Raw genomic sequence first — 144,179 nt, 5'->3', positions numbered from 1 at the left:
ATGATGGGAACACACCTAACCTAACTAATCGTGACAATAATTATGTCAGACCATTTAACCAAAGTAGAGTCAAAAACAGACGAAATACATGGCGAAATTCTAAAAATACTGTAAACTACATTGATAGACGTAACCATAGTTCAAGAGATGGCACTTCGTATCAAAATCAAAATAATGACACAATTCCTGTACAGAATAATAATGCGGGACATAATCATGATTGTGCGGTACAATGTACTTTATTGGAACCATATACGAGTATGAATTTAAACTGACTGCAGCTGATGTGGTAGGGGTTAAACCCATATCAGCTATAGATTCTTATGAATATTCATCTTCAAATTTATGTATTGATTCTTATGAACATTTCTCTTCAAATTTATGTGGTAATGTTAATAATGAAAACAACCCTTTACCTGATGTATTTGTAAATAATGATTCGGAAATAGCAGTCAATAGATGTCAGTATCAATTTATGCCTATAGTAAATCGTTGTTGGTTTAAAGATGATAATGTCAATGATGGTTTTGGTGTTGAAGAAAACTTTGTATTTTTAAAATCATATAGCACTGCTAGAATACCTGTCAAAATAAATGGATTAAGTACAGAAGCTTTATTGGATACAGGCGCAAATGAATCTTTACTATCATATTCGTCATGGAAAGCAATTACCAGTGATTATTCAAATTCTAAGTTACAAAAGGCAGAGAATCTCATTATAGTGGATTTTACCGGTAAACATAAAAAGAGAGTAGCTGGAATTACTCGTGTTACAATAGCTATCCAAAATTTTGAAATATCTATTCCTATTTTAGTGATAAAAGAATTGAATGAAAAACTCATCATTGGTTTAGATTTGTTGTCAAATTACGTGTCATGCTTGATTTCAGAAATCAAACTTTAACTATACCCGGCATACCTCAAGAAATAGTTCAGAAACTTCTTCCCAAATCTGATGATATTGCTTGTCAATATAATAATGTTCCTAATGTATTGAATAATGTTTCTGTAAGTTCAGAAAGTGATCAATTAAATGATTCATTAACACAAGTCACGCAAAATTTGATGGATTCAAAAGATGATGTATTGTTTTCTGAGTGTGTTAAATCACTTGAAAGTAGCTTCGATTTTATGGATGATACAGTAAAAACTCATTTTAAGGATATCTTATACAAACATAAAAATGTCTTTTCACAACGTCCTGGATGTTGTAAGGATTTTGTTTATTCTTTTAAGGTTAAGACAGACAAACCTATTGTGACTAAGCCATATATAATTCCTTACCGATACAGGGAAAATGTACGTCAACAAATTGCAGATATGTTAAGAGATGGAATCATTAGGCCTTCACGAAGCATTCACCTTAATCCGTTACATGTAGTTCCTAAGAAAAATGGTTCTCTACGTGTAGTTTTGGATTTGAGACGTACGAATTGTCATATTGTCTTGGAACAAGTGAGGTATCCTCCAGTGGAAGAAATATTAGCCTCTTTACAGGGGAATGCAGTATTCGGAAATTTAGATTTAGTACTGGCTTATAATCAGGTCGAATTACATGAAGATTCGAAACCGTACACAGCATTCAGTTTTGAAGGTCATTTGTATGAGTACAACCGTGTAGTCTTTGGGCTTATCAATGGTAGTGCGGCGTTAGCTTCCTGCTTAAATAAAGTCTTAAGTCAAGACTTGCGCAGCAACTTGATTACCTACGCTGACGACATTTTGATAATGGGAAAAAATCCGCATGAATACTTAAAATACTTAGATATTGTTTTAGATAGATTGGAAAGTTCGGGTCTTACTATCAACATACAGAAATCCAAATTCCTACAAAATTCTATAGAATTCCTTGGCTACCAAATTGATGCATCTGGTTTACAGTTCAGTCAATCTAAAGTACAAGCAATAGAGGATTTGCCTGCACCGTTGAATGTGAAACAGACACGGCAAATATTAGGACTCTTCAACTGGTTTCGCAAAGCCATCCCACGATTTGCTGAGATAGCCCAACCTTTATTTATGATTATAAAGAAGGGAGTACCATGGCAATGGGGTCCGATTCAAGAACATAGTTTTAATAAGTTGAAGGAGAGCGTAAAGCGAAACATCCATTTGAATCATCCTCGATATGATGTTCCTTTCTATGTCCAGTGTGACGGTTCTCAACTTGGAATCTCGGCGGTACTCTGGCAACCTAATCCAACCATCAAGGAACCGGCCGTTATCCATTGCGCTAGCCGTACTTTGAAGAAAGCTGAGAAAGGATACACCACTACAGAAATCGAATTATTGGCCGTACGTTTTGCAGTACAAAAATTTGCTCCATATCTCAGTGGATGCCATTTCATAGTACTTACCGACCATAATTCATTACGATACCTTAACAGTATACAGGGATATAATAACAGACTACTTCGTTGGTCGTTGGAGCTTCAGTCTTATGACTTTGAAGTACAACACATTAAAGGAGTAGATAATGGACCCGTAGATACTTTATCACGTCTGTTTCCTGGAGAAGAACAACGTATCTTGTCCATCAACGAATTTAAAGTCTTACAAGATGAAATAGCCACCATTTCAATGGAAGATCTAAGAGAACATCAACTGAATCATCATGAATACAACCAAATCATGAAACATTTGTCTTCATGTAGTGCGGAGTGTAATTGCCCCAAACAATGGAATTCCAGATTTAAATTATCCAACGGAATCCTACTTATTAAAGATTTTAAATTCAAGTCTAGAAACAAAATTTGCATTCCACCTACGTTGACAACCCGCATATTAAAAGCTTATCATGACGATTTCGGTCATTTTGGTTATGTGAAAGTATGTACCTTGATTAATAAATCCTTTTATTGGAGAGGAATGAGAGTCCAAATCAAAAATCATATCAAGGACTGTATTGAATGTATGCGAATAAAACATAACTACCAGGCTGTACAAAAACCTATGCTATCAATAACTCCAGAGAGACCACATTCATTCTTATCTATCGATCTATATGGACCGTTACCACGAGCGGCTACAGGAGAAACTTATTTACTTACTACTATGGATATTTTTTCGCGCTATGTAGTAGCTTACCCTCTGCGTAGAGCAACTTCCGCTGCCATCATAAATAAAATCTTGAACGTATACATTCCACATTGTGGTCCTGTCGAACACATATTATGTGATAATGGTTCAAAAGTGATGTGTTCATTAGAGCAATGAACAAGGCTAACATTAAAATTCATTTCGTAACTCCGTACCATCCTAGTAGCTCTATTGTAGAAAATGTGCATCGTAATTTTGGTATGTTGTTTCGACACTTTTGTAAAGATAAACATGCCGAATGGATTAAGCATGTTAATCAAATCACGTACCTTTTGAATCATTCGATATCAGACACATTGGGCGTGTCTCCTGCTAATGTACATAACGGTTCTGATTTGATTTTCCCTGTGGAACAACATTTTAATGTCAAGTTAGAAGATTCGGCAATCGTAGATTCTTCAAGTTTAGTGAATATGGTAAAAATTCGAAGACACAACAAATTTTTGAAGCGTAATTCTCAATTAGAGTCTTTACAAGAAGGAAAATATCGAATCAAGAGCAATGACTTAGTTTTTGTTAAACAACACCCACAAAGTAATGCGTTGTTAAACAAGATTTATAAATTTTGTGACATTTTCTCAGGTCCTTATTTATGTTTCAAGGAAATAAACCCTAAAGTTTTTGAATTGTTGAACGCTAAAACGGGTACTTCAATTGGACTTCGTAATATAGATGAGTTGAAGGTTTGGAGACCTACCCAGTATACAAGAGAAAAATGGATACGTCTAGTAAAAAAGTTAGTTGCACCTGACATTCTTGCTCAAATAAATAAGAATGAAGGAGACTAAAAAAAAAGGGGACTTGTGTTTGTGTAAAAATAAATTTATTTTCTTCTTTTCTTTTTTGCTCGTCCGAGCATAGATTACATTTAATTTTTGATTTTTACTTAATTTAATTTTCTTTAATTCTCATTAACAAATGATAATTTCCAAATGATTTTAATTCTGTCTTGTTAATGTGAAGAATTATAATTCGATTCATAATTGATTAAACACAAAGGTTATTTATATTATATTGATTTGTGTTGAAACTTTGTTGTCAAAGATAAATGATAATGGAATGAATGTTTTAGTATAAATGTATTTATATAAAGTAATTGAACAAAGTGATATATGAGGGGCGATCAAAATGTAAAGAACAGCACTATTCTTATGTCATTATTATAAACGGACCAGTGGTTCTTAAATATAGAAGTCAAGCTCCCATGTAACTTTTAAGTGGCGGATTGCTTCGCAAGCTGGAAACATGCCAGCTTTTACAAATAGTGATTCAGTGCCAAGCACTAGCAATGATAACTGTTTCCCTGATGCTTCTAGAAGTCCTCATTGTGGAAAACATTATATAAGTGATAGAGGTCTAACTATACATATTGGTAAGAAACATCGGGTTGCGTGTGATGATGATGTTTGTTCTAATATCACCTTTAATGCCTGCCTTCAGAGTAAAACTGCAAATGTTACCGACGCTAACAGCAGTAATAACACAAACGCTTTGACGATTTCTAAACTGTCACTAAGGTCCTCGACACATATTTTAAGACGTGTTCCAAGAGGTGCTTGATCAATAGTGGCTGATTCACTCGTAGAGGTGTTAAATCATATAACAACTTCAAATGATACAAAAGACTAGATCAACCTATGCCTATTTCCATTTGTTGCTCCCATACAATCAGATAAAGTTAAGAATCTGACTTCTTGGGTGAAGCAGCGAGTTCACCTCTGGTGTAATATTGGCCATGATGCTTTAACTTGGTCTTCAACAAAGATGAACACATCTCGATTAAACCACAAATTTTCTAGTTTGAAGATTGTGGAGAATAAACTTGCCGATGGGGACATACGTGGAACAGTACGTCTTTTAAATTCTGTTGATACAGTTGCGGCTCCGGTTACCTCTCTATCGGAGACCTTGTTGGAGAAACATTCTGCCCACCCTGGCAATTTTATTCCGCCAGATCGTTTTAGTGCTCATCACACTTTTCAAGGAGTTTCATCTATGGAGGTTCAAAAAGCAATAAACTCCTTTCTGTCAAGCAGCGCGGGAGGTTTAGACGGGCTTCGTCCTTCAATTTTTAAAGACCTTCTTTCTTGTCAAGTACTGGAATTGAAGGGAAAACTCCTAAAATCCTTTTGTGATCTACTTAATTTAATCAATTCTGAAAAAGTGCCAATGGAAGTTCGCCCGCTGTTATTCGGTGGCAAACTTACAGCTCTAAGAAAAGGATGGTGGTATTCGGCCCATAGCAGTTGGGAATCGTCAAAAATAATTTGCTTTAGAATACGTGAGCGAGTTAAAAACTTTTTATCCCCTCATCAACTTGGTGTTCGTGTTCCTAATGGGGCCGAGGCAGCTGTTTACGCAACCCAAATTTATTTCACTTCTACTCACAGTCCTACTAAGGCGATTGTAAAGTTAAATTTTCGTAACGTATTTAATGAGCTTTGCCGAGATACTATGCTTGCTGCAGTGATAAATGATTTTCCTTCAATTTATCCGTATGTTTATCAATGCTATGCTCAACGAAGTGACCTGTTTTTCGACGGAAACACTATTTCTTCTCAGAGAGGTGTACAACAAGGTGATCCTCTGGGTTCAGCACTTATCGCTATAACTATACACTCTTTAGTTAAATCACTGAATACCGAATTAGGGGAAAGTCGTCTGGTATCGGACAGCGGGTGGTATTGGACAAAAGCAGTTTTCGTTATTTCCTGCTTAAGGTAGCACCTGTCAAGCATACAGTGAGTTGATCGGAATGAATTAGCCAAACCCACGCCACAGTGGATTTGTCCGATGAACGGTGTATCTAGTGCTTCAAGGTTTTAGTATTTTTGCGAGTGATCAGGTGCATGGAGATAGATTTGTGTGGCTGCAACTTGTCACAAAGTAAATATACTGATATATTGTTGCTATCACAGCATTTATTAGGGTGCATTTATATTATAATTTAGGCGTATAGTTGCATTCATGTTGTTACAAGCCGGTAGATAGCCATTCATAAGTTGGAAGTCTTTCGGCTGGTATCGGACAAAATGGAATCGCGTGATATCGGACAAAACACTGGTAAGTAATCTTGACGTTTTTTTATAGTTTCTGTTTTTCAAGAAACCATGGGGAAAATACGTGGCAATTTGGATGAAGAAAATATGAAGTTGGCCATGGACAAAGTTATTTCCCAAGAAACACATGCTACCAGTGCTAGATATGATGTTCCTTAGAGCACATTAGGAGATCGTGTCGAAAAACTGTCGGAAGGGAAGGAGACAACAACTAAGCCTCGATGCTCGGATAACAAAGGCACATTTAGTAGAACGTGACCAAGAAGAAGTACTATACAATCATGTAAAGGCTTTGCATAGTTAACTTCTTGGCTTGCAACTTAACTTTTCTAAATGCGAGGTGGGTTGTCTCGGAACAGATGAAACCACATTCGACGAAAGATTTAGAGGATTTAATAAGGCTGCACCAGGCATACGTCCTCTAACAATTCAGAATGCTTGTCTTCTAGGTGCTGCTCTCACGTCGGAAGCACTCACGAACGTACTATTGAATAAAATATCTAATTTAGAATTATTCTTGTCTCGACTTTCCTATATTTCAGCTCATTCAGACTTTTTTCTTTTACGGGCATCTTTATCAATCCCTCGTTTAACCTATATTTTACGATGCTTTCCATCTTGGCATGAGAGTTTTTAGCTGGAAAAATATGATACTGACCTTGAATCAATTCTGAACTGCTCTTTAAATGTTGATTCTTGGATGCAAGCATGTTTACCTCTTGGCTTGGGCGGTCTTGGTATTCGACGAGCTGTGGATATGTCGATTCCTACATTCTTAGCGTCATACCATGGATCTCTGCGTTTAATCGAAGCTCTCCTTCCACAGGGTTATATTTTGCACTCAGATGGTTCAGTTCAGGAAGGCTCTAGTAAGTGGGCAAGCTTAGCAGATACAAACCCCCGAGAAATTAGAAAAAAAGTGTTATCAGTAATTTTGGTATAAACCAATTGCATCTCAATTACATAATCATCTGTTTCAATCTGTTGTGGTTCTGTAAGATAAAGCCAGGCACTTGCTGCCTCATCTCTCGAAGCGGGTGCATGGTTGATGGCGATACCTTCCTCGCCTTTAGTTCTTCATTTGTCAAATGAAAGCTTTCGAATTGCTGTTGCCTTATGTTAGGTTTAGCTGTTTGTGAGGTTCATCGCTGTTCAGCTTGTGGAGATGAGGTTAACCAACGTGGCCTTTCATGTATGAAGTGCGCTGGTAGATTCGCCCGACACTCCTCCGTTAATGATGTAATACTACGAGCTCTTAACACAGCTGAAATTCCTTCAATACGGGAACCTTCTGGTTGCTGTCGTTCTGATGGAAAGCGACCGGATTGATGACACTGGTTCTATGGATGACAGGTAAATGTTTATTGTGAGACTTTACATGCGCTGTTACGTACGCTTATTCAAGTCTCCCCTGTCACTAATGAACGTTGGAGCTGTTGCTAATCGCAGATAAACTGAAAAGCAAAGAAAATACAACCTTCTCGAAACTTTTGTTTTCACTCCAATCGCTATTGAAACCCAGTGGTGCTTGGGGTGCAGGAAGTCTTGAATTTATTAAGGAGGTTGAAAAACGCATTTTTGTGTTTCCGGCGAAGTTCACTCCACATCTTAATACAGCGCATATCTGTTTCTATCCAACGTGGTAACGTCTCGTTGGTCCTTGGGACTTTACCTCCTGGAAAGGAACTGGATGAGGTGTTTATACTCTAATAAGAATAGTTTTATATTAGTTCCTGGACAATTGTTTTTCTTTGACCTTATAATTATATATTTAAACTAAATTTTGTTATTCCATCCCTTCAAGTGATAATAGTAATACTACATACTATTTGTTATAATTTGTGATGTGGAACTGTAATTAGTTTTAATCCATATATGTGTATTTATAATTGCGATTATATTACTGTTAGCTATCCAACTACGTAAATTAAACATAGAACTTTCTATGTTGAAAAGTTTCCCACCTATTGTTAATTTGTATGTTGACGTTAAACAAAATGCATGCAACTCACAAATAGTATTTTATAATTGCTCACAGATGGTACTCACACAGATTGTCATAAAATCTTGAACACATTTTATATTTTTACCTCTTTTTTGTACTAAAAAATTCAAGAAAACTATATATAAATAATGTTGTAAAAAAATCATCAAATATTGTCTAAATAAGTAACAATCTTTATGTTAAAACCATCTACTAATCAAAGAAGCGTTCTTATAATGTATTAATTATTCTTTAAGTTATTTTCCTTAGTGATTACTGTTATATACTGATTACTGTTTCCTTAGTCTTTATATGGCAGGCTTTGTAAGTATAAGTATGGAAGAATCAAGATTATAATTAGTAGCGTAAATGCTTCGTGTTTGTTGGCCAACAAACTGCAGAGAACTTGGCTCTGGTTTAAAATAATATTTTGCTATATACTTATCTTATACTAATGTGAATATATACAATCACTCATTTTGAACCTAGTTCGAATTTCTGGGAACTTTTAAAACTTAATGTGTATTTGAAATATTTACTATCCTCTTAGCGATTTTCCAGAAAAATTGAACATTTAAGTAAAGAAAAATAAACTGCTGTTAATGAATGATAAAAGAGGCGTTCATTTATTTGGTGCTCTTCGATGGCCTCAATGCAGTGGCGTTGGCTTGTGCAGTTCGCAAGAGCACATGAACCACCAAATATAAGATAATTAATAAGATATTATATAAGATATTTACTTAAGATATTTAATAATATATAGAATATTTTTATATCGTCGTTTCGTTTCTACACTCCGCTTGCTTTACTCCTTGCGTACATGCAGTCCACCATCACACGATATTCGCAACAAAGTTGCGAGCGTGATAGACTGCTCTGTGTGTAGTACATAAGGGAAGCACAAGCAGCTGATGGGAGGAACTGCGGTCTCCTGACGTCTATTGTTGACTAATTTCGAGTAATGTGCCGCTTTAAACAGAATCAAAGAATGAACTTCTGTTCTAACTCGTTCTTTCAATCAGTTACCTACATTTCTTTTATCTCAATTTCTTGTAATGAAAATAAACTAATAGAACAAACAAAATTACAGGTTTTCGACATCGTACCATTGGGAGGTTTAGAACCCTTCCCCAAAGATTCTTCAGTTCACGATGAACAAACTTAATTTTAATTTATTAACATAGAACAAAATTAGATTTTAATTTATTTTCAGGACTTCTTTTCAACTAGGCATAATCTCTGATTTACTCTATAGAAGCATTATTCTCTCCATGCATTTCAATGTGACAAAAGTGAAAACGCGTTGTGTGGTAAACACATTTAACCTACGGTATGCTTAATTATATTATAAACTATGTGGTAAACTAATTTATGCTAAACTAATGAGAGCACCAGGGGCGCACTCACACAGACAATCTACCGGGTTCGGATCCCCTCCTCAAAACTTCTGAATTCGACATAGGTTTGTACATTTTCATAATAAAACTAATTGTTAGAGAGAAGTAAGTGATGTAGCCTAAAGATTTGATGTTAGACTTAATCTGTACTCTTTCTTTAAAAAATCTAATTCTATATTTTTTTCTTAGAATATAGATGGCAAAACTTAACCATTACACGTTTCCCTGGTGTAGAATTACATCGGATCAATCGTACATAGATGTAATGTCTTATAACATTGGACCCACCTCCTTAACTTTGGACTCATCCAACAAAATTTTCTGGGTGCGCACCTGATAAGTATGCCAAATATTCCATTACGTTCGCATGATCATTTATATCAAGGCTCATAATAATCTTGTAAAGAAAAAGTCACATTCGCTCACTTTCGATTGATTGCATCAGATTTTTGGGGTGTTTCAATATGCTGTACGTCTTCTTTAGGAATCCGAAGATTTTAGTAGCTCTGGTGTTTACTGTGGCTTAGTTAACTTCATGAGGTGTCGTGTCCTTCTCATTTGTATAATGACTAGTGTATGTCTTTAGTGAACAAGCCCCGGGTTCAATTCCAGGTGGGAGAGCATCAAACACATTGTAGTAGTCTCCTTTTTAAACAGTAAATCTTGTCTTATGTAGCCTAACCTCTAACAGACAAAATAAACAGTCATAAAGTATCTTGAGACAACAATGCAAAAGTACATGGACAAAGTATTCGTAACTAAAGTTGTTTCTGCAACTATAATACTAACTTGATTCATTGCATGTTTCATATATATTGTTAAGAGTTCACCAAACAACGTATCTGGCAATTCAAATATACGAGATCCAGACATTTCCAGTCTAATGCAGATTCCATAGTAGACCCTACATTGTCTTGAAATTGAAGGGAGTCTGTAGATAGAGTATGACATACAACAAAATCAATGAAAATTGTAGTAAATAATCTGACGTTGACTTCAGAAACTGAAAGTTGTTTTATCATATTAAAGAATACATAGAAAAGCATTTAAAGAGATGTCGTAGCTCAAAATAGTCTCAGTGTATTAGCTATAGTATCAATTGAGAAAAAAAATTGTAAAAAAAAAAATAAACTTCAGAAGAGTTATTGAGAAGGTGATTGGCCAGAAGAACATCAGAAGTGATTTCATATACGAATGAGATGGAGCATTTGTTTATAAATTAGTAACTTTAAACGAACTTAAAAGGTTCGTTACTGAATTCTCTATGTCTCTCTCTCTCTCCCCCTCTCTCTCTCTCTCTCTGTGTGTGTGTGTGTGTGTGTGTGTGCGTGTGTGTTATTTGCGAAGTTTACAATTTTGAGCCTCTCATTCGTTAGAGCATCAGAAACTATCTGAGAAAGTGTTGGATGTTTTCGCGTCACTCTTACCGTTCCCGAGATATTGGCTAAAAAAGTTCCGATTTCGGGAGATTTAAGGAGCCATATCTCGGGAACCGTAAGTCATAGAGAGATCATATTAGTGTTGAGAAATGCCTGAGAGAATGGGGAACAATCTGGTACCAAATTGTAACCTGTGGCCACTGACCAACTGGCGATCGTTCCTCAGATATTGGCACAAAAAGTTCGAATTTCGGGAGATTTAAGGAGGGAACAGTAAGTCATAAACAGATTATATTTTCCGAATTTTTCAATTTTGAGCGGAAAACAACATACCTTAGAACGTTCTAACAGGAGGCTTCCTCCTTTATATAAACTGAACACTTTCTCATCACTCCTGATTACACGGCTCCGGAAGTCTTGTAGCTTGTTGATGTTCATCCTTGCGAACACTAAGTTTGCATGTATATGTCGATCTGTTAGTTTGACCTGCAATACTTAACAAATAATATGAGTACAGTTACATGTCTCTGCACTGGATTCCAGACCTAAAGTTATTTTCAGGTTTATTGCAGCAGAGAACGAATTTGCTGCGTTAGTTTCAATAATCGAAACATTTTCGTCTTCCGTTGTCACCTGCGGTCTACTCAGTTTCGCTTTAGTTTGTAATCTCTATTCCCCTTCTGCTTCGAATCGTATCCAGGCTCGTGGCTCGAGCAACTTGCCTTTTAGGCATTCCAGCTTCCCATATGCAATTATTCTTTCTCTAGTTATAAGAGACAAATAGCCTACTTTTTAAAAATAAAATCAATTTGCCGTAAACAACAAACAGTTCTTTTTAAGTTCGTTCTGGCAATGCTTTTGGAGCATTCTCAACTGGTTATTATACTCGTATGTAAACATACATATGGTTGCATTCATTGATTTTTAACATTTTTTCTTTTTTTTTTTTTTTTTAGAATACTCAAAGAATTCTAGAATTAGAATTTTCTATGGGCTGTGAAGTACCGAAAAATTATGACACGAGACGCCATTGCCACAATGCTAATTGTCATCGAAGTCTTAGTACGACTTACGAAATAAATCTGACTTTCTGGAAAATCTAGGACGCTGGTAGCTTCCAATCTGCCTACTGAATTCATATTATGAAATCTTTAAAATCTTAATTTGACTTATTCTATTTCACCAAAATTTCTCTAGGATTTTTTTATTTTAGGAAATTGCATTACTCTACCAGCGTTCAAACGACACTGCTACCCTATCAATCCCTCCGGTACCTTTGGCAGCGTCTTCTTGCATTGTCTCTGAAAAATAATGTGATTAAAATAAAATTTAATTCTGTATGGAGTCAGGTTCAAAGCACTTTTTACCTTCTGAGAATTTGACTTCCTCTCTACCTAGGGAACTTATCTTAGGAAAATTATTTCTATACTTAATTATTAAGTGCACCGATATTTTTAATTTTAACGTATATTGACAATAAATTTAACGTTTAATAACCCGTTGAATAACGGAATTTTACGTTTCGGTTTTCGAAACGAAATGTCAACTTTTAGTCTGGCTCTATTGTTTTTTTTTTTTTTTTTTTTTTTTTTTTTTTTTTTTTTAACCCATATGCCATAAAGGCATGATATTGTACATTTCACTTCGTTCATTATGCTTCTCTAGCAGTATGTCACAAATGTATTGCTCTGTACGTCTGTGACTTCATTATACTTTGTCTGAAAAAGTTGATCATTTTTATTCATTCTTTAGATATTTGGTTCTGCATAACGGAAATGTTTTTCTTTCGTCAGTATGGAGCTGCGTATTACTCAAGTAAATAAAAATTCTGACATTAACTTAATCTATATACTAAAAATATCCATAACCTATATGATAATAATCATATACTTACAATTTCTTTCCGTAACTTTTGACTATGTGGCTAATAGCCATTGGTTGGACTTGGTTATCTCGTATCATTAATATGGTAGGCTATATAATGGTACCATTAATATGGACTTGGTTGTCTTTCTAATTTCAAATGTCTGGTAATGTGTCATGGACCCAGAATTAGTATAATCTTCGATGCTTTAGCCTGTCACTTCCTTATATGAAGATTGTTGCTTACGTCTGTAATTTAAACTATTAGCTTTTAATAATATAGACGTGGTAACGTAATGAATTCCACCAATCAGGGTTTTTAATTGCTAACTACGGCGTAAGTTATTAATACCATGACTTAGTTGACTAAAATGATACAACTAGTACTATTAATATTCGTAGTATATTTGGTTCAGGCCATGAACAAAATACTATTTGTCCAATATCCATATTCTACTTGGAAAATTTAAATCTCTCTATCAGGAGTCTAAAGATTAAGTATAATTTCTTAATTACCTAAAATTTTGTACTTGAAATCGTTACAAAGGCGTAAGCCTCACGCATTCTAGTCCACGCTACATATCCATATACCACCTTTGCGATGCTGCAAAATCTCACGGCATCTCTATCATGCTGCGAATTCTTAAAGAATGCTATTTTGGAGACTAGATAGTTTAAACTTTAGCAAGAGATGCATCCTTCAAGAATGTATTTTGTACCAACTACCAGCTGGTAGTGTACCCTCTTATTTAAACTGTTAGATAAATAGAACACTAATCGAGTTCCTGTATAATTCTTGAATTTAATGTCTTTAAGTAAAATGTTGAGTGAAATAGTGTATCTGTGAAGTGAGCGTGATAGCACATAAATCTCTTACTCACTAACATTCTATTGATAAATTGGTGCCTTACCTTCATGGGCATGCTTCCTACATCTTTTTGGATAAATTTGAAATCTATTGGCATTAGCACTGCCAGTAAGATTTAGTATAAGCATTGGCTTGTCTAATATGGCTTCTAGCTGGCCAATATTCTAAAACTACCTTGAAATTCACCCTGATGTTTCGAGATCTTCAGTCTCTAGATGACAGAGAAATTTATATTCTTCCTGGTAGTAAACATGGAAGTTTGCAGTTCTCGATGTCCAATACCGAAATCTTGATGTTGGCGGTAAATTGTCAGTTGGAATGAGAGAATTACATGTATTAGCATTATGTAGTAAGAAGTGTTAAACACTGTGTATAAAGTGACACATAGACAATTTCAAGATTTGAAAGCAATATCCATACATAACATAACATGACAATCTCTTATTCTTCCATGTTGAAAAAAAATCAAGACAACTTAAAATAAATCGTTGGCGAATACTCATTGAAATTTTAGTTTACGATTTATATATTACGAGAAGAATACCCCTTCTTTGCACAGGGAGAATACGTTTCATTCTGGACATAAATGGCCCAATTTGGATTTAAACGGCATCAGAACTGTCACTGTTCATCTGAGTGACCTCAAACACTATGGATTCGACACCAATATTGGTCATTTTCTATTATTTTTAAATATCCCCCTTCCCATCCCCTTACCTGCAACATCAAAGTGAAATAACAAAAATATACCCCAGGTCCGAACCTCATCTGTATGGAAAATTTGATCGAGATCGGTCGAGTGGTTCAAGATGTATGAATCACAAAATAGTCACTTTCATATACAGTATAAATATATATATAATTTCAAGTCGGTCCCACCATAATAATGAGGTTGGTATATAGTACGTAGCTTATAACAAACAAAATATGTTAAAATTAAAACCAATTTCTTGCTCACAAGTTCAAACTAAGAGCTTGTATTTTATAGTTTATACTTTAAATCAGTTATTCTTCTTGATCTCTTCTGTACAACTTCCTATACTATAAGCTCCATTGAGTCGATATCCTAAACATGTTTTGAAGTACGTATGTGAAGTTATATAATTGTATTTGTAATAGTCATAATGTAAAATGTTATATCTAAATGAGTTGCTACCGGTATCGAAAAAAAATGTAGTTTATGCGCACACATGTATACCTTAAACGAATCTCCGCAAAGAAAATTACTTCGTCCATCCTCAATAAAAAGTAAATGTCTAAATATTAAAACTAGAACTTTTAAACTAGACCAATTATAAAGATTAACATCGAATGGACTTATACATAAATCCTGAAACGATATATTCTGAGACGAATATTCGGACCCAAGAGGAACGGGAATGGGGAATGGCGGAAACTTCATATCGATGAACTACATAATTTATACGGTTTACCAAACATTGTTAGGGTCATCAAATTTAGAAGACTCAGGTGGACAGGTCATGTAGTCACGATGGAAGAAAACAGGAACGCTTTCAAATTCTTAATTGGAAGACCAATCGAAAAACGACCATTAAGAAGACCTAGGCGCAGATGAGAGGACAATATTAAGATGGATCTGATGGAAATAGGAATACAAAGCAGAAGCTGGATCCAGTTGGCTAAGGATAGAAGTCTCTGGAGAGCTTTTTGTGAACGCGACATTGAATATCCAGGTTCCTAGGCCATAGACTTAGTTAGGGCCTATACACATAAAATCAATTACGCAATTGTGCTTATGAATAAACATATACATAAATATTAAATATAAAATCAAAATTTGAATTATTGCCTTAATAAAACTACTTTCATTAAAGACAAACCCAAAAGTAATGAAATTGTGAACTTGAATATGCATATGATACGTACGTATACTGTACGTTAAGGAGCTATCAACTATACACAAACTTATTATTATTATTATTATTATTATTATTATTAATGGATATCATCGCCTTTAGGCTCATTTCTCTGAAAGTAATCCTGGTTTAAACCTGCTTTCTCTCAAACTGCTTGGATCAACTTATGCTTATAGAACTTTCTATCATAATATTTACTGGTCCCCTTCAACCACTCTGTAAAGCATTTACAAAGACCTAAGCTTCCAGTTAGAGAGTAGAAATGGAAACAGAAACGGAGAAGAAAAAAACACTCTCCCTCAAATTCATATAACCACAAAAGCCTCCCACATTGATACAAATAGGAAGCGTGTAGCTCACTGAATCGACTCATTCTATTTTATTTCTTTTATCCTTTTGGACACTACAGTTGAGAAGAGGTTCTTCTCTTCTCTGGTTAGTAAAATAAAAAAAAAATCAGAAAACCTAGAGAACTTCAGATCCCAAAAATATTCTCTGGATGGAATGCGCCTCACGTCTTAGGGACGCCTAGTTCGGACGCCTGCTGGAGTGAAATTTGGAACTCCCTTGGTGGTAAGAGATGCTTTCCAGAGTTTTGGGACGGGTAAGAGTTAGTGTGTGTGAGGAAGGATGATGTTGTGCAAGAAAGCAGCAGCTGGGTTCTGTAGGTTCCCTTTACCCCTTTCCACTATTCCACACACACTTCTGGCGTAGCAAAATGCAGAAAGAGAAGGGGGTTGGTTTCGGAAGAAAATTTCGAGAGATCCTGGGACAGCTGGAAAAGAGGAGAAAAGAACTCGGTACTATTGGATCCTTCTTTTCTCCGACCGCTGACCCATCTAATGTTCAACGTTCATCTTTCCACTTCTGGTGCCAATTCTCTTATTTCTCTTCCTTTACACGCAGTAATATATATATATATATATATATATATATATATATATATATATATATATATATATATATAATCTTCTCCTTTCGGCTATACACATTTTGCACTCAAGACAGAGCAATTTCTTTCTATTTCAATTCTTTGGCTTCGTATATTCTTATATCAAATAATTTCCCGTTTCCTCTTCAGTAACTTAACAAAGTTTAAGCAATTACACTTATTCACTTACTTCAACTCCCTCGTGGCTGCCTGGTCAGCGTAAGCGCCTTTGGCGTGGGAGAACTTGGTTTGATTCCAAGTGGAAATTCGTGTGATTCCAACGATTAGCTGTAGATTCAAGTCCTGTATATCCTTCTGGCTGAAAGGACGATAAACTCCACGTCAACCTACCAATCTCTCTAATTAGCTTTTCTTAAATGATTTGACCATTCTATACACAGTAATACGAGGAACTAGAACTGTTAACAATCATGCTAGCAAAGCAAAATATTTTGAGAAGTATGATAGCTTGAGCATCCCAAATATTAAACGTGTTCAAATCCAGTTATAGGAATTGAAATTAAAGAAAAAAATAACCAATGGAAAAGCTCTATTGTAAGGGTCCTGAATAAATAAAATGTTATAGTCAGTTCAACAATGTATCGTTAAGGAACCTGGTTTATCAACGTTTCTAAATTTATTTATTCTGTCTGACAACGTGTCCATCCACGAGTCAAAAAATGTCAAGGACTGATTAGTGGATAACCTTCAATTTCGTCCAGGATTTAAGCGTCAAAAATTAGGAATCCAATTTTTTTAGTCGGTGTGATATTCAAAGAGGTACGAGTCAATCACTCAAAGTTTTAGCGTTGATCACTATGGAGCAAAAACTGTAGATATACAATGTTAAGCGTCCCCATGCATCGTTTAAGTGTCTCACGAGTATACCGTATTAGATGTTCATCTTTGGATGTCTACTGAAACCTAAAGCGAAAAAAAAATCCACTATAAGATCTGGTTCCTATATTGATCTACACACAGAGCGACAATGTTAAGACATAATGAAAAATTGTGTTTTCGGAGTCTATTTTCCATTCTAAAAATATATACGGTTTTCTCTATTAACCCTCCATTCAAACCGGAAATGAAAGAAATATACTACTTCCGGTTAGAATATTGATTGGTTTAGAGTAAAAATGATACCATATAATGGAAAGCAGTTTTTTGCAATCGATTAACTCGTTCGCTGTCACTTGACGCCATATGGCGTCATTCATACCTATTGCTGTGTGGCATTTGACGCCATTTAGCGTCAAGAGGTAGTTCTCATTGTAGACATTCTCTGTAAAGTGGCGCGCAGGTATAGAGCTTTTATACTCTGGTGGCACACAGTGTTGGTCTGGTCATTTTCTGTAGCGTGCATTTTTGAACAACTACTCTGGAACAACAATTAGGATATTAGTGTTACATATGCTCACTTTCTAATGTTAGTTTTCCAGCGTAATATATGGAATTCTAATAGGTTAGCGCATTAGTTTAGATTAGCCAGGTTGGATTTGGTTGGATCAGATTAAATTTACACAGGCAGATTAGGTGAATTTACTATATCCTAAATATAGGAAGTGAACATATGCTTCCCAGCATGAAAGGAAAAGGGAACATGGACACGAGGTGTACACTGCTATCTCGACATCCGCAGAGATAAAATAATAGAGCGCTGACTCTCCTCTATTATTAGGTTAGGAGCAGAGTGAAGGCATAATGATTAGAAAGTCACAACTAATCACGTCACGATATCTATGTTAAATAAATAAATAAATGAAATACATAAAATATATAACAACTAAATATGAAAGTACTAGTAAACAATACATGCTCATGACATAATTTGGCGTCAAGTAGCATATCATACTCCAAAGACTGTGTCATGTGCAACTGACGCCAAATGGCGTCATTTTCTCGCCATTTTCTCATTTGGCACACCAGCCTCCAAAATCTGATATACACATCATATGAGGGGTAATGAAAAAAAGAATGAATGTTTCAAAAGTGGAGGTGGCACAATGGGTTGGGGTCCTGAAATCAAGGTGGCAGCGAAAGAGTTGAGAGTTCCAAGAAAAATAGTCTATAATATATGTCCTAGTCTCTCCACAAATAACGGATGTGATAGTGGTACTTTCGGTTTCAATATTCATTGAAAAAAATATGTCACATAAACCACTCTTTCTCGCAGGTACATGCAGGACCACAACCTACTTTTGTGATTATTAGTATGATATTGTATGGTACCTGAAGTTGATATTGTATGGTTGAAGAAATAACTAATACAGATTTATATCAAATTTCGCATGACTGCTAATTCCCGCATGTATCTCTGCAGCATGAGAGCTAAAGGCTTAGTGGTCTTTGTAGTGTTTTGTGATAATAGAGTTCTATAGAATACATTTTAGGATGTCTTTTCACGGTTTCTTACTTGCTATATTATAGATACAATTCAAGTCACTCCGTTTCAAAGAGAATTATAAGAAACGCTGTAACGATTTACTGTTGGCATTCATACTATCTACATTCACTGATTCACTATTGCCCTATTGCATCAATATTTTTTGAATAACTGATGTGGCAGACGTTAAGTTCATGTTCTCATAAATTCAATTTTTGAGACTTATCTTTTAATTAGGTGAGTGGTTCCTTACAGGTTTATTAATGATAATGGAACATAAACTGGTTTGGGTCCCAGTACCAGAACCTAAGTAACATTTTAAGCTGTCATTTCTCGCAAACGTGAATGCATTTCGGTATGTCCAAACTCAAAAATAAATTTTGATATATCTGTTTCGTGAACGAAATGTATACCAAAACAATATCGAATTGTGCTTTGAAACGGTTTCATCATCTTTATTTGAAAAGATCGTTTTAGCTCAAAATCATTACACGCCTCAAACTATGTTGAGCAATTATGAGATCATAACTAGAGGAATAAAATGTTCTTTCATTACAATATCGATACCAGTAACGGATCCAATAAAAGTTTTACTTGAGAAATAAGTTTCGGTTTCGGTAGCAGAACGGAGTTTCTCATCGAAACTGTATCTTATCAATAACTAATTCTAGCTCCACAACCTGAATCGTTCTTCTGAGGAGAGTAGATTCCGATTCTTGAACTGGAAACTAGGATTACCTTGTCCCTCTTATCGATTTCATTACGTTTGTTAATTCTGCTTTCTATTACGAGAATTTGTTACGCTATAAGTTGTCAAATGTGGCTTCTTGAGAACCTAAAGATATTTCTGGATTAGAATGTATTTGACATCTACTTTCTTCTCAAGAGTTATTATGTGCTACAACATCCTAATGTACTCAAACTTTGTCTTCTTCAGCAGCTTACCATGCAAACCACATTCCAGACATTCTTGAAAAGAAAAATAACATGAGTGTCCTCATACGACTTAATATGAAAGAGACATAACATACAAAACATTCATTGATACGCAGTATTAAGGTATAAATATAAGATTAACATGCAACTACATAAATGTAATCTAATTGAGTTATGCTATAGCTTCAGTTAAAAGAAGTTATATAGATTCCAATACTCAAAAGTAATACAATGTCCAAGATAAGAAAGCACAATATTTTTAAATAAAAAGTAATATACACATAATCGTATAAAATCGTTTTCAACTTGATTTTTTTTTCAAAAAAATAATAATTATTACTATTACTCCAAACCTCTCTTCAGTCTGTAAACGACGGATAGCAGCTAGGTGGTTAACTATGTAGCGTGATGGAGTGAGAACATTTGCTTCCGTTGCGTTATATTTCTTCCCAAATCCACCTCGTGGATTTAGTGGTTAATGAGTGTGATTTTGAAACACGATGTAATCAGGATCGATTCCTGATAGAACATTGAATGTAATATAGTGGCACAGTGGCACGTTAAACTTTGTGAATCTCATACAAATCTTTGTTGTTAGCAAAGGATTTAAGTTTAAACCAACCACTCAGCCAAACTATCACTCTACACAGAAGTTTAACACTTCTTTATATGAAATACCTTTCCAAATATGATGAACAACGGGGAATTCTGTCTGAATACTAACCTGACTAAAAATCGCGCTTATGGAAGAGTAATATTGTTAATAGAATTATCTAATGTATATTATTTCATTTTCAGAATGAGAAAACATGATATGTACACTCATGTACAAAATGATTGTCGCATATCTATAACTGTCTTCTTGTAAGAATATAATTTGGTAATGATTTTGGAGATTACTTTTAATACTAATACTATGTATATAAACAGGAAATGTATATTTGTGGTAAATTTCATAGGAAAAGAATTATAAATACGAAAATTAGAATGAGTAAAGCAAAATATTGCTAAATGGACAAGAAAGTTTAATTTTCATTTTATTGCTCTTATTTACTGCTCTTTTGACATGAAATTTATCACACACATGTCTTTGCCAATTATACACATACTAACATTATAAGAAATACCGAGCGAATTCGTTATCAAATTATATTCGTACAACAACATGTTTATAGACATGCAGTAATAATTTTGGACATGAGTGTACAGGCGAGCAAATAAGCAAATTATAACCTTATGAATTAGATTTAAAATACTTTCAGTTCATTGTATATATATATATATATATATATATATATATATATATATATATATATATATATATATATATATATATATATATATATATATATACAGCATATGTATTTCAGTGGGCCAACTGTCGTACCAAAAACTCAGAAAATAGATTTAAAAAATAGCGTAACATATTTTGCCACCTTCTTATAAATTTAATTCGTAAGTCTGTAAATTGCTTTCCTGTACAAATGTACATGTTGTATAAAGCCGTCCTAGTATAAATTTAGCTCTTTTTTAGTTTCGTTATTAAATTTATTTTGTATATTTAATGCATGTTGAACTTCTATGACTACTAACATTGTAAAGTGGAAAATAGTGCATGCTGTTTGCTTGTAAATTCATTTTAATCTCAAAATATAATACGTAATGGTGTATACCGTTCAAATAAATTCTTGTTCACGTTGAATAATAATATTTAGTATTTGTTAAAAGAATGAAGTTTTTTTTAAAAAAAATATGTTGGTATATTGGCATACTATGGAGGGAAAAAAAAGACAATCCCTTGGCATCAATTGGATTTACAACAAAACAAATATAGTTCATTCATACACACGTGTGCTTTTATACACATAGATGTGTGTGCATATATTTAAGAAGACAAACACACTTGGTATGACCGAAACACAAAATACATAAATATCTCATCACTTGACATTACCAAAAACATTGACCATTATCTATATTCTGGAGTGGTGCTTTTGCAGATCATGATTAATAGCTTCCCATACATTGAACCAGGCGAACTGTCGTACTGAAGGCCAGTCACTCATAAATTATCCGTAGCTTCGACCTCTGCAGCGTTCTAAAGCACAATTAATGTCAACGAACCCCGTTTCATCTTCTAAATGGGAGCTTTCCGTTTCACTCGATGCTGACTCCATAATACGATCTATTTACCTCTTCCCTCCAAAATATTACCCAACCTTCCAGACATCTGCGTTTGTCATATCACAGTTCCTTAGGAAAATAACTCCGCTTTCACTAAAAAAAATGTTAATATCTTATTCTTAGAGAATGAGCAGCAGTGTAGCTCAATGATAATATTACAAAATACTAATATCACTGAGATGGAAACAACATGACCTAACCTAAGTCCACACGATGTTATCTCTTCTGAAAATGCGAAAACGACAGAGAACTTGATTTGTCTTACAAAAGATGCTAAGGACATAAAATACGTTTCACCTTTAACACTATCTACAACCGATTTTACTCTATGACGATCAACGTTCTAACCGGTAGTGGTTGAGTTTTGATATTTCCGTCTTGAATATAAGTTCGAAGACGGTACTTACTCTTAGATAGCTAAATAGATTCAAGAAAATCTTCTGGGTGCCTCTGATCATTCTTGAGCTTTGTAGAACAATATTAAAATCGGAAGTTGTAGTGAGTTTCTATCACGTATATGGTTTTATTGGACAGTTAAGGTTTGAGGTAAAATGTATTCTTGAGACTGTTAATTGATTACAAGAAACCGCTTCTCGCATTGCATTACCATTTTTGCTTTATAGTTATCAACATTCAAACTGGAAATGATTGATTTTTGTCACTTCCACGCGATTGGTCATAGTTATCAACAAATTCGAATCTTAACCTTTAGCTCTCAACAGTTTGGCCAAAATTGATGGCGTTCCATTCAGTAATTCTTTAGAGTTTTTGTCTACTAAACGAACGGACCCACAGACTGAGTGATATAAAGGCGTTTAGGTTGGTGAACCGAGTTATTGGAATCAGATTATCAGTAATTACTCTAATCTTTCTGTTTGTGTGAAATTGAGTGAAATAATGGAGTACATACACTAATCGTAACGGTTGGGTGCAAAATTACCGAAAGGCGTTTAATATGCATCTCCAGTAGTTCTAGGTGAGTGCAAAATGAACTAAAACCAGTTAAAGTTTCTTCTGTTCTCCTTCTAGGTGAAGGCAAAATTAGGTAAAGCCTTTTAAATTTCCTCTTCTGTCGTTCTAGATGGGGGTTCTAGATTCACGCACTCTCTCTGATGATTTCAGAAATATTCTAGATTCAATTATTCAAAGAAATGGGTACTTTGCTGCTGCAGAAAATCTCCTTTTGTCCATGCTATGTTATGAGTGCAAAAATGTTAGAGAACTTGGTTTACGACGTGTTTTTGTTGGGAGTATATTGGCGGAAAGGTTAAAAGTTAGTGCATATGCTGAAAAAGAAACTGAAGAGAGTTGCAAGGCAGAATGTTTTGTATAATTGTGTAGATTGACGGAGTATTATTATGTATTAGTTGTCAGTAGGTAATTTAAGAAAGGTATAAGAAGTTTTCGTGAAGATTATGGTTGATGGATTTAAAAGGAGCAATTAAACTTAAAAGGAGCAACATATGGACTGATTCTCTGAAGAACTAATAACAGACTGTTCAATGTTTTGCTGAATCAGCACTCTGTAAGTGTAATATGTTTTTATGTAATGGTTTTTGTGTTTAGCAATAAATGTGTGAAAGACTCTTTCCTGACTCCTCCCATTACCTCATGACACACCTCCCGTGACGTCTGGGACTCGCTTCTAGGCTCACCTGTAATAGTCGCCGAGCCTTGTGCCCGAGTTTAAATAGGACCGAAGACTTCCGTTTTGGGAGGTTGCGGTCGAAGTTGCTATCCGAGTTGGAGTTGCTGTCGAAGGTGGATTGCGAGCTGGCTGATGGCTGTTGCATCTGGCCAGTGCACGAGAGCTTGATTCACCAGAGGGAATTTCATCAATGACCCGAGACTAGCGGACCACCAGAGCCATTGAGAGGGCAAGGAGCCGAGCCTGTGGACATCAGTCTTGATCATCGAGTAGTATCAGCTTTTGAGCCCAGACGTCGAAATGAAGATATTCCTTTCAATTTCGTAACTTCCTTCCCACACCCAGTCTCTCGTTTTTAAGAAATCCTTATGCTAATTCATTTCTGGATAAATATGCCTTTTCTCCAAAGGATAGCCGTCTGATCTTAGTACCTGCCTAGAGCTAGAATCTCCATTTCTTTCTTCTGACGACTAATGTGTAAGAGGTCCTTTTACCGATTTTTTCTCCCCCTTACTCACCCTTTTCACAGCAGAAAGTTTCGGAAAATGTTTGATAAGGCACCTTACCTGCCAAATGGCAACAGGGCACAATATTCAGTGTAGAAGTGTTTTTGTTTTTAACGTTTTATTCACGTTCTAATACAATTTGACATTCATCCTTCATCTTTAAGACAGGCACCTGCGGAAACCTAGGAAAGTGGTTGAAACCCGAGTGAGATGCTTTTACTGAAAAGGAGATGACTTTCTCTATACTTGTTAACAGTATATAAGTGTTATCCTGTTCCCAAGCTTAACCCTTGTCCGGGCAAGAATTTTTTTAACGTAGCCAGGCAACTGTGCCTTACCAACTCATACCAACTCGATATGTTCATGACTTTAACTTCGACTAAATATAGAAGAATTCAGAATTTTATGTCATCGAAATATTTATGGGTATTGAGAAATTCGAAAAAAAAAATGAAGCTACTGGGCCTGGGAGGCCCCGCTTGCCCGGATATAGGTTAAGGAGATGAATATGTGAAAAGAAATAAAATGTGTAGTTTCAGCCCAACGAAAGTGTCATACAATCAAATTGATGCAGTGATAACGTGAGAAAACCTCCAGAAAACTCATGAACACGATTATGTCTATCACAATCACATGGACTGGACCCAGTGGCGTATTTAAGGGGGGCTTCCGGGCTAAACCGTCCCCCCGAAATCTTACTTAATATAGTAAAGTAAATAAAATATCTTGCAGAATTTTCACATTTCCAGGCAAAGCCGCCCCCCCCCCCCACCGAAACAAAACCGTAAATACACCACTGACTTTACCTGAGGTACAAAACTCTCCCACCATATGCTACCTAGTTTCTATTTTATGAGAATAACGCTGGAACCTTCTAAGATTGTATAGGTAATGTCAGAATCGTCCTACTTAAGTACCTTCGTTTATCTGTAACATTACACGAAAACTCTTTCATGAAGGCTAACTTCTTAATTCTGTTGTTGCAATAGATAGCTAGAATAATTATCTCGGAAGAGTTCATTAACGGAAACAATCCGCTAGTTTTTAAGTTATCCATTTCTGTGAATATACGATGAGTTAGATATGATCTTATATCTGTCTATAATTATGTTAAGGCTGATTTGTGTAAAAATTGACATAATGCACATTCAGAACAAATATATATGTACTAAATCCGAATGATCCTCTATGTTACTTTAATACACTATTGAAGAAAACAAATAAAAAAAGATTAAAAGAGAAAGAGAAAAGATAATTATATAATAAATGATGGTACCCACCGTGCTTTAGTCCAGAAATAATAAAGCTCTAGAAGGAGTAGCAATTTTGTAGAAAAAGAAAGAAAACTCGCATTACAATTATATAATATCCGTAAGACATTGAAAAGTATGATCAATGACTCACGCACGTCATTTGTACGTAAGGTAGAATATAAAATCAAGGAAGACCCAAAATCATTTGAGAATTCCATTAATAACAAGATAAGAAACGATAGAACCGTACATCAAATGTTCTAGCAAGGTAGTTCTTGATAAAGTTGCACATTTATACATGCATATTGTTCTAGTTTGTCTTCTTAGGAAATACCTGAAAAAACATGTAATGAAATAACATATTACTTAGAATTTAGCACATTAATAAAGCCAATAAAAAGTTGAAATTAAGTCCATCATAATATTGTCCTCCCATCTGCGCCCATGTCTTCCTAATGGTAGTTTTCCTATCGGACTTCGAATTAAAATTTTGAAAGCGTTCCTATTTTCTTCCATTTTGGTTACATGATCTGCACACCTGAGCCTCCTGGATTTGATGGCCCTAACAATGTTTGGTTAACAGTATACATTATGTAGTTCCTTGTTATGAAATTTCCGTTATTCCCCATTTCCGAGCCCCTTGAGTCCAAAAGTTCATCTCAGGATCTTGTTCTCAAATACTTTCCGTCTACGTTCCTCTCTCAGAGTAAGTGATCGTATTTCACAACCATACAGAATAGCAGGGTAGATTATAGTTTTATATATTTTAAGCTTCAAGATTTTAAACATCAGAGTTCACGACGACAAAAGGTTTTGAAGTAAATAATAACACAAATTCCCTGCTTTCAGTAGACATTCAACCTTAATAGATATTATTATGTATACTATCTATTAAGGTATACATAATAATTAAGCATATATATTAAAGAAGAACATGCTAATGAATCGTACAGCACTCTGGGTGTTCTTGCTTAGGAATTCGAAAGATTTAACATGTTATAGAACTCTAGTCACATTATTCAATACGTTTGTTGAAAGCAAGTTGCAGTATGTTTCTCTAGTATGCTAGGAACACATAGTACCTTTCTCCTTCCGCACCCTCCCCTGCTTCCCTTTGTCTCTGTTTGGCTGGTCTGTCCTCTGGGAAGCTGGATATTCTACGTTTACTCCAAGAAAATTGGATTCTAAAAATCAGGCCACTTGTCCCGGTCTATATTAAAGATAAGTATAATATAATAAAAATGATTTAAATAAGAGACGAATGTGTTGTTGAATCATAGTGCAAAAGATATTATAGATACATGATATATACGTGAAGACACTAGCGTACACAGTACTTCGAGGGGACTTTCAAGCATTTAACCTTTTGTTCTTTCAGGACAGATGCAATTTTTGTACACCAAAATCTATGTGTAGTAAGTGTTTATTTTTCTATAAAGTCTTGCTTAAGACGAGTTTAAACCCAGAAAACCTCTCTCGTAAAATGAAATGAAATATTTAGTTTAATGTCCCATGATGGTGCACCAAGGCTAAGGGAGACGTCAATAATGAAAAATACATGAAATGGTGGAATGAAGAAAATGGGAGGAGACGGGAAAACCACGAGAAAATCCACGCACACGGAATTTGAACACCACAAAGCTCACTTGGCCCGAGTTGGGATCGAACCAGGGACTCCATGCGCCAGAGGTGAACGTTCTACCACTGAGTCACCGCGGTCCGGAAACCCTCTTTCGTATGCCACTGCCTGCACATATCTAAAATATTGCACTAACAAATAATAGTAATCAATGCTATCAGGCAGAATAGGGTTATACCTTTTTCCCGGAAAATAAAAGCGAAAGACAGAAGCTTTTTACGAATACCTCATGCAAATATAAGTAAACGTTTTGTACAAATATTTTCACATGTTCTTGCATTATTAGTTTGCAATCGAGTCACGATTAAGGAAAAAAACAAAGAATAAATCAGGTGCGTTGTGCAACATCGCACGAAAAGGATGAAGAAAATGGGAACAGCAGCTACAATATGGACGGAACTTAAAGGAAAGCGAAAACGAAATCGAAGCCACAAATTGTGACAAAGAAAACGCCAATACTTGTATTCTTTTTAAGAATTCAACACACTTCTATATGCTCTGTGTCTTTCTCGCATCATCTGGGTACAAACAAAGAAGCCCTACAGCAATCGTACAGCGTTTGCAAGGAAAAGGAACTCGGAAATATCTAACGGAAAATAGTACCAAAAATAAGAAAAAAAAAGTGTATACTCGCAGTACATGGAAACCAAGCAGAAGGACGTGATACGACTTAAAACATTTTTTTTCTGTTTTCTCTTTCCTTTTCGTCTTGTTCTCTCTTTTCAGCTGCTCCCCCTTCTTGTGTTGCCCGCTGGTTTCTACCACAAAAACCTCAAAGGCCGTGTGTTCATTGATTTGTCGCCACAATTTAGAACGTTTCGGTCGTCTCAAGACCCCGAAGGCGAAACATTTTGTGACATCATTTGGCCAGAAGGTGTTAAGGAAAAGGGGGAACTCTAATGGAAAATACGAGAAAGAAACGGAGTCAGAATGGGCGAGAGAGAAAAAAAGGGAAAAGTCGAAGAAGAAAATAAAAGTGATGGAAAAAAAGAGAGAAGAAATATTGGTAAAATAAACTCTTTAAAACGCAGTATATATATCTACCATGTCGTATACACATATAGAGAAGAAAGATTATGGTGTTTTATTGTGAAAGTGGAAATTTTAAAAACGAGTATCATTATCATCAACATTATCATACTATTTTCAATATTGACGTCACTAATTGCTGCTAATGTTGGTATCTCTATATCAAAAACCTTGAACAGCAGAATTGAATATTTCTTTCGTATCTTTCATATTTACCCTTATTCTCTAAAGTATTGAAACTGTGCGCAACTGCTTGATTTGCTTAAGCATGATTATATTGAGATTTGGCAACGTCGCATTTAAAAACTGTGCTGAAAACCACGATTTTATACTTTTCGATCAGCTGTCAATCAACTACAGACTATCATAGATCTTTGGGAGAAAACTGTGCGCAACGAGGTGCACCCATCTCAATCGTTTGCTAACATTTTCTTGTTCACGTGGTAATTACTTTATCATTATCATTATCATCATTATAGTTATTCCGTCATTATTGGAAGGTCACTTCCCACAACTGAGAAGCTTCCATTCTCTACGGTTCTCCGCTAACCTCTTTGTCTTCACGTACGATTTTTCTGATTTGCTGTCGTCCACTAATTGTAGTGTTCTTTACCCCTCCCTCTCTTTCCTGCCACCATAGCTTCTAGCACGTACACTCATGTCCAAAATGATTGTCGCATATCTATAGCTGTCTTCTTATAAGAATATAACTTGATAATGATTTTCCAGGGTACTTTTAACACTGATACTATGCGTACAATCGGAAAATGTATATTTGTGTTAAATTTTATAGGAAAAGAATTATAAATACGAAAATTAGAACGAGTAAAACAAAATGTTACTAAATGGACAAGAAAGTTTTATTTTTGTTTTATTGTTCTTATTTACAATGACATGAAATTTGCCACATACATGTCTTTGCCGATTATACACATTCTAACATTGTAAAAGAAATACTGGGTGAATTCGTTATCAAATTAGGCCTATATTCCTACAACAACATAATTATAGATATGCGACAATAATTTTGGACATGAGTGTGCCTCATGATACAGCTCCTTCTTAGCCAGTGTCAAAAACAGTTTTTCTTTTTCTTCTTAATAATATCTAAAAGGTTCTTTTCTCCCCCACTTTTTGTAACACCCTCTTTTTCGTTTCTCGCTCGACCCAGCTAATTATCTTCATTCTTCTCCACTAACACATTTCTAAAGATTCTAGTCTAGTATTAATTAGTATTTAACTCATCACTCCTCCATATTACATAGTGAAGCAAAAGTCAAGTTCAGCTCAGTTCCAGACCTGAAGTACGAGGGAGGACTCAAAAGAAACCTTACTTTCGTTCTAAAAAAAAAAAAAAAAAATTACATTTTTTTACAAAATTCTTTCAGTCTCCTTCAAAGTATTCTCCATTAAATGCGAATCATTTCTCTCATCTTCTTTCCCATTGTTTGAAGCACCTCTGGAACTCTGGAACTTTTATATCGTCCAATACGCTCTGCGAAGTTCTTTTTGCAGCTTCCACACCATCAAAATATTTTCCTTTTAGATTTTGTTTCATTCTCAGGAAATGTCATCATGTTGGTCAAAAAGTTTGGATCACTTTCAATTTGAATTTTCAAGTCCTGGCTCTAATTCAGACGAATGATATGATCCTATCTGAGCAGGCGAGAAACAAACTTAGCGGCAAGATGTTTCATTTGCAAAATCTCACGCTGGCACGAGCTACAACTCACTCCTGCCTGTTTTGAAATGTCATCGATCATGAAACGACGATCCTCGTTGATTTTGGGGCAGATTTGTTCGATGTTTTCGTCGTTTCGAAATGATGAAGAGCATCCAGAACTAGCATGATCTTCAACACTTAAATCACCACACTTAAAGCGCCCAAACCACTCAAAAAATTGTGTGCGGTTCATAGCATCCTTCTTCAAAGTCTGTTGAAGCATTTGGTAAGTTTTCGTGTCCGATTTTCCAAGTAGGAATCAAACACACCCCTTGTTCCTTTGAATCTGCCATAACGATTTCGCAGGCGGCAAACGAGAACAGTTGAGAAAAACAATAATACGATCAAACCTTAACCTCCTACGCCGACTCCGCTTGACCAACTGATCTGGGAAGGTCTCTACTAGACCCACCTAGCAGGAGAACCCTCTACTACGCCTAGGAACGGCAGCGCTCTTTCAATCCGGTTTCTTTAGCCCCCCCGCTCGTAATGCCTGAAACTGAGTAGGCTATAGTCTGAGTTGGCTCTCTCCCTCCTTAGGCTATATATTACAGAATAACTAACGTACTGTAAATTTCCTATGTGAGGATTTCTGCATTTCAGATTATAACATGCTTTTCCTTTTCGAATAATCCTGCTATAGGGTCTATATACATGTGATGAACAAAAATACTTTGTTTGTTGCCTAATTAAATGTTAGCACCTCTTTCAACAGCGAGGCTATATGAAATGTGGATTTACAGCTTAAAGTGAGATCCGAATTACACTTACCCCCACCAGAAATCAAAGCCGAGTCTCCCGAGACAAAGGCACCTACACTATAACGATATACACAATTAGATTTTGTGTAATCACGATTAAATCCTGAATTCCTTATCGACGACGATGTGGTCATTATAACTTACAGCATAGTGTAAAAGCTAGGCAGGCTGGTAGTCAGCCCAAAAATGTAGGGAGGAGGGCTGTAGAAGTAGGGTGGGCCCGATTCAACCATATTACAGTTCATTTGCAAGCCTACCGTGAACATTTTAGGGGGCCTGTAAAAATTAAGGGGGGTCAGCCCCCTAGACTCCCCGTGGATACGGGCCTGAAGCTAGATACAGTATGTTCATGCTAAGGTCACCTCTAAGTGTTCTGAATTTAGTGAATAGCTTAAAGGCATACAGAATAAGCCAGATAAGTTTGGGATATGACAGGCTACCGTTAAAATTCAGCGTTACCCGTGGAAATGTTAAGCGTTAACGAACTCAACTGAGATTCAGCCGTGTATTGAAAAAAAAGAAAGAAAGAAAAAAAGAAACAGAATTCAAACATTCCTTTCCATTGAATAGTTATAGTGTAGACTGAGGCCAGTGTACGTAGGTTTCCTCAAGAAAATTACCCTAGACTGACAAAATTTTCCTAGTTTTTTTGAGTATTCCTTATGACAGAAGTTATGTTATAAGATTCATTTACCTATATTAAAAGAAATATTAATCATATTTGTTTTATTCGTTTCCTTTTGCTTTTATTTTTTATTTTTTCCTTCACTTTTTTTTAACAAAAAATGAAATACATCAGCCAACAATGGGTGCAAATTATGCTACTTCGAACACACACATACACAAAGTGTTGTTATTGTATTTGGTTTATTTCTGAAGCACAAAGAAAAATATAGGTATTTTTATTGTCAATCTGTCAGTTCGAGAATTTCCCTGTATTTTCTTGTTGTATCGAAAAATTCCCTTTTTCCCTCTTTCTGCTAAATTTGCCTAGGAAATTCCCTCAAACTACGAACACTGCTGGGGGCGGATGTACTAAAAGAAACAGAAAAAAAATCAGATTATATGATTCTAATGACCGTTTCAAAACCTTTACTTATAAAGCCGATATTTGTATGCACAGCTTTTGGTATTAATGGGCAAACCCAAACTTATACATCATACGAAACGTCTTAACTGGCTTCCGTTCTACTCCATTGTTTCTTTAAGTCATCCACTTAAATTCAAAAAAAAAAAAAAAAAAAAAAAAAAAAATCGAGTGAGCAAAACAAAGAGCCTTTATTCGCATCAACAACAGCACCATCTTCAGATCCGGGTTTAAAAAAAAATATATTTGAAGTTACATTCCTTTTCCCTTGAGGGATAAGAGTGGTTACAGAAGCGTCAAGTTGAAATGAAGTTTACTAGTTTGTTTGTTGAAGTTTCACATTTCTATTCAACTCGGAAGCTATTTGAAATGTCGACCTACGGTTTAAGGTGGGAGCGAAACTAATTATGTAGTACTCCCCCACCAGTACACACTAGCATGCGTAGAAAAGGGCAACATGATGATAGCAACTAGTCTAGCAAGAGATGGCTCAGATAAAACCTAGGCTGGATAAGGTAATGAAGATATACGTATAATTTCTACTTATATCAGTCATTTCCGAAATTTTTTAATGATCTTTTACCTATTCCAGTCATTTATAAGAAGAGTATAGTTTTTTTCTGTACGAGTAATTCGAAAGAAGGTTTAAGTAGGAGCTTTCCAAGGGCCGGGCAACCCGGGCAATTACCCGGGGCGCCACAGTCAGGGGAAAACCAAAACAAGCCTCAAAAGTAAATTTTGTAACATGTTTTCAACTGGCTTTTTCGGTTTATATTCTTGTAAAGTAGCGTCAATTACACCCATCTTTTTCTATTCCATCACGGAAGAAGAGGGTTTCATAGTTCTAGAGGGGCTGTATCGACAAATGGAGACATGACATGTAGAAGAAAGACTGGAGGGGTACTTGGAGCCTATGTGCTTTGTGAATTTTTCCCAGGCAGTAAATGTTATGGGATGATTAATGTCATTGTCAGAGAGTTTGCAGGCTAAAAAGCTCGAAAGATTATATTGTAATTGTATCGACTTCTGTTAAAAGGGCGTATATAACTTTTTTTTCTGATTTTCACTTTTTTATATAAAAAATGAGTATTTTAGAGGTAGATGCAATGATTTGTGTTAAAAGATAGTTTATTCCTTGGAATGTGTTGAAAATATAAGGCATTGAATTATATTATTATATTATTATACTATGGTGTATTATAATATATTAATGTTCCCTGTTGGTCGGTCTATCAGCTGTACTGGAATCTGGACAAGCGCTCAGGAATTTGGGGAATAAAACCTAAAGAAAACTCGCTTGGGTTAAAAATACAAATCCTACCATTAAAATAATATTTTCTAATGCAATGCTACTTCCTTGCATTTCCAATAATAAAATCCACGTAAACTTATAATTGCCTGCTTTAACGTTACACCAGGTGAAGATCAGTCTCAACTTTGTAGCCACAGTTTTAGATCCCGTAAAAGATACCGTGAGAAAATTTCACGTTTTATTATGGTACAATATTAAGGTTTGCAGGATTTTTATTTAGCATATAGGTGGCCAAGGTATATTCCAGCATTAACCTCAGTATATCCTGACAGAGATTAATTTTTTTAAAAGTAATTTTTGGGAGAAAACTGTTTGCTTTCAAATTATTATTATTTCTAATTACTATTATTAATATTTCTGTCTCTCATTAATATACTACCAATGTAAAAGTGTCTAAAATTTTAGATGTATATCAGAAAATCTCTGCTTTCACATATTATGTCATGTTTTCTGTTAAAAGAACGTATGTGTTCAAATTTTAATACTTTTGTAGTTTAAACCATAATTCACAGTTACAGCCTATATAGCTAATAAACAATCAGTAACCATGTACATTTACACATATTTTTCTTGTTTTTTTTTTCATGAACCGAACCGACTTCTGAAAAAAAAACAGTTTTTATGTCATTTCTTGAAAATTGTGTTTACTGCACACATATGCTCTTTTAGCAGAAATCGATTCAATTGTCGTAAGGTGCTGAAAACAAACGTTTTAAAATTGTTTGATTTTCCTAATAGTGGAATTTAACTTTTTATTTAGTTTTTCTTAAGTTTTGTTCCGCTATTAATTATCACATCTGAGGTCAAAGGCTGCCAAATAAAGAAAACAATTTGTGTAAGTTATTCTAGATTTTAAGGTAATGTTTTTATAAAAGAAAAAGCATAAACGTTTTCTCATAAAGTTGTCTAAATTGAATTTGATATGGTTTACTTACTTATCAAATTTATGAAAGATAGAGGATTTCTAATACTTGATGAAACCTGTTATTAAGCTTTAGTTTTGTAAGAGTGTTCAGCTTTTGTACAAATTCAAGAGATACATTTTATGAATGGTATGGGCTTCAACTACTAGGACCTACATAAAAGGAGTTGTTTATATTGCTGTACGTAAAACGCGTTCAACATACGTGAAATGTATTTATTGGTATTTCACGTTATTAGAATAGACTGCTAGATAGTCGGATATATGGTAGAATGACTCTTGATGTTATTGATATAATAAAACAATTTACAATAAATGCTGTTCGATATTTTTTTGTTTATACATATCGGTACATAAATATTAATAACAAAAACACAATGTAATTCATACCATATATATATATATATATATATATATATATATATATATATATTTTTAAGCACTAAATATACTTGTATCATATACATGAGTAACAATTTTTCTTTTTAAAAAACGGGTTTAAAATATTAAAATCACTTTAATTAAATGTAAAATATAGGCTAGGATTAGGAGGGCGCCAAAAAGTCACTTTGCCCGAGTGAAAATTTTACCTTGGTCCGCCCTTGGATTTAAGGAAGATATAATGCTGTTTTACCTATACCAGTCATTTAAATAAAAAAAATACTTAATGAAGATATAAAGCTTTTTTATATGTATCATTTATTCCCAAGAAGATATAATGAAGATATAACGCTATTTTCCTGTATCAGTCGTTTTCAAGAAGGTATAATTCTATTTTATCCGTACTAGTCACCCCCAAGAAGATATAATTCTCTTTTAGCTATACCAGTCATTATCAAGAAATTATAATAAAAGTATAATGTTCACGTGCCGGAGTTCTTGATAATACGTACAGGGTGCTCCAAAAGTAGGTATACAGACCACCATCGATCAAGTATGACATTTTAATTTATTAAAATAATGAATTTATTTGCTTTGGTCTGTTCCGAGTTTAAGTTATAAGTTTAAAGAAATTAAGAACAAATAATGAAGAAACTAAGTCAATACATGTATAGATAATAAATAAATGATATAAAATGCCATGAGCAGATCGGTACGGGTCTGTGTACCTACTTTTGGGCCACCCTGTATTTGGCGAATGGAATTACCTGCCCGTTCACCGACTTCAACCCTATCGAACAGATGTGAGGTGTTATACGGAAAAGTCCTAAGCATGTCTGGATATATGAAGGATCATGCAGCAATTGTGGACAATGCTGAAGCTCCATACTAAACTAACTCATTTGTAACTTTGTGAGCAGCATAGAAACACGTTGCAGAGCATGTGCCACTGTTCGTGATGACACATCCTTTCAAGAACCATTTCTCTGCTGTATCGTCAGTGTGGCCATCCTGAGTCGCAGTGCCTTCAGTTTGTCTCTGTATAAAAGTTTATTTTTCTTCTCCTAATTACGTGTTTCTGTTTGTGCTTTCTGTATTGAACTGTAGCAATACTTTCCATGTATGATTTAAGCTTCCCCTATCTTTGCTGCTTGAAAGTGACACAGCATACAAACGTTTCGCACATCGTTGTATATTTGTGATATCATGAAATCGTTCGAACATCTTGAATTTACTACAAATGTTGTGAATAAGAAACTTGTTCATAAGAAATACCAATCTTGCTCAGAATCAAAATCAAGATGTATTTAACACAATTTAACAAAAAGATAGGACAAGTGGGGGAATCGTAAGGAAATGCACATCGTTAAAAAAAGAAAGAAATATATCACTTCAAAGTAAGGAAAGCAAATTTACCTTACATTCTGAATCTTTTGTGCTAGAATTAGAACATTACGAAAGTTTTTTTTCCTTTACTTTGAAGCGGAAAATGTTTAATTTTATGTATGTAACTTTCTTTTCTAGCCACCACTGATTAGGACAAGTAATTTCTAAAAGTAGATGGTACAGGTTGAGACTGGAAAGCATGAGGCATGGAAGATACATGAAAATCTATCATAAGGCAAGTCATAATAGTTATGTTGATGATTTTATAGCATGCTAATAAATTAGAATTTCAGTAATACACGGTATAGGGAACAAATCGGCAAACTTCAGATTCATGTTTAGGACCTCAATACAAAAAATAAAATTATCTTCGATATTTTTGGGAAACGCCTAATTACGGAGACATGGCCAATTTAGAGTAATTAATGAGACGAGTCGTAGGGTGGCTACAATCAACAAAATACCGACAAATTTCGTAGGCCTGCCTATATGTGTTCATGCAGACCCATATCCATGGGGTCTAGGGGGCCAACCCCCTAAATTTTTGCTGGCCCCCTAACAATTTTCACAGTAGGCTTGCAAATGAACTATAATATGGTAAAGAACTATAATATGGTTGGATCGGGCCCCCCTAACTGCATGAGCGCTCCCCCTAAATTTTTGGGCTGGCTACCGGCCTGTATTCAGGACGTCAATTTTAAAAAAATGTTTATCTGCGTCTTTAGACGTAAATTCCTAATTACAGAGATACGGGCTATTTGTAATAATTACTGGCACTGAGTCACAGTGCTTAATTAAATTGATTCCATCTTCTTAAGTGGGCATTTTTGACCAAAGTCGATAAATTTTTTCTTTGTATTAAGTTCTGAAACACGTAGACGAAGTTTGTATTTTTTTCTCCTGGAATACACTATGTATTTACATTCATCTACGAAATTTACTAATACTTTAATTTGCGGTAGATGTCAGTAATTATTTAAGAACTATGGGAATGGTAATGTAGGCACGTCTGTTATCTCTAGCAATGATAAGCAATTGTGTCTTCTTTTATGTAATTAACTATAACAGCGAACGATCATCTCAGAACATTTTAAGTTCACATTTATTTGTTCTAAACTACACTTAATGATAAACCGCTTCTAGAAGCATTACATTTCCCTATTATTAATAAAGAATTGTTTGATTTTGTATGAAGATTTAGTGTGTAATTTTCTTTTTTCCCTAGTATAGTCTAGAAAAAATAGACAAAAAAGGCTAACCCCCCAAAAATCATAACAAGCTGAAACTTTGCATATACCTTTGGGAAGGTTTATATAATATCGTACCAGTGTTGCCAACGGCAGCGGTTTCCCGCTAAATCTGGTGGTTTTACGATCGTGTCTAGCGGTAAAAATTGGCTGGCAGCGGTGCAGCGGGAAACCTAGCTTTTTAAAAAAATATTTCCAACGTATTTAAAAACATGCTACTTTTTGATAAAATGTCTTACTGTTGTATTTTTCTTATCTATGTATTGAACGAGTGCATTGCAGATGCTTGCAAATTATTTGTGTATTATAGAAGTGGTATGTGGCAATGTTGCTCTCGGGACGTAGTATGTAGCAACGTTCTCTTTTTTCGAAATCAACGGGACAATCCCGTTTAATCGACACGTATGTTCGTCCCTTTCGTTCATTCACTGGATATGATCGTTCCGAATTAAGCATCCGAGACGGCCTAATTTTGTTCGAATAAGGATTCTGTTCCCGCTACCACTTCCCGTCAATTAATAGTTGTTAGTTGATAGTTCTGTGGTCGGTCGTTTCTTTTTCCGGTTTATGCGGACTTGTGCTACTTTTAGTGTTTCTTCACTACAATTGTCATTGTGTGGTGTAACAATGGGACGAACAAGAGCAGGTTATTCTCAAAAATTTAGAAAAGACTGGCTAATTGATCCAAATTTGAAAAACTGGCTGTTGGAAGTTGAGGAAGATCGTACGATAGCTCGGTGCAAATACTGCAAGTGCAATTTGAAAGCAAAATTTTGTGATCTTATAGCACATAGCAAAACTAAAAAACATGTAAGTGCAGCTGAACCTTTTAGTTCAAATAGACAAAAGAAAATAGAATTCCCGGTGACAAACGTTTCTTTTGATACTGCTCGAGTCGAGGCAGGGTTAGCTTTATTTACCGCGTGTCATTGTTCTATTAGAAGCATTGACCATCTTAGTGAATTGTGCAAACGCTATTTCCAAGTGAAAGAGGTACACTTACATCGTAGTAAGTGTAGTGCTATGATCAAGAATATTTTATCTCCATACTTTAAGGAGAGCCTTCGGAAAGACATTGGTGACAGTGACTATAGCATTCTTCTTGATGAATCAACAGATATTGGTGTAGTCAAACAGCTAGGATTATGTATCATTTACTATTCTGATGCACGCTCTACTGTCGTGTCTACTTATTTAGGAATGTACGAGTTACAATCGGCTGATGCTAATTCAATTGTGAAGGTATTAAAAGTAGCTTTGAAAGATTTTGGGCTTGATTTGAAGAAACTACGCGGTTTAGGGACTGATAACGCTAATGTCATGGTGGGAGTTAACAATGGTGTGTACCAAATTTTGAAAAAAGAAATCAATCATCTCGTGTTAGTTCGTTGTGTTTGTCATTCTGTGCAACTAGCTGTGTCCACGGCGGCCTCCGAATCACTCCCTCGAAATTTGGAATTTATGATTTCCGAAACTTATAATTGGTTTGCTCGATCACCTCTCCGGCAACAGGTGTACACAGAACTGTACAGAGCTATAAATGAAGGGTCTAATCCACTTAAAATTGTACAGGTGTCCCATACTAGGTGGTTATCAATAGAGATAGCAGTGAAACGGATTCTTTCGCAATGGCTGGAGTTAAAAACGCATTTTCAAATAGTGCGGAACAGTGAAAAGTGCTACACATCTGAATTGCTTTTCCAAATGTACAGTGATCCGAATAATGAAGTGTATTTTTTTTTATTTTTGAATCCTATCTTAGCAGAAACCCAACACGTAAATCAATCTTTTCAATCTAACTCTGTTGACCCAAGTAAGCTACTCTTGTCTTGCTTATTGAAGGACTGGCAAAAATAATAGTTGTACCAAATTGTCCAGTTAATTTGTTAACTGAGAATATTAAAAACTATGTGAGTTCCAAACCTTATCTGGGTTATGATGTTGAGAAAAGAATAGGAGAACTAAAAACGGCTGGTGAACTTACGATTGAAAATGAAAACACAATTAGGGAAAGATGTGCGAATTTTATTGTTAAGCTGGTATCACAGCTTCAACAGCGTTTACCTGCAAATGTTGAAATATTGAAAAATATTTCAATGTTCGCACCAGAAAACTGTTTGAAGGTGTTAAAGGATCCGATTATTCCTTTGGCGGAACTCATGGGCTTTCCTAAGGAAACCATAACAAAAATTGACTTTCAATGGCAAAAACTCACGTTAGTTGAGTGGAAAAGAACGGAAAATTCTACAGCGTTTTGGAGTGAAGTTCAAAAATATAAAGATGCAGCCGGAGAAAACCCTTTTCATGAACTTTCTAATCTCGCTTTGTGTCTCCTTGTTTTACCATGGTCAAATGCAGAGATAGAGAGAGCTTTTAGCCAGCTTAATCTCGTGAAGACGAAACATCGAAATCGAATGGGAAGAGAGATGGTTGACGCTATTCTTACTACTCGTGCAGGGTTGAGACGACTCGGGAATTGCTGCCATGATTTCGATTTACCTATTTCTATATTACAAAAAATTAATACTATGACAAGAGCAACGTACTCCAATCTACAAGTTGAAGACGAAGAATCGGAGGATGAATTAGCCCCATTAATGAATTAGTGGTAAGTACTTCTGTGCTTTAATTTTTTAGTGCATACATTATGATTAATTAAAATATGCAGCTTTTTCAGGTGTAGCGGGATTTTTAGCTATATTTGTAGATCGCGATATTTTTTGGTGGAATTCTGGCGGTTTTGGTTTTCAATTTAGCGGAATTTTGTGCAAACTCGTTGGCAACACTGTATCGTACTAAAAGTCCGGTGACAGGTTTGGCCGCCATATTGGAAAAATGACCGACAAAGTGTGGTTTTTCAACGTAATGACTGATTCTCACTTTAATAGCTATAACTCACGTTATACTTGCACTATTATTGTTATTTTTTCTTTATTCAAATAACAAAGGACTATTTTTACAGATCACGCCTTACACTTACCAGGTTAATTCACATGCTGAAAGTAACGGAGGGATTTCCTTTTAAAAATGCCCAAAATTTCCTTTCCTCCAAATAGTTTTCTTATATATTAGCCCAGAAAAAACAATAACAAGCAGAAATTTTGCACATTCCTTAGAGAGCTTGTATATAACCACATACTAAAAGTCCTGAAGTATCTGATGACGGATTTGAACATCATATTGGAAAAGGGCCGCCGAATAGTGGTTTTTAAGTGTAATGACTATTTCTGACTTTTATAGCTATAACTCACGTAGTACTTGCATCATTGATGTTATTTTCACTTCATTCTAATAACAAAGGGCTACTCTTACAGACCACGTATTACACTTACCAGTATACTCGACACGCGGTAAGTAACGGAGGAGTTTCTTTTTAAAAATCACCATAATTTCCCTTCTGAATATTAGTTTTTTCTACAATAACCCAGAAAAAACTATAACAAGATGAAATTTTGCACATACCTTTGGGAAGGTGTGTATAACAACGTACTAAAAGTCCTGAAATATTCGGTAACGGGTTTGATCGCCATGTTAGAAAATGGCCGCCAAATAGTGTTTTTAAAAGTAATAAAGTAGTGTGATGTTACTTTGTACACGGAAAAGGATACCGACAGTTGCAGAATCTGTTAGTTTTAAGGGTTTCATCATATTTTACAAGCTATAGGGTAAAGGAACCTAATATGAAGATAGGCACCTAATTTGAGACCACCATCTATCTTGTAAAGCAAGAGCTGCAATGTAGCGGAAGCGAATGAAAACAAAAGGAAATATGGCACCACAGCACAGGAAGTGAGCTCTTTCAGTGGAGAGTTGTTGGCAGCGTGGGTGCGGAAAAGAAATCGTCGTCCGACGAATGTTTCCTTCGTGTACAAATTAGGCACTGAAAATGGAAAAGGTAAGTTAATATTCATTCTATCTTTACTTTGTGTCGTAGCAGTGATTGTTTTTATTGTGCCATGCAAAGAATTAACAGTTTACTTCCACTCATAACTGAGATGGCATTACTCATATGTCTATTCGTCGAAGGCCGTAAGGGGTTCTGTAAATGAGACCTGTCTCATAATATGACCCGTTTATTAATGTTGGTCTCATATTAGGGACTCTTCTGTATATAAGAGTTTATGTTGATTTTCATTCTCATTTTCCCCATTTTAACAGTTTCGTTGCAAATTAACCCTTGGAAGACCAGGCTGGAGGGTCAAATTTGCTCTCAGTTTCTTTGGTTGAATTCAAACTATTTTGTTTTTTCTTCTTATTAGTCTAAACTTAAAGCAGATGTGGCGCAGGCACTTTTGACCTCCCCATGGTCGTCCGTTCTTCCTGTTATTGTGCGGAGTCTCAAAGACCCGTTATGATATTGCAAATAGCCTACAATTTATGGTCTGGGTAGCTAAGCGTGCATGGTCTGCTTTCAGACATTGATCAAACTTAACATTAGTAGATTTTGTATAGTAATTTGTCCACAAATGCCAATGCAATTTATACTTCAAAGTACTTCGTAGGCTTATAGTCTACAATGATATGGCAGTATCGAGACATATATTTGTTTAAAAATGTAACACATGTACTTTTGACCTCCAATTTCTATTAATATTTCCCTGTTGAAACAAACTTCAGAAAATTTAAAACAGAAAGTAAAATAACAACATTACTTAACATAAATCAAGAAAAATATAAGAAGCCGTTTCCTCTAAAGAAACACTTGTTAATATAATGAATTAGGCATTAACATTTTTGACTTTCTCTTAGGAAAAGTTAATTTACTTTAGGAATGGTTACTTGCCGTATGATGGAATGATACTCAGACCCTACTTACACTTTACCCATTGTACTTCAGAATAAATGTGAACAATGTGCTCTGGAAGGTTTTATTACAAGAATGTTTATTTCTTTGTTTCAGATAGTGGTCTCATCAACTAGGAAAAAATGGAACCCAGAAAGCATGATAAGGGCAGTAAATTGTGTTCGAAGAGGTGACATGGGTTACAAGAAAGCTGCGCGTTATTTCGCTGTCCCCAAAGGAACATTAGAACGCTATGTGAAAGATAAAGATAAAAGTCCTGAGACATTGGTGAGTGTTCGCTTAGGTAGGAAACCAGTTTTGCCAGAGGAGCTTGAAGAAATGTTGGTGAAATACTGTGTGGACATGGACGCCAGGTTTTATGGACTAAGAAGAAGTGATATAAAACGGATTACTTTCCAGCTCGCTTTGAGAAATTCTCTGCCTTATCCATTTTCAGAAAAAAAGAAGAGTGCAGGAAAGAAATGGTTAAAAGGTTTTTTTAAAGCGTCACCCCCAACTGTCTATGCGGAGGCCAGAAGCCACTTCATTTGCCCGAATTAAAGGATTCAATCCCAATAGTGTTAGTGCCTTCTTTGATATCTATGAAAGAGAACTGGCAAAAATCCAAAACAAACCACACAGATTGTTTAATGTGGATGAAGCAGGATTTCAGTGGTCCAGCAACGAATGAGTAAAGTTATCAGCCTTCGCGGAAAAAAAATGTCGCCACATTAGTGTCCCAGGAAAGAGGTAAACTGATCACAATAGTGTTTTGTATGAATGCAGTGGGAACCTATGTTCCTCCTCTGATGATTTGGCCACGGAAAAATATGAATGATGACTTAATGGAAAGTGCACCAGCCGGATCCATTGCAGCATGTACCAAATCAGGGTGGATTCAAAGTGAAATATTCTGCCAATGGTTTGATCACTTTTTGGAATACACGCGACCTTCAGCCCAAGATCCTGCTATTCTACTTTTGGACGGCCATTATTCGCAAGTGCGAAATTTGGCAGTGATTGAAAAAGCGAAAGAGTGTCATGTTTCTATTGTTTGTTTACCGCCCCATTTAACACATAAAATGCAACCTTTAGACGTTGGTTTCATGTTTCCGTTCAAAGCATTTTACGCACAAGAAGTTGAAACATGGCTGCGCCAGAACCCAGGAAAACCACTAAAACTTACAAGAATCGCCAAACTGTTTGCAGATGCATACAACAGGTCCGCTACAATGGCAACATCAGTGAATGCCTTTCGAAAGACTGGATTATTCCCTTGTAATAAATATATTTTTCGTGATGAAGATTTCGCAATACATTCTGCCATCTATATGCGGGGTCAGTCAGTTGAAGAGACAAAACGAGGACAGTCAGTAGAATTGCCTAGATATACAAGTGACGTGGACGCTCAATCAAACTGCAGCGGATCAGGCCAGCATGAAATGGAACAGGAACCTGAAAAAGCTCCTGACAATGATGCCGTTGTGATGCCAGAAGAGATTGAAATACTCCCCACATTAGATATTGGCTCACCATCGGGAAACGCCGGGCATCTCGCGAAGTGAATCATCAAGTAGTTATCACAACAACATCATATAAAGAATCCCTTGAGAAGAAACGTCAGAAGGTGGTCAGGAAGAACCTCTTTAGTAAGGATGTTCAAGGAGCTCAAAGTCAGACGCGTAGTAGTGCAGTCAAGAGAAAGCAGCATTCAGGTAGGCCTATTTCGCGTTCTGCTTCACGCAAAAAAGGAAGGTTGCATCGGAGAGATTTGAAGATTCCACAGATGAATCTGACGACTGTTCTTCATTAGCAGATTCGTCAGATAGTGTTGAGTTAGATGAAGATGAAGATGACGCAGAATGTGAATTTTGCGGTGCATTTTACTCGCAAGATCAATGTGGTGAAGAGTGAGTACAATGCACGCGTTGTTACAAGTGGGTTCATGCTAATTGTGGTGCAGATGACGCATTTGTTTGCCCTATGTGCAAGAACAAAATGTAAACGCTCTTTGATCTTGTTTTTTTAAAATCATATAGCTCATTTAAGTGCAGCTAAACTAGCTCAAAGGCTGAAGTTTGTAACTCTAGTTTCATACAGTATACAAAGATTTGCTTGCCAAAGGTATAGGCTAGTCACTATGATACAAAAAACATTGTTTACAGAAGTTTATAAACTATTTTGTTTTTACATTTTTCATCATAGCCTGTCTTTTGTTTCTTATGTTTACTGCAAAAGTTATAGGTAATACGATAGAAGTTTACATTTCTTTGTTTAAAAAATATTAGCCGTAGATCCTAAAAAGGCTGAAAATATGGTTTATTGAAAATTTAACATGTTCTATTTTTGTGCCATAGCAGGATTTAAAGACATTGTTCAATCGTGAATTTATAAAACAACTGTTCAAATATTGCACAGAAAGCTGGGGTGTCTTATTCGGTACCCCTTATAAAAATTGCGCAAAAACACTTTTGTTCACATTTTTCAACATATTTTTTATTATTATATTTTTTATGTGTTCCAATACTTTGATTCATAAACTAGATACTTCAAAGAATATATTAAACTTAAAACAGTATTTGTTGTTGCTTTAGTTAACTAGTAATTAGCATCCAAATTTTAGGGTCTCATATTCGGGTCCTTTACCCTATAAAGTATTCTGTTGTTAATTGCTACATGAGAAGAAAGTAGGTCTTGATTTCTAAAAGTTGTGAATGACATTAGAATGTGAATGACATTTGGGATGTTATTGACCCTTGATGTGGCAAGAGGACCATGGTCCTTGACTTGCGAATTGTTCCTGAGTCCCCAGGGACCTCCTATAGGCCCTGGCGTCTCAAAATGCCCCCAGAAGCTTTTGAGACTTCGTATGCCAAAACATACTCGTTGTTAAAGTGTTCCCTGACTTTCCAGGTTTGATACTAGGAACAGTATAAAAATTAGTTGTTACAAGTTGATTGCTGCAGCCTTGGGTCCCCAGGGTCCCTAAAATATGTTCCTCCCAAACCATTCTTTTTTCCTTCGATACGATGCTCGTTGGTCCCTGACTTTCCAGGTTTGATACTATTTAGTGTATAAAATTAGTTGTTAAAACCTGATTCCTGTAGCCCTGGTTCCCCAAATGTAAAAAATGATTCCTGTAGCCCTTAGTTCAGAGGGACTCTCAAATTCGGCTTCCCAGGACCCCCGATGTTAAAGGTGTGTACAATAATTGCATAGTCAAGGCATTGGAAGCATTGTTTCGTTCGAATAAAAAGAATGGTAATCGAACCCTTTTATTTGACATGTAATTTTAAATTACTCGCTGGTAAAATCCCTATGGAAAGTCGGATTAAAAACATTGTTTCGGACGAATAAAAAGAATTGGAATCGAACTCGGGACCCCTATGTGAAAGGCGTGCACAGTAGGTGTTTAAGATGGAGGAGTGGAGGACGGTAGATTTCTTCATTTTTTCGAACAATTAAAGTGTGAGCATACTAAAATGCGCTAACTTTGTGAGGTGGAAAATCTTCATTCATTTTTTCATATGCTTGATGCTGGTTTGTATACTGTATACAGAACATGGTCTTCATACGTCCTTCTTGGCCGAAGTCACGAGACTGAATGAAAGCTAATAGGAAAGATTTGTGTTCTAAAAGTGAAAGTGTGTGTCTAAATGCGTGACGTCAGAGCTTTACGTCAGGCAACCCCAACGTTACATTGCCAATAACCGGACTGAAATCTCCGTTAGAGGAAAAAACGTATGAAGCTTCAGTAGTTCGCAATGAAACCTTGCATTTTACCCCTTCTCTCTTTTCTTTTGCAAAAATGGAATGAAGTGTAATCTTTGGTTTCACGTGCCACGGTTATGCCGGTTAGAATAAAGGAGACGGTGTTGATGAGTAATGTATGAAATGGTGTAATGAAGTAAGTGGTAGAAAACGGGACAACCTCGAGAAAATCCACGCACACGGTATTTGTCCACCACAAAGTTCACTTGGCGGGGGCTAGGACCGAAGCTGGGATAACAAGCACCAGATGTCAACGCTCTACCACTGAGCCACAGTAGCCCCTTTTCTTTTGCATACTGCATGTAAGTGACCTACATGTATGATGTGAGCTCAGAGTGAAAGGGGCAGGGAAGGTAGCAACTCTGTGTTGTACGTGTGAGGAGAAAGTTTTGCTTGCAATAGCATGCACCCAGCTGACCCTTTCCCTCCTTGTGCATACTGTATGATATTTACATGCAGACAATCTTTTTCGTCCTTCTGTCTGTACTTGTGAACAATGTCTGATTCTTTGTCAATGACCTGGGCTCAGATACTTTCAGTCCCTGTAGCAACTAACGTTCATCGTCGCAGAGATAAAGTGATTAGAAATTGTTGTTTCTTGTTGTTGAAAAGTAGATTAACATAATTCATTTTGAGAACACAGTACTTGTAAAGCATTAAGAAAATTGACAATATCACCATTTCTAATTCACAAATTAATGGCCATTCATTAGAATTAAATTTTATCATACAAGATGTACATGAAGCCTAGGTACAAATCGGAATTTCAATCTATAAAAAAAAACATGTCTGCAATAATGCAAATGTCAGTTTGAAAATTTTTCCAGACAAGATGGGTATGCAATAAAAATTTGTCCTAATTTTCAAGAGTAAATGAATAAAATTTTAGTTGGGAGGGGTCTAATATTATAAGTGAAGTAAGAAAATGCTATTAAATTATCCGAACACTCAGTATAAGCATAATTATTTCCTGATTTGTTTGCAGAAGGAAGCTCAGATTATGTCCTAAGGGCACCCCTCCTAAGGCCCATTCATAATTAAATCTGCATAATTAATTGAAATGCTCATTTATTTACATAATTTTTAAAATGGTCACTAGGTATAGAAATAGTTTACTTACCTTAACATAGGAATTACATGTACGAACGTCCGACGTGAACAACACTTCATAGTAAACTGAACAGTAGTTTAAAAATTTGACACCAGGTGTTGCTACTAGCACCACTATCGCCATACATGATATGAGCTGGTATAATAATTATTTATACGGTATGATATCATTTCCTTTTACGCCGTCATAGATAAAAGATGAAATAGGACTTCCCTCTGCCTTTTAAGCAGTTGTTTTTAAATAAAATTATTGGTGCAGAATTTTGAAAGGAAATAAAATTTTTAATTGAAATGTATTATTATTTTTGCAAGTACATAACAGTGAGCTAATCCTTGCTGGACTATTAGTGGGTGCAGTATTAGGAAGAAGAAATCCAGTTTTGAAGGATAGGCTATCACTTTGTTGATTATTGAGCGGCAGGATTACCGAGGTCATCTTGTTTTTAGAGGTTTACCAGGGAATAACTAGAGCTTAAGAGATGTGTATTTTATATTTCTTATATATCCAGATTTTTTAAAAAATAAGTTATACATTATTCAAATTTCCATAGCTTGTTTTCACTCAATATGAATGAGCAGTGAGAGAGACGTTTTTAATTGTAGTCATTCTTCTGGGTAAACTAATTTGATTGTTGTCTTTCTCTTTTACTTATTATTATTATTTAACTGAAGCTTGAAAATAAGTGATTGATCTTTCTTTTACATAATATTTGACTGCTGTTTGAAAATAATTGATTGCTTTCCTTGTCACACACAATATTTTATATAGCTTGAACATAAGGGATTAGTCTTTTTTATAAACATTATTACTAATGTGAGCTTGATTACTCAAAATAGTTGTTTCTCTTTTGTTTATTTCAGATGGATTTCTTCTGCCCAAGTGGAGAACTGAAGATGATCGATGATATCTACCTTCAAGAATTGCTGCGCGGGCTAAACGACAACCCGAGAGTCTTTAGGTCCGGAAAGCCGTAATGGAGCTGCAGCGACTGGGACATCGGGGTCGGAGAGATGCGATGTACTACTACGCGCCTTTCGTGCCTTTGAAGGTAATGACATAATAATTCTCCAGTGCTGGTATTTTAGATCTGTGTTTCCACGGATTTTTCCGTACATATGAAAGCTGTGATCAGGCTGAGAGAAAACTTCTCAAGTAGACAAAATACGGAGCTATCATATTTTTTCGATTTTCGTATGCAGATGGTTTCGGAACAATGCTTAATTCCATCTGAAAACCAAATAGTCGTGACCCCTCAAGAATATCATAACTTGAGTAATAATATAAATCAATTAACTAATGATGATTTAGCATTTTTAGATGGGATTAGCGATCTGAATTCAGTTCAAGAAGAAGAAGAAATGGGAACATTGATTGAAAATGAGGACGAAGTTGTGGTTACACCCACGCAAGAGGTCGAGGGACAAAATCCTGTATACAACCCCGCTCCTCAACATTGTGTATAGAATTATAATTACTATTTTAGCCAATCTGATTCTCAGCCTGGCCCGTCATAAGCCCCTGATCCAGCATTGCTAATTTATTTACAAAGTATGCACATCATAAAAAGTTGACTGTAATATCTATTATTCAAAATTTATTTCCAAAGTTAAAACACGCACGTGATATTAATTTAAATGCACATTACATTATAGTATTTAAAAATCCACGTGACAAATACAATGTTCAGCTAGGCGAATAATCAGTCGATTTAGTAAGGAAAACGTAAATATGTTCGAAGTACCACAGAAATCAAACGATGCATTGCGAATACGTAAAATATTATTCCTAATGAAATCATGCATGTGTAGCTAACGTAAAAGACATACATACAGAAATGTTTCGTGCTTTTGTTTAGTCTGAGTCAAGATGTTGAAGGGGAAACAAGACTACAACATGCTCCATGCTCTTTGCAAGAGCCATAGTACAAAACAAAAACAAATTTTACAAAATGGTTCAGGGGATTTTATAAGAACAATGTAACAAGTAGATAAAAACAGAATTAAAGGACATATTCCTTTAAATTCTCGTCAGAAGCAACGTTTACGTAGACCTAAAAAGATCTAATGTGCTTTATCTCTACAACGTACGGCATTAAAGAAGAAGAAAATGTTAGTAGAAAAAGGCGCTGTGCTTCCACCATTAATCTTGCGACCACTTCTTGCAGGAGTAGGCAGTACATTTTTAGCCGATAACCATGTCAGAATTATATAAAATGATTTTAGTTCCTGAAAATGCTGTACATGAGATTCGTTACAATCTTAAATCCATAGATTCATACCAATAGATTCATACCAAGATAGTTATAGTGTATATAATGTACAACACTATCATGTAAAATATTTTGTGTTTCACACACCGCATTCTGTTAAATATGAAAAGAAATATTTTGATACGATAGAAATAAACTTAAAGGATTATCACAAATTAAAATTACCATTTCGTTTTGGAACTTGACACTTCACTTTAAACGATTTTTTTCTGAAAGTATTTCTGGAGAAGCATGTGAATTTATTCATTCTGAGAATCGATATATTTATGTACGTTCTAAAATTGCAAAAGCTGATGGTGCAAGTTTAATTGAAGATAATACTGTTGCACCAGTAAATAATTTCTTAAATTCATTATTTTATCAAATTGATATTTCGTTTAATGATAAAATAATTAGTTCTTTATCAGGATCTTATCCTTATCGTGCATACATTGAAACATTATTAAATTATCCCTATGATGCTTCTCAAGCAAATTTAGCATGTTTCAGGTTGCATAAAGATACTGCAAAGCAATTTAATAAATTAGGCAATACAAATGCTGGTATTGAAAAACGTGCTAATAAGGTGAAAAACAGTAAATCTTTTGACATGTACGGACGTCTTCATATTGTAAGCTTAGATCATATGCTTTCCTATAATGTAAGTTTGTTTACAATTACACCGCAGTAAAGATAACCTTTGCTTAATGTCTCCTGAAAATACAAGTTATAAGGTTGCACCTGAACAAGTTATTCTTCATGTACGACACATTGATGTAGCAGCAGATTTAGCTATGCAATTAAATACGCGAATGGTTTCGGAAACGGCATGTTACCTGTCACAAGAGAAGAGATGTGATTTTATACTATTGTTGCACAAGTAAAGTCTTACAACCTTGATAATCTTCCTGGGTAAGGTTCCTGGGTAATGCCTCGTTCTTGGTTTAATCTCCAACACAGCCTTCAATGAGAAATCACATCTTAACTCGTATGAGTTTCGTAACTTTAACGCTAACAAACTGGAATTACACTTCGGCACAAAATCATTTTTCTCAACCCCCTACCTTGATTTTAATTATGATTTATACCTTCTAAATTACTATACTCTGATTTCAGGTACTGGTATATATTATCAAAATTATTCACATACTGTTATTCTTGAGGAATATCCAAATGGATATGCTCTGTATGCTTTTATTCTATTTCCAACGGGAACTTTAGATGACAATACGTGGGATGTAGTTCGTGATTCCCTTGTAAATTTAAAAGAATTATTTTCAGAAATTTTATCTGAACCTCTTACATGCATTGTGTATGCACAATTTGATTCCTTAGCACAAGTAGACAAAGATAGAAATATTAATACTGATAACACATTCTAACTTATTCAGTTCAGTATACTGAGGGTAGTTGTGTACTACTCTGCTTTACACAATAATGATGATGAATTTATTGCAACGGAGGTACCAATTGTAAATCCTGACGTTAGCTTTTTTAAAATTGGATATTTTAAAAAAACACCATATCCTTTAAATAAGTTATCTGAGCCGATCATAACTACAAACAAGTATGTAAGTGAGAATGTGTATGACATTACCTGGTATGAAGGCGAGTCGAGTATTCCCATGTTAATGAAATACTTCAAACATATTTTTCAAATACTGTAAGTATTTACACTTACGGAATAAATACAAACTGTTGTTTTGAAGAAATTCTTCAAAGAAATGTTATAAATTTAGAAGAAATATTCTGTCCAAAGTATACTACATTAAGTTTTCACGTACACAAGTGTGCGCATAAAAACATAGTTTTGGACAATATTTATGCAGTGTTCATGAAGTAATACTCTATAGCTTATATGTAAGCGTGTATGATTATGTTTTACCTGTGAATAGCAGTAATAATTACATACCTACTAAGATTTAAGAAAATCTTCATCATGTATAGTGACGAATTGTTAAAATTGTTACTAGCTGATAAAGTGACTGGTGCAAGTGTTGCTGGCATTTACCTAATTGAAAAACTTCCTGTAATAGTAAAACCACCTGCTGCACTTGTGATTAACCTTAATACATTCGATTCAAGTGGATTGGATTGTGTTTCAGTGCACATCGATGAGAAAAACAAGGATTTTACTTTGGTAGACATGCTATGGGCATTCCGAAGGAAATAAAAAACTTTTTATCAAAAAAATACTAAGATATATTTTTGAGATAGTGTTGTACGGATATTTTGTTTTATTCTCTTTGCTTCGTATTGTTCGTACTCAATCATTTAAAATGTTTAAAGTTAAAAATTTGAAAGAGAATGATGATAATGTTTATAAACATGTAAAGAAAATTTTAAAAAGAAAATATATTATATTTTATTTTTATTATATATATTTACATTTTTAATTTTTGTTATATATTAAATTTTTAATTACATTTTTTTAAATTTTACAATACTTTAATTAAAAATTACATTCCTGCCTTTTATTTACAATTCCTAAGAAAAACTTTACAATCTTGATAATTTATTAGTTAATGCTGTTGATCTTTCATATTTATACCAATAATTCAAGTGTTGTGCATTACGATATGCGCATCCTTATTTCTTTACAATATATGTGTGAGGAGAACAATATTCACAAGAACAATAAACGTGTTTCCAAAAAATTCATTTAATGAAGGACAATGTTTTGTTTCTAAATATATTATCTAATGCAAATAGATTTCTAACATTATCTAATGCACATATTCTCTTAATCAAAAGGGATTACATTAAACCTTTACAATAAAAGGTTGAATTCTTTGCACGTAATTGATATACAACGTTCCGTATGAATGATACAGTACATCAGGTTTTGCTACCAACTTACAAGGTGTAAATTTAATGTTAACCAATCAGTATTATTGGCAACCTAATGACAATAAATTATATTCTATTGGTGACTTTACCAAGCAATGGAAATTTACTGTATTATCGCATGAACAATAAGTGACAAAACTCACCAATAATAAATTCTCGACTGATATGGCAAAAGTTGATGTGTCCATTTTTGTACTTTTTCAGAAAACCCGTTTGAATAGTTTCGTGCCCTCTAAAATTCCATTTTTTCATCCACTTTTGTGAGATACCTCCAGTTGCTTCCTTTGAATGTTGTCTGTTACGGCACATCTCGATTTGAGTCGTAGGTTGCCATAATCGTTTTAAAATGGTGATTAATGAGCATTTCAAGTTATGCCACATTACGATTGTTCACAACGTAAAGCTGATATGGGTGCTAAACAAAAAGCACTCAGTTTCAACTGCAATAATATAATGAATTAAATTCAACTCATCTAATCAATATATGCAAGTAAGTTATGAACAAGGAGAATCTTTGCGAACAAGTCAGTAATGCATACGTACATAAATGCTCAACAGCACTGTTAAAAATACAGCCACATTTATTGAACGATTACCGTCAAATTTGGCTGTCAAACGATCATCCTAAAGTTTATGGTATTAACGTAATATTCATGATAATACGTGCCTAAAGGGCCGTGTTTAAGTCCTATTACCTTACTACAGTAATACCATAAATATTAGGGTAATCTGTCAGTAAATGTGACTGTATTTTTTACAGTGAGTATAATTTTGTAGTATTATTATGTATGAGATTGAAACATCAAAATATGTTTCAGTAAAGAAAGAAAATTCAATGAAAAAGAAAATGAACGCTGAACACATGATTAAACGTTTTGAGTATACAAACTTAGTCCTCCTCAGATATAGAATTGTCATCAAAAACAAGACGAGCGCGGCTATCCTTGCGTAACTCTTTGTAGAAGCTGTGATAGCAATTATCCATGAAAGGTAACAAGTCCAAAAGATCAAACTTCTTGCGCAGACTTATTGGTAGGGATTCACTGTTGCATGCTGAAGGCTCAGGCAAAGTTGGTAGGCGACCACGACGATTTTTGCGAAAGTCAAGAACACGAAATGGTACACCTTCGTCTAATGTGTCATTAAATTTGACAACACCAAACTCTTTAGTGTACTGCATCCACCTGATCGCAAGCCAATTAATGGGTTACCTTCAGTATCTTCCACACGCCGCACTGAAACGTCTGACATCAAGGACTTCGGATCAAGAAAGTCACTGACACTCATTTAATTAACAATGAATTTCTTCTTTCCACGAACACTACTTTCTTTCCTGAGGAATGTGAATTGGTACAACTCCGGACTTCTTAGCCTTTTCTATTTTAGCATGATCTGTATCACATTCAAAGTGAGAATGTGCTGGCTGCATAAATTTGTGGTTGAGAACAGATAAGGTTTTTTCTTTTTAATCAAATACATAAGCATGTAAGTGATATCTATGTTCCGAGTTTGTCCTCCATAGGAATCAGAATAGAGTGTAGTTGAACTATTGTCAACTATTTCTTCCATGAAGAACTTAAAAATGCAAGATTATATTTCCACAGATGATTTTTTGATTGACAGCTCTAAATGATCACCTATATATCAATCCTGAAATTTTTGTTCCTTCATAGACCAGAAGAACTTAAATATCAATTCTCTATTTTCAGTAGATAATTGCTGCGTACAGTTACTACGCCAGCATTTACTTACGTTAACAAAACTTTTCTTTGGATGTTTTACTCCCTTTCTATTACAATATTCTTCTCCAGATTCTTTGAGCCGTTTCATTTACTTCCTACTAAATTTCTGTTCAGTGTTTATTACGTCAGCATTTCTGTCACAGTTTTCAACAGAATGGTTTACATTGTTATTTTCGTGTACTTGTTCAGAACTTGATGGTATACACTCAGTGTCGGTTCTGTTTTTATATCCCGTTTCACGTACAACAGTTGAAAACAAACTTGGACTTGCTAAGTCGTTGTCATTCAGGTTCTTTCCAGTTGCATATACCGGTGTTTCGCCATGCTCCTCAATTTCCCGGCTCCCTCCAGGTGGACTGTGTCTATCTGTAAATACTTCATCCCTCTCAAGAATGTACCCAGGATCATCTACGTCTGAAGAATCCGGTTCAAAGGTTTGCCTAATACTCGTTTCATCCATATTACCTATCACCTTTCGACCGACTTCCCTTCATTAATGTACTTTCTTCTTGTGAACACACTACGACCAATTTATTAATACCTGACAAGGTAGTCTTCTGTAAAATTCAGGTCCGTATTTATATATTGTGCGCCCCTGTGCTCTAAATACTTCGCAGCCCTCGTCCCGGAAATGACCACTATTAGAGTTCAATTCACAGTTCTTGAGGTCGCTGAGATGAATAGTGACAGTTTTAATCCAATTCAACTTCAAGATCATACTTCACTCTCCAGTGAGAGGCACGGATATAAAAGTAAAAGAAAACGACAGATATTAATGTTGAATTCATAGTTTTCGAAGACGCTGTGTTTAACGGTATCAGTTTTCATTATGTTCAAGTTCATCCTCAACCCTTGGGGTGAGGGTGGAAGAGGATGACTTTTTAAAAATAATCAGATAAGCTAGGTATAGCATGTTTTCTCGCCCTTCCGCGGCACTCAGCGGGTTGCTAATTTTAAATATTACTTTATTGTGAATCTTTTAAAAAATCTAAAATTTTGCCGCCTTCTAAATTCTGTCATCCTGCTCGAGCACAGAATAGCATTTACGTAAATACGGGCCTGGGGAAACCTGATACCTTATTACTGTATGTCACAACACAAAAATTATTATTCAAACAGCAACTCGATGTTCACATCCAAATTATTTTCTTAGTTATCCTTGTTTTCGTCAGAGAGAAACTCAAGTGTGTTAAAATTACATTTATTATAATACTAACAAAATTATTCAGTGTCATCTATTGACAACTATTTAGCAATAATTACGATGACTAGAATTGACACGTCCTCTAACAATTAATTTCCCGAGGTGGCAAACATGATATGTCAAACATATCAAGTTCTCCCAACTCAGTGTTGTGCACATTTTGACTTATCAACTTTAGACAACAGGGAGCTGTGGCATAGTCTTTCCCTGCACCTATATCAACTGTTGCCATATCGTAGATCTGCATAAAAGCAATATTTTACACCATATACCTCACAAACGGAAAAAATATACATATCAACTTTTGCCATATCAGTCTAGAATTCGTTATTAGACATTTTAAGAACTTGAATATCAATAATGTACTAATTTGCACATTTAGAAATTTCATTTGTTCGCAAAATGAAGAATGGTATAATTTCGTCAACAAATTATGTACTTTTTAAAAAATCACAAGTTTTATGCATATAGCATATAAATGAGATTTCATTGCAAATGTTCCAGCATTATGATGATTAGTACAATCATTAATAATATTCCATTTTTATTCCACACATTCAATTGTATTGTTATCACGTAAGTATACTTTTGTGTTTAATACACAATTCACATTAATATTTTCAGCAGTAGATAACGAACATGAGTCACTAGCACTATTCGAATACATTTTTTTTTCAATCCGGAATATTCGACCGTCTGTCTTTTCTTAGTAAAACGTCCAGTAATTCCGAGTGATAGTCTGTATCACTTAATAATTCCACATATGTTTCATAAAATTTTTCTCTTGTTAATATTCCAATACAGTATGTGTTTGCATACATGTAAAACACATCTTCTTCAACCCTAGGGCTTGCTATAATACTCCAGGCACGGGTTTCTAATGATTTTGAGGGTACATTCATACAATCATGAGTATAATCGTGATAGGATCCTTCTCTACTACCGTCGTATATTAATGTATCGTTGAAATCCCATTATTCAATAACCTTCTTTATACATTCTCTGTCCCCTTTTCACTATTACACCAACAGTCTAAACTCCATAATCTCGATGTTCTTCATAATACGGGCTAAGAGGACGGTGGGGTTTCTGAGGCTGTTAGCACTGGTGATTTTATTGCGTTGATATCAAGATTCTTCATCTGACGATGATTCGTACATTTATGATTCAGCATCAGATGATGATGCTTCAATATTCCTATTGCAACTATCCTTTTTCTCATTGGACTGCATGATGTATCTTTATATTTTTTTCTCTTAAATCCTGTATTTAAAGTATTTTCATACCCACAAGGTAATCAAGTGTTCACCTTACGCGGCGCCAAACTTCTTTCCTATTAGTAGTCGGCATTCTGTGATGTCTACCCACTACGGCGCCAAACTTCTTTCCTAATGCATCGATAGCATTCTGCGATGTCACATAGCAGTAAGGTGAATACCTACACCACCAACTTTCACTTCCGTCCATCCACCCATCCGATTTCCAAAAGCCCGGGAAAACGTCACTTAATCTCCTGACTTCGGCCAAGAAGAACCTATCTGAAAACTGCTCCACATCCTGCTAAACGTTCTTAACAAGAAGTATGCTTATGCATACGATGCCTCAAAAACATAAGTCCAGCATGAATAAAGTTTATTCTCTCCCATCTTTAATATAATCAAAGCATAGCTGTTCTACGGAGTATGCTATGCATACGATCCAAAAAATAATATTGAATTACAATCAAACGAATTATTTAGAAGTTCGCAAGAAAGTTGCTCTATTTGAGTAATTTATTACAAAAAAGTAAATAAATAAATAAATAACAATGGATATTATTATAAATAAAAATCGTTCCGAGAAATAATAATCTGGGTTCGAGATTAATTTTATTTTTAGTATGATCACATCATAGCTGTTACGAATTTGCAAAAGCATATGATGCAATTTAGAATACGAAGATACGATCCAATACAAAATTATTACATAGCTGAGCTTCCTACTGAATTGTTTAATACGATCACAGCATAGCTGTTCTATTTGAATAACTTATTACCTTAGAATCAAATTTTTAAAAACGAGTTTCCAGTTGAAACGATCCAATAAAGATTATTACGTAAGCTAAGTTTCCTACGGAAGCGAATTGTACTGTACTGTAAGGAAAACACTGTAATGTAATATATTTGCAAATTTGATAGGCTATAAGAAATGGCAATAGACTTTTATTCAGAAGTTATTTTATACTAGATGGAAAATTAATCTAACAACTCTGTTTAATTTAAATTATCTATATTATCTGCGGCATCAAAAATATTATATATACTCATGATAACTATTATTTACAACCGTAGTCAATCCAATGTTTGATAAGGATCTTTCAACATTTCTCCAGAACATTCCACCTTGGACAACCCTCTTTCAAATCGTTCTCCAGTGCTTCCTAATTTCACCATACCAAATGGTATCAGGGCCTCTTCTAGGTAACTTTTTATCTCTTACGCAGAAAATAACAGAAAGAACGTATTATTTGGAGTGATCAAAAGGCCAGGAAATATTTCAGCCTAACCTAATGGAGGAAGTTACCAGTGGACATCCTGAAAGAGGACGAAATGGCAGGTGGATATTATGCAGGGTTTATAATTACAAATGCATTGCTATTTTATTGAATTTTACATCATGAAATATCTAATATACTGTATGCGCACATTTAATCATTGTACAAGTATTTATATTTGATTGCTATATAATTGTGCTTATATATATATACCCACAATTATATATAAAGTTATTACATATAAGCTTAGATTTTCTTTTGAGAAGATTAATTTGACTAACATAATGGTTAACGCGGTGACTTTTGGTTCAAACATTTTAATACGATATCTTAAATTAAAATATAATTTATATAGAAGTAAAGTAAGTATGAAATAACTATACATAAATTCAAAATTCGAAATTTTAATTATGAAGTATCTATATACAATTTTGGAATTCGAAATTGATTTTAGTAACATAAGAGCACTAAATCGCTTGATTGACAAACCAGAGTAAGAACTGAAAATAAAAAATATTGCTTAGGTTTTCAACAGGGGTGGCTAGTCTTTCTTAGGTTTGAGGACTATTTCTCATTTCTGAAATCACTAGTGATCTACTAATCAAAATATAGACTAATAATGAGGATGTGATGGACAGTAAAGAAGAAGTAAATACGAACAATAAAATTAAGATTAATTAAATATTTGTTAAAAACCTAATTAATTCATTTTTATTTTCTCAGAAAAGTTCATTTGTTATCAGAGACTAGAAATCAGTCCATCCAGACTGATTGATACAGACAGTGTGACACAGACCACTGCGGGTTACTTCTCATTATTGCCGGTAGACTAGTAGGCCATGGTTGATGTGTTGGTCATCTCTAATCGGTTATAATGACTTGTTTCGAAGACATGGAAAAGGGTTTGAATCAAAGATCTTTCGCTTCTGATGTATGTGGTCCAGGTTTCAGTCCTGGTGCTAGTCGGTTTTATTTCAATTTAAACTATGGATCTACCTTTGCTTTAGTCGAGGTTAAACTTCAGATATCAAAGCAACCCAAAACTGGTTAATTTGTTGTAGCTTTTGTAGTTTGGAAGACTCCTTGCATTTCACGAACAGGAACTGGGAAAAAGATATTTCTTTCTCTCTGTAAACCGAACAGACCACTAGACGACAGGTATAAGCAAATTTTTAACAAAACCTGTTTTTAACCAGATATTTAACGCTTTCCTTGCAAGAAGCTGGCAGCCAAGAAGGGTTGGAAGTGGTGACCTATTCATTCCTTTGTTTCTCTGCGGGGAGCTATACCTGGCTTGCATGCGATAAGTTGAACCTGTTCAACTTATCGCATCGTATCATATGAAAGAGAGATGTGAAGAGCTTATTTCCAAAATGTGCTATATCACATTTGGGATGTTTTATCAGGAAATGAAAAAAAAATATGATCATTAAATTTTGCTGTAGAATGGTGATTCGATTTTATTTAGGTAGAATATTTTATAATTTATTTTACTAATACATAGGTGCATAATTGTACCTAATATTTTTTAATAAAACATTTAAAATTTTGGAAATTATGGATATAGTGCATTTTGGGCTTATAAGTGGATATAGTATATTTTGGTACTAAATAGAAGGGATATAGTATGTTTTGGTACTAAATAGTATGGATATAGTATGTTTTGAAACTAAAATTATAGAAGGCGGTAATACAAGATTAGATTTTTATAGCACTTACATACTAAATAGTATATTAAAACAATACACTCTGACATTATTTCTTATTACATGAGATAAATACATATAAGTTCACAATCTATTTGTGTCGTTTCCGTAAGTGTTCTTGTGGTGTTTCAACACAATAGTCCAATGCATCTTGATCACTATAGTCCTCTACTGCACTCGATAACATTATGATATTTATTAAACTAGCTTCAAACAGCAAACGTACCGTATTACAAAAACAACTCGAAAAGCGTAACTAACGTTCAAAACTAGTTAAAACCAAGCATAAGAATGACATCAACAATGGTATTAACAATAATGTTTACTGCAGTGTTGAAGTGATGTTGCCAAGTGCGATGTTGTTAAATGAAAGCTTGAATCCTTTGAGTACAATTTACAAATGAAAATATATTTGCTACTCAGAATACATAAAGAAGCCTGAAAGAACTGTTTGGCTGTTTTAGTTTTATATAGTACATTTGGCCATAAAAAGGAAGACATACGTATTAGACAATACTGGACACAGTACATTATGAAGTAAAGAAAGGATATAGTATGTTTTGAAACAAATACAGTAATTGCTGGATATAGTACATTTTGGAACAAATGTGTTTCTAAAATTCGTTTCTAACATGGTTTCAGAGCGTTCTGGCACAAATTATCATCATATTTATGCAGAAGTACCACAAACCTTTCTGTTGCCATTAAAATCTCAAATTCTGAAAAAATGGATATAGTACCTTTTGGAAACAAGCTCCCCATATGATGAGATAAACTAATTTAGATTTGATGATTTCTGAAATTGTTATCTATGCTTTATGATTTATCATCAAATTTAAATTACGCCTTAGAAAATCGACTTACACTATTGCTTTGGCAAAGCTTTACTTTCTTTTAAGCCACAAACGGAAACATGATGGCACAAAGTTTCTGGAAGTGTTGCTACTAGCCTCCCATTTTAGATAGTGTATATTTACAGCGAAGGGGGGTGCACGTGCACCTTTGCACCCCCATAAATCAGGCCCTGATCACAGTTATCCTTCCCGCTTCATCTCTTCACTTTTTTTAAAGTTCGTTCTGGTAATGCATTTGGAACGTTTTCAACTGGTTTCAATTAATAGCGAAACCAAAAGTTATAGTGGATATCTTTCAGTTTTAGTAGGAAGTTAAGGATGGAGATATAATATACACATGGTGAGGTTAATCGATTGCAGGATCTCACTTTTGTTTACCTATTTCCATTATTAATCTATAGCGATCAACGTTAAGACTGGAAAGGGTTGATTTTTACTGCTTCCCGATTGAATATCATCTTTATTAATGAACTCATGTTATAACTACTGACCCTCTCCTTCTGATCAAAATTGATAATAGTAATCCGTCAAGTGTTGCTTGAATAATTTTCTATTCCAGTCTAATGGATAAACATTTTCTAGTTCATTTTTTCGCACCCTAATTCCTATCATGACCCCCCATTTTATCACGTCAGCGACCCCCTTATAATTTCTGATTTGTAATAAGCTTTTTGTGGGATTTTTTAATACAGTATACCTATTGCGGTGATCTCACGATATACATCAGCATCTATTTCTGTAATAGTAGAATTCATTTCTTGCATATAGTGTATACAGTAAACTTCTCTAAAAAGCGAATGGATTAAAACCACATTAGGTCAGTTCTTTCCCATTACAAATATCGAATCCGATCCGTCAATCTGTTTCAAAACGGAGACCGCCTGAAAATGTTCAAACTTTATAATTCCTTTAATTTTTGGTCATATGATAAAAAAAAGTGATTTCTAATTTGGTTTAAAAATTCCAAGATTTCAAAAGTTAATGAGAATTTGAAATGAATTGATAATGTACGTCACTAAGATTGAACCGAACATAATCCAACTAGTGAAGTCACATCATGCTCAGATATCTCATCAGCTCTCAATTTTAATTGTATTCTAATATACAGGTTTTGTTGCATTTGTTTTTTTCGGGTATTTCAATATGTGTTCTCATTAGTTTCATGCCGTACCTCTTTCGTTTAAATTGATTTTTAAACTACTCTGCATCTATGTTTATTAGACCTATTTTTTGTTATTCTTAATACTATGTATAAAAATAAAAATATACCAATGAGAATAAAATTCAAAATAATATTCAAAAATATTTCCCGGTATTAGATTCTATTTTTTATCTCTCGGTTATTTTCGCGACCCCCATGTAAACCTCTCGCGACGTCCCTAGGGAATCTCGACCACCAAGTTGAAAAACCGTGGTCTATTTTGACAGATGGACAAATAAGATATATATTTATATAAAGAAATTTTGGTTTGTAACCAAACTCGATAAATGTTAAGATGTCACTTACAAGGAACCATGGGAATGAAGTGTAATTGTGGAGAAAATTGATTTCGGGTTTCCACAGATTTTCAAGTTTCATCATAGTCCCTGGATGCTGGAAAAGCGATTTTGGATTTATAAACACTCAGCTAGACACAAGAGTTTGGAATTTTCAGAATAAGGCAAAACGTAACTTTCTTCTTATTTTTAATCTTTTCAGTAATGCTTCTTCGTTTTTCTTGACTAGAGCTTCCCAACTTTGATTAGAAAACCAAGATAACTTATGGAAATTCCTACTACAAACCAGGAAATCTTACGGGAATGAACATTTCCGATTATGTTTTTATTGCTCTAAAAGGAACTTCAGAGATAACTGAATAAGGAGAACACTACCTTTTGCTCATGCTATGATTCTAAGTACTAGTTGAAACTTGCGATTTAATTCCGGTTTGTTACTTGTGCGCTTAAAATAATGACCATCATATTTGTACATCATATGTCCGTAAAGGGAGAAATGTCTGCCCCGCTCAGTAGGGAAACTGCCTAGCGAAAGATACGATGCATGGTTTTCAAATGTGTACGACGTTGCTAATAACACTAAGAATAAGAAAAGTAATAGAATTTAAGGTTTCGTTAAAAAGAAAGCTATATGTCTATTTATTTATTTCTAATTATTTGATTATACTTGAAGATCTTTGGACAAAGTTATAGGTAGTAATTCGCAATATTATTGACATCGTTTCCAGCCTGAGATAATAAACTAATTAATGTTCCCATGTTTGAGTCACCAACCGACCTTACGAGGCGAATTTTATTCATTATTTAGAGAGAAAAAAACAATATGAAAGCACAGCGATTTGACAGTAGAGTGCTAATTTCTTGGATGCAAGTTCGTCGTGGATTCGATAAATATGCGTTCAAGGGGAAGCTCGAGGAAATTAATACATGAAAAAACATTTCCCCAAGTAAAAATAAGCTAAATTGTTTATTGAGTTCAATACAAGGATGCACAAGATGATAATCATGTCATGAGCACTATTATCAAACTACTTTACACATTAACAATATTATTTCACCATAATATCTTCGCACATATTGTCGTTTTCTTTATCCCATGGAACATACTCGTAAATTGTTTATATTATTCCGTGTAGACATTTTCAGATCGAATGAAGTGTTTTAAACACATGAGTTAAAGTTGAAACCAATAAATATACAGATATGGTCTCACAGTAATGATGATAAACTAGTTACATTGACTTATTACTGGATAAAATAAAATGAAATTTCTTCACTTTTGTGTTCCATCAATATGCTCTCTAGGGAAAGGGAGATTCGTGATTAATGAGAGTGTATGATTATAAAAGAATCGGTGGAATGATCATGTGGGAGGAAAGGTCAGAATCGCGAGAAAGCCCACGGGCACGACGTTGTCTACCACAAACTCATATGGCCTGAGTTCGAACCAGGGACCTCTCACACTAGAGGTGAGCGCTCCACTATTGATCCACTGCGTCCTTCGATAATAAATGTTTGTGATATGTCATGACGAGTAATGAACACAAATTCTGTTGCAGTGAGTGAAACAGTGAAACAATATAAAAGAAATCAATCTACCGGACGAAACTTAACAAAGGCTGAACTCTTCAAACATTTGTTTTTATTTTATTTTATTTATTTATTTGTTTTATTTATGGACCTCGGTACACAAAACGCAATACTTTCACGATATATATATATATTTTTTTTTTACAAATGTCCATATACAAAACATGAATCACCTCAGAGCTGAGGGCAGGCCCTTAGCCATCCTTAAAATGCAGAGGGGTTGGTGGAAGTAAGGGAGCCCAATCCAACCATATTATAGTTCATCACGATATTATAATTTATTTGAAAACCTGCCGTGAAAATTTTTGGGCGGCCGTAAAAATTAAGGAGTCTGGTCCCCGTTCCCCCGTGCATACGGCCCTTGTTGAAGAGGAGGAAGAATATAAATAAACTTACTTTTGTATACTTAAAACTATTTCGTGTGAGGTTATTGGAAAGAAAAGCTTAAGTTTGAAAGTAACAACGTATTTAGTACATCTAGTCTCAGCTCGAAAAATCCTGGACGTCAGGTAGTCAAGGCGATTGGAAATACGTCTGGCTCCTAAATAAGGTAAATCAAAAATAAAATTATGTAGGCCGATGTATGAAATTGTATTATTATAGTGTATATGTTTGAGAAGCGATGGCTAGGTCACAAGAACTATTTTCGAGCACTTATCTTGTTTATGATGCTTTTTCGGCAAACTAATAATCTGTCTGACTATTCGCTATAGCTTTCTTCAGCTTCAAAAAGCTGCGGTGACCACAAAAACATTTCCCTTTTAGAAATACAGTAAGAAAGTAAAGCGCTATATAATACGATTCTTATAGCATTAAGATAAGAAGAGTTGTAGTAATGATGTGGGCTAACCAATTGCTAATATTCACAGAAAATAGTAGAAAAAATGAAAATATGTAATAGGATACGAATACTTTTTAAAAGGATTACCAGCTTTTTGGTGCAGAAAGTGCATATATGTAGCCGTAGTAAAATAGCATGGAGATTCACGACAAATCTTCAAAATAAAGAAAAACTATAATTCGGTAACCTAGATATTTTCTATCTTCGCATGACTTAATTTGAACTGATATAGTACTTAGACTTCTAATGTTTCTGGTGTAATACAATAGTAAAGTAATCCTGCTTAAGTGTACAAGTATCTAAAATGTTTCTAGTGATAGAACATTACAGATGACCTTTAATGTATTTTTAGCTAGGAAAACAGGTCCTACTAATACGTTATTTTTATATACAGTAAGTGTATTTTATTTTAATACTATTCCTTTCTACTAATTTATTTGCAGTTTGTAGTAAGAAACTAATATGAAAAGATTCCCTGAAGCTTCTAATGCGACTCACAGACCGATACTGATCTATGACGTCACGCCAAAACCCCTGTTTTTGTTGTCGTCTGTTGTCTTAAGCAGATTATTTTTACCTTGTTTGAAGCGTTCGTATCTCGGAAGAAATATTTTTCTGAGATTTTTTGGTATGTTGTATATTGAAGACGAGTTCTACATGATGATGTCTTTAAATTACAACCTTTGGTATAAACGAAAATGTCCATTGTGTCCCGGGTCATCCTTGCCACCTGAGGCTTAGCGTTATCCTGTAGGAGGAGCACTTTGTGATTCAGAAGTGCTGGCCCCAGTGTTTTGAGCTGTTCTTCAACATGACTCAACTGCTGACACACATGAAGCGTCTTATCTGCCTTGCTATTTACACTTGTGATATTCTCTATATTGTTTTCTAAGTCATTCACTTTAATTCAAAATATTGTGTGAGCAAATCAAAGAGTCTTTATTAACAAGAGCAACAACACCATCTACAAATACGGGTTTAAAAATATGTTTGGAATTGCATTCCTTTCCCTTCGAGTGATAAACGTGGTTACTGAAGCCTAAAGCTGAAATGGAGTTTACTAGTTTGATTGTTGAAGTTTGACATTTCTATGCAGCTTCGGGGCTATTTGAAATGTCGACCTATAATTTGAAGTGGGAGCGAAACTAATTATTTAGTACCTTCCCACCAATAAAACTTGTATGTGTAGAAAAGGGGAACATACTAGCCCCTAGACTAGTGAAGATGGCTGAGATGAAACTTAGGATAGATAAATTAATGAACTTAAACGTACATATTTTATCTAAAGGAGTCATTTCCGAAAATATATCATGAACTTTTACCTACTCAGTCATTTCCAAGCAGAAATAAATATTTTTTTCTACACCATTAGTTCCAAAGAAGGTAGCCATATGACGAACATATAATGATGTTTTAATTATACATGTCATTTAAAAGAGCCCTCAATGAAGATATATATAAAGCTTTCTGTATTTTTCTGGAACACAATAGATATATAAATTCATCTACTAACACTTTACTAACACTTTAATTTAAATTAGGCTTTTTAGATGTCGGTAGTCATTTAAGAACTTTGGGGTTGGTAATGTTGGTACCACAGTTAGCTCTAGCAATGATAAATGATTGATTCTTCTTTTATTTAATAATATATAATAGCGAACGGTCGTCTCATAACATTTCTAAATTCACATTTATTTGCTTTAAACTATAATTAATAATAAACTGCTTCTAGAAGAAATAAATTTCCTTAGTAATACAGAATTGCTTGATATATCTTTGAAAATTGTCAGGTTCTTCAGTGACCACCGTGAAGTTAGCGACCAAAAGTTTAAAAAAAAACAATATATTTTTAGAGTTCTCAATAGCACTCAAAGAGTTCTTTGCCAACGAGTTTGCACAAAATTCCACTAAATTGAAAACCAAAACCGCCAGAATTCCAGCAAAAAATATCGCGATCTACAAATATAGCTAAAAATCCAGCTACACCTGAAAAAAATGTATATTGTAATTAATCCCAATGTCATCATCATCATCATAGGTATTCTGCCTTTATTGGCAGGTCACTTGCCGCAGCTGAGAAGCTTCCATGCTCCACGGTCCTCCGCTAAACTTTTCGTCTTCGCGTATGATCTTTCTGTTTTAATATCATCCATTAATTGTAGTCTCCTTCGCCCAATCCCTCTCTTCCCCGCCACCATACCCTCTAGGACGTCCCTCATGATACAATCTCTTCTTAGGCAATGTCCCAACCAGTTTCTCTTCCTCTTCGTAATAATATCTAAAAGCATTCTTTTCTCACCCACCATTTCTAACACTCTCTCATTCGTTTTCCGCTCGACCCAACTAACTCTTTCCATTCTTCTCCACACCCACATTTCGAAGGCTTCCAGTCGATTTTCGTCACCCTTACGCAATGTCCACGTTTCCGCCCCATAGAGCACAACACTCCACACGAAGCATTTTATGAGTCTTTTTCTCAACTCTTTGTTCAAGGTCCCACAAAACAGACTTTTCTTTCTTTTAAAGGCTTCTTTCGCCATTCCTATCCTTGCTTTTATTTCACGTTCGCATTTCATGTCATTACTAAGAACACTACCCAGGTATCGAAAACTATTCACTTGTTCTATTTTCTCCCCTCCTACTTTTATATTTGATACAGACCCCTTTGTTCCAATCACCATGGCTTTTGTCTTTTAACATTTATTTTCATCCCATATTCTTCAAAGCCCTTCCTCAGGCCTTCCAACATCCCATTGATTTTCTTTTCAGATTCTGCAACAAGGGCCATATCGTCTGCAAATCTTATGCATCTAATCATTCTACCTCCTACCGAAATGCCATCATCATCATGTAGGCTCTTTTTCACTATCTCTTCTAGATAGACAATAAATAGTGTTGGCGAGAGGCAGCATCCTTGTCGAACTCCCCTTCCAATTGCACTCTCTTCCGTCAGTTCTTCCCCTATCCTAACACTTACTTGCTGGTTCATGTATAAGTTTCTTATGAGTCTTCTATCTTCCCATTCCAATCCTATCTTTGTTAGAACTCCCAACAACAATTCCCAATTCACGCGGTCAAAAGTCTTTTCTAGATCAATGAATACAACATACACCTCTTTCCCTTTTTCTATAAATCTTTCACCGATCACCCTTAGTAATCCAATAGCATCTCTTGTGCCCTTGCCTCTTCTGAACCCGAACTGCTCCAGATAACCTTCTTCCATATAACCTTCTGTTCAGTATTCGGAGCAGAATTTTAGGTGCATGAGATATACGATTTCTTAGCCATCGGTATCATGATCGTTTTCAGAAAGTCTCTTGGCCATTCTCCTGTTTCATATATTTCATTGCATAGTCGCCACAATTCTTTCTTTCCCTTGTCTCCTATATTTTTAATGAATTCAATTGGTATGTTATCTATTCCTGTTGCCTTTTCATTCCTAATCTCGGATATAGCCTTTTCAAACTCATCCCTAAGAATACTAAATCCTTTATCATCCTCGCCTAGTTGATTTTCTACTTCAACATTTAGGCTACACGGTCTATCCCTACTCTCATATAAGTCTTCAACGTATTCTTTCCACCTTCCTATGACCTCATTTCTCTCGCTGACTACCTTCCCATTCTTATTTTCTACTGCCATCATGATACTCCCTTGTTTCCTCCGAAATTCCATAGATTTTACCTCCTTGTACATTTCCTCATATTTCCCAACTCTTTCTAATTCTTCTATGTCCTCGCATTTTCTTTTGTAAAACTCTTCCCTCGCTTTGTCTGTTTCTCTTCGTAATTCATTATTTAACTTTCTGTACATCTTTGTGCCCTCTTCTGTATCAACCTGTTTCCATATCTTCCTCTCCCTCATTTTCTGCAACATCTGCTCTGTAACCCATGGTTTCTTAGCAGTTTTGTGTTCGCGGTAACCTACTGCTTCTTCTGCATCCTGCTGTAAGCAACGTAATCCCAATGTATGCACTAAAAAATTAAATCACAGAAGTACTTACCACTAATTCATTAATGGAGCTAATTCATCCTCCGATTCGTTGTCTTCAATTTGTAGATTGGAGTACGTTGCTCTTGTCATAGTATCAATGTTTTGTAATATAGAAATAGGTAAATCGAAATCATGGCAGCAATTCCCGAGTCGTCTCAACCCTGCACGATTAGTAAGAATAGCGTCAACCATCTCTTTTCCCATTCGATTTCGATGTTTCGTCTTCACGAGATTAAGCTGGCTAAAAGCTCTCTCTATCTCTACATTTGACCATGGTAAAACAAGGAGACACAAAGCGAGATTAGAAAGTTCATGAAAAGGGTTTTCTCAGGCTGCATCTTTATATTTTTGAACTTCACTCCAAAACGCTGTAGAATTTTCCGTTCTTTTCCACTCAACTAACGTGTGTTTTTGCCATTGAAAGTCAATTTTTGTTATGGTTTCCTTAGGAAAGCCCATGAGTTCCGCCAAAGGAATAATCGGATCCTTTAACACCTTCAAACAGTTTTCTGGTGCGAACATTGAAATATTTTTCAATATTTCAACATTTGCAGGTAAACGCTGTTGAAGCTGTGATACCAGCTTAACAATAAAATTCGCACATCTTTCCCTAATTGTGTTTTCATTTTCAATCGTAAGTTCACCAGCCGTTTTTAGTTCTCCTATTCTTTTCTCAACATCATAACCCAGATAAGGTTTGGAACTCACATAGTTTTTAATATTCTCAGTTAACAAATTAACTGGACAATTTGGTACAACTATTATTTTTGCCAGTCCTTCAATAAGCAAGACAAGAGTAGCTTACTTGGGTCAACAGAGTTAGATTGAAACGATTGATTTACGTGTTGGGTTTCTGCTAAGATAGGATTCAAAAATAAAAAATACACTTCATTATTCGGATCACTGTACATTTGGAAAAGCAATTCAGATGTGTAGCACTTTTCACTGTTCCGCACTATTTGAAAATGCGTTTTTAACTTCAGCCATTGCGAAAGAATCTGTTTCACTGCTGTCTCTATTGATAACCACCTAGTATTGGACACCTGTACAATTTTAAGTGGATTAGACCCTTCATTTATAGCTCTGTACAGTTCTGTGTACACCTGTTGCCGGAGAGGTGATCAAGCAAACCAATTATAAGTTTCGGAAATCATAAATTCCAAATTTCGAGGGAGTGATTCGGAGGCCGCCCTGGACACAGCTAGTTGCACAGAATGACAAACACAATGAACTAACACGAGATGATTGATTTCTTTTTTTAAAATTTGGTACACACCATTGTTAACTCCCACCATGACATTAGCGTTATCAGTCCCTAAACCGCGTAGTTTCTTCAAATCAAGCCCAAAATCTTTCAAAGCTACTTTTAATACCTTCACAATTGAATTAGCATCAGCCGATTGTAACTCGTACATTCCTAAATAAGTAGACACGACAGTAGAGCGTGCATCAGAATAGTAAATGATACATAATCCTAGCTGTTTGACTACACCAATATCTGTTGATTCATCAAGAAGAATGCTATAGTCACTGTCACCAATGTCTTTCCGAAGGCTCTCCTTAAAGTATGGAGATAAAATATTCTTGATCATACCACTACACTTACTACGATTTAAGTGTACCTCTTTCACTTGGAAATAGCGTTTGCACAATTCACTAAGATGGTCAATGCTTCTAATAGAACAATGACACGCGGTAAATAAAGCCAACCCTGCCTCGACTCGAGCAGTATCAGAAGAAACATTTGTCACCGGGAATTCTATTTTCTTTTGTCTATTTGAACTAAAAGGTTCAGCTGCACTTACGTGTTTTTTAGTTTTGCTATGGCTATAAGATCACAAACTTTTGCTTTCAAATTGCACTTGCAGTATTTGCACCGAGCTACCGTACGATCTTCCTCAACTTCCAACAGCCAGTTTTTCAAATTTGGATCTATTAGCCAGTCTTTTCTAAATTTTTGAGAATAACCTGCTTTTGTTCGTCCCATTCTTACACCACACAATGACAATTGCAGTGAAGAAACACTAAAAGTAGCTCAAGTCCGCATAAACAGGAAAAAGAAACGACCGACCACAGAACTATCAACTAACAACTATTAATTGACGGGAAGTGGTAGCGGGAACAGAGTCCTCATTCGAATAAAATTAGGCCGTCTCGGGTGCTTAATTCGGAACGATCATATCCAGTGAATGAACGAATTAATCGACGAACATACGTGTCGATTAAACGGGATTGTCCCGTTGATTTCGAAAAAAGAGAACGTTGCTACATACTACTTCCCGAGAGCAACATTGCCACATACCACTTCTATAATACACAGATAATTTGCAAGCATCTGCAATGTACTTGTTCAATACCTAGATAAGAAAAATTCAACAGTAAGACATTTTATCAAAACGTAGCATGTTTTGAAATACGTTGGAAATATTTTTTTTTAAAAAGCTAGGTTTCCCGCTGCTCCGCTGCCAGCCAATTTTCACCGCTAGATACGATCGTAAAACCACCAGATTTAGCGGGAAACCGATGCCGTTGGCAACACTGGTTCTAGAGTTCCTGATGGGTTAGACCAATAGTTCTGGGTAAATAAAGATTTTATAGCGATTTTAAAGTTTCGGTGCTAACTTCACGCAAAACCAAAAATCTTAAAATGTCTATATTTTTTAGAGCTCTGAGTAGCACTCAAAGAGTTCTAGAGTTCCTGATAGGTTAGACCAATAGTTCTGGGTAAATAAAGATTTTATGGCGATTTTAAAGTTTCGGTGCTAACTTCACGCAAAACCAAAAATCTTAAAATGTCTATATAACTATAAAATCTTTATTTACCCAGAACTACTGGCCTAACCTAGCAGGAACTCTAGAACTCTTTGAGTGCTACTCAGAACTCTAAAAATATATAGACATTTTAAGATTTTTGGTTTTGCGTGAAGTTAGCACCGAAACTTTAAAATCGCTATAAAACTTTTATTTATCCAGAACTATTGCCTAACCTAGTAGGAACTCTAGATCTCTTTGAGTGCTACTCAGAACTCTAAAAATATATTGATTTTTCAAACTTTTGGTCGCTAACTTCACGGGGGTTCTTTAGTGCCTTTGCGGTTCTGCTTGAATCTAGTCGGTAGCTGAATTTTAAACAAAAGACAGGAATTTAACGACAATGGTGAAGGAAACCGGAAAGCTGTTAAATTTCATATCTGTTCCTAATACTTGATCTTACATGTAATGTGAACTTGATCACCACATCTGAGGATACAGTGAAGAAATTTGCAAGTTTCCATATTTCACTTTCTCACTTAAAAATTATTTAATACAATAAAATATTAAATTTGTGATTCTTTCTCATATTATTTTTTGACATCCACTATATACTGCATTTTTAATTGGTTACTTATTCACTTAAAAAGGCGTAAATAAAAAGTAAATCTTTCATTAATTATTATCAATAATAGAAAGTATAACCGATCAAGAATTATACAAATAGAAGTGTCACGTGTACACCACGAGGAGTTTGGTCTATATGATGTCATATTTTCTCAATGTTGAAACCAGATGTTATAGTGAACATCTATCCCTTTCAGTTTTATTGGGGAGTTAAGGGTAGAGATGAAATATATTCTTGGAACTCTTAAATGATTGCAAGGAACCGCTTTTCATTATCTATTTCCGTTCTTGCTCTATAGCGATCAATGTCAAAACTGGAATGGATTGATTTTTACCATTTTTTGTTTGAAGAATCACCTTTATCAACTAACTGGTCACAGCTGTCATAATTTTGGCCCTGTACTTCCGGTCAAAATTGATTGTGATTCATCAAGTATTACTTGAAATTTTGTTTGTCCTTCGGTCGGATGAACACATAGAAACTATCTATTTGGAAAGACAGACATAAGGTAAATGTATAAAAGAATAATGATTGCTAAATCAAACTTCACAAAAATTAAGAAGTCACATATAAGTAACTATGAGAATGAAGTACAATTGTGAACAAAATTGAACTCGGGTTTCGTCATAAACCGTGCATGCTGGAAAAAATAATTTTGGATTTTTAAGCGCTTGCCTGGAGACAATTTTTTTTTAGTATATCACAGTTTCTTAGTGTGGAATATAACTTTTGTTTTCAGTAACGTTACTTCGGGCCTTATAGATAGAAATTCTCGAGTTTTATTAGAGAAAACACAATACTTTATGAAAATTTGCGCTACAAACCAATATAACCCATTACATGTAGTATAGTTACGACGCAATTAGATAAGAAGTAACATTTACCAATTCAGTATTGATTACTATAAGTATTTCAAATATATCACGAATCATATTAACTTGTGTTTTTGATAAAAACTGGGACATTTGAAGCTTTGAGCAATTTGGGAGTGGGGAGATTTGTGACTATTCCGGATAAACACGGATATCTGTGAGCCGTACACGTGTATTAGCATCAATTAGTGTCTAATTAAGACAGATAAAAGTAAATCTGAACATTACTCGAGCAAACAATTCTCAGTGACGTAACTAGGGGGAAACCGGGGCTTGTTACCCTGACGTCAGATTGGGAGGGCGGAAAATTGTGCAAGTATTTGAGGGATCACTTAGGTGTCGTTGGTCAGGGAGGCGCTAAGGCGAGTCTTTGAGGTGATAATTTAGAGTGGTTGCGTCGCTGACAGTTGTACCAAATTTTTTCATATTTCTTACATTTCCAAGTTAGGCTAGAGCTTTGTATTTTTTAGCAGAGCATGCAGTAAATGAGGAGCTCCTATACCACTTGTAGATTGGCTTCAGGAGAGCTCAATATAAATACAGTGTGGACATTTATGGAATAAAAGCTGTGTATAAAACTTGAACCAACTTGTGCTAGGTGGGCATTAAAAAGTACGAATGTTATCTAACCGAGTCAGGGCAGAAGAACAAGAGGAGGGATTCAAGTGGTAGCCAGGGATGCGTCCGAAGGGAGCAGGCGCGTCATCGACGGAGGGTATATGCATAAACGAGAATAGTGGAAGAGTATACATACCTTCACTATGACTCAAAATTCATTTCAATATGCTGCGCACTGACAGAAATTACCGGTTTTCACACTCTCATTCCTTCACGAAAAATGTTTCACATCGTATTTTACCCACAAATTTTCTATTTGGTAGAACTGTCTGCTCGAGTAAACCCCAAGTCTTAATGAATTGGATTGGTTTGCTGCAGAGTGTTGTCTTTTGTTTTTTACGACAATGTACAGTACCATGGGATTTCTTAAACGTTTTACCAGCATTATGGATTTCCTTCACCAAGATAGGCTTGATATATTTCAAAACATGTATTCATTAGTTGGATAAAGTTTTAACATACAACACAATAAAAATCTCCTTGCTACCCGCGTTTGTGACGTATGATTGATTATCTGGAGTCTCCGTTTAATCCAAGATAAGCACTAAGCCTCAAAAACTAGCCGCTTGAAGTTGATGTATGTAGTACAATAGTTCTTCCCTCTCCCTTCATCCTTTATACATCCACTGGAACCCACCCCTTTCCTGTGTTATCTAGCTTTTGAAGAGGGGATACTTGTCCCCACCCTCTCTCTCTTCAACTCTTGTTCTTTCTCGCACAGAAGAAATAAACGTTAGAGGAAAATGTTTTGTGACCCAGCTAATGTTTGCTAAACGCAAAATTACAGCCGCCTTTTCATATTCAGCCAAGTGTATAACGCGTATATGAATGAGCTTTAGTTAACTGTTGCTCTTTTATTTTCGTTTGAGGATGAGGAAATGACGAAAAGGTTATGCCAAGTACTTCTACAATTTTAATATATCTATAGAAGGAGGGAAAACCACCCAGAGCTTCTCATCAAATAAGTCACAATTAAATGGACAACCGCTTTTACATTCTTTTACTAATTTCATAAAATTTAACAGAACTGATATATCCTGAAAGTTCAATTGTGTTCAAGATAATTCTACTATTAATTCTAATATATCTTGCTGGCAATGTACGAGGATTATCTAAATATTCCGTTATCGACTTTCAATTATTTAATGAATTACTTTTACTTGGAATGATACTGGCTTTTACTGATATTTTAATTTATTTTTAACTAAATGTCGTCCGGATAGTTCAATGAGTTACTTATGTGAGCCTGCTTTACCAGTAAATAAGGACCTAGGGGCGCAACGCTCTTAGAGTAACATATTATACGAAAACATAACAATCAAGAGGAAAAGATATTCAAAAGTTATACAATAATAAAAAGAAAGGGATTAATTTTCAGGTGCAGCATTCCCAAGAACGTAACACTTTTGATACCCAGATTTCAAGATATGTATGTTGGGTCATAAAATGGGCACAATGTGTTTCATATTTGAGAGATTTACATACGTATTTTCTTTTTTTTTTTTTTTTTTTTTTTACATCTGTGATTCTTCAGCACCTCTATCCTCTCCTTTTTCTCGTGTACTTTAGCCGAAATAAATTATTTTCACTCTATTTTATAGTAGATGCGTTAAATTTCAATCCTTATTTTGTAACAAGAGCTACAAAATGATGGTCGCAATCTTCGACTGGAGGTTTTACATTACATCAATGAACGTAGTAGCAAAATTGGACAATGAACTTCAGTGTTAAAAAGTCATTGAACTCCGCCTACCACACACCCATACCACATCTGGATAACATGCGAGGTTGCTTTTTTCATTCTTGTACGAAAACTTCGACAAAATCAAAGGATCCATTCGTGCTCTAGAGTCAACATACGTAGCAATCATTAAGTATGTCCGACCATTGTTCAGTGACGAAATTCTAGCGTTGAAACACCGCATGCGTGATGTAATTCAGAATTTGGAAGAAGTGGAGAAGCAGGATAAATGGAAGAATGTGACAAGTGTGTCAAAGAAGAAATATTTGTGTATAACGTTCGATGATTGTGCCCTTTAGGCTAAGGGAAATAATGATTAAAGTAAGTAAATGATGATGAAAGAATTGGTGGAATGGAAAAGTGAAAGGAAACGAGAGTACCCCGAGAAAACCCACGGATATGATGTTGTCCACCACAAACTTCCTTGGCCGGGGGTTGAACCAGGGACCCCACACACCAGAGGTAAGCACTGTATCACTGAGCCATCATGATAGTATGATGGACAATCTTGTTACTCTAATTAAGGTTATTTTTAGGTATTGTTGAATAAACAATTGTTTTGCACCTAAAGAAATGCGTTTTAACAAAACCTTTTTTGCACTTTTTTCGAATACTTTATCGGTACCTCTCTTTCCCCTTTTCCAACCATAACATTGAAACATAAAATTCGACCCTTAATAGTAAACATGAATAAAGTCAAAATAAACGTCCCCCAAGTAATAATTCATTTATCATGTCTCTTAATTTCAATCATTGGTTGTTGAAGTTGAGGGTAATTAACGTTCTGCTTGTAGTAGACAGTTGGAACAGGCGCATAAGCAGCAGCTCATCTGAATATTTGTGTCTCGCAAACATTCTATCAACATATCAAAATTTATTAACATTCATACAAGAATGTTGTAACAAACGTAGGAATAAAGTAAATTTATTTTCTTGTATTTTCAATTGTGTTAATATTTTGTACGTTAGAATGAGAGACGGCAATTGCCTTTTTCACTACTGGAGGAAAAAACATTAAATCTTTCCCAGATCACTATATATATATAGACCTACACATGTCCTATATGATTGAATGAGTTTTCCTTATACCCATCATAATAGGAACAAAATCGGAAGAGCATGAAACAACATATTCCTTTGTTTAGTATCAGGTGGACAATCCAAGATTTTATGAGGCATCAGCATTTGTCATTATGTAACTTTCGGGCTAATAAAATTGGAGTTCTTTTTACTCTCTTTACAAGTGCTTAAAAATAATCGGTAAAGTGATATAAACGACTTTAGAATGGCAGAAAGAAACTACTAGGTACTCAGAACAGAACTACACTATGTGATCAAAAGTATCATGACACCTGGCTGAAAATGACTTACAAGTTCCTGGCGCCTCCATCGGTGCTGCTGGAATTCAATATGTTGTTGGCCCATTCTTAGCCTTGATGACAGCTTCCACTCTCCCAGGCATACTTTCAATCAGGTGCTGGAAGGTTTCTTGGGAAATGCCAGCCCGTTCTTCACGGAGTGCTGAACTGAAGAGAGGTATCGATGTATTTCTTTGAGGACTAGCACGAAGTCGGTGTTCCAAAATATCCCAAATGTGTTCTATAGGATTCAAGTCAGGACTCTGTTCAGGCCAGTGCATTACAGGGATGTTACGGTCGTGTAACCACTCCGCCACAGGCCGTGCAGTATGAACAGGTACTCCTTCGTGTTGAAAGATGCAATTACTATCCCCGAATTGCTCTTCAACAGTGGGAAGCAAGATTGTGATTTAAACATCAATGTAGGCCTGCTCTATGATAGTGCCACGCAAAACAACAAGGGGCCCAAGCCCCCTCCAAGAAAAACACGACGACACCATAACACCACCACCTCCGAATTTTACTGTTAGCACTACATACGCTGACAGATGGAGTTCACCGAGCATTCGCCATACCCACACCCTATCATAAGATCATCACATTGTGTACCGTGATTCGTCACTCCACACAACGTTTTTTCACTGTTCAATCGTCCAATGTTTACGATCCTTACATCAAGCTAGGCGTCGTTTGGCATTTACCTGCGTGATGTGTGGCTTATGACCAGCCGCTCGACCATGAAATCCAATTTTTCTCACCTCACACCTAACTGTCATAGTACTTGGAGTGGATCTTGATGCAGTTTGGAATTCCTGTGTGATGGTCCGGATAGATGTCTGCCTATTACACTTTACGATCCTCTTCAACTGTCGGCGGTCTCTGTCAGTCAACAGACGAGGTCGTCCTGTACGCTTTTGTGCTATACATGTCCCTTCACGTTTCCACTTAAGTATCACATCAGACACAGTGGACCTAGGGATGTTTAGGAGTGTGGAAATCTCACGTACAGACTTCTGGCACAAGTGACACCCTACCCCCTGCCAAGTTCGAAGTCCGTGAGTCCCGCGGAGCGCCCCATTCTATTTTCTCACGATATCTAATGACTACTGAGGTCGCTGATAATGAGTACCTGGCAGTAGGTTGTAGCACAATGCACCTAATATGAAAAAGGTGTGTTTTGGGGGGTATCTGGATACTTTTGATCACATAGTGTATATTACATGTGTGGGCTTATTTGTATTTCCAATTACTGTATCACAAGCTCAACAGTGAGGCTTGTAGAAAAATTGACCTTCAGTATCAGCACATAACACACTGCACAAAATATGTATATTGTACGAAATACTATAGCAACAATTCCTGTAACCAGAATCAGCTATGATGTTAAGTAATGAAGATCATCTAACAGAAGAGTTGGCAACTTAACAAAATACGCATAGTTTACCATCTAGCAAACGTTGCTCCTTTGAAACCTACTCTAAAGTTGATTCGTCCCCACCTTATGCAGTGTCGAAGAACAACTACAGGATTTGTGGGGATTCGACACTGTATCAACGCAACGACCTGATAATCACTTTTTTTGTGTGTCCAACGAGCATAGGGATCGCACTAGAAGAGTTAAATGTATTACTCACAGGGTATTACTCACTATTGTATTACCACACAATTTCTTGACATCCAGATGTATCATGATAATTTTATGCAACAGGGATCGGAAAATTTGTAAGAACTGGCTGCTGAATTCCGCTATTGCGAAGCGACAGTGTCCAGAATGCACTATTGCTCATGATCACAATGTCCTCTGTGAAGAGAGATGGCCGCTCACTTCTTAAATCAGCAGCCAGTCAACACAGATTTCCCGATTGCTGTTGCACGAAATTGTCATGATATACCTGAGTTTCAAAAAATTGTAACCCAGCTGAAGAAACTGATACTAGTCGAACTCCCAAGCGGCTGGCTTTGACGACATCGGAATACAAACTTTATACCAGGATGTAAGAAGTTACTTTAGTCTGGTGGTGAATATTTTGAAAAGTAGTATGACCTATTCTATATTTGTGGCAACGAAAGTTTCAAGATCACTGTGTCTTCTTTGTATTTGACAACCTAGGGAAACTAACGTTCTGGACACGCCTCGTAGCAGTCTGTATTTAACTTCAAAACTGAAGAAAAATAAGTAGACCTGACTATTTCTCGTCATTGTTGGATGCGTGGTTTCGTTAATGTTTATTATTAACTCATATATGAAGCATGAATGAAAAAAATAATGGGAAATACAAAATATCTTTTTTTTTCACAGGGCTTTCATTCCCATCCGTGGATGGGCGGGCCGCAGACGGTTATGCCGTCTCTATGGCCAGTGATAGTAAATATCTTTTAGGAAGAAGATAGAAATGTATATAGCTTTTAAAGTACAAGGTAGGAAAATGCTAATCAAACATTTATATGGGGAGTATCGAAGTCTACGAGACCGTATATACAACTTAACGCAGAACGACGAAAAAATATTCGGGTTTTCTGCAGCGTAGATGTGAGGAAGTAGTACTGAGTTAAGAGGAAATAACGAATCGTAACACAACTGAGCGAAGCAACATCTAGTTGTCACATTATTTAAGAGAAACTTATCTCGAGGAACATAATAGACTTCTAGTGGGAGATAAAGAAAGAAGGAAAACAATATACTAAAATCTGATTCAAAGTATGGAAGCGGTTTGGGATAAGTACTTTACGAAGGCAAGAAGACTGTGCTGTGACTTAATGAATAAATAATAAGAGTTGTTAGTTTTGTGACAAGTGCTTTACTACTGAAGTGAGATTTTTTATAAGAAATAATAATGTTTTATAAGAAATATATTATCCAAAAAGGGTAATAATATATTTGCATGTTTAATTCTAATATAAAACACTCGAGAGTTGAGTTAATTTTGAGTTTAACGTCCCTTTCAGTAGCAAGGCAATAGGAAATGTGTACCTGCTGATTAATGTGGAATCCAAACCACATGAGCTCCCGCCAGGAATCGAACCCAGATCTCCATGCCACACTCGAGATAGCGTAGAGTTCACGAATAATAATGGTGTAAAACATTGACGTTAAAAGTACATTTTAATAGTATGTTCTTGATATACAGGGTCGGCGTGAATTAATTCTCTATTGAAAATCGTTTATAATCTTTAAATACTTAACCACTTTTCATGAAACAAGAAGCTTATTGTTGCTTCTAGGCAGGCCCGTGCTGGCCCACCGGGACACCGGGACGTGTCCCGGTGCGCCCTCCGAAATATCACAGTATAAATAAAGGTACAAGTTTTTAATAATAAATTCTTACAGTTTTATTGGTAAAGAACCCGTGAAAGGTGCAGTGCGCCCTTTACATTAGGCGCCCTTCCGAGACCACATCAAAGATGAACGATGTTATTTACTCTTCTGTATAGCACAGTTGTATACAATAAATACACACAGTTACTGTTGGCGAAGAACCCGTGAAAGGTACAGTGCGCCCTTTACATAAGGCGCCCTACGAAACATCACATTATAGATAAGTGAATACCAGCTTTGTTTAATAAATTGAAATACTGACTGGTAGTACAGAACCTGTGAAGAATACAAGGCGCCCTTTACATAAGATGCCTTGTGAAATATCACATTATTTTTTATGTTATTCTTCTTTATTTCAGTTTCGTATTATAAATTCATACAGTTTCTATTGGCAGAGAACAGGTAAAGAGTATAATCTAACTAACTAACTCTATGGCCTATGGAACCCGGAGGTTCAATGCCGCGTTCACAAAAGCTCTCCACTGACCTCTATCCTTAGCTAACTGCATCCAGTTTCTACTTTGTATTCCAATTTTTGCGAGATCCATCTTACTATTGTCCTCGCATCTGCGCCTAGGTTTTCCTAATTGTCGTTTTCCGATTGGTCTTCCAGTCAAGACTTCGAAAGCGTTTCTACTTTCTTCCATTCTAGCTACATGACCTGCCCATCTAAGCCTCCTAGACTTGACGACCCTAACTATGTTGGGTAAATCGTATAAATTATATAGTTCCTCGTTATGAAGTTTCCGTCATTCCCCATTCCCGTTCCTCTTGGGTCCGAATATTCGTCTCAGGATCTTGTTCTCAAATACTTTCAGAAAGTTATATAGCTATAAAACGAAACAATGTGATACATCAAGAATAGTTCAGATAGTCAAACGTACGATGCATTTATGTAATACTACACTGACACTAGTCTCTAATTTACGATTTTTACGGCATCGAAGCTTTCACAGTCTTAATATGCATTCATATATCCGAGCTTATTGATTGTTCCTGTGTGTTTTAAAGCAGTATTCGGATAATCAGTACCTGTTGTATTTCTGAAATAAAGCTGTATTAATTTCCGTAAAATGTGGTCTTCCTGTCACCACGGCACGGCGAGTCCTCATGTTGTGGATCGAGGAGAAGGCCTCTGGGATATAGAGGTTAGCTGTGAATATACTGAGTAAGCAGTTGCGGACAGACATGGGGTGATAATCCAGCTTGAGAATTTGGTGTGAGGCTAAAAACCTCATCCATTTAAAAAAAAAAAGGATTTTTCAGATAAGTTCGCAGAATCGTCGTATCAGAACTGATAACTTGGCACGAACTCCGCAAAGTAAAATCGACATGAGATTTGGAACATAAAATATAAGAAGTCTCTATAGGACAGGCGCGTTAAAATTTGTAAAAAATGAGTTTAGAAATAAAGGTTGGACCTAGTGGTATATCAGGAAGTTAGATGAGAAGGAAATGGAGAAGTCAAGTCGGGAAATTTTACGTTCTTTTACGGGGAACAAATTAAAAATTACCAACTATAAACAGGGTTTTCCGTTCACAAACGAATACGTAATATCAGCAATTACATAGGTTGAATTTATTAACGATAGATTTTCTTTTACTTCTCCTAAGGGTCGGTGGTGTAATATTATTGTTTTAAATGCACATGTTCCAACAGAAAATAAGGATGGCGATTAAAAAAAGACAGTTGTTACGAAAAAATAGAACGGATATTTGATCATCTCCTGCAATACCATATGAAAATTCTGTTAGGTGGTTTCAATGCAAAGGTAGGACCAGAGGGTATTTTGAAACCGATTATAGCGAATAAATGTTTGCATAAGGACGGTTGTGACAACGGCGTTAGACTCGTGATATGTGCAATATCCAGAAACCTTATCGTGAAGATTACAAAATTCCAACATCGCGACATTCATAAATTTACTTGGACCTCATCAGATGGAAAAACACATATTCAAACTGATCCTGTTTTAGTAGACAGAAAAGAACAGTCTAGCACAACTGATGTTCGGTCGTTCAGAGGAGTTGATTGTGATAGTAAGATAGAGACTATCGTGGAATAAAGGAAATATTCAATATCTGAAAACGGATCGGTATTTTTTTTAAATAGAGGAGAATCAGGTGAGAGGGCAGCCAGATTGAAGTATCGAATAGATTCTCGGTTTTAGAAGATTCGGAGTGCACTAGTGTTCAAGATACTTGGTTGAAATTAGAGATAACATTAAAATTTCAGCAAAAGAAATATTGGAGCACGCAGAAATACGTAGGAACAAACCATGGTTCAACCAGGAATGTACTAAAGTAGCAGAGAAGAGAAAACAGAAGAAACTGTATTGGCTAGAAAATCCGAACAAAATAACTGCATAAAATTTCATTGTCATCTGGCAGAAAACTTCCAGAACAAAGAAACGCGACTTTTGAAAGTTAAAATTAATTAACTTGAAGAAAATAGTGAAAACAAAAAGATTCGGGACATGTATACATGCATCAACAAACTTAAGAAGGGCTATAAGGCGAAGGCTTCGTGCTTATATATTAAAGAAACCTAAAGGAACAGTTCTCATTGATACAGATAGCATCTTAAATAGATGGAAAGATTTCTCTGACGATTTGCTTAACACATAGCCAAAAACTAATGCACGTGGAGAAAGTGAAATGCATGCAGCATAACCGTATATTCCAGAATCTAACCAGACAGAAATAGAAATCGCTATTTTTTTTTAAAAAAAATAATAATAAATAAACACACATCTCCGGGTGTAGACGAAATTCTGGTTGACTTAATTTTAGCTGGAGGGGAATTATTGTAGAGCAAGATTCACAAACTCATTCTCATTATCTGGAACAAGGGGAAATTACCACAAGAGTGAAGAGAATCAATCATTGTTTCAGTTCAGAAGAAAAGCAACAAAACAGATTTAATAATTATTGAGGCATTTCTCTTCTGTCAACATCCAACAAATCCTTTTAAACATTGTATTAGGAAGATTGAATCCATACGCAGATGAAATTATTGGAGATTATCAGAACGGATTTAGGTAAAATCGATCAACTGTCGACCAGATATTTACCATTCGACTAATACTTGAAAAGAAATGAAAGAATACGACATCCTGGAACATCAATTATTGACTTCAGACTCTGGTAGGAGGGAAACATTGTACAACATGCTTACAGATTTGCAATACCGAAAAAGGTAGATTCATTAAGATATGTTTAAATGAATCCCGAAGTAAGGTTCGAGTAGAGAAATTCTTGTTCACGAGCTTTCACGTTGAGAATGACCTGAAACAAGGAGATGCGTTGTCGTCATAATTATTTAACTTTGTTCTGGAGAACACTATAAGGAAAATCAAAGACAGCAATCAGGTACTAGAGCTGAATTGTATTTGCCAGGTTATGGCGTATGCTGATGATGTAAATTTAATAGGGGATGATGGAACAATAGAAAGGAATGCAGAAATCTTAATTAACTCTTGCAGGGATATAGGCTTAAAAGTAAATGCAGAGAAAACTAAATAAATGGAAGTTTGTCGGGATCGTAATACTGCATTTGATGGATGCGTTAAAATACCAAATAATATTTTCTTTCGACAAAGTGGATACTTTCAAATATCTAGGATCATTATTAACACACCGAAACCATAATCACTAAAAAAATTGATGTCAACTGAAAGCAGGGATCTCGTGCTATTATTCAGTTAAAAATCTTTTGTCGTCGCTAATTCTATTGAGGAATTTGTAGCTCAAAATATAAAACGATAATCATGTCTGTTTTGCTGTATGGTTGCGAAACATGGTCACTGACTCTAAGGGAAAATCGCAGACTGAAAGTATTTGAAAACAAGATTCCTTAACCAATATTCGAACTCCAAAAGGAACGGGAATGGGGAAAGGCGGAAACTTCATAACGAGGAATTGCATAATTTTGTACCGTTTACCAAACATTGTTAGGGTCATCGTCTAGGAGGCTCAAATGGTCATTTTATGTAGCCAGAATGGAAGAAATTAGAAGCGCTTTCGAAGTTGTAACTGGAAATACAAATAGGAAAATGGCAGTTAGGAAGACCGAGGCGCAGATGGGAGGACAATATTAAAATGGTTCTCGCAGAGATTGAAATATAAAGTAGAAACTGGGTTCAGTTTTCTAAGGACACAAATCAATGGAGAGCTTTTGTAAACGCGGCGATGAGCCTCCTGCGTCCATAGGAGTGCTATATTAAGTTGTTGATACATTTAGCTTCTTTTCACTTGAGAGAAATGTTATTACAGGAACTAAAAAGTTTTTCTGTAGTAAAGAGGATTTCGATTCGAGGTTAGCTATTTACGTTAATACTAAAACAAATTTGGTGGTGATTTTGATATAAAATGATCTCTCTCTCTCTCTCTCTCTCTCTCTCTCTATATATATATATATATATATATATATATATATATTCCCGTTTGTATGGCGCCCTTTTAGTAGACTTGTCCACCGCCCTCATTAGTATCCCAGCACGGCCCTGCTTCTAGGAGTCCAATTTTTATGCATTGCTAAAATTCTGCACAAATACCACAATTGTCCATAGTTTTTGTGAATGGTTAGGGATGTTTGCAGATACTCCAGCTGTACGTTTGCAAGAACTTGGCAACTTCACTCCTCCAATTCATCAAGAGCTTTTGGGCTTATTCGATAAACTTCCTCTTTTGTTTCCCTTCACAGAGAAAGTAGTAGGATGGCATTAGCTCTAGATTCGTAAGCGACCATTCAAGGCAACGCGGCGTCCCAATCAGAGTCCTAAAAAAATATATGTCTAGCCACCACGAATAGGACGTGTGAAATGAAGCGGGGCATCATCTTGCATAAAGATAAGTTCGTTATAATTGTCCTACGTGGATACAATACCGTGAACAAGGTACTGTTCATCAAACATTGTTTCCCGAATGACACGTCTCGTGGATGTCATGTCGCAACATACTGTGACCTTCGGGCGATGTTGGCTTTTTACAACAACCACACTCCGATCATCTTCTACCCAATTATAAAATTTGTACCCACAACGAAAGCCCCAACATGAATAGCGCCTTCATTGACCACAGGATATTACCGAAGAGACCGAACCATTCTTTCATCAAGCAAGCAGGATCTCCCTATACTCCAACCGTACATCAATGTCTTGTGGTGATAATTTCTCGCAGTAATGTGGTTTCTACGAAAGAAAATTCAAATCTTCCTTCACAGCAGTTCGAATTGTGTATCGAGTTAAATCTGGTTCGCAGGATGCCTGTCTCTGTGATTTCAGGGGACTTCAAGTGAACATTTCTTGAACCATTTGCACATTTCCCTCCATCCTGGATGTTACGAGGCGACCGCGTTATTTAATATCTGCTACAGAACCTATGTCCATTAACTTCAAATGACTATTACTCATATCTTCTGAGACACAAGGTCCTTTCACGCTTCACCGCTATGTCTGCACTTGTCCTACTGACTATCATACCTAATACTTGGATGCAAGCTATGCCCACTCACGCAAGGTTAGAGGTTGCGCCATTGTCCGCCACTGATAACTGCAACAACATAAATAAGATATCGTGCAATAAATATTCTATAAGGAATATATAAATACTCTATATTGCACTATAAGGAACAAAATTCTTTTAATTTCGTGAAAAATGATTAAGTATTGCAACAGTTATAATTTTTAATACGGAATTAATTTCCGCCCACTCCGTAGACTGCATTGAAAGTTACTGACAATAAAACCCAGAAAGTTCAAGATGTAGGAAGAGTCATTTTAATGGGCAACTGGTGTCTATATTATATAGTGCTAAACTGCGAAAATCCTTCAGAAAAGAGACTTCCGAACAGAAAAATGTGACCTTTACTCATTCCAGCTACGTATAAGTTTTTTTTTTTAAAAAAAAAAAAACAATTGTCTTAGGTTATCCGAATCCGAAGGGCTGAATGTCACATGAACAAAAGCTCCGCATTGACTTCCGTTCTTAGCCAACTTGATGCAGTTCAAATTTTCATTCCTTAATATTGTCCTGCTAACTGTACCTATGTCTTCATAATGATATTTTTTATTGGGTTCCTAGTTAAAATCTTGAAAGCGTTGCTATGCTTTTCTAACATTCTGGCTACTTTTCTTGCCCACCTGAACCTCCTAGACTTAATAATTATATTCATATTACATTAACAGTATGAATTATGCAGTTCCTTGTTATGAATTTCACTCCATTTCCCATTACCAATTTCCCATTACTATCCTTCTTGAGTCTGAATATTCGCATTAAGTTTTCTTTCAAGTATTCTCACAGTCTGCATTATTTCCTAAAAGTAAGAGGACATGTTTCCCAACCATACAATACAACAGGCTAAATTATGTTTTATATATATATATATATATATATATATAGATATATATATATATATATATAACTTTAAATCCTTCTACATAATTCGTAAAGACAACAGTTCGGACTAAATAGCAACACGAATTCTTTGCTTTCAGTCAACACTTAAAATCTTCGTAGATATTGTTTTGGTCTGTTAATGGTGATTCTAAATATTTGAAAGTGTCTACTTTTCCAAAAGTATTACTTGATATTTTAACGAATCCACGATTTGCAGTATTAAGATCACGACGAACTTCCATGCATTCTCTGCATTAACTTCTAGACCAATATCTCTGTTGGTATTTGATCAAACTTCTGCATTTCTTTCTATTGCTCTCCTATCGTCTAGTATTAAACTGACATCATCAACACATGCCATAAACGGATGAGTTCCGTTTAACGTTAAACCCTGGTTGCTATCTTTAATTTCCCCAATAACATATTTTATTAAATGAATAATAATGGCGACAACGTATTTTAGGCCATTGTCGACGCAAAATCTCGCAGAAAAGTATCTCCACTCAAATAAAAGTGAAAAAAGAAATATGCAAACATGTACAAGTAATTGATACATAGGTTGTTCAGCCAACGTTTGGCCGATTTCGTTCCTTCCCCCTCCCGAGCAGAATTGACTCACCCGACCTGGCTCCTGGCGTCCTGCAGTGTTGTGCAGTGGCTCCCTGGGAACATAATTGTTTTTCCGCGCGGACGACAATAACGCACAAAACAGGATTTTTGTTGTGAGTGATGTGTTAAATTTGTTTCCAAGTGTGTGGGTTGCCGCTCTGTGACCAAAATGCCGCCCAAACTAAGCCGGTTTTGGGAAGGCTATGAGGCGGCTCTTTATGACGCCAACTTTAGTGTTTCTGTCATTACAATACAGTTCAAGAAGAATGTTTGCAACATCATTTTAAGTGAAATAAAAAATGTCATTAAAAAGTACAAGGGCAACGAAGCTCCATCATTTGGATCACCAACGAAGTTGCCTAGGAAGCGGGAATGCACCAAGACCGCCACCAACATGCAGAGGAAACTTCGCGAAATGCCAATGCAAGAAAATCTGCCAACACAAAGTTGTGTGGCTAATCGTCTTGACTTGTCTTTGGTGAATGTGAGCCGGACGTTACACTATCAACTCAAGCTGGAAAAAGTCATGAAATCTCGCTGCCATCTTCTCACTGATGCTCACCAAAACGAACGAAAGTGTAACGCCCGGAAACTGTACGAACGGCATCTGGCAAAACAAAGGTAGTTGTACGTCGTAACGCTCAATGTAGCTTGGATTTACCTTTCTGACTGCGCCAAATCGAGAGCCATCATTTACCCAGAGAAAGGCGCCAAGAACTTCAGAAGGTGGGTCCGTGTCTGTAAAGAATCCTTCTAAAAAGGGTTCATGATCGTTACTGGCTATTGTTACCGAGGTAAATTGAAGATTCGTAGGGTGGCTAAGAACTACAAAATAAATTCGCAGTATTTTCAGGAGCAGATCATGCGGCTAATCTACGAGCATGAGATTCCATCAATGTACGGAAATGACGCCAATGTGGTGCGCATTTACATAGACAAGACCTCATCACATACCTCACGATCGTCCCTCGCATTCTACAGGGAAATGGAGGAGGCAAGTGGTATACAGGTGATACCTTTCAATGAGGTACCTGTTAAATCTCCAGATGCAAGTCCTATGGACTATTGGGAATTTGGATTACTGAAGCGGGCTTTGGGAAAACGGCGTGTGACAACTGTGGAAGGACTTTGGAAAGCTGTCCAAAGTGAATGGGACAAGATTCCCCTCCCAGTTCTTCAGAGAAGCCTATTACAGTGGAAATTACGCTGTCGGACTATTGTTAGGAACCAAGGGAAACACATCGAGCACTTATGGACCTAGCGCCATGGATTCTTCTAAATTTTTAGGTAAGTCGAAATTGGGCAAATGTAGGCTGAACAACCTCTGTATAAAGGTTTGTTTTACAGTCATTAGAATTTACTTTTAATTACAGAATGACATTTCAACTGTTAATTAAAGCTATTTAGTTTGGGGGACATCACACTTTGTATTGTAATGAAGTGGTACGAAATAGAAAAAATGAAATGAATTTTTTCAGTATATGGTACTACGATTGTACCCCTTAGGCTAAGGGAGACGATGATGAAAGCAAGTGATGGATAATGGAAGAATTGGTGGAATAAGAAAGTGGGAGGAAACGGAAGTATCGCGAGGAAAACTACGGACACGATGTTGTCCACTACAGTTACTTGTCCGGGTTTTGAACCAAGGACCAAGTGCACCAAAGGTAAGCGTTCTACTACTGTGCCACAGTGCCCCCTTGGTACGAAATAAGATACAATAGTATCATATTTTGTTTAGCTATTCTTAGAGCTATTAAAATATAATGATGTCTTAAAGATATAAAGTCACTTTAAGAGCTGACACAACTTCTAACATTATAATGAACACTATAGTTGAAGACCACTGTTTCAACTTTATATACCGATTCCTAATGAAAAGAGACATGAAAAAATAGATAAACAACAACATTAAGAAAAAAGAGTAAATAAATGCGTATGTTTCTTAAAATTGTAAAGAACCAGAAACTAAATCCATTGAACAAGAGAAGAAAGCCGAAGGCAGGTGAAGGCAGTAAGTATCTTTTCGTCGTTTCCTCGCCTGACCTTTTTCTCCTTATTTTGTTATTGAAAGTGCTTTTCCTTGTTTCCGTCCTTATATCATATTATCGTGTTTCCTCCTTTACTTTAAACCTATTCTCTGTTCCACTTTTCCTTCTCTTCTCACCATCTTCTTTATCTTATTCGTTTTTGTCTTTCTCTGTTATGTGTTGTGTTCAGATGTACAATGGTTATATATATTTAATAAAAAATAAAATAACGTATAGGTGTGTCTCTGTGTATCCCTGTCATTCTCGTTTTGCATAGAGCTCTCTGCAAAACAAGACTACTCTAAGATTAAGACCCCCTCAGGCTAAGACCAAAGCCGGATTAAGACCAGTCAGAAATCTTAGTACTTACAAATTTTTGTTGCCCCATATTTATAGGTATAACTCAAAATATAAACAATAGTAAACCATAAAAAATAATTCTCGAAATTAAATAAAACTCTAAATATGAGGGAAAATAATGTTTATTTTTGTATACTTATACTCTATTTAACTATATCATATTGCCTGAGTGTATTGACCCTTTTAGGTCAAAATTGCGAATACATTAATTCTGATTCAGAAATAACATTATCAAACTACATGTATACTATTTGCTTTGATGACGTTCTGCTATTTTTCTAGCAACAACATAATTCCGTGGCTATAGAATGTCTGTTGTTTATGAAACAAAAACATAAGTGACACGTGCTTTTCACAGGCCTCTTTTAAAACTAACTTCATTCAATTCAAGAAGTTCTGCCGTTCCAGGATTCACTAAAATACGGCGGATTAGCTAAAATACCTCACTCAATTTTCATCAAATTTTACGGGCCGATAAAATACATTCCATATGGTATTCTCAGCGAGATGTGTGGCAACCATTGTGGTGACTAGTTCCGCTCATTTCTTTTAATTGTTAAGTTTACTCGCCCTAGTTGTCGACAGTAGAAGGAGATCAGAGTCTATCAATCTGCCAGACAGCAACAGCTACTGATCCACGATGCTCTTCTAAACCCATGAAAGTACAGCATATCCTTTCTGGGCGTGAGTGTGTGGTTTGCCTCATACCGTGGAGCTTCTCCTGTCTTCGACTACGAGTTATTCACACACTGATGTCGTAGGTTATAAATGTTTCATCTCTTGCGATCAATTGCTTCAGAGATGCCTTGAGTCTAGTAGAGATTCGTAGACTGAAATCCTATTGGGTAAAAATGATTCTGAATCACATCATATGCAATGAAACGTCTAGTTTAATTTTGTAGCCAATTTTCTCTAAATTGTTTAACACTCTTTGGGGATGCATGCTTAGTTCTTTGGTGGTCGTAACTGCTTACATGCCGGTCTTCAACAATTTGCAAAGAATATTATTCAGTTTTGCTGTGATTTCTTGCCTACTGCGAGTAGAATTTTGAACATCGAACTTTTCAGAATGAAAGTATCTTATACATTTTTTTGGTTAACGCTCTTGATAACTTATATTACGTAAAAAAATAACTCTTTTATATTTTACGGGCCTGCGTAGCATTTGTGTCTTTCTTGAAACCGAGTTATAAAATGTAGCATAGCTACGAGAAAATTTCACTCGTCTTCCAGGTGACATAACAATTCCAACAGTTTTTACTCATCTACTTGCTTGCACTATAAACTACAAACTGACATTAAGCCTGTCCCACTGTGACCTATATACCCTAAGATCTGGGGCCATAATGATATCTCATTGGCAAAATGGTCAATTTGTCTTAAAGTACCTGATATTTGAAAAGTTTTTTTAAACTTATTTTTTGAACTGCGAAGTCATTGATCAAATCTTCAATAATTACTATTATCAACCATTATTTTTTTTATTTCTGCTAAAGAAGTTAAGGTAATGACGAAGTATATGTTTGTGTATTTTTCTATAATGTAGTACAGAAAGTGTACAAATTTCACAGTCTACGCACAAGGTTTCCTCTGTTTTTAGGCTTTCTGAGGGACTTTTCCCTTTCGATTTCATGATCCTTGGTAGAGGTTTGCTTTCTGAAAGATTTTGTTATTATTGTATTATCTATCACAATAAAAGATGCATGCTTTTCGGAGGATACTGTATTTCGTCTCTTACAATAAGAATGAAATCAGTACGCATACTTCTCTACCATCTCACTATTTAATTAAATGTTTTAAAGGTTTTACAGGCGTAATCTTTTTCTAAATCGATAAATGTACTATCTTTCGTTTTCGTGGTTCAAACAAGGAACTATAGAAATATTATAAAACTTAATAAAAAGAAAACAACAAAACTACAGTCTTTGAAATTTAAGGCTCGTAGCCACATATATACTGAGTACACAAGCATTGCTACAATTGGTTCGGTGATTTATTGAATCCGTTCGAAACTTCAACTTGTACGATTCTTCTTCACGCCTTGCTTTTGTTTTTACATTGATCAGGAAGAACAATAGGATTTAAAAACTATGATCAAGTGAAGGGAATGAAATAGGATTTTACAAGGATAAAGACAGTTCTAGATTTTTGTATTAATGGAAAGTAGGAATAGGTTTCTAGCTAAATTAAGTTTTCTTCCATTATCGACCAAAAACAACTATGGTAAGGGAGACTGATTTCAGTTATCCTGTGTCTATTCAGCACATTAACGTGCATTTTGTTTTATTTCACGAACTAAATATAACAAATATTATTTATTTCTTTGGAAATAAAATACTCATCTTTGGTTCTAAGCAAAACGCAAAGCATAATTCAAAATTACATTTCTGGAAATACATTACATTTCTATACATAAATAAACGGAAAAAATAAATGTATATTTGAAAATGTCAACGATAATGTGACAGACATTAAGAACTATTCTGTGATAAATTGAGCAATGGTTAATACTAAAATAAATTGCAATGAAGTGGAATGTTTTAAAAGTTAGCAAAATTTGAAAGTTAGTGATTTTTTCTTATTTGCTGAAAAGAAAGTTTCTTGAATAGATACGGGACCTCTTCACCTTCGAATATACATCTTGAATTCGATTCTTGACAGAATCTGAAATATATTAGGAATTTTATGTCTTCAGAAACTCAATACAACTTTATCGTCTCATAACTATAATACGTTGTACACCGTGTATTTTAACGTTAGAGGCTGACTAAACCAGTAGTAAATCAAAGAGTGGCTCACGGGACCACCTTTTGTTTTCGGTTTTGTTTACAAATCAACTTAAGTAACTACTTCATTACTACATATCGATTTGGGATTAAACCCTATTTTTCTTTTGCATATAATTAAGAAAGAACGAGTAACATGGACATATCATTGATCAAATTTAATAGTTCCTAAAATATCTTACTTTGCTAGCTAATTTATTTTTTACGAAGCCCTTACATCAGTTTTCTTAAAACAGATTCTTCGATATATATATGCAGGTTCTACAAAATATTTGTTGTTTAAAAAGATATGTTAGTTCTGTTTGAAACGAATAAAACTTTATTATGAAGAAAATTATTTGCAGATCCCCTTCTACAATATCTGTTATTAGTTATTCTTGTAGTTGATTTGGGTTTAATTTCCCATTCAGCAGCGAGACTATGTGAGACGTGGACTTACAACTTAATGTGGTATTTGAACCTCTAGAGCCTTAGCGGGGAATTTAATTCCGTTTTTAGAAAAAAGTGTCTGAACAATGTCAGTTTTTATGTATTGAGGTTGGAACAAACGTTGTATCATACTTGGTATTGGAAAGTAGAAATGAAACAGATTATGAAATTCTTGACCTGGAAGTAGTCAGACTCGTGATCTACACTGAGAAAAAAAATGTAGGTGGCGTACTTAAAAAGATAGGATACATGGGTAATTCCTGTAGTTTTTGGATTAAGGTACAGTAGACGTATAACTGAAAACGCATGTTTTATAATACTTTCTGTATAAGTGTTCCATCTATACGTACTTTCTGTTTGAAACAATGTAGGCGGTCGGGATCTCACATACAAATGGACGTAAATAACATATAGCCGACGAAGGTAACATAAGTATATGTATGTGATATAAGGAAAACTGTTAGATGTCAGATATCCTGCAACGGCATGATGTAACATCTAAAGGCAGTGCCTATGTAGCATACGGATAAGGTATGCTCCGTACTGATTTCTATAGTAAGCAAGAGGATACCGTATATTTGTACAATATACCGTTGTTCGGAGAACGGATTTTTCTCTGTGTAGCATCCTCTGCATTCGAACCAACACATAGACGACGATACATCATCATTCACATAGAGAATTTTTATGAAACTGTTTAGGAAATTCTGGTTCTTCCCATTGGTCTGGTGGCTAGCTCGTGTACCTTTGGCGCACGTAGTGTCGGGTTCGATTTCCGTTGGGAGATCACTAAATTTTTTTATTTTCAACAGCGATTACTTTCATTAACCATCCGTCTCCATTAGCCTAAAGGGCATAGATGTGGGACGTTAAACTAATTTTTCAATAACGCTCATTTCATTTTGAATTATAATTGAGGAGTTTAATGTAATAAGAGAAGAAGGGAGTTTAGTCCCTTTTTGCATCAAACGCATTTGTAGCTTTCGCCATGCTTGTTTAGCCTCCTGGTGACATTTCAATTCAGTATCGGAATAAAATGCTGCATATTACATTGTTTTATGTAAGAAAGAAAAAAAACACTTCTTAAATTTTCAACATCGTTTTTCTCCAACTGCATGTTTCAGACTTACGCCCTTATTACATCAAATTCCTCAAGTCAACAAACACGAGTCTGCCCTCTCTTTCTCACTGAATGTGTAATTTTCTTTCTCTCTTGATGTGTACGTCTGTGTGTGTGTTTGGGGGGGGGGTGTCACAACATTGTATTGGAAGACAACTACAAAGTTTATAACAGTATAAACGGGTGGGAATTACAGAACATATAAATAGTATATTACTTTTGTATAATGGATCATTAAAATTTAATCAAGCAAGTTAGTAAATTTTTGTTTGCAGAATATAAGAGTTTCCATTGAACTCAAACAGTTTTTTTGTAAATCATTGTGTGTGGTCTATGTTGGAGACAACTGCATTAATTTAACAGTATAAGAGGAAGAATAAACGTAAAACCATATTTCAAATAATCAAGACTGTGTAAATTAAAAATGTAACACCGGGAGTCTAATAAATGAATCTTTGAGCACGAATAGTGGACATCATTAACCCCATAAAATACTATATAGGTGACATTTCGGATACTTACAAGCTATTGGGTCTTCGCAGATAGCTAAATTTGTCTGGATCTCCGGATATACACAGTATGTCGAAAAAATGGAACTTTTTAAACTAAACAAAACGAATTAGGTACTTTATCAACCTTAGTTCTTTTTATTCAAAATATATCCATTCCGCATCAATACGCGACTGGGCATGTTCAATCAATCCTAACATAGAGTTTTTAATGTCCTTTATCGGAGTCGCCTCTCTGACCCTCCTCACGTCAGACTTGAAGTGTATAACACTGTCATAAAATGTTCCTTCCATGATCAACTTTAATTTGGGGTCAGTCACACGGTAATAAATCAGGTGAATGCTGAGGGTGTGAAAACACTTTTTTTTTTTTTTTTTAGCCAAAAGTTTCGAACTGTAACGGTTTTGTGACAGGTTGTATTGTCGTGCAATAAAGACCAACTACTTGGCGCTCGATACTCGGGCCTTACGCGAACGATTCGCTTCCACGAACGCTCACCATTATCACTTTGATGCTGTGGAACAAATTTCTGAAGTATTATATCTTTGAAATCGTGAAAATAAATCAACATTGTTGTCTTGTCACGTGATTTTTAAAAACGGATTTTTTTTCGCTTTAGGAGAACCTGGTAACTTCCACGTAGGATTTTGGAGTTTTGTTTGCGGGTCTACTTGAAGCACGAAGCCTCATCACAAGTTATAATCGATTCCAGGAATGTTCTGCTCCATCTGACTGTTTTAATCAGGTCCTTCCAATGTTAAACACGAGAAAGTTTTTGGTCGTCAGAAAAGGTGTGCGAAACAAATCGAGCACAGACTTTACGTTTCTTTAAATCCTTTGTCAACACTTCGTGAATCATGTCTTTAGCCGTATTTAATTTCTCATTCATCCATCTGACAGTACAATTCATATCGTGGGCGATCATTTTAAGCCCTTGTTCCACCAACTCATCGAATTTAGTCTGGCGGGCTTTGGGTCGTCTTCTAAGGACTCCCGACCGTCCCGGAATCGCGTATACCAGTCGAGCACATGGGTACAAGATAAGCACTCATCACAATACAGTTGTTGCATAATTTCCAATGTTTGTGTAAATATTTTACCTAACTAGAAACAAAATTTAACATTTGCTCTTTGCTCCATCATGTTTTTGTGACGATGTGGTACCAGATACACTAACTTTTCTTGCTATAACTTGACACTCCGTGACTCTGTGACAGGTAACACCTGATACACTAGCTTTTCTTGCTATAACTTGACACTCCGTCACTCTGTGACGAGGTGACACCTGATACACTAACTTTTCTTGCTATAACTTGACACTCCGTGACTTTGTGACGAGGAGACACCTGATACACTAACTTTTCATGCTATAACTTGACACTCCGTGACTCGGTTCTCATGATTGTGATCTTGTTTCGTTGAGGAGGTATCCAGCTTGCTGATGATATGTTGCTTCAATAGATGGAGGTAGTTGTTATTTGCAAAGAAAAAAAACTCCGTTACTTTTCCGACATACTGTGTATCAGGTTGAGACGCTGTTGAGGTAAAGTTGACACTCCGTGACTCGGTTCTCATGATTGTGATCTTGTTTCGTTGAGGAGGTATCCAGCTTGCTGATGATATGTTGCTTCAATAGATGGAGGTAGTTTCTATCTGCAAAGAAAAAAACTTCGTTACTTTTCCGACATACTGTGTATCAGGGTGAGACCTTACCTCAACAGCAATACGATTCCTGAAAGGACCTACATTTGTACTGGAGCATGATGATTATGTTAAGGATGATATTTAGAAAACCAAAGATGATATTAATTTTCTTGTCATCATATTCTTATTTAGCGTCATCGAATTAGTTTGTTACCGAAAATTATCTCAGGGAGAAATTAATCGATTTTTTCCAACCAGTGTTATTCAATGACTACAAAAATTGAAGTAGAAAGTAGGATAATGGGTCTCTTGTAGAACGCAATATTAACTAAAGATTCTTTTGTTGAGTTAAACGTTCTTTTAACCCCTCAGCGACGTAACTAGTCTTGATGTCACCAGGGCCTAGAACTCGCCAAAGCCACCCCCTCCCGACAAACCAAATCAAAACACTCTCAGACTACACCAAATATTGACATTACGCAGTAATTCCCCTATTCCATTTTTTCTTCAAGGAGTAAATAAACCCTGACTTCAAAATTGCAGTACATAATTTAATTTTCAATACCAAATAAAACGCCAAACTAATTAGTATTTAATTGCCAAATAACCTGAGAATAGCATGCTTGACATATTCTTATAGTCTTATCATAACTGCAAATAACAATGATTTTGGAATTATATCGGGATGTGAATATGTGTAGAATGAATCTACAGACTGTTGCTTTGGAATAGAATATTTAATTATGGCAAACAATCAAGTTCTTGTCTCGAGTATTATACTTTGGCATTTTGCAAATATCTTAAATTGATGAAAGTTAAATGTAAAAAAAGAAGAAGAAGAAGAAAGAAAGAAAGAAAGAAAGAAAGGAAACTGGAACTAAAATTTAACTTTGCGGCCTCTTTTGGCTGCAAAGGTTTTTAGAGTATCCTCAACATATAGCTGCGAAGCTAACTTATTCTCTATGGATATGATCCTAAGGTTGTTGAGTCGTTATTGTCCTGTTAACTTGCTGAGTTAATTTTGTATGAATTTTAGTTTGCTAAAACTCCTTTTCTTTCCTTATAGTGACAATAAATTTATTTGCTCAATTTGGCACTTTCACCAGCCCAGCGACCGGGGCACAATCCCCGTTTGTGCCCCTCCTTATTTTGTGTCACTGTAAGCTCTGATGTTGACCACAATAACAGCAAGAAAGAGAACAAGACATTATATCGATTTCAACAACATTAAACTAAACATTTTTCTTTTTATTTTGATCTAAATCTATGCATACAAAGAGAGAATCAAATATCATTTTTCCAAAAGAGAAGAAGGATAATCTAAAACAAAAGAAGCTAACATGGAAAACAAAAGGAAATGGTAGAAGAGAAAAAGACAATATAAGATAAAAATTAAACGGAGAAGTATTTTGGAATTAGAATAATTTAAGAGAGCAGAGTTTAAATCACCAACTCGCGCTTGTTCCATTAATCCCACAGACTTTATTCGTTGCTCTTTTTTTCGTCTTCTTATTTCTCTGTTTCCTTCTCCTCCCAATCTCATTCTTCGTTCCCCCTTCCTCTTTCTCTTCCACAGTCTGTCTACATTTCTCTTCTTCTAACACTTTAAATTGTGAAACTTTGCGTGAACGAATCAATAGAAGTGACGAAAGCAGGCTCTAGATTATCGCCTTTACTTTTCCAAAATAAAAATCACGCGCTAGGAAACGACAAGAAGGATTTAGATAGGTTGTCGTGATCTTATCGCTTGCTCAGATTAATCCTTCTTTCTCTCACGCCCCACTTCATTCCTTTCTCCTACTGAACCATTTTCGCTACCACCACCGTTCTCATTGGTCAAACGGGTACAATCGCTAAAAGAAAATAAATGTACTCCTGCAAAAAATACACAATACTTGAAAAAAGTGCACTGGGGGACAAAATAAATTTACTGTACTGTGACTGTTTACTTTTTTCGATAAACGTAAGTTGAAGTAACATTTGATATTTTGCAAAAAGAGTCGCGAAATTAACATAAACTCCACTATGTATTATTTAACGTTTATTATGATTGTCTTTGTTGACTGTAGAGTAAAGAAAGACATATTAAAAATGTACAATATAAACTAAATCTAATTCAACTTTTTTTTTCCTGAAATAACAAAATAGCTGATTGGAAGGCAGAATTTCATTGCGGCAGTCACGTTTATTTACGTCAATGAGTTCGACTTAGAACACTGTACTTGATATTGGACTGTACTGTACTTAAAGTACATACTGGACTTAACAAATGGCAGGAAATCAAAATTCAGTAACTATCGTGATTCAAAATATGTAGTTCTAATTATGTAACAAATGCAACTCGTTTTCAGTACCTTCAAAATTATTATAGGACAATTCAGAAATAGTAGTGCACATTTACTATTCTTTGCTGGAATGTTAAAAATGCATAAAATTCATTCAGAAATTAGTTGCACAAGAACAAAGTACAGGGTGTCCGAGAAGTCCTTCCCTGATTACAGAAATTGATAACTCAGGCTAGAAATAAGATAGAAATATGAAACTGGTGTTGAATTGTTTACAAACTATAAAAGTTTTTGTCTGTGTTAGGTTTGTTTTGTTTTACCAAGTCTCAATTTTTTTTTGTTTTAGGTTTGTAGTACGTAAGTAAGAAGCCCACGAAGCCATGCCAACCAACCAGGAGAAGACACAGTGTGTCCTGTGGTACAATGAGACACGATCACCAACCACGGTGCAGAGACAGTTCCAGACAACATTTGGGAGGACTCCACCTGATGTCTAGAGCATTAAAGCCTGGTATGAGAAGTTCAAGAACACAGGGTCGGTGTGCTGACGAATAACCACAGTCGTTGCATCGATCCCTCCAGTGATGTTGGCTAATGTGTGGATGGAAATTGAATATCGCCTAGATGTGCTACGTGCTACCAAGGGTGTTCATGTGGAAGTGTACTGATGTGACCAAAACTTTTATAGTTTGTAAACAATTCAACAACAGTTTCATATTTCTATCTTATTTCTAGCCTGAGTTATCAATTTCTGTAATCAGAGAAGGACTTCTCGGACACCCTGTATGTATTAGATATAAAATTCGATAGCAATCAAGAGTGCTGATATACTTTGTAGTGCCCAGTTCTTAAATAAAATATTTTACAAACATGTCAACGAATACATCATCACACATTGAATTAAAACGTAATTGAGCTATTTAATGAATACTCAATAAGTTTAAACTGAAACTATATACATCTTCATTATGACGAAGTCAATTATTATACTTTCGTTGCTTAACTAAATACGGAGGTTGATTCATTTATATTGAACCGAAGTCAATGCGCAAGTGCACCACGTATGCTCAACTCATCGCCGTAAGATGGTCACGAAGCAAGCAACAGTATGTCGTTTGTCACGCAGTAGAGCAGTGTGGTCGAGAGTCGTCTGATGTCGCCCTAACTGAACATGTTTTGGGATGGGTTCAATTGTGGGTCTTTCGATCGTTAAGTTAACGGCTTCATGCATCGTAGAAACGTGTCAAGTGCATAAGCTCATGTAAACCGCGCCACTGTGAATCAAATTATATATATGGCAGAAAGTTCTGAGCCCACCAAACCGACGCGAGCAGCAAGAAACCAACCTTCCGTGTAGAATACCCGCGTGTGCAACGTGCCTATATTACTGACGTTCAATGGTCAGATTAACTGCCGATCACTTAGCAGATACGAGGGTCATTTTGTTTTCTGTTTGGGAGAGCATGAAGAACGAGACAGCAACACCGTTTTTGGATACCTTATATTCAGTTTGGTTCTGATGTTCATGAAGAAAGCAAATGAATATAAAATAAGCTTTAGATTATTAGGCGTACGTTTCTTAAAACCACATTCAGATTCATGCGAAGATCATACATAGGAACCCCCCAAAACGAAGTTCAATTTTATTTTTATTCATGTGCTTCTTATTTACTCTTATACCGAGACAAGGTAAATCCGACACAAATAACCAATTATGTCTTAAGCACCAATTCATAAAATATAAGTAAAAACTACAAGACTCAGTGGTACAGCACCCACCTCTGATAATAACTGTCTATTGAACCATCACCATCTTGCGGCGGAATGTGTTCGTGATATTCTCGTGTTTCTTCCCATTTCTTCCCATTTCCTTTATGTTAATGACACTTATTCTTCCATTGTCAGTAGGTTGTATTTATTGTCTGCCTGCTTTATCCTACAGGTTGTAAATGCGTAAGTTTTCTGCAGTGGATTATCACTTCCGATGAAAAGTGAATCTGTTATGAGATACGAAAAGGTCCAGGACAACCTCTCCACTCCATCTATAAAAGGTATCGTTGCAGGTGTGGTTAGTTATGGTGGAAGTGATATATCATGTTTCTCATGAGAGATAAAAACAATAATGCATATCATTATAGTGCTAATCGCTTTAAATACAAAGTAAGTATCGGCCAATGTTATACAGACATGTTATCCTCAAGTCACACGACAATGCTGTAGAGTAAAGGATGATGTAGGCTACCCGCGAGATTGTTACGTTTAGTCGAAAAATAAAAATATGTAAAATGTTTGTGAATAAAATCTCCGTTTTAAAATAGCAATAGTTTCGTGAGATACTCGTAATTGAGTGACCTTGGTGGTGCCTGTGGTGAAGTGCGCGAGCTTTCCGCTCTGTGTCGCTAGTCGTCGCTGCAGCCAGCTGCCTGCTGCTTAACTAGCGGACGGTGCAATTTAACATAGGTACTGCTTGAGTGAAGTTCGTAAACTTGATAGTGGGAATTGTGAAATGGAGGTGTTAATATTTGAAGTTGATACGACAGGAACCAGTGGATTTTGGCTGCAAGGAGACCAAATGAATATCTAACCACTAAAAAGGCTCTGTAAAGGAAACAGGTTTGGAGACAGAAAAAAAAAAGAAAAGAAAATGAAAATGAATGAAATAGTTTCTGGTTTGTATGTTAGTTATTCTTATTTGCATTAGAAACTTCCATTTCATTTTTCTTATTGTCTTGTTTGGAAAAGGAAATAAGGAAAAGGAAAATAAATGAAAGAAAACTTGGATTCTGCCAACTTACGTAACCATTAAATGCCTTGGTTAAGCTATTTGAATAAAACCCCTTTTGGATTTGCTTTTAACTATAAATTAAGTTTCAGTAGCTAACCCTGGTTATTCGTATTGGGTAGAGAATTTCAATATCATTTAAAGTTTCGATAAGCAGTGCTTTATTGCGTTTAAAGTGGGGATTTTATATCTAAAAATTCTAGTGTCAAACAAAGCTTGGAAAAAAAAGTTAATGTGTGTTACTTTCTCAGTGGATGTTGTATCTGATAGTTAATTTAGTCCACTGCAAGACTTTCTTTATTACTTTTCGTTCAAGTTATTTGTTATAAATTTCACAAAATAAAGTTTGTTAGTTGTTATCTGAAATTGGGATTTGCAGTAATTTGAAACTGATACGAACCTATTCTACCCTTCTATCGTAACTATCGCGCTCACTCGATGTGTGGACGTTAATTGTCAGTGCTGGTTGTTTTATTTTCAGGAATTATTTTGCAGTAAAGAATTTTAATGCTATTTATATTCCTAGTGGGTAAAACAGCTAGAACTGGGAATTGGCGGATACATGAAATTATATATGTGTATTTCATTACGCAACACATATATAATTTAAATAAGGTACCTATGTTAAATTGCGAGTGTAAAATTAATTGAAGGGTTTTCATGAATAGGTTTTCTCTCTTTGAAAGTTTCTGTATAGCAGAGTTTCTGTGGAAGGATTTCCTGCTTAATGCTTTATTGGCAATTTGTTTATTGCAATTGGTACTGTTTGTATATAGACGTTAATGTGTTCGTACCTCTTGCATTGTTTATGGCAGGTTGCTAAATGCGTAAAACTGATAGTTATGGAAGTCGCATGCTAATGTGGGAGGAAACTTTATGGAAGTATATTACAGAAACATAATAGATATAAAATTCCCAATTTATATTGTAGTGTTTATATGTATATATGTAATTCCTCTCTCCCTGTTATATTGTTTTGTATTTAAGAGTAATATGGCGCAGTTGAATGATATAAGGGCTGGTTTTGTACACGATAATGATCAATCTAGCTCTAGTGGCGATGAGTTTGTGGGGTATCAATATGAAAATCCTTTATTTGAAAATGACTTGAGCGGAAGACAAATTCCTAATTATAATAGTGCTTCTCCTAATATGGGAAGGGGAGCCTCCAAAGTGAGAGGGGGTGGTCGGACCGAAATGGTAGCTCCACTAACCCGTCAATTTCAATTCAATTTTTCAAGGCATGCTTCGGATAGCATGTATAAAGTCTTAATGGAGGAAATTAATAGTTTACCAGTAATTGATGGAGGAAATACAGACTTGACTTTCAAGTTTTTGCTTCGTTTAGATAGTTTTCTCAAGGGACGGGATTTCCCGTTGGATTTGGTGCTAATCGCTTGTCTTTCTCGAACAAAAGGGGAAATTCAGGAGATGGTACAATCTCTGATTGGAGGTTCCCTCTCATGGGAGACTGTTTGTAGGCGAATAATGTTGCGTTTCATCTCTACTATTGCTAGAACTCAATATATGAAGTTATATTTTTACACTACTATGAGTGAAGAGGAAACACTCTATGACTTTATTGACTCTAAATTATCTATAATTAAGGTTTTGGATATGAATTTTGATGAGCATACTATTTGTAGTCTAATTGTAAATATGGTTACTCCTCGAACGCATGAATTTTTAGTTGAGCACGGATTTCCTAACACTTTTGAAAACTTGTTAACTTTAGCTGCTAGGTTTGATGCTTTGTTCCGATATAAAAGGGATTATTATAAGTTAAGTAAACGAACCTTAGGGGACAAACAAAATCTGGTCGCAACACAAAAGTCACCTAATATGTTGAAGGCTCGTGGCATGCGTAGCTCAGTGGTTCAGGTACCGAAACAAAAATGTTATATTAATCATCCTAGTGTTCACCAGTTAGGTTATGAAGAAGACTCAATTAGTGGAATGCAAATGAGGGAGAATAGTCAGGCTACAAAAGTAAACAGGTCTTTGGGTAATAATACCCTAAAATGTAAATGTCCTCATTCAGATTTAGATAAATTCAATAGAGTACGGGGTGTTCATTCTCAACCACGGTCTAATGTGAAAATAAATGAATTTGGGGAATCTACTGAATCAAGTATAGCTCATACACCTGATAAAAGATTAATGAATTTAATTTTGGTGTTAATTTATATAAAAGGCGAAGCTGTACCTTGTGTAATAGACACTGGCAGTAGTAATAATTTCATTAGTCAGCGATATTATCAACATCTAAGTAGTATGTGTCGTATAAAAAGTGAGAATGTGAACTTACAAACTACGGGTCTTGGAAATACTCAGATTCTCGTAAAACAGAGAGTTCGTATTTTCTTCCGCATGGGACGTCAGCAGTTTTGTGAACTGTTCTATATCATTGAGTCGGACGACTTTGATATTCTTTTGGGTAACAGTTTTCATACAAAGTATAGTGCTGTTATAGACTTACCAAATAACTTATATAGAGTACAAAATCGAAGATTAAGCGTACCTATACAAGATGCCTCCCAGTTGTCGGCAGAAACTGTGCGCTCTTCCCTTTATACTTCTAGGGGAGAGGATCGTGGAAGGCAACCACCATGCAACCTAGGTTCGCTGGAAACATCTTCTACTCCTAGTACTTCTGCGAGTTTTCAACAACAGCATGGATTGCTGGAAGCTGCTGCATCCACGTCACATGGAGCTGTTCCAAAAGAACCAGACCCAGAGTTGGAGTTTTCCTATGATCATTCGGTTCTTCATCCAGAGAGGATTACCGAGGAAAATTTTCAAGGTAATTATAAGGTTTCGCCTGAACTTTTACAAATAGATCCTAGTTTACAGAAATATGTTGATAAAATTTTAAATAGTTATCAAGATGTGATATCGGATAAAATCGGTCGAGTCAAGAACTTTGAATATAAAATAGAAGTAACTGATAATACTCCCATTAGACAACAGCCTTATCATCTCCCTACCTTTAAACAAAAAGAATTAGAACAATATATTGAACAACTTGAGAAAGATGATATAGTAGAGAGAGTAGACTTTTCACCTTTTACTTCCCCATGCTTTCTTGTAAAAAACTCCGATAAAAGTAGTCGTTTGGTCGTAGCGTATGGAGAAATGAACAAGCGGGTGATTTGTAATAATTTTCCGTCTCCTAACATGGAGAACGTTATATCAAGTATTTCTAATCACTCTATATTTAGTAAACTGGATCTCCGATCCTCTTTTTTTCAGTTGACCTTGACTAAAGACAGCCGTCCTTATACTGCCTTTGTTACAAAAAATAAAATTTATCAATTTAAGGTTTGTCCTATGGGTTTTCTAAATAGTCCATTTGTGTTAAGTAATTTAATGAATAAGGTACTTGATGGGTTAATTGGAAAGAATTTGGAAGTATTCTATGATGATATTCTATTGTTTAGCTCTAATGTCGAAGAACATAAGAAATTGTTAGAGGATGTTCTCTCCCGTTTAAGAAAATGGGGTATAACAATTTCCCCTAAGAAAACATTCTTGTTTCAACAATCTATAAAGTACTTAGGGTTTCGTTTTGAAAAGGGAACTATGTGTATTGACTCTGACAGAATTAAGGCAATTCAGGATATTCCTAAACCTAAAAATCGAAAAGGAGTGAATAAAATATGCTCATTTTTTGCATTTTACTCTAAATTTGTAAGAAATTATTCTGAATTGATAGCTCCTCTACAGGAATTACGATCTCCTAAACGAGTATTTAAGTGGACCAAAGATCATGATATTGCTCTTCAAAGATTGAAGGATGAATTTTGTTCTCATGTAATTTTGAAAGTTCCTGATATGAACTCAAGCTTTATTGTCCATTCGGATAGTAATTTGCGTCATTATTCGGGAGTTTTGAGTCAATATGATGAAAATGGTAATTTGAGACCTGTTGCTATGTTCTCTAAAGCAATTCCCCCTACAGATTGGAGTAAAAATGTCTATGAGTTGGAACTTAAAGCCCTCACTCTTTGCTTAGAACGTTTTGAATATTATCTATTCAATCCATTTGTTGTATACAGCGATAGTAAAAGCCTCTCTTGGCTTCTTACAAATCATAAAAGACAACGACGGTATGGAACTCTTCTGGAGAAACTTGCACGTTTTAGGTTTAGAATAGTACATATCCGCACTAAAGTCAATTGTATAGCTGATTTTCTCAGCCGTGTTGGCAATCATTTGGAATTTTATACGAAAGACGCAGATACTGTTGAAGTTGTCAAAGATCATGGTAAAAGTGTAAATGTGTCTTTTGTAAATTTTTGGAAGTATCCTGATTTCAGTATATCCTTGAAAGAACATCAAAGGAAAGACCCAGAGCTGCAAGAGATTATAACCAAACTCGAAAGTAAGCAAGAGGTAAGAGGTTACAAATTACAAAATAACATCTTGCTAAAACGAACAAAAGGTAAATCTGGTCAAGGTTTTAGAGCTGTCGTACCTTCTTCTTTAATTAATAGCATTCTAGAGTATGCTCATAATTCTTTAGTACCGGGAGGTCATATGGGAATTAAGAAAACGATACAAAAGGTTGCTTCTCGCTTTACATGGTCAACAATGTATTCAGATATAAAGAACTATGTGAATATTTGTGAAATATGTCAGAAATGTAAAGATAAAACTAAGAAACCTATGGGAAATTACTATACTAGAAATGTTAAGCATCCGAATTACATTTGGCACATTGACGTAGCTGGGCGTCTTCCCAACAGTTCGGGATATGAGTTTATTTTGATTGTAACAGATTCTTTCAGTAGATTTGTGTTTTTAGAACCTTTGAGACAATTAAATTCTAAGACTATTTGTAATAAATTATTAGATCTTTGTCTGAGATTTGGATTTCCAGGTTCTGTTTTGCACGACGGCGCGACATATTTTGTATCAGAGTACTTTTCTCAATTTTTGTACTCTTATGGTATTCAGGATGTAAAATTATCCCCTTATAACCCGTCGCCGAATAAGGCGGAAAGAACCATAAGGTCGGTGAAGAATTTAATTCGTGCATACGTTGATAAGTCACAAAGAAAATGGGCCCAATTGTTATCTAAAATCGCGTTCACTATCAACATTAGCATGAATGAAATTACTGGTTATTCACCTAGCGAAATTTATATGGGAAGAAAATTTTATCATCCTCTTGATATTAAATGGTTATTAGATCTAGAAATTTTGGACGATGACCTAAATAAAGATGAGAAATTTGCTATTATCTGTCATAATATTCAGCATTCCTGGAAACGTAGTGAAAAAATTTACTCTCAGAAACATATTCCCGTTAATATACATGTAGGAGATCTTGTCTTAGTGAAAAGAATGTTAAAATTGTCAGTGGAAAAGCACTTTAACCCTAAAATTGCTCCTCCTTGGGATGGTCCATTTGAGGTGTTAAGTAAACCTACACAGAACACAGTGTGGTTGAGAAGTGTAGAGAATCCTAATATAAGGTTGAAACGCCATGTATCCTTTTGTAAAATCTTTAACGTTCCTCCTAATGCTCAGAGTAATAATAATTAAAGTACTTTATATATACTTGAATTTTTTGGTAATTATATTGAGATTTATTGTTATATGTCTTGTTGGAATACTTGTTGTGTTTGTTTTATTCTGTTTTTTCCTGCAGGAAAATCTTCATTATTGTTAAGGGCTAGGAGTTGTGGTGGTAGAGCCCATCATCATCATCCGTGTTCGTCGCGTGATTGTCGTTAATATGGAATGGAGTGGATAATCTAAGTTTGTAAGAGGATTAACCATATAATATTGATCTTGAAGGAAATTTGGTAATGTACAAATAATTTTTATTTTTCTCCTCTTGTTTTGTCTAATAGTATTGTTTGCCTTCTACAGGGGAGGGGGAATTTAATGTGTTACGTTTAGTCGAAAAATAAAAATATGTAAAATGTTTGTGAATAAAATCTCCGTTTTAAAATAGCAATAGTTTCGTGAGATACTCGTAATTGAGTGACCTTGGTGGTGCCTGTGGTGAAGTGCGCGAGCTTTCCGCTCTGTGTCGCTAGTCGTCGCTGCAGCCAGCTGCCTGCTGCTTAACTAGCGGACGGTGCAATTTAACATAGGTACTGCTTGAGTGAAGTTCGTAAACTTGATAGTGGGAATTGTGAAATGGAGGTGTTAATATTTGAAGTTGATACGACAGGAACCAGTGGATTTTGGCTGCAAGGAGACCAAATGAATATCTAACCACTAAAAAGGCTCTGTAAAGGAAACAGGTTTGGAGACAGAAAAAAAAGAAAAGAAAATGAAAATGAATGAAATAGTTTCTGGTTTGTATGTTAGTTATTCTTATTTGCATTAGAAACTTCCATTTCATTTTTCTTATTGTCTTGTTTGGAAAAGGAAATAAGGAAAAGGAAAATAAATGAAAGAAAACTTGGATTCTGCCAACTTACGTAACCATTAAATGCCTTGGTTAAGCTATTTGAATAAAACCCCTTTTGGATTTGCTTTTAACTATAAATTAAGTTTCAGTAGCTAACCCTGGTTATTCGTATTGGGTAGAGAATTTCAATATCATTTAAAGTTTCGATAAGCAGTGCTTTATTGCGTTTAAAGTGGGGATTTTATATCTAAAAATTCTAGTGTCAAACAAAGCTTGGAAAAAAAAAGTTAATGTGTGTTACTTTCTCAGTGGATGTTGTATCTGATAGTTAATTTAGTCCACTGCAAGACTTTCTTTATTACTTTTCGTTCAAGTTATTTGTTATAAATTTCACAAAATAAAGTTTGTTAGTTGTTATCTGAAATTGGGATTTGCAGTAATTTGAAACTGATACGAACCTATTCTACCCTTCTATCGTAACTATCGCGCTCACTCGATGTGTGGACGTTAATTGTCAGTGCTGGTTGTTTTATTTTCAGGAATTATTTTGCAGTAAAGAATTTTAATGCTATTTATATTCCTAGTGGGTAAAACAGCTAGAACTGGGAATTGGCGGATACATGAAATTATATATGTGTATTTCATTACGCAACAAGATGCAGCATGAAGTCTTTCATAATCCATCATATTCCTACAATATCTTTCTCACCGACTACCATCTATTCTAGAATCTCGATTACTTCTTGGGAGGAAGTAATTACCTAATGATCGGAAGGTCCAACATATTGGATTGATGATTTCTTCAGACTTCTTTTGCAACAAAGTGAAGTTATTAGCTGAGTAACAGAAAACATTAGCACTATTTTAATTATCCAAGCATTAATTCATTAGGCTTTGGAAAGGACATAACTGGATCGGACACTTCACTCGTTTCAATCTAATACTTTCCTGTGTTCTTGTTTAACTAGACCCACGAATCCCACTTAAAGAATCATTCGTCTAGCATTTCCATTAATACATAAATAATTTACCAAAATGAAGAAAGTAACCCTTTGTTTTTCTGAAGAAAGATATATATATACTTCACAACAAGAGCAACAAAAATATACTTTATTACAATTTTATACCCTATTGGCGTCCGATACACAAATGTTGCTTTTAAATAATTTATAATATTGAACGCTTTTAGTGTTTTACGCAAGTGGTGAGAAGAAAGGATGTTATCTAAAGGGTGTAAAACAAAAAGAGAAGAGCTGCAATCATCTGGTAAAAAAATAAGGATGAGAAAAAAATGAGTGAGCGTGATTTTGCATAACTTGTAGGATATTCTTCTTCACAAAAATTCATAACAAGCAACATCGACACGAAAGAAAGAAAGAAAAAGGGAACGACACAGAAGAAGAGGACGGGGAATTTGGGTGGGTAGAGATGATACAAGGAACGAATTTCAGTATAAGGAGTAATAGAAGAAGAAGAGAGTAAAGAAAAACTAAATCTAAGGAGAAAGAAGGTGAGAGAGAAAAAAAGTGAAGGGTTTAAAAAAAATTCGTGAGTACTCTCATGGCACCTACAAGAAGATATTTCGACCGGGACGAATCTGTTGGTCTGAATACTATCCATGAATTATGTATATACCAGCGACACTGTGTCCCACCTAGCGGTTGTTGTAGACAACCAAAGGATTTTCTCTCTATACAAGCACGGATGACTCAAAAGATGAAAGGAAGGAAGGAAATAACACGCGTCTCCTGGGGACGTACCTACTAACAGTAAAGGAAATATACAATCAGGTTGTTTTTTTAGTTGTCTTTTTTTTCAACCTTTAACCATGATGATTCTTACGACACTACAAGAGCGATCAAATTTTGAAAACACAATACAATTTGTAACGTACCATATTCAGTTTGTTGTTATTTATTATTTTGACTTTAAGTTTTCAAAAATAGTTTTAAATCTTTTGAATAAATATTTATTCTAGAATGCGACTAGTGTTTAACTAAATACAAAAAATATTTCAGTGATGAAACATATCCAACTGACAGATCACACTTGTTGTTCAAAATGATATCGATGAGTGTAAATCCTAATGTGTAGTTTTTGAGGCAAATCGCTTTTGTAAACCGAAAAAAAATTGATGTTGTACAAATTTTCGGCAGTTCAACATGAAAGTGAAACTTAGGTGTTTTCTTATCAAGCCTTTTCATTATGACAGTGCATAATATAGCTATAGTGAAACATGGTCAAAGTTACCATAACATTTTAAACATTATTCTTTTTCTTTAACTATACGAAGGACAGTAAAAAATAATTCCAGAATTCTTTTGTAGCTCTTTATTACCACAATTTAAGTGCAGATGTCCTTAATCCCCTTCAAAGTTGGAACCTTCGGAACACACACACACATGTCCCACCGCTCGTGCGATTGGCGGAAACATCAACGAAAGTCTTCTTTTGGTATCCTCCAAAGTTCATCCGTCGCGTTGGTTTGGATGTCTTGCATTTTGACGAAACGATTTCCTTTGAGGTCCATTTTTAGCTTTAGGACGAGCCAAACATCTCCTAGTGCTAAACTTTAAGTCTCTCAAGGTCTCAGCTACACTACTGTACTCGTACACTAGCTGATATGGACTGTTCACACTTGTCAAATTTATAATTAGACAGCGCACAGTGGGGCGAAAACGCAAAAAGCTGGCCAAAATATGATAACTATATTCAAATTGAATGAAATTTAGTATTAAGGGGTTATTGAGGTTGCTGATTACGATTCTGCAACTAAAGTTGAAAAAACAAAATGGCGGACCCAAAATGGTGAGATAAAACTTGCAAAACTCGAAAAAGTCTTAGAAATGTTCTCAAAAGTAGCGATAAAGGGGTTATTGAGGTTGCTGATTACGATTCTGCAACTAAAGTTGAAAAAAAAAACAAAATGGCGTATCCAAAATGGCGAAAAAAGAGAATGTCAACATACTTCGTAATTTTCACAATATATCTTTAACAACATTCATTTTTTCACAAATTTTGATGAACAATTACTTGTTACTTACGTTCTTATTTATTAGAAACGTATTATTACTTAAATGACACAAATTATTGGTATTTGATTCGGTTATGATAACTACAACGGCTTGTCACTGCAACATTAAATGAACAATAATTATCATCAACACACTTCATAATTGGCACGATTTGGCAGCTACGTTTTTGTCGACAGCATTAATTAATATTCAGACTACCATTCTACAAAATATGAACGTGGTGCACGAGGGTGCACATAATGTTTTCAACGCTTTAAGTTAATAAAATATATAAACAATGTGAAAATTTTGCGTGATTTGCAATTCAAATTATACATTATTACATCATTATTATTAATTTTTCACTCCATACACTTATTCTACTTACCAGTACGATATAGGAAAACTTTACAGATTTAAAAACGTCCGTAAGTTACAACCGCTTCAACGGACGCGTCATAATTCTTCTATTGTTCTCTACGCATTTGACCTGCTAAAGGGTCTACTTAAGAGTGGCTCAGGTAGTAGGAATAAAGTAAAAACCCTATTCTATTTATGGATTTGGGCCCTTCTAACATCACTCTAGCCAACTACATAAACATTCCTATATTACTAACTTTCGTTTTTTAACTTTTGGCCAGCTTTTTGCGTTTTCGCCCCACTGTGCAGCGTTAAGAACTATTGGGATTACATCACAAATGCCAATACTACATCATCATTCTGGTTATTTTATGACTACCCCTTGCATTATTGTTCAAAGAAAATACATTGCATGTTACAATAGATCAAATCGAGCTGGGAAAAATGATATGTTTGAGGGTTTATGGTAATTTTCCTTGCTAACCAAGGGGGGGAAAGCTAATTATTACGGCATTCCAACATATGTCGTTCATAGCCCCAATCCGATGCAACTGATAGCTTATACGTTGCTGGCATGGAATTATTTATTCACAAGTAATATACGTATTTGAATAATACACTATTATGTACCAAATTATATTCCTGTTGTCGATTTATACTAACAGTGATAGATACTCCTATCGCACATACTATTTGTGATTATTTATTTATGTTGGATAATGTTTAGCAGAAAGAGTCCAGCTATTTTTTTTCTAAAAATTGTTACAATTTCGGTAGGTTCTGTTCACATTAGGTTAGGTTAGGTTAGATTTAGATAGTTTACGTTACGTTATGTTAGTGTAAGGTTTCAGTATAATTTTCGAAAAAAAAATCTAGAATTTCGCTTATTTCTATTATTATTAGGTTTGTTTAAGATAGTTCAGGTTAGGTTAGGTTAGAATAGATTTGCTTAGGCTAAGTTCCATATCTCCTGTAAATTTTACATGTTTTACATACTTCTGGACCCCGTCTGCTAAACATTTACCTTTATGTTTTCTAAAATTGCTTTAAGATGAGTTTAATTACATAGTACATTTCCAAATGATACAAGCGTTTGAATAGCGCTTCTCAATTAACATTTCTTTTACTTTAGATTAGTACGCCATACCGCGGTTAGAGAAGACGAAACATACATATTGCATGGTCTTTCGGCCTTGTTAATCTTATAGTACAACAATGATCCTAAAACAAGACCTGTCTGTTAAATCTGTTATTATTTTCTCCCAAGTCTCCTTCTAGATGGTAGGCGGGTGCTCATGTGGTTCGGATTCCACGTTAATCAGTAGGTCCACGTCTCATATAACCTCACTGCTGAACGGAACGTTAAATTCAAAATCAACTCAACTCAAAATGGTAGCTTATAGAACTATTTTAAAGCCATCCACGCACAAAGGGTGGTGGAATGGTTCACTGGAGCCAGATATCTGAAAAATAAATTTTGTAACAGGATTATCACAACTATATTTGTAACTATACTTGTTTAATAGTGAAAATTATTCATATAACCTACAGATTTGATTTTACACCCCGTCTGTACATTGTATTTACTTACACCAATAATCTAGTTCTACATTTTTCTGAGAATTAAGAAGGCAGTAATTAATATTTTCTAATCGTATTTTCAAGTGCCCAATAACGTAAGTTCAATACTGCATAAATGTTTCGAACCCTCTCCAAAAATAATTTTGAACCCAACCCAATAAAACATTCAAGTTAGCGTCTAGAACCATATAATTGCTAGACCTTGTGTTTCAGTCAGTACAGTAATTCGACACAAACAGGTCCAATAAGTAATATAATTCAGTTTCCATTTATTAATATTATTATTTTATACAAAACTAGTCATCAGGCAAAAAAATGTAAGCTGCTCATTTGAATAGAGTTTACTTGTCAAATTCTTCAAGAACATTATAATTTACAGTGATGTTAACCAGTTCTTTATGGGAAATGAACAGGGTTTTCATAAAGTCTGGACGAATTTAATTTGCTTATAATTTTCATAAAACTGGTTATAATGAAATCAAATAAAGTGCAAACGGTAGCGGAAGGATTAAATTTTAGTTGGCAACACTGTTAGGTAAGCGGCAACTCTGAACACGTTGAGAGAGGGAGAGGGAGGGCAAGGGTCAGTTTCTTACCAAATTCCATCCATTGTTGTTTTCATTGTTGTTTCAATGTTGACTGTTAAAAGTAAGTTGTAAGCTGTATTGGTGTATGTGTCTTTTAAAGAAATAAACAAATGAAAAACTCCTCTGAGAAGACTATTTTTTACCGCTAAAATCACCAATTCTGGTATGTCGAAAGTTCACCAAAGAGTTCAAAAAGCCGTCACCGACTGAGAGTGCAATCCGAAAGTGGCATGCTAAGTTCTTGGAGACAGCAAGCGTCCTGGACCGTCCTCGAGGTGGGAGTCCGCCAACATCGCCTGCAACAGTGAGCAGGGTAAGGGATTCCAGCGCCGCGTACGCGAATGTGTGGACGTAAATGGCGCCCAGTTGGAGGTGTGGCGATGAATGAACTGAGCTGGTGCAGATTACAGGTAAAAATGTAATCCTTCCGCTACCGTTTGCACTTTATTTGATTTCAATATGAGCATTTTTATGTAAATTATAAGCGAATTAAATCCGTCCAGACTTTATGAAAACCCTGTATTATACCGGTACCATCAAAAGCTCGTTTATTAGTAATGTGTTGCATACAACCAGGCTGTGATAAAGTAAGATAGTCACGTGCCTTCCTGATTAGTTCAAAGGAAAATGCATTAGAAAAAACAATTGTGAACATTTTCCCCGATTTTGAATTAGGAAAGACAGAACACAAATTTTAGTTTTCTTTAATTTGGAGCCTGCAATCCTAATTGATGTCCATAGGAAATATAATAACAGTGTATGTTACAGTGCTTTTTCTTCAATTCTGTTTACATACCTGGCTTGGTGTTTCTCAGTGTCCGCTGCAGTCACAGAACAATCCTTTAAGAGCTTGCCTTTACATACTTTTAGTGACTTTGAAATCTTTCTTTTTCCTTGTCGTTATGGTAATTGGGAGAGGAGAAATTGGAAGGAACCAGAATGTTGATCGCGAGCTGAATGGAAGGAAAGAAGGATGAGGTATTCGAAAGTGGGATATTTCGTGATTCGTGGGAGAAGGACGTACTTATTGTTTCAAGAGTGAGAGGACTACAGTAGATTTTCGGTAATAAATTATTATGAAGGAAAACCAAAACACTTTCTACATGCACGTTATGATTTCGGAATTAAATAACATCTTGTATATGCGTGCATTTCTTTCTTTCTTTCTTTTGTCTTACATTTATGGAACAAAAGCATTTTGAACTAGTTTTTAAAATGTTGATGTGCAAACATGCACTTACTGTACAGATAAATGTGTAAGTGTTACAGTTGTAACTTAAATAAAAGTAGAGAATACAAATGAGCAGTGAGCGACCAAATGTCGAGAAAGAAAATTACAAAATTTTACAAAGAAATTGGCAACATCAACACGAACTTCCCTTTTGTTTACTACCCTAAAGGCCAGCATTATAACAGTCTTGAGTCAATTGTTAAAAAAGCGTACGGTATATTTAAGGCGGGAAACACTTAGTCAATTCGGTCTCCACTAGACTTGAGATGGTTCATGCATATTTTGGAGTTACTTCGTGTATGTATTATTAACAATTGCTTCTTCGACATAGAATACCAGGGTTCAATTCTCCATAGAAGCACGTGGGCGTTCAACAGGAAGTTTGCGTTTTAGTGCTGAAAATAAATAGTCGAATGAATTACTTTCTATTTGATTTGGGAACTTATGAAATGAAATGCATACATGCAATTCAGTGCATCATGCAAGTATTACTATATTCCAATTTTATAAGAGAATAAAAATTATAAATATGCAAGAAATGAAGATAGTTAATGTTTTACTATTACTTACTTGGAGCATAGTATTCGTGATCCAAGCCATTTCGAATAAATTCGACATGAAAGTCGAGAAAATATTTTACTTCTATTCTCTGTAGAAACACTGTTCTTGGGAGAAGAAGTTCCCACCCAAAATTTTGGAAGTCTATGATAAGGGCGCAGGAAGAAGTGGACTAAAGTGAATGGAATTGTACACAGATCTAGTCAACTAAAATAAGATAATACATGTAACAATCATTGTTAACAACAGTATTACTGCAAAATATGTTTTTCTGATGTGGCTATCAAACAGACACTCATTTTTTTCTTTCACCGTTACATGCTAAGAAAAGAAAGTGTTATATAGCTTCAGAAAACTAGAAATATGGTAAACAGCTTCCCTTAGTCGAGTTGAATTGATTTTGAGTTTAACACCCCTTTCAGCAGCTAGGCTATATGAGACGTGGTCTACTGATTAATGTGGAATCCGAAGCACACGAGCTTCCGCCGGGAATTGAACCCGGAGTTCCCACTCCAACAGCATCCTTAGTTCATCACCATGGATATTCTGCCGGTATTGATAGGTCACTTGGCTCAACCTAGAGGCTTCCATTCTCCACGGTTTTCCGCTAACTTCTTCGTTTTAACGTACGGTTATTCTATGTTGATATCGTCCATTAATTGTAGTCTCCTTCGTCCATCCCTCTTTTTCTTACCATCATAGCTTCTAGCACGTTCTTCATGATACAGTTTCTTCTTTAATAGCAATACATTTTAAGTTTTTATTGATTTGATTTTCATCTAGAGCCGCCACTGGTTTGAACATACACACCAATAAAAAGCGATTGATCAAAAGATATTTTTTAATATTAAAATTACAATAACTAATAATAAATGTCCATTGCTTTCAATATCAGTAATTTTATTACGTAAGACATTTAAACATTAACAACATGGCCAGTGATGGTTTGAAATACACAACTTCAATAAAAATTCTTATAACGTTCATGAACGCTACGTTGTAATTACAAAGAAATAATTAATAAAATAAATTTTATTTTCAATAATTCTTATTAGTTCCCTTAAATCTCAAAGAACATGAATGATAAAGAAAAGTTTTTAAACAATATGTTAAAAGCTATTTTTTAAAAAAAAAAGGCTTAATAGATTTTAAAACTTTGCTTAATCATCTTAAGAAAAGTTTGTATAACTTTATTATGAACATAGAAGAAAACTTTATCTTAGAATAATTTGTTTCTTTTCCATACGAGCAGGCCTAATTCAATTAAGTGATTAGTCAAGATATTCTACAAAATTCTAAAGAAAAAGGGGAAGAACAAAAATTATAATCATATTATCAAGATATTAATGTATTTCATTATTACTCTTTCTTGCACTTCCTTCTTATGAATTTTTGTTTAAATACCACGAAATTAAACTCTCCCTGGTAGTCCAGTGGCTAGAGTGAATGCGCATTCGATGCACATGGTTTCACCCTCTATTCTCGATGGAAGAACATTAGGAGGCCACACCACTGCGAAATTAAAATACCGCTAATTTTACAGTAATTATGTGATCTCTTCAAATAAAAAAATCTAAATGTGGAACAAGAGCGCTGTAGACAATATTATTTTAAACGATATACCGTTATCACGATTCATTTATCTGCTTTCAATTTCCAGCCATTTTGAAAATCGGCACTTATTTTCGCGTTTCTAAAATTGTTACAAACGGAAAGCTACAAGGTGACACCTGATAACGGTACTTCATGCAAAATAATCTTGTCTAGGGCGCTCTTGTTCCACATTTCGATTATCTTTGATCTTTTTAAAGATATCACATAATTACTGTGAAATTAGCGGTATTTTAATTTCGTACTGCTTAGGCCCCTTAAGTTTTTTACTTTAAGTGTTTACTTTAAACTGACCATATCTCATGTAGCACCTATCCTCAAACAGGTCACCAACTTCAACAAATAAAACATAAAAGTAAAATAATATTAAAAAGTCAATTTATTTTTAATTAACAGAATTATAAGAAGTTAGTCATTATGTGCTTTCAGAGCTTCTGATGTGTCAAAAAAATTATGTTTATGGCTGTGTTATTCATTGATGCTACAGATTAGAAAATGTAATTTATTTACAAACATGATTTCAGGTACATGGTACCAGTTTACACAAGGACGTTATAAATAGAGGATCTGCCCTTATGTATCTTCATCCTATTAAATCGATGAAGCTAAAAAACAACCGAGCATCGATACGTCTGATTGGCTACTCTCGTATCTGCCATCGTCTGATTGGCTACTTTCGTATCCGCCATGATTGTTGGCTCAAAACATTGCAATCTTATTGGGTGGAGTGGGCAAAGTAGGGAAGGGGGCGAAACTGTGACGTATGGCTTGAAGATTTTGTTGTAAAGGCAGATCCTTTATTTTATAGGATCCTTGAGTTTACATTGATATATCTAACAAATCTAGGAGATAAAACATAATGCAATAATAATAATAAGAGGAAGAAGAGAAGAAAAAGAAGAAGAATGACAATAGCAATTACAACAACTACAACAAAATAACATGTAAGTAATAACAAGAAAGGTTGACAATAGCTGACGAAAGTTAATCAACTAAAATGACGTAGTTGTGCCGATTTGTATACAGCTTCAGAATTAAATAAATCTATGGATGTATGTGACATTTTGCTATATAGTTTAGGAAGCCTGTAGAACATAGAACGTTGAACTATTGAAAATCTAGGTCGAATTATTATATGAAAAAGGCATGTGTTACGTGCTTGTCTGAAGGGAATTTGGAAATACAATTCTGAGAGTAGCCTTTCGGGCCTGAGTTGACCATGTATGAGTTTATAGAGATATTTGGGATCACTGATTTTATGACAAGTGTCAGGTACTTGAATACTTAGTGTTTGTAACAGTTTGTGTTTTGTCATCACACATTTGCGAGCTACTCTGAAGCGTACTATTGCAAAGAAGAAGTTTAGAACTAAATTTAGAAACCTTACGACTTCCACATTGTTGTGTCTTAATTTGTTCCTGCAGATTTGAAACTTTTAGAGCACTTTAACTTAGACCATTCATTCCACAGCATTTTGCAATTACAGGATACTGTATCATTTTTAAATTTTCAATACTTTTTTTTTTACTTGACGCTTTTGATGCAGTGACGTGAAAACTAAAACATTGCCAAATATCACTACTCACTTAGTCGTATGCTGGAAAGGCGTAATAAACTAATTTCACATGTAGGCAATGATCTTATTACTTACTTTTGGAGCTCCAACATGGATAAGCAGTTAGCGTACGCACTTTTGGGCAACTCACGCATTTTAGTTCCCATGTTAAGCTGTACGTTCACGTCTCATATAGCCTCGCTGCTGAAAGGTTCGCTAAACTCAACTCAAATCAAATCAACTTACTTTTGCAGAGCAGAAATTGAAATTTCGGGTCATAAAAGGATTTACCCAACCAAATGGATTTTGATTGACAGATGTCTATTCAGTGCATTAAATCCCATAAAGTTATTACTGAATTTCTGCAGGATATTGGAAATCCCTTTATCATAATTCAAATTGCTCCTCAATGACCTCACAATCCCAGGGTCAATAAAAGATTTATTTACGTTTCTATAGATCAAACTTGGATCTCCAGCACCAAATGTTTCGCAAATATTTAGTCACGACGAAGATATATAGCTATTAGCTTTGATGAGATATAACAATTACGATATTTTGATATTATTAGGAAATTGGGTGAAAACATGACTTTAAGGACTGTAATCACCACGTTGGTGAAATAACTAAAGAAATATAGTATTTGATTAAATTTATTTTCAGTTTTTATTAGGTGTATTTATTATAAATATTCCTATTTCCATTAATATCCTGGTCATTTTCCATGACCGCTACACAAACTGGAAACAGTTAATTATCTTTCAACACTTAGGTAGAAATGAGGTTTGAAAATAGCTTGTTATAACTCCTAGGAACGAAAATGTTCTTCATGTTACAGAAATATGTAAATTATTTCAATTATTTCGAAGGAATAAGCACGATAAATTCCAGTAGGTGTATATCAGCATTATGTGGTTAGTGTTTGTAGAATAATATCTCACAACCTTAATTGAAGTATTTACCGTGATGAGAATGTTCAATGAATTAAGTTTGGTATATATTGGTATTAGCGTATGTCCTATCAACATCTGTTACTGCAACCTAAGTTAACGAAACAATAAAAATAAAAAATTTTTAAACCGAAAAAGCATCACACTTTCTGTACAGCCGAAATAATCACCGAATCTAGAAGTCTTGTAAAATTTTATTGTAAGCATGCTTTCTCTTCCGCTTTTCTCGAACTATAAATTACAAGACAGTTCCTTAAGACATAATTTGTTACTTCATTCCTTTTTTTCACTTGGTTTGACCACTGACTCTTAAAAGCTCTTTTTTTTTCAAATGTTTCTATCTATGCCGCAACTATCAAGATCACAAATATTTCCTAGTGTGTATAGTATAAGGGCATTGGCCGTTAACATCTTCTTTTATTTTCTGATGTTATGTTTCTATTCACTATACCACTTTTCTTGTTATTCTTCGCGTTCTTCGTATACTATGTATTCCTCCTGAAAAAAGAAAAGCTATCCTTATGGGAAAAAGATAAAAAGTGTATATATATATATATATATATATATATAAAGGAAGGATGCTGCATGGGTTATTCTAGTGTTTCTGGCCCAGTACCAACTCCAAATCCATTTGAATTCTTTGCTGGCTGATTCCTGATGTTCCAACTGTCAAGACTTGGGATACTTGTATCTCCTTTTGCCGAAAATCGCTTACAAGATGCAGCGTAAGGCAGATCCTCTCACTTCCTTTAACCGGAAGTCACTTTGGAAGGCTTCGAAAGATAGGGAAACTTTATAGTATATGTGTCTGCAATATATGCACACATTTCGCTTTTTTTTTTTCATATCTACTCGTGGCTACATACACACTCAAACGCACACACTTTATCAAACAAAATTACTTTCAGATTCTTTTATTAACATATTTATTGACTTTTTTCCCTATTGCTTCACTCAAATACCGTATCGGAAATCATCTCACATTTTCCAACTAACCACAAGTTTAATGTTGTGTTTTCCGAACCATGGACATCTACATAGAACTAGTTATCTAAGAATATATATATTTAAATTGTTCCCAATTCCGAACGATTTTGCTCTATGAAACTAGTGGTGTGCATCCAAATAACAAAAATATTAATGCTATTTTTACTTTATACATCATAACTTTGTTATATCGATTTCTGCGACACCTCATTTATTGCTTCATATTTTCAGTGGGACCAATGACTTCCTTATAAGGCCTTCTGGCATACATAATTGCTTAAACGCGTATATAAGGTCATTACTACAAGTTTGTGATGATGTTTTATTGTGGAAAGTTGGACGTCTGCTCAACGACCCGCGAATGGAAACAGTACACACATGCATGGATGCGAATTGGTTGAGAACCCGTCCAATCGGATATCTTTCTGCATTGAAGCATTGGTAAGTTTCAGGCGACCTATTTTGTACAACACGGCGTCTTCTAGGAAAGTTCGAGTATTTGTCAAAATTTCATTATCAGTGTCTTTCCTTATAAATCATTTTGAACTAACGATATGTTCGCTAATTACAGTGTGTAGATTTTTCTCTGTCTACACCTACAGTATTAGTGCTGGAAAAAACTTTCCCAAGTGACAGCATGGTTAAGAAAAAATATTAAAGCATCGAGTAAATCGAAGAATGTTTCTAGAGATATAAAATGAAAGAGGGAAAATATAATTTTAAAAAAATGAATATAAGTCAAGGAATAGAAAATATTAGTATGACTATTATACAGTTTTCTAGGCATTGATGAGGCTTGCTGTAACTTGATAAACAGAATTAACTAATTAAAATGTATTAACTAAGTAACTAACTCTATGGCGCCAGGAAATTCAATGGCACGTTCACAAAAGCGATCCATTGACTTCTGCTCCTTACTAACTGGAACTAGTTTCTACTTTGTATGCCTCTTTCTGTGAGATTCATCCTAATATTGTCCTCCATCTGCACCTATATCTTCCTAATGGAGGTTTTCCCAAATGGATTTCCAGTTTAAACTTCGACAGCATTCCTACTTTCTTCCATTCTGGCTACATGATCTGTCCACATGAGCCTCGTAGATTTGATGACCCTTATTATGTTTGGTAAACGGTATAAATTATGCAGTTACTCGTTATGAAATTCCTACCATTCTCCATTCCCGTTCCTCTTTATCCGAATATTCGTCTCAGGAAATTATTAAAGTGCGTTACTGTTTAAATTAAAATAAATAAGTTAAATAACAGTAAAAAATTGTAATATATAGTATCTACTATAAACTTTATTGAGTGGTGAAACAGCCAATTATTGTCTCATTCAATGTCTTATATTTTGATACACATCCTCTTTACAACGATACTTGTTTACAACCACATTAAATTTTAAATCTCTTTGGCAACGTAATATGCAAATTCTAGCTGTAAAAGTGTCTAGTTTTCTAGTGCGTATAGTATGTGTATCAGTGAGTGTGTTGTTTCTTAATTTATGATTTAAAATTCATAAATTAGAAAGCTGTTAGTTTTCGATGTAATGCATCGCTTTACGAATATTATAGATATACTTTTTAAGTAATTGTATTAATCTGCAATTTACGTTAATTTTTGGGGTCCGCCATTTTGACCTATTTCCATTTTGTTTCAATGTTCTTTATTTTATTAATTTTGTTGGTTAATATTTTGATGTATATGAATAAATTTTGTTGTTACTTATTGGCGATAAAGGTCGCGGTCTGCAGCACATTTATATTTCAGAAAAAATAGAAGAATAAAATAACTGATATAATAACAGAAATGAAAAAAGATCAGTTAAAACCAAGAATCTTATAAAATAGAGGATCTGCCCTTACAACAAAATCTTGAAGCCATACGTCACAGTTTCGCCACCCCTACTCTGCCTACTCCGCCCAATAGGATCGCAATGTTTTGAGTCAACAATCATGGCGGAAACGAAAGTAGCCATTCAGACGATGGCTGAAACCAGAGTAGCCAATCAAACGTGCCGATGCTCGGTTGTTTTTTGGCTTCATCGATTTAATAGAATGACGATACATATGGGCAGATCCTCTGTTTATAACATCCTTGGTTAAACCAGTTTATTAGCAAGAATTCAATATATTGTGATTTTATTAGACTATTACGATTCATGATTACCTTTTGGATCTAAAACAGCGTATACTTGTTTGTAAAGAAATAAACAAACTACTCGGATGCATTTGAAACTGCAAAACCTGTAATAAAGTTAAAATACAGTTATTGTATTCATGGTCATTATGATGAATTTAGTTCACAAAATGCAGTATTAATTTAGTCAAATTATAAGGGGTCATTCTACTACCACTCTGATGCCAAATTGAAATTATGTAACTATTACCTAAATTATCAGAAATTTAGTTATAGCTGAGTCTGAAGTTCGAGTCCTGCATTATTGTTATTTCTGTCTTGTTACGAAATTATCTTGTCCTTTCTGTTGGAAATATGTATGTACCCAGTATTTAGATGAAAGCTTATATCAACATCGGCTCTCTGGAACAATTTATAAATAAATAATGTATTAATAAGGTATCTAAACGAAAGGCAGAAAAATTTGTAAGCTAAATATGAGTTTCTGTATAGATATAAAAAATGAAATCCTATGAACAAGGAAGCAATTCATGACTAATTGATTTAATAAGTTATTTGAAAGTAAATCATTAACCACGGCGTAATAAATTATCTCAAGAGTAATGTGCGAGGTTATGTACATTTTTATTATATTGTGAACTCAACAGATGGATAAATTTTAAACATATTCTAACTAAATACGGTGATATCGATTACGGTGATACCAGTGGTACTTCCGATGCCTTTTAAATACATGCCAATAAAAACAAAAAAATATCATATGTTACTGGTACCTAACACATGATATATGACTTTAATCCATCGAAACGGATAATCGCTGCTAGTATTCCATAAAACTATTAAGTGGCTGAAACAAAAAAAGTGTGTAAATTGGAAATGAATATAAACGAAAGAATAAAGTGACTCTTTTGGCAATAGTTTCTTATATAGTATAATTTCTGTGTTGCCGGAATGAGTTACAAAAGAAGTAGCTGAATTATATCACTGTTCAGGAAACTATTTTATTAAGAAATGACTAATAGTGTTTGCAGCCTATGCAGTATATCAATATATAATTGAAGCGAGCATTTGCTAAGTTTTTACCATTAGAACCTGCCGACATTTGTGTACCGTTTCCGTCTATAGGTTCCACGATATCTCGTAAAACTTTTCGAGATTTTGATAAAACTTAGTATGTTTATTGCTTGGGGCTGTAATCCATTAGGTATCAGAATGTGAAATCAACCCATGTTTCTAAGTTTACACATATCATTAAATGTAAGAACTTGAAATCGAATCTGATATCTCATGTGCCCAAGGCCCTCACGTAGCCATTTGACTTGGTGGGAAGTTTCTGGCGATCCTGGTGTGTTCAAGGGAGTTTAGAGACCTCTTGAAATGTCTTTGGGTCAACATATTTGTTTTAAAATAGTCATTTATGTCCTCTAAATCTATGTTTGACAAACCTCAGTGGGTCTCCCTAAAGTTATACAAAAATCGGCGCCACTGAGTCGTACAACATCATTGTTCTTTCATTCTGTGAACATCATCATCATTGTCATAAGTAATATTCTATCATTGGCAGGTCACTGGATGTAACAACTCATAGGCTTCTTTGTAATACAATCTTCAGCTAACCTGTTTGTCTTCAAGTACGAGCCTTTTTCTGCTTTGGTCTTAACAATGTCTTAACTAGTTTTCCCTTTCTCCTTTCAATAACTCCTAAAAATTCCCTTTTTCCCCCCACTATCTCCAGCACCTTCTCATTTGCTGCCTATTCGTTACAGCTAATTCTCTCCATTCTTTTCCATATCTACAACCTAGTTTTCTTTTCGTCCGGTTACTTGTACGAAAGAGTAGTATTTCACCCTAAATATTTTATGAGTTTTTCTTCCTCAACTCTATTCAAGAACTAATAAATAGGTCTATCTTTATTTTCTTTCTCCTAAATCCTATTATTCTGTGTGAAAGCAAATTCATTTGGTACAATTCTTGGTTATGCATAAATTATCTGGTTTCCTTGGCTCTTATTCTGCTCTATACAATTCCTTGTTTCTGTGGCGGATCTTGAGGGAATTTATATTAGTACATAAATAAATATGTAAATTATATTGTTACAATCTAAGAAAAAATCAGTCACCTTATATTCTAATTTTTGTATATACGTAATAATAATTAGGACATTTGATACGTATTTTGCGCTTAGGTTTGTAGCGACTTTTTTTTTCATTTTTACCGATGCGACCTCCTCTTGTAGAAGCCATTGCCTGTCCATTGTTTTGATGTGCAAAAATCTATATTTTAACACTATGAGCTGAAATGCAAAAGAAGCTGTAGCTTTTATTTTAGTTACGTAATTTACGTTTAAAAGTAACTAAAATATGCGATCTTTTTTAGACAAAGTACATATCATTTGTGATTTCCTTTAATCATTTTAAGATACCGTTGTTATAGCTGGCACTGATTCATATTCTATCTATGTATCTCCTTTCATATTGTATCTCTTGGTCCTTCTTCGATGTAACTAGATACCTCTCTTTTTTATATTCGTTGCCGACCGCCTGCATTCGGGTAACTTCGTGGTAAACGCGTTCTCTTCTTCTCTTTCTTCTGCTTCGACTTAGAGATTTAAACAAACAAATCGATAGCGTTAGAGGACTACTACAAGAGTTGCTTGTTCCACACCATGCTCTCGCTATCTTCTCTCTATATTACTTCCATATGTTTTACCGCCCTCGCTGCTGAGATTTCACAGCCACCAAGGAAAAATATATATTGAAGAACAGTAAAGAACTGTCGTGTAAGTCAACAGCACGGAAATCATGGGAGTGGTCAAAGGTCAAAGGTTAAAGAGGGAACTACAAGTCACAGATTTATTGAAACTACTCGCTTCCTTGCAGTTCAAAAACCTCTCCTTATTCTTGTGAGTTGAATTCATGTCCTCAAAACTTTCAAATATCCTGCCTACTTCTTGTCGAAGGTTCTTAATAGCGTGTTTGAGTTCCTCAAAATTTTTGTCTTCCGTTTGCATTACACTATAGCTTTGCTTCTTTCTATGTAAGAATCCTTCACAATGTATTCTCTCTTAGAATTAGAAACTAATTTTTTTTTGCCATACCGAAATCACGTCTTTTGAACGATCATATAAATTGCTTTACTAGATGTTTTTCTTAATTCAAATTCTGTGATTTATCCTGTCAAGAGATTTCGTTAGTTCTAGGAAGAAGGGAACATAGTGTATCAGTAAAAATGGGTTCATATCACGTGCGTGGGTTAGCTGGTTCAATCTCTGGATAAGTAAGTTTATGGTGGACAACAGCGTATCCGTGGATTTCCTCGGTTGGTCTCATTTCCTTCCACATTCTTATTTCACTATTTTTTTTATCATCATTCATTTGCCTTATTCACACATCTCCCTTAGCATAACGGATATAATCGTGGGATGTTCAACTGGAAGAATATTCTATGAAAAAATTATCCGGCTACGGTCGACACGTGAGCGCAGCGCTCACTCTGGCATATGTTTTCGTTTCAAATCCGCCCTAGTGGGGTCACAGACTTGAGGCGCCATCTAGCTGTCTCTTAATATGTCTTGTGTATAAGAATGAAGTGTAACCTTTTCATTCTCTTCCATTGGAGTAGCACTGGCCTTATAAAAGTGACAATGCGTAATTTGTGAGCACCACGCTCACCTGTCGACCGACGGCGTGAGTGATTTTTCTGAGATCATGGACAACAACAAGAAACAGATTCAGTAATGGCTTGCTAAATAAAGAAACAAACTGTACGATATGCTGCCTCTGAAGTGCCAATCTCTAGGAAACACACTGTCAGCATCTGCTGGAAGTGTAATGGGTGACATCAAGATAGTGATGAGACAAGGAGAAGAACTGTGTCTTATTGAAATACTTACTGTAGTACCAAGAAATATAAGTAAAGTGTTTACACTAAGATATTTAGAAAAAAATATTTCTTTAATCTCATTAAAAATTTTCCACCTCAAAATATGTATAGTATGAACTATGTATAGTATGTATAGTAGTAGGTATAGTATATATGTAGGAAGAGCATATACTGAAAACTCGCAATAATTATATAAATATTTTTTATAAGAAAATGTAATCCTTATGTGATAATCATAATAAAAATATAATATTATGTGACAATGATAATTAACTAATTGTATTGTTTATGGGATAGAAATTGATTTCATAAAAACTTTGATAATAAAAATAGATATAATTTATAATAAGAAATGGTTTTGTATAAACGCATTATAATTTTATTTGCGATTTTATTTTAGTAATAATAATAATAATAATAATAATAATAATAATAATAATAATAATAATAATAATAATAATAATAATAATAATAATAATAATAATAAATCACAAAATGTCAATATATAGAAATGTGTTCAAAATAAATCCCATGTAAAGTCATAAACAGCCATAGAAACGATTATATTGTAAGCCTCGCTCACCTGTCGACCGCTCGCGTCACAAATCAACACTCAACCGTTCCCGGGTTAAAATATATAAGTATTACGAACACAATTCTTTTACGTCTTCTTTCGGTCTAATAGGGGAATGTAGTCTGGAATTGTTGTAACAATGACCAAGTTTAGAGCTCTCTAGGGCAATGTGCGATTAAGCGCTTCTAATGGTGAAAAAAATTGAGTATTGGGTATTGATTGTGATTTTAAGTGGTACGTAACCTATCAAGATATTAACATCGTTTTTCATAACACCATAATTATTCCATTATCATAACGCACTTTAAGTAGATCTATATATAATTCATTCTGGTCTGTAACGCTCTTTAGAGCAATGTTTGAAATCAGTGACGTTAGTGAAGAATTAAGAGCTGAATTAGTAAAAGAAATACATTTTAGCTCGTTTCTAATTAAAAATATTTAATGTTAGCTTTTGTAAATAAAATATTCAATTTCAGTGGAACATGGTATTGTATATATTTTTCTGATATGTAATCATAGAAACTACTTGGATTTAAAATTGATAAAGAATGAGAAAGTACATTTTAATTCCTTTTATATTGCGATTTAAGAAACATTTTCCTAAGAAACTTTCGTATTTTTCTTTTAATTTTAATAAAACATGGTGTACACTCATGTCCAAAATCATTGTCGCATGTTTATAAATATGTTGTTGTAGGAATATAATTTGATAACGCATTCGCCCGGTATTTCTTACATTGTTAGTATCTGTATAAGCGGCAAAGAGATGTATGTGGCCAATTTCATGTCAAAAGAGCAGTAAATAAAAACAATAAAACGGAAATAAAACTTGCTTGTCCATTTAGCAACGGTTTGTTTTACTCATTCTAATTTTCGTATTTATAATTCTTTTCCTATAAAATTTACCACAAATATACATTTCCCGATTATATACATAGTGTAAGTATTAACAGTACCCAGCAAAATCATTATCAAATTATATTCTTACAAGAAGACAGTTATAGATATGCGACAACCATTTTGGACATGAGTGTACATATTCCATGACATTTTTCAACAATCCCTACTACTAGGGGTTGAAATCAACCAATAATGAAACCCTACTAAAATAATAAAATTTTGAAAAGAATCCCGAAAATGTAAAAATTTCGCCAGTTTTTATGACACAATTTGCAAGTCGTATAGGTTAAAATTTTCCAATAATGGTTTTTAAACAATATAAAAAAATAAAAAAACTGAACCGACTTCACACAAATAACCAAGTTATAAAAATGTTACAACTTATAATACGAATCTTTCGAAACTTTGACGCACAACCCCTGTGTTGTTATGCAACCACGATCGCGATAGAGAATGTATGGCTGCCTATAAGCAAGTTACTTTGATGTAATTTATCCCAGCATCCAATAAGGAGTTTCATAATCTAGGCCCAAAATTTAACATTATATCTTAAATAAATTTATATGGGGCCACCAGAAAAGTAAACTCTTTCAATTAAAAAAAAAAGAAAAATCGAACTTACGTAGGAGTTATGCTCAGAATATATAAATAAAAAAGTTTCATTGTTAACTTACTTTTTTTTTCATCGGTTGATAAACTTTCGTTCAGCTTCTATATGGTCTGTTCTTAACAATCGCTCAAAGATGGCACTGTAATCGGAACAAAAGCATAAGTATTATAAAGCCACATCTGTATAAACATGCATTGCCCTCGTCCGACAGTTTGCAGTACGGGAAAGAGTAAAAGTGATAGTAACGTTACAACGTGTATAACAAAATACTTTGGTTTGTGTAATATTTACCTGTACCTTGGGCAGAAAGTACTCATACATATGCACTATACTTAGTAGAATGTTCATTTCATATTCACAAAAGAAGAATGTTTTTAATATATGTAAGTGATTATTATGGGATAGTTGATGATATGGACATGTTTTATGGTTACCTAGTCAGTGAGTTTGTGTACTTAACAGTTTTAAGAAAAGGATATTATAAGTTATATCAAATAATAAACCAGTTTAACATCGTTTATAGACGTTGTCAGTTTTATTAAAAAGGTGAGATTAATGGTATTTAAATATCGAAACTAATATTTTTATGCCAAAGAATTACTACCACTTCGGATTTTTATCTCCGCAAACGAACCAGGTTTACGACTAACTTTTTGATAAGTCGTTGTAAAAATTTGGTTTACCTCACCCGGGACTTTGTAAATTCAATTCCCGAAGAAGAGTAAGGCTGAATTTACTCTCATATTACAGTTAATGAATACGAACTTAACTATATTGCGAAGTGGTAAAGTAATCATAAGAAAAATGGACAACGAAACAATGCAGCAGGAATCAAATACTAGTGACAGCGATGAGACTAGTGTAACACCAGGATTGGCATCGGAAGATATCTTGTTAGCTTTACAGCGACAAATAATGCAGATGTCTACCGAGATAAAGCAGACCATAGAGCAGAAGTCTGACGAAGCTAACAAGCAATATGAAGAATTAAAGCAGACCATGGAACAGAAGTTCAACGAAGCTAACAAACAAAATGAAGAATTAAAGCAGACCATGGAACAGAAATTCAACGAATCTAACAAGACCATGGAACATAAGATAGAACAGAAGTCTGACGAAGCTAACAAGCAATATGAAGAATTAAAGCAGACCATGGAACAGAAGTTCAACGAAGCTAACAAACAAAATGAAGAATTAAAGCAGACCATGGAACAGAAATTCAACGAATCTAACAAGACCATGGAACATAAGATAGAACTGAAGTTTGACGAAGCTAACAAGCAATATGAAGAATTAAGTAGACGGATAGACCAGAAATCAGATGAAACGAAACAGACAATTGTCCAGGTGGTGAACGACATTTCCTCACAGTTCGAGGAAAAGTTAAAAAGGATATCCGATGATTGTCAAGAAAAGCACAATCAACAAAACCAAGAAATTAGTGCTGTAAAAAAGATTTAGAAGTAATAGAATCTTCCATTAAACAGCAAAAGATCCAGGTCAGCAACAACTCTAATAACATACGTGTAAATACACAGTTGTTAGCTACTATTCAGGAAGAGATTAGAACGTTACAGGCTAAAGACAACATTTACCGTAATAACTTGGGTAGTGATCGCTTTGAGTTGCCCCACTCACCAGAGATGAACTCGCTTTCGCCCGGATCTGATGAGGATATTATACTAGAAGAAAGTTGTCCGAAGAGCACTGATGAGCGAAACATAGATGGTGTCATGACACAGCACGTCACGGATAGGAACTATCACTCAACAAGAACAAGGAATGAGAAAAAGAAGGTAAAATTAAGTGTTAAGATGAGTGAAATTAGAGCTATGAGCAAATTCAGTGGTAAGTGTAATGAGAATGCTACTTCTTTCTTAGAGAAATTCCAAGACGAATGCAATATAATGTCTATCGATCGATCACAATATATGAAATTAATACCCCATGTATTACTCCCACCTTGTTCCTTATGGTTTAAAGCAATACGTGATCACATTAGTACCTATGAGGAATTCAAAGCGGCATTGATCGCAAATTATGAAAATGACTTTTTGCTGGCAAATAGAGATGCCACCCTTAGAAATCAACACTTCAATCCTCGATTGCACAAATCTCTTGTAGAGTTTGTTGTAAATGTCTACAACGAATTAAAGGTCGTTAATCCTTTGCAATCGGAATCGAGAATAATAGCATCGATTCGAAATTTGCTTCCATTTAAACTGCAACAGATCTTATTTTCCACACAGTGTATGAGTTTCAGCCATTTATTGATGCTTGTCCAATGCTACGAAACTCAATACCATGCCATGAACCCACAATCAGGAATGGGTAAAAATAAGAATAATTCAGATCATTTGGTGCCTGTTCGGAATTTAAATATTCGGAGTGTGAATAATACAGAACCTAACCTAAGCCGAGTATACTCTAGCAATCAAAATGCGCACAATAGGCAAGGTTATGTAGAGAATCCGCCTAACCTAATTAATAGTAGCAATTCGTATGTTAGACCATATAGTCAAAATAGATTTAAAAATCGACGTAATGTATGGCGAAATTCCAGAAATACAGCGAACTACGCGGATAGACGTAATGGAAGGACAAGAGATGGCACTTCGCATCAAGATCCAGGCATTGAAGTAATTTCTGTACAGAACAATAATACGGGACATAATCACGATTGTGCTGTACAGTGTACCTTATTGGAACCATACACGAGTATGAATTTAAACTAATCGCGGCTGATGTGGTAGGGGTTAAACCCATGTCAGCTGTGGATTCTCATGAACATTTATCTAAAAATTTAAGGGATAATTCTTACGAACATTTATCTTCCAATTTACATGTTCATGCTAATTATGAAAATGATCTTTCACATGACGTCACTGTAAATAATTATTCTGAAATAGCTATTAATAGGTGTCAGTACCAATTTATACCGGTTGTAAATCGTTGTTGGTTTGAAGATGATACTGTCAATGATGGTTTTAGTATTGAAGAAAATTTTGTATTTTTAAAGTCATATAGTACAGCTAAAATACCTATTAAAGTCAATGGGTTAAGTACCGAAGCTCTACGTGATACAGGAGCAAATGCCTCTCTATTATCGTATTCATTGTGGAAAGCAATTATTAGTAACTATTCAAATCCTAAGCTACAAAAGGCTGAGAATCTTATTATAGTTGATTTTACCGGTAAACATAAAAAGAGAGTAGCAGGAATTACTCGTGTGACAATATCTATTCAAGATTTTGAAATATCAATCCCTATTCTGGTGATAAAGGATCTTAACGAGAAATTAATTATGGGCTTAGATTTATTATCCCAATTACGTGTCATGCTTGATTTTAAAAACCAAACGTTGACGATACTGGGTGTACCTCAGGAAATCGTTCAGAAACTGCTTCCAAAATTAGATAATCTTGCTTGTCAATATAATGATATGTCTCCTATAGTGAATAATGTTTCTATTAGTGCAAAAAGTGATAAATTAAATGATCCCCGATTGGAAGACAAACAAAATTTGATGAATATAAAGGACGATGTATTATTTTCTAAACATGTTAAATCACTCGAAAGCAGCCTTGATTTTGCTGATAATACAGTAATAGCCGACTTTAAGAACATCTTATATAAACATAGAAATGTCTTTTCAGAACGCCCTGGACGTTGCAAGGATTTTGTTTATTCTTTTAAAGTTAAAACAGACAAACCCATAGTAACCAAGCCCTATATAATTCCATATAGATACAGGGAGAATGTACGGCAGCAAATTGCAAATATGTTAAGAGATGGGATCATTAGGCCTTCAAGAAGCGTCCACCTTAATCCATTACATGTTGTTCCAAAGAAAAATGGTTCTCTACGTGTGGTATTAGATTTGAGACGCACGAACAGCCACATTGATCTGGAACAAGTGAGGTATCCTCCAGTAGAAGAAATACTAGCTTCTTTACAAGGGAACACTGTATTCGGAAATCTAGATCTAGTGATGGCGTATAATCAGGTCGAGTTACATGAAGATTCAAAACCATACACAGCATTTAGTTTTGAAGGTCACTTGTACGAATACAATCGTGTAGTCTTTGGGCTTATCAATGGTAGTGCAGCATTAGCATCCTGCTTGAACAAAGTTCTAGGTCAAGACTTACGTAGCAACGTGATAACGTATGCTGATGACATCTTAATCATGGGGAAAAATCCACATGAATACCTGAAGTACTTAGATATAGTTTTAGACAGATTGGAAAGTTCAGGCCTTACTATCAATCTACAGAAATCCAAATTTCTGCAGAATTCTATAGAATTTCTTGGGTACCAAATTGATGCCTCTGGTTTACAATTCAGTCAATCTAAAGTTCAAGCCATAGAAGATCTACCTGCGCCAGTAAATGTGAAACAGACACGACAAATATTAGGACTCTTTAATTGGTTTCGCAAGGCCATCCCGCGATTCGCTGAGATAGCCCAGCCTTTATTTATGATCATAAAGAAAGGGGTACCATGGCAATGGGGTCCTATTCAAGAACACAGTTTTAATAAGTTGAAGGAGTGCGTAAAACGAAACATCCATTTGAACCACCCCAGATACGACGTTCCTTTCTACGTACAGTGTGACGGTTCTCAACTTGGAATCTCTGCAGTACTCTGGCAACCTAACCCAACCATTCAGGAACCAGCTGTTATACATTGCGCTAGTCGTACTCTAAAGAGAGCTGAAAAGGGATACACCACGACAGAGATTGAACTTTTAGCTATACGTTTTGCCATGCAAAAATTCGCTCCATATCTTAGCGGATGTCATTTTATAGTACTTACCGACCATAATTCATTGCGATACCTCAATAGCGTACAAGGATATAATAACAGATTACTTCGCTGGTCGTTAGATCTTCAAGCTTATGATTTCGAAGTACAACACATCAAAGTGGTAGATAATGGACCGGTAGATACCTTATCACGTCTGTTTCCTGGAGAAGAGCAACATATTTTGTCCATTAACGAATTTAAGATCTTACAGGATGAAATAGCTACCATTTCGATAGAAGATTTAAGAGAACATCAAATGAAGTATCATGAATATAAACAAATCATGGAACATTTATCTTCATGTGGCGAGGGATGTAGTTGTCCCAAACACTGGAATTCCAGATTTAAATTAAACAACGGAATTTTACTTATTAAAGATTTCAAATTCAAATCTAGGAACAAAATTTGCATTCCACCTACGTTAACAGCACGCATATTAAAGGCCTACCATGATGATTTCGGACATTTTGGGTATGTGAAGGTATGTGCCTTGGTTAATAAATCTTTTTACTGGAAGGGAATGAGAGCTCAAGTCAAAAATTATATCAATGACTGCATTGAGTGTATGCAAATCAAGCATAATTATCAGGCTATACAAAAACCAATGCTCTCAATAACACCTGAGAGACCACATTCATTTCTATCGATTGATTTATATGGACCGTTACCCAGAGCAGCTACTGGAGAAGTTTATTTGTTAACAACTATGGATATCTTTTCACGATATGTGGTAGTCTATCCCTTGCGTAAAGCAACCTCCGCTGCTATCGTGAATAAAATTCTGAATGTATATATTCCACATTGTGGCCCTATCGAGCATATATTATGCGATAACGGTTCACAATTCAAAAGTGATGTGTTTCTCAAAGCCATGAACAAGGCCAACATTAAAATTCATTTTGTGACTCCGTACCATCCAAGTAGCTCCGTGGTAGAAAATGTACATCGCAATTTTGGTATGTTGTTTCGGCACTTTTGTAAGGATAAACATGCTGAATGGATTAAGCATGTCAACCAAACTACGTACCTTTTGAACCATTCTATATCAGACACTTTAGGTGTGTCTCCTGCTAATGTGCATAATGGCTCTGATTTGATTTTCCCTGTGGAACAACATTTTGATGTCAAATTAGAAGATTCGACAATTATGGATTCATCCAGTTTAGTGAATATGGTGAAGATCCGAAGACATAACAAGTTTTTGAAACGTAATTCGCAAGTAGAGTCTTTGCAAGAAGGAAAATATCGGATCAAGGTCAATGACTTAGTTTTTGTTAAACAACATCCGCAAAGTAATATGTTGTTAAAGAGGATTTATAAATTTTGTGACATTTTCTCAGGTCCTTATTTATGTTTTAAGGAAATAAATCCTAAAGTTTTCGAATTGTTGAACGCTAAAACGGGGATGTCAATTGGACTTCGCAATATAGATGAGTTAAAGGTTTGGAAACCTACTCCGTATACAGAGGAAAAATGGATGCATCTAGTGAAAGAATTAGTAGCACCTGACATTCTTGCTCAAATAAATAAGAATGAATAATAATAATAATAATGAAAAATGTATTTATATAATACCAAAAGGGTGTCTTTTGTTTCTGTAAAAATAGATTTATTTACTTACATGTGCTTGTTCAAACGTAGATTGTGTTTAATTTTTGATTTTTGTTCAATTATATTTTTTTTTGATTTTCATTCATCAACGATAATTTTTCAATGACTTGAATTCTTTCTTATTAACGTGAAGGATTGTAATTTAATTCATGATTAATCAAGCACAAAAATTGTTTTCATTATATTAATTTGTGTTAAAACTTTCTTGTTAAAAATAGGTATTTGATGAAATGAAAGAATTGTTATGAATGTATTTATATATATATATGTATATGTGAAATATAATGAATAGATATACAAGGTGCGATCAAAATATGATGTACATATATAATATAAGAACACTAATGTAAACGGACCAGAGGTTCTTGAAGATAAAAGCCAAGCCTACTCATGACTTTTATATTCAGTCCCTTTGTCGAGCGACATTTTTATATAACAAAATACTTTGGTTTGTGTAATATTTACCTGTACCTTGGGCAGAAAGTACTCATACATATGCACTATACTTAGTAGAATGTTCATTTCATATTAACAAAAGAAGAATGTTTTTAATATATGTAAGTGATTATTATGGGATAGTTCATGATATGGACATGTTTTATGGTTACCTAGTCAGTGAGTTTGTGTACTTAACAGTTTTAAGAAAAGGATATTATAAGTTATATCAAATAATAAACCAGTTTAACATCGTTTATAGACGTTGTCAGTTTTATTAAAAAGGTGAGATTAATGGTATTTAAATATCGAAACTAATATTTTTATGCCAAAGAATTACTACCACTTCGGGTTTTTATCTCCGCAAACGAACCAGGTTTACGACTAACTTTTTGATAAGTCGTTGTACGTGGAACAAAAATTGTTCGAGTGGTCGCCAGGTTTCTGGTGAATAGAAGGAAAGTACGACAGCCAAAAAACCCGAATCGGACAAAGCGTCGGCAGACTAGGCACCAATATTTCCCACTATACAAAACGGACGACACTATTCAAGCTTGGACGGTTCAGTCTTGAAGAGAGTGTCAGTTTTTGGGACGCAAATTGTGTCATTTTGATAGATTCCTATTAAAAGTAAAGCCCATCACCTTAGACTTGTGGGCCAACTGAAGGCGAGAATCCAGAAGAGAAGGCACCATGTGAAGACAACGAAAATTCTACTCTTCATGGACAACTCACTCGCATATTGAGCATCCGTTATAGGCCAGGAACTGGACGAACTTCACTTTTAAGTGCTACCGTACACTCGAACTTACCTTCTCTTTTCTCCAGTGACTTCCAGCTGCTTTCAAATCTTTTAAAATTCTTCCTTTGCAAGGAAGTTCAATCTAATAAAAAAGTTACCCGGGCAAAGACATGGTATTTTTAGGTCTGATGTGTCAAATTTAATCAACGTATCTTGGAGGTGTCAAGACATTGGAAGGCTATTGCTAGAAGAGTACTAACTTTCGAGGAGATTATATTGAAAACAATAGTTAAATTATTCTCATATTATATTTCTCTCTTCCTGACTCTTAGAACTTTCCGAACAGTCCACGTACAATATACAGAACCACTTGTGAATAAATAGGATGTCTTGGTCACTTAAGTCATTTCGGATTGTCAAGAAATTATATTCCATGTGGACTGACGGAGCTAGAGGAGACAACGTAGCAAACACCCTCTCGCCCTCCAGGTGGTTATGACAGTTACTAGACACATATTTCAAATAATTTAACGCTATACTTTTCGGTATACAAAAATGGTTGCCCTCTTTCAAAATTTTTCTGCCTCTGCGCGTGTATACCTCCTCCTCCGAGAAATTAAAGTTGGAGTCGTCACTGTTCGTGTGTCATCTACGTTATTTACTGTTGTGAAGAATTGATCCACCTCTTCTGTCTGTGTGTGAGAGAGAGAGATCTAAGAGAGACAACTAACTCCCAAGCGTCTTCGTTTTGGTCCTGCGAATTGATTTTTCGTCTTTTTGCTGCTTCTAACGACATCCATCGTAATGACCAGAAGCGAGTCTTCTCTCTTCTAAGCTTCCCCGTTGATAGTTTCTTGCTGCTCTATGAAGCAGTAAAAGAAGCGACGTGATCAGAAAATCTAATACATTCGCTTGACGCAATATCAATACATCATCATTCTTCACATTCGACTACATCTTACGTTTACTTTTCAAACTCCAATGCAATGTACTTAGTTAAATATACGTACATTTTCAATAGTCTCTAATGCATATAATACACGTAATAGCTTCTAATATCATTTATGATTCACAGCCGTTCTTATGTAGTCATTAATAATCATTTCTCAAGTTTACTGCTATGCTTGTTCATGTACTTTAACGAATAGTGTGTCACAATCAGGAGTATCTGCGGTTTAGTTACAACTGAACAAAAGAAAATCAATAGATAAAATCTCCTTCTTAATTGTATAGTTTTTATACATATTTGAGCGGCTTGGGTATCATAATGGTAAACGACATTTTCTAACTTTTAAGCAAACCTGAAAAGTGAATTCAGAATTCCAAAATAACGTAATCAAGCAAGGGCACATAAAGAAAACAAGTTTGCCCTACCATTTGCAGGTAAATATCCGAAATTAAACTAACACTACCCACATAGTGTTCTGTGGTACGATTCTAACCCATTCCAGCAAATAACTCAACATCAGAGTGCTTAGCATTATGTTCGAGCAAGTAGGTCAGTCATACAAATAAATGATATGTTCTACTTTAATGAAGATCATCAATTACACTAAACAACAATTAAAATTGCCGCAGAACAATAATATATGATTCATATGGACCTCAGTATCTTAATTTCGGTTGACAAAAGTGTTTCTCGTTTTCATCAAAACTTTTCTCTGAAAACGCAAATTTAGTAGCGGACCGTTGCATGTTATTTTTGTCCCAGTCCATGCCAGCACAGCGTTTTCCTAGGCTGTTGTTATTAACGCTTCGGAGGAAAAGATAGCCACCTGGTGAAAGTAAAATAAGATTGCAGTTATTTGCATCAGACAGTTGCAGTGTGTGTGTATTGCAAATCTTTTTTCATGAACAACGTGCTCGTGGGTTTTCTCGGGGTTCTCCCGTTTCTTTCCTCGCACTTCCTTCATTCCACCATTTCACTAATTTCTCATTATCACCGTCTTCTTTAGCTAAACGTAGGACTTTAAACTTAAAGATTTCATTTCATTTTCCTTTTTCATGAAGAATACTGATTGTGTGTGTTCCCGTGTTTCTTGTCCAGAAACTGTGTAATTCACCGAATCTTTACTGATGTGTGTGTGATGAGTTTTCTCAAAAATATATCCATTCTCAGCGTTAAAAAATGGGTTACGAATTGTATTTTGAATCAAAGGCAGACGAGGGTAAGTGCTGTCCACCACAGAAGTGTTGTTCACGTTGCATCCCCTATTAAGATTTAGGTTGCATGGAATCCACCCACCTATGCCACTTGCCATACTAAAGTTTTGGAAGGAACCTAGATAGCACATAACAGACTGCTAATTTTGTTTAACAAAAGTAATATAAATCTCAAGTAAATCAAACGCACAGTTTCATAAACAAATTTGGATTCTACAATGAATCCAGTTCCTTATTTTGACTCTCTCGAAGTTTCGAAATCACCTACGAAAGAAGCACTGGAAGTTAAAACACAATATGGAAGTTAAAAAAAGCAGAAGTCGGCAAAGATCTTGACTGCACGCCATTTATATTGCCGCTCGACCCACAGTCATTGTCTTAAGCAGAACTAAACCATGCTCTAAGGTCTAATTCTACCAAAATGGTAAACTGTGATTAGCTACCGGAATCTTATAAAAACACGACAACGAAATACTGGTATAATACCTAGTAAGTAGCAGCTTAGTCTCTAGAATTTTTCTCAAAGACAGGCATATTTTTAATCAGGGGTACAAGTGGATCTGAAATAGTAGGGAGACCGTGGTAGCAGCATGAGGTCACGGTGTCCCCCTGCCTATCTTTGCCCATTGTATTTTTTTAGAAACTGATGGGACGCCGCACATACTTTTTCGAGGTGAGGGACAGCGTCCCCTCGCCTTTCCCCTCATTCTCCCCCTTTTATCCCTGTTTTTAATGACAGGCTGCTTAAAGAATGTGAAATGATTCACAGTACGAGAAAATTATTATTTATAGACTCCTCAAAAACTTGTTTCAGGACTCATCTCTACCATAACAGTAACAAGAAACATTTTATACCAGTGACCAGCTCCATGTAAATATATACATATAGGCTATAAAATAGAGCCACGATTTTACTTCCAGACATCAGAGAAAGTCACTATGTTCTATTATATACTCCTAGCCTCCAAAAGATTAAGAAAATCTTAACACAATACAACGGATCTTCACAAGTTTTGTAAACAATTTCACAGGATTGTATGGCAAAGCGTCGGTTTTGCTTCGCTGGAAAAGCCGACCTATAATTCCGAGGTAAATTTATATTCATCTCTGCTAGATGAAGATTGCTAATACTCATTACAATTATTAAATATTTTCGTATAATTGAAACTAACTATTCTTGTTAACAACTCGAATTAATAGTATTTCATGTTTCAATGGGATTCACTCCAGACGAATAAATTGTAACTCTTCATTTTCGAAATTGAGCCTTTACAAACTGCAAAGAAAGCATTCTGGAGGTGAGAGCATCTGTTCTAACAGCTGATCATGGAATTCAGTTTGCTAGAAAGGGGAACTGGATATTTTGATAATACAGTTTTTGGCAGTATCATGTATAAACAAATATAGACATAGCAGACGTAAATATTATAGTAACTAGATGTATATGGTTTTTCTACGCAACATTATGTTTATATCTGTTTATTTGTATATAACATTATAATTGACAATCTGTGTGTTCTTGGTCTGAGCAAACGTCTATTCACCCTTTTTGTCATTCGTCAGGTTGACACCAGGGGGTAGCACAATGTTGCTACTAGAAAGTGCTGTACTTTCCAGAAAGTGTTGCATTTACTTCAAATTTTCTGGACAATATTTTATTTGTTTGTACAGTAAGTTATATCTACTTATAGCCAAAGCACTACAGAACTGTTGTTCCGTTAGTACATCCACCCAAATCTACTTCACGTTGATAATATTGTTACATTTTGTGTGGTATACTGTAGTGTTTACGCAGTGACGACCGAATCTCATAGACCATATATGTGTATCAATCATAACCAATGTTTACCATATATATCCCTCCCGAAGAAACGACGTTATCGTCTGCGGTTTAACAGTTAAAAAAAAACGCAGTGACGTTTCATTATGCACTGTTACAGTTATTCTAGTTATATATATTATGTTTATTAGCATTAATAAAAATAAATGTAAAATGTTGATATGAAATTAAATGATGACGAGTTCACAACCTTCTTAATAGATGTTCCACTTCAGCTGATAATAAAGAATATCCCATAGCCCATCCCCTACCTTTTATTGCACCTATTTTTCTATATAAGAATCACATGCCAAAGAGAGGGCGTAACCCTCTGAGCTGCAGGAGAATAAAATCTATTACCGACAACTCGAATTCTCTCTAAGAGTAATTATAATGCATCTTCCTCCTTAACTAATAAAAAAAAACGCAGTGACGAAATACTCACTCAGAATTTAGAATCGATCATCGATTCACTGGTTTGAGGTTGATTGCTATCGCTCTAAGTATTCACTGACATTTTTTGTTCATTTAGGGAGGATTGTACTGTTACAGACAATCGACATACCCTTGCAGTCCGTATTGCTGACTCAGGTGGGAGTCCGTGGCCATCATCATATTTGTTTTCTCATCTCTTTTGTGGAGGACCAGTGCTTGCACTGACCGATATCTCCGCGAGGAAGTATTGTTGCCTCAAGTGAGAGCCACAGTGGGCTTCCTCTCGATCGAGGACGCTTTAGAACCTCATTTCATCGTCACTTTTATCCTCTTCGCCGCAGTTTTTTGCGCCCATCTGGATGGCGTCAGGTGGCCATCCGGGACTACCACAGTAAGCTCCTGGGCCGTCTCCGAACCCCACGTCAGTGGGCCGGGGGACTGACCGAAGGCATACATCTGCTTCTCAAGGCAAAAACACTGGTAGATCCCGATCACGCACACCGGATAAACATAACACTTCTTCAACTCGGCCACCGTCTAAGCGTCATCACACCGTGAGTGAATCAAAACAGTCTGTTTCATCCATGAACCTCGACGACGGTAATGATTTTCCATCTCTACAAGATTCCTCCAAACCTCGTCTCCATTCATTCTAACTTACTAATTTCGATACCAAATTTGAAAACACCAAGCTGGATTTCCAACAGATCATCAAATACCTACCCCGCGCTTCAGTCGCTCAAATTGTTCGTATACGAAACAGGATAATCTTCAAATCCTATGAGTCAACATTCTTAACCACTGTACGTAACAAATGTAGCTTTGAACTTTTTGGCAAGCATGCTCAAATAAAGCGACTTGACTCCAAGGAGTTTAAACAGACGCCACCACCACGAAAACCAGCGGCTATGTCAGTTGTTATTAGGGGGATTGATCATTCCCTCACAGACGACGAGATTTAGGAAGAACTCACTCTCGAGGGTCACTCCATACTTAAGTGTATCCGCATTAAAAGCGATCATGGAGCCATGTACATGGTACGAGATTTAACTAATTCACAAACTACCATTGATGACCTGTTAACTTATGGCGTTCTCATCTATAAAAAGAAGCATAGAGTCGAGCCGTCCAAATCACCGCCACCTCTACCACTGAGATGTGAACGCTGTCAGGCGTACAATTCTCATCCGACTTCGAAATGCACACAACCTAGCAAATGTGGATACTGTAGTGGTGCCCACGACACCAAGGCTTGCACTAATTTATCTAAACTCCTTCAATGTTCTACATGACCGGAGCAGCACCCGACTTATAGTTAACGCTGCAAGGCACGGCTTACAGCTGAGCCTCTAAATCCGGAGCTAACTGTTCCGTTAAGACCCTTTTTACCACCAACTCAGCAAGCTCTACCACCACTAACTGCCGACGAAGCTATTACTATCCAACAACTACTTTCATTTTTCACCATCGCTATGCAAAATATCCATCCTTTTCTTCGCCAACACATTCTCGGCGTGGTCAACCACTCTGCTCGCCTCATCTTGAAATGTTCCTTTCAAGTCACATACTCTGGTCCACACGTATATTTTCAAGTTACTCCACTCGAGGAACATGCATCACTCGAAACTTCCAATCCTTCTGCTGCATCGTAATTATGGGTATTTCTCTATTATTTGTTAATATCCGGTGACTCGCCTCTCACTATACCCTTTTTGAGCAGCTTCTCTTAGAAGAAACCATCCAAGCCTTCCTCATCAACGAAACACATCTTATCCCATCCATGTCGTTCAAAGTACCTCGATATACATTTCTTCGTTGCGATTCTGCGGTCGCAGCACGCTGAGTAAACGGGGGTGTGGCCATCGGCTTCTATCCTTCAATCAGTCATCGCCAGTATCATCCATCTTTGCCTAATCTGCCAGAGTATCTCATTATTACCCTGTACTTTCGCTCTCTTTACCTTACCATAGCCACCATCTATGTACGCCCTGGACATCCAATTCCCCATTCATTCTTTCAATATATATCCAATACTTTTAAATACTATATCATCATGGCCGACGTCAACATTCATAGTCGTCCGGATAATCAAAAACAACATTTCTTTGACTATATCACTACTCATTCCACAGGCAATAATTTTCATATCCTGAAGCCCTCTCGACCTATCACTGAAACCACTCCAGACGTAGTAATTTCCTCTATCAACTTTTCACAACGGTGCACCCTTGAGGTACTAGATTCCATTGGTAGTGATAATCTTCCCATCAAGCTTCACATAGATCAACCACAGGCTCCTACTCCTCGAGAATTACCGGAACCTCGTCGTATTCCACGCTTCGGCCAAGCAAACTGGGACGCTTATCGTTCAACCATTACCGCCGACTTACCCCATATTGAGCCGCCTACTACAGAAGAGGATCTATATAATCGTATTTCCGACATCACCAGCTCTATCCGTCATGCTTCAGACCTCCACATACCAACCACTGCACTAACCAGGTATCAACCTCGCTTACCACCAAACTACTTACCTCTAATACACCGTTCCCGTGAATTCTTCCGTGAGTTTCAGCGCACTGGGAACTTAGAAGCTCTTCGACATCATCGCAAGTTCCAGCGCACAGTCCGAAATTATGTCAAGGCATATAAACTCCGTAACTGGGTAAAGACTTGCAACACCTTAGCAGAAACTACCCACCCAACTAAGTACTGGAAGCGTTTTAATATGCTAACGGGCAAGCTTACACGGACGCCTTATCCATTGCTAATTAACGATTGTCCGCTACATACAGATGAAGAAGAGCCAACGCTTTTACCGACCACCTGCAAACTACATACACACCCTTTTCACCAGACTTTCTCCGGAGGCATCCTACTGACATATTAAACTTATCAGCACCATATCTACAGCCAAGTGAAACGCACATCCTCCCCGGTAATAACCATCTTACCGCTCATATCTCTACTGCTGACATCTCATCTGTTCTAACTCGCAAAATGAATACAGCTCCTGGTCTGGATCGGATAACGTACCGCCACATCAAAGAAGCACCTTACTGTCTTCTTCTCCTTCTTTCTTATATATATACGTTCATTCTCCGTACCGGCTACTTTCCCCCAGACTGGAAAACCTCCTCTACCCCTCATGTTTCTAAAGCCTAACAAACCTCCAGCATCTGTTCCATCCTACCGAAAGATTCAACTAACCTCCGTGTTTAGTAAAATCCTAGAACGCATTATTGTCATCAGACTTCATCTTCATCTCACAACCCATAATCTGTTACTTGTGCATCAGGCAGGTTTCCTAACTAGTTTTAGCATCAATGACTAATTACTCAGACTCATAAATCTCATTACAAATCATTATAATACTGCACGTCCGTCTTGCCTCATTCTTTTCGATCTCGAAAAAGCTTTTTACAAAGTCTGACACTTGGCTCTCATGTTTAAACTTCACCGCTTCTGGCTTCCACTATCTTATCTCCGCTTCATCTTTCATTTTCTTTCTAACCGCCTCTCTTACGTAACCATCAATAGCTCTCTATCTCATCCTATTTTTATTCACTCTGGTGTACCTCAAGGCTCCGCTCTTTCACCCCTTCTATACCTTTCGTTTGTAGCTGACATGCCGGCACTTCCTCTCAATGTGCATACATTTCAATATGCCGATGACACTGCTTTTCTCTGCACAGCCCTGACCATGCAACAGATTAATTCTTCTCTCAGCATAGCGATTGACTCCTCCCTTCGATGGTGTAATACGTGGCGACTTCACATCAACTACGCTAAGACGCAGGCAATAGCTCTCGAATACAAAAAATCCGAATCTTCTTAACATCAGTGTCGATGGCACACGAATTCAAACCACCAAACAGGTTACTTACCTAGGTCTCACTATCGATCAATCACCTAACTTGGCGGCCATATTTGAAAGAAATCATTCGCAAGGCCTACAATCGACTAAATCTACTTAAACGTCTTATTGGCACCACCTGGGGATTACAGCCTACTACAGTCCTTAATTCCTATAAGGTATTTTTATGTCCCATCTTGACGTACGGCCATCCTACCTGGGTTAGTGCTTTGCCTTTTTTCTATGCCAAATTGAAAGTACTCGAACGCCATGCTTTCCGTTTAGCTTATCGAATCAAGTTCCCGAGTCCAACGCAGGAGTTGTATGACCGCATAACTTTTCCTACCATACTTCATGACATAGAAAAGTAAAGGCTCAAATTCATTACCACCCGATTTCAGCAAAGACATCCTTTACTTCTGGACACAATGGACATCGACTGCCACTACGATCTGGGATATAATTTCGTCACTTGCCCTCTATCTTTGCTCTTCTCCCTTTATCTGAAAACAATTCCACCTGACCACCCCGATCATTTTGTCGCTTCTGCCTACTCTTCCGACCATCTTCCCCATCACGTCTCGCTCACATATGTTGCACTGTGAACTCATCATACTAACAGGGCTTCACTCGTCTTTATCACTGTCCAGAGTAGCCCCTGGACAAGAAGATAACCAGCATTCGTGTTTTTAACAACTTGTTTGTGTTTGTCCGGTCAAGTGCACCTCATCATCATCTTTCCCAGCCCTAATGATTATGATCACAGGATCATAATGACCAAGTGGATACCATACTTCTATAATAAAATGAAATAAAGATGAAATATAATAAAGTAATATATATATATATATATATATATATATATATATATATATATATATATATATATATATATAAAATGATGTTCCAGCCTTCCTACATATCCCTTAGACCAACTCCAGTATCCTCTCTGACCCAATAATTTCACCTCTCAACCCGGATAGAGGGCGTAACCCTCGCAAGGGAGCTAGCCTTCGGTTAGCAAAAAAAAAACGCAGTGACCATCATACTCAGATCGATACTGTAATCGATATCACCAGCTGTGGATGTACCATACGTCTGAAAGCTGTCTTTTGTAAGTTTACCTTCCTTTTCCTCATCATGGGTACCCTGTCGTTCCTTCTCAAGAGAACTTTGACGTCAGGCTGATCCAGGCAAGGGCGTCTGGTTCTACTGTAAAGGCAACGGAAGCTATTCAACCTAGACTACTATCCAAACGGGTAGTCTAACCTTTGTTCATATTATCATCTCATCATCACACAGTTAGGCTCACACTGCTTTGTTTACGAACTTCGGGCCAAAGATCGGTATCATGTCCCTTGATACTTCAAGGGACCTAGGGCATTATCAAGGCCTACCTATGGTTGTAGCTGCTCCTTCTGCTACTGCTTCAGGAGCAAAGCGAAAAGATGCCACCAATCCGAGTACGAGTCGTAAAACCAGTCCTGCTAGGTCGTTAATCGGGAAACCCTATCATAAGTCACCGCCATCAAAGAAAATTCATCAAGGCGACTTGTCAGACACAGCCAGTGAATCAGGTC

Source organism: Thermobia domestica, chromosome 10, assembly GCF_964235325.1.
Source record: "Thermobia domestica chromosome 10, izTheDome1.hap1.1, whole genome shotgun sequence".
NCBI lineage: Eukaryota > Metazoa > Arthropoda > Insecta > Zygentoma > Lepismatidae > Thermobia > Thermobia domestica.
This window is presented reverse-complemented; position numbering follows the sequence as displayed.